This window comes from Ascaphus truei, unplaced genomic scaffold (assembly GCF_040206685.1).
Source record: "Ascaphus truei isolate aAscTru1 unplaced genomic scaffold, aAscTru1.hap1 HAP1_SCAFFOLD_152, whole genome shotgun sequence".
Classification (NCBI taxonomy): Eukaryota; Metazoa; Chordata; class Amphibia; order Anura; family Ascaphidae; genus Ascaphus; species Ascaphus truei.
In genome coordinates, this window is record NW_027454407.1 from 284,485 (window position 1) to 428,663 (window position 144,179).

Below are 144,179 nucleotides of genomic sequence, written 5' to 3' on the forward strand. Positions count from 1 at the left end.
CACACACCCACTGATACACACACCCACTGATACACACACCCACTGATACACACACCCACTGATACACACACCCACTGATACACACACACGCACTGATACACACACACACACACACACACACACACTGATACACACACACACTGATACACACACACACACACACACACACACACACACACACACACTGATACACACACACACCCACACCCACTGATACACACACACACACACACACACACACACACACACACACACACACACACACACACACACACACACACACAGATACACACACACACAGATACAAACACACCCACCCACTGATACACACACACACACCCACTGATACACACACACACACACACACTGATACACACACACACACACTGATACACACCCACTGATACACACACACACACACACCCCCACTGATACACACACACACACACCCCCACTGATACACACACACACACACACCCACACCCACTGACACACACACACACACACTGATAGATACAAACACACACACACACTGATACACACACACACACACAAACACCCATTGATACACACACACACACACACACACACACACACACACACACACTGATACACACACACACACTGATAGATACAAACACACACACACACTGATACACACACACACACACACACACACACACACACACACACACACACTGATACACACACACACACACACTGATACACACACACACACACACACACACACACACAGATACACACACACACACACACACACACCCCGCCAGCCCCTGCACCGCCCGCACAACGCGCAGCCACCACTGCCCGCCCCCGAGCCTATCTCCCATACCAAGTGGACGGGGGGGAAGTGAGCGCCGGGGGGCAAAGGCAGGCGCGCGCGCCGGGGGGCAAGGGCAGGCGCACCACCGCTACCACCTCCTATTGCGCACCCCCCCTGGCTGGGACCCGGGACAGAAGGGGGACACTCACCGCACACAGGGAAGCCGGGAGCGGGAAGGCAGTCACGTGTGCACTTCACAAAGCGGAAGCCCCGCCCCCGGCTTCCTCTGACATGCCTGCGACCAATCCCCTGCGGGCCGGCCGGCATTCTAAGTCCCGCCCCCGGCATTCTCCATCACTCAGTCCCCCCGGCAGCATTCACATATAGAAAATACTTACCGGCCGCCGCCGCACCGCCGCAATACCGGGACCAGGGACAAAAACCGGGACAAAAACCGGTACAGACTTAAACCGGGACAGGCCACAAAAAAACGGGACTGTACCGGTAAAACCGGTACGAATGGTCACCCTACCCGTAAGAGATGTCTTCCTCTTTATTGGACTGGAAGGGCCACTCTTCAGTGGGGTAGGGTTCATTACAGGAACGCTGCATCTTGTCCTCCATTTTTAGGCTATCAGGTGTCATTTTCTTCCTGACCTCAGGAGGCGCTATTGCAGCTGTTGCCACTGTATTTGCTAGAACCCCCAATTGTGATAGTCCTACAGATGGGTATATTTTGCTTGTAGAGGTCATGGCTCTCACAGGCATCTCTGTAGATTTTTCTTTCTTGGGTAATTTTTTTTTTTCTCAATATCAGCAGTACTGTGCATGCATTTTCTCTTATCAGGTATACAAGATTGTGCAGTTGCTAGGTAAAAAAAAGTCTATTTGCTATACACCATTTATTTGCTAGGTGAAATCCCTCCGCTTCAGCAACAGAATTTGGTTTTCTGCCTGAGTTCAGTAATTTTCAGTCTCATCTTTGGGTATTATGGCATTCACACTTCACACTTTGGGTGTCTGTTTTGCTCCCAAGATAATAGGCATACTTTTTTACTTGCAGAAAAAAAACATTCTTTGCAGTGGACTCAACACTCAGCAATTGGCTTTGAAAAAACTTTTTCTTTATAGGGCAATTTTACACTCAGCATTTGTTTGCTAAAAATACCCTTGCTTCAGCACAGTCTTTGTATCAATTTTCACACTTTTCTGCATATACTCCATTCACAGCTGGTAGCCCTATGCGGTGTGGCAACCTTTATTTGCAAAATCAGTACCACTCGTGGGTCACCATCTGTTTTCACTGCTTCAGCGAAACTTTTGAAAACAAGATAAACCTATCCCTTTTTAAGGGCTGACTCACTTCTTGAACCCTGACTATGGCTAGAAGGCAAAATCCCTATTTCAATGACCGTATTACACTTTGTGATAGGTAATTAAAGGTTTACCTGCTTCAGCAGTCTCTTGGGATTGGGGAAAAGAGTCCATCTGTGGTTTTGTAAGTTTCAGTGCAGTGTAAGTTTCAGTGGTGTGTGTCCCTTTAAATCTGATCTCTGCTGCATGAGGGTTTTTTTTTTCTCCAAGTTGTTTAGACTGTTTGTAGGCAAAAAAACATAACAAAAAATTTCACATAAAAACTCCGGTCCTTTTTAACTACAAAGACACCTCTTATCCCACTTCTGACACCATATGTGGACGGACGTTCACAGAGGTACGCAATTAGGAGGCTTTATAACGTGAAATTATAATAGGCTTTATTGTGCCTGTTCCTTTTCATCAGGAAAATTATCCAAACACAGGGGGGGGGGGGGGGAACAAAGCTTCCTTTCACTTGGGAGTAATTCTAGTGAAAACACTATGCAACCAATTCACATCTCCCTAGTCAAGCATTTCTCCCCAGCCCCAAACATAGCATGAAAATAAGCAGATACAGTATAAGCAGTCTCTTAATAATGAAAGTCTTATCTGTTTATCAGCTGTAGAGTAAGCTTCTCTGCTCTCCTGGAACCGCACTGAGCGTGCACAGAAAATCAGCATCCAGGTTTAGAAGTCTTATTTGGGCCTTGTGTCTTGAAAGCAGCTCTGCTAACTTTGGCAGAGCTCAAAACAAGTGTGTCTCCAAGTTCATCTCAGGTGTCAGCTAAAGAGTTCTCACTTGCTGTTTGAACAGACAGGCTTTTGTAAGCCATCTCAATCAGGCAGGTGGTGTTTAGTAATTAACTACCAGAAGTTAACCACCACACTGCTAGATTAAAGGCACATTACTGAACAGGGATAAGTCCCCTGTTACAGGGCCCCAGAACAGAGCCTTGCGGGACACCACAGGTGATATTCAGGGGGTTGAGTTAGAGCCTGAGATGGACACATGTTGGGATCTTCCTGATAGGTAGGACTGAAACCAGTTTAAAGCATGCTTCCCTATTCCAGAGCTCTGGAGTTTGTTAAGCAGGATAGCATGATCAACAGTGTCAAAAGCCTTTGCAAAATCTAGGAATACTGCACCAGTGAGTTGTCCCCGTTCCATTCCTCACTGGATTTCATTGCAAACTTTTAGCAGGGTAGTTACGGTGGAGTGTTTGGGACGAAACCCAGATTGGAATTGGCTAGGGAAATTTGTCTTGGTATAGAAATCGCTTAATTGGGAGTGGACACATTTTTCCATGACTTTGGATAGAATTGGGAGAAGTGAGATTGGCCTGTAGTTTGAGACAGTGTTTTTCTCCCCACCTTTGAAGATTGGGACACCTCTGGCAGTTTTCCAGGTCTTAGGGATATGGCCTGCAGACAGGATAGAGTTGACTATGGACGCAATTGGTTTGGCAATGGCTGGGGCACCAAGTCGTAGGAACCTAGATTGTAGTAAGTCAGGTCCACATTGGCTGCTTAGTTTTAGTTTGAGGAGCGCTTGTATAATCTCCTCTTCAGATACTGGGCCAAATTGAAAATTGTGGGCAGTGTTGGGAGGGGGTGGGACTATAGGGGTACTCCCAGGATGAGATTCAGGTTTGTGGTTTGGGCTGCGTTTTGCTAATAAGTTAGTGGCGCACCCCACAAAGTAATCATTGAATGCATTTGCAATGTCAGTGGGGTTTGTCAGAATAATATCCCCCTTAGTGATATTACTTGGTTGTTGATGGTTAGGAGGCTGGAATATATTGTTGATAACCTTCCAGAAGTTAGCTGGGTTTGATGTATTTTGGTGGAGATTGTCAGAGTAATATTGTGCTTTTGCATGTCGTGTTTGCCTTGTGCACATGTTCCGCATGCATCTGTAGTGATTGAGATCCTTGGTAGTGCCATTTACTTTGTAGCTTTTCCACAAGGTATCCCTGAGCTGGTAGAGTGCAATAAGGTCAGTTGTAACCCATGGAAGGTGGGCCCCCTGTACCCTTATTTTGTGTAGTGGAGCATGGGTATCGCAGAGTTTTAAGAACTCGGATTGGAAATAGTTGAATGCAGAATCAGGGTCAGGAATTAAATCGATTCTGCCATGGGCAGTTGGTAAGGTCATCCAGAAACTGTTGTGGGTTAAAGTTTTTAAATGTTCTAGTGAGGAGAACTTTAGGGCTTGAATGGGGCGTTTTAATTTTCCTTACACAGTACACTATTGCATGGTCACTGAAAATGTCAGGAAGTATGCCAGAGGATTGGATTCTGCTGGGGTTTGAGGAGAGAATCCAGTCTAGCAAGGAATGGTTATGCGATTTCAGGTTTGTCCGTGTGGGTTGGGAAATTAGTTGCGCTATGTTAAGTGACTTGAGTTGTATCTGGATTTTGTGGTTTTTAGGGTCAAGCCAATTGAAGTTGAAATCTCCAAGAACTAGCAGCTCACTCTTCTCATTCAGAGAGGAAATGGAGCCAAGAAATTGGGTGATATCAGTCAGGGATTGTAGAGGGGCGTTATATGCTTCACCTGTATATTTTGGGGTTTCTGGGGGTATTTATATGTGTTCTTAGTTCACTCTGTTAATCATCACCTTGACAAAGGTCCCGTTTGCGGACCGAAACGTTGGAATGATGTCTTGTTGAACAAATACATTATTTTTTGATAACCATCTGGAGTGCTGCCTCTGATATTCGTCCACGAGCGGTATGGTTTTGCCTATCTTTCTGTACAGGATTTGCACCCACTTTATTAGTCATTCAGACGGAGTGCCTAGGGTTCTTTATTATCCTATATATATATATTGTGGCAGGACGGCCTCGCGGTGGGGTCAGTAAGACGCTTGACACGATGGGAAACTTTAAACACTAGTGGTTTATTAGCCACAACCAAAATAAGTACGGGTGCACTGTCCCTTTAAGAAACTACTTTCTTGCAAATTAAAGCCTGTTCCCTTTAGGGAAACTAACTCACTTCTTGAGCCCTTACTAACAGGACAGCCAGCTAATCTGGTCATGCCCAAAACATGCTACACAAACGATAACCAATAAGCATAATAAGAATAAAGTCTTATCTGTTTCAATTCCAAACAGCAAACAGGAACACGGTTCCGGGGAGCAGGCTGTGTCCAGCCTCGCAGCAATGTTTATCTTTATCCTGGGTTGGGGTCCCAGCAGCAAAGCTCCTCGCAGGACTGGGGACCAGGGCAGCAGCAGCTGCTACGGCTTCCAAGCCGGGAGAGTTCTCTCCACCTTCCTGTGGAAAAACAAGCTCACCTTGTGTGAGCAACTTCCTGCTTTTTAAAGCACTTGTTTCACTGATAGTTCAGCCCCTGTTTAATTAGGCTGCAGGTGTGCTTCTTTCTGTCTGAGGAGATTAACACTCTGTGAACTGGCTGCAGCATCTCTCCATTCACTGTCACAGCCTACTGAGTCAGTGACTCTGTCACATATCCCTCTCCCCAGTGAAACATTGTCCTGTGGAGCGGCCCGTGCACCATTCCCGTGCACCAGCATTTTTGGCGAAAATGTCTGCCGTCGGCCCTTCCCTCCCCCTTTTTTTTTTCTTGCCTTCCAATTTAGGCATTTTCTTTTTTGGGTAATTACCAGGCCATCTGGGCCTGAACACTCATCCTTCTCTACCTCTTTCTCTTGTGCCATCCTGAGTCTAGGGTTGAAGCTCCGCCTTTGTTGTGTCCCCTTTTGCAAATGTCCAAGCCTCCTGCTGTCTATCAGCTATCTCTGCCTTCTTCCTCTTGGGCTCACAGTCTCCCTTACCCTGTAGAAGAGCCAAGACCTCAGTTACAGTAGCTCATAGTATTCACTAACCAGTGCTTGTCCTGCTTCTCCCTCTGTTTTTTGACCTTCCTCAAAGGATTTTTGTACTTCTTCGTCTGAATCAGAAGTCTTCCTGTCCCTTTTCTTAGAAGAACCCACACAGATTAAAGCTTCCCATGATACAGAGCTGTCAACCTTTTTCTTATCTTCCGGGCTCTTTTCCAGCTTTTGTTCCTCACCATTTTCTTTAGCTTCCTCTTGATTTTCAACAGAACCAGCACTACCAGTAGAGGACATGGTAGCACTCTTTGCTTTTTCAACCTCATCTTCTTTGTCACTTTCAGAAGGCAGCTTTGCACGCTTTTTAGGGGTGACCATTTTTTTAAAAGAGGCCCATGGTGTAATGCCTTCCTTCTTTCTTTCTCCATCAGAAGTGGCCCCTTCACCTTCTGTTTCAACAGTCTGTGCTGTGTCTCCCATTACATTTTCTGTAGGAGAGGTCTCTATAGACTCATCAGGAGAAGAGGGCGAACTGTCTCCTCCATCTACCTCTGCAGGATCACGAGACTCCAATGAGACAGGTACTTGTTCTGTCACATACTCTGCCTTTGTCTCTTCTTCCTTCTTTCCTTTATGCTTCTTGCCTGAAAGCTTCTTTAAACCAGATCCAGTGAAAAGCTTCCTTAGAGGGCTACCTTGAAGCTTAGCCTTCTCTTGTGAAGACAGTAACTCCGCTTCAGTGGTGATGGCTTCTGGACCTTTCTCCATCAGCGTATTTTTAGTGTTGTTTTTCACCTCATTTATCTTTATAACTTCAATTTGGGTGGGGGTCTTATCAACCCTAAGTGCACCCCATGATGCCGCTCTATTACCGTCGGCAGACTCGTAGGCTTGGGCCTTTCTTTCTTGTCCCTTTAATTTACTCCGTTGGGAGTGTTGCTGGATAACCTGTGATGTCTTTCTCATCTTATTTTCCAACTGAGCGGTGTCCAACATAGCCACATGCTCAGTCTTTAGGGCCTTGAGTATCTCGTCCAGGTCACGCTTTTGTTTCTCCGCCAACTTGCGGCCAGCACGCTCAGACTCCAGGTCCTTCCTCAGGTCATGAAGCTGTCCTTCTGCATATCTTTTTTCACTCAGTGCCGCTGCCAGTTCATCCTCTTTGGCGTTAAGTCGCGACTCCACATCTCTTAGCAGGTTCAGCGCAAGGCTTAAATCTGTTTCTTTTCCTCTATTTCTGACCTGCAATTGCCTGTGCTCCTCCCAGACCTTGTCCAGCTCCAGCTGCAGTCGGTCCCTCTCATTAGCCGTGTCGTCCAGCAGCCTGTGGGTATCAGCCATCTTGATTTCATAGCGCAATGTCAGGCAAGCCACCTGACGGACGGTCACCTCCTCCCTCTCGGCGAGTTGTATTTTGCGCTCAGCAATTTGCATCTGCAGCTCTTCAATTTGATCCTGCAAATCCCCTCTCAGGGCCTTCACCTCTTCCCGGTGCTTGCTCTGGGCTTGCGTCAGCGCCGCCTTCATCTTTTGGAGCTCTGTAGTTTTTGTCGCCAGTATCGCCGCTGCTTCTGTTTTCCAGGCTTCTTTCTCCTTGGCATACTGCACCGACACACTTTATTCGAGCAAATACCCAGTATGTACCTGGCAGATACCTGGAATGCGCCGCTCCTCACCTCTGACAAGCCCCGTTGCGTTTGCCTTCCCAGCCTGGGTTCATGCCTGGCTGACGGGCGGCTGATCTGTTAAATGATAATGATTAGGATTTAATAGGCTGCAATGCTTCGCGTGTCTACCAGATGGCATAAATTCATGAATTGTAATGCAGTATATATATATATATATATATATATATATATACTGTGCAGTATTGCAGCCAGCGGGAATAAAATGCTTCAATCCCTGCCTGGAAAATAACCCAATGCACTCGGGCAGAAAACAGTCACAAACCTCAATACACCCGGGTATACCCGAATTCGTGGGACTAGCCGAGCTCGAATAAAGTGTGTCGCCAGTGTACTGACTCATGGAGATGGAGTTGCCTCTCTGCTTCTCCAGCTCTTGCTCCAGTCTCTGGACCTTTTCGCGCTCCCTCTCACACAGAATCACCTGGCTTTCAAGCTCCGCCCCCAGCGATGCTCTTGTGGCATACAGCGTGGCCCTCAGCTCCTCATGCTGTTCTGTGGGGACATACTGGGTACTCAGCCGTTCCTGTAGCACTTGCTGCTTCTCCTTGGCCGCTTGCAGACTTGCATGTATCTCTTGCAGCTGGCTCTGCCATAGGTGCGCTGCTTGTGTGTGCTGCTCCAGGGAGACACGTTGCATCCTCTCTGCATTCTGCAGTGCTTCCTGCACCTCTAATTTTTCTTGCGCCAATTGCGCCTTCACTTTCTGTGCTTGGTGAAGCTTCTCAGTCCCATCACTGACCTGACCGGTCAGGTTTAAAACCTCTTCTTTCAGGTTTATATTGTCCATTTTCACAGTCTCTATATCCCTTAGGACCGTCTCATTGGCTTTCTTCAAAGTACCCAGCTCTGTTTTGAGCACGCTAGCTTCTTGGTGAGAAACTTCTAAGTCTTTGATGAAGTTTTGCACATCTCTCTGGGACATCTGATAGCACAGTCTCCAGTCAGGACTTGTTCTCTCTGATTCCATGTTAGCAATTGCGGTGTTGGCTTTATTCAAGCTTGTCGTCAGCTCCTCCAACTCACTCCGCAAGAGCTGCTCTGTTTTCTTTAAAGCCGCATACTCTTGTATAGCTGGGAGTATACATCTCTGTACCTCTGCATTAGCTTCTCGCTCCCTATTCAATTGTTTCTGCAAGACATCATAATCACGCTGGGCAGTTTGGAGTGCAGAAATTAAGGCCTCTTTTCCCTGGATCAAGGATTCAGCTTCCCTTTGCTCCTCCTTTTCCTTTGCCACCGTTCCTGTGACAATTCTGCCCATCACTCCGGTCTGCAGCACATCTCGGTGGCTTGCTGGCGCCTGTTGTCCTAATATCGCAGGCTCAAGTGGTTCAGTCACTTCCTCTGTGACTTGACAAATATTTTTATTTTTCTTCTTTCTCTTTGTTTTATTAGTTCCAGAGACATCAGTGGTACTGGGCACACACACACTGGACACTTTTGCAGCTTTCATCTGCGGGTACGTCTCTCTTCTCGGGGCCACATATGCGTCGTCATCATAATCATCATATGGCCTGAAGGGACACTGTTTTGTATGATTAAGTACATTGCAAAACTGACACTTGACAGCAGCCATTTTAAAACCCCGTTTTTTTTTTTGTTTTTTTCACACTCGACGAGGCAGACTTTGCACAACACACATAAGTTGTACTTGCTTTACAATACTTGAACCTTCTGGGTTCTTCTTAGGGCAACTTCTTTGCAAAAATCCATTTTCACTTTCTTTTTACCAGACAGGGCAAACTTTACCTCACAGCACTTGCTAGCTGCAAATTCCACGCTTCAGCAAAAAATCATTTTTTTTTTCTGCTTGAGTTCAGTGTCTCAACACATCTTCATCTACTGACCCCCAGAGGCGTAGCATCCCACTTCTGACACCACCTGTGGCAGGACGGCCTCGCGGCGGGGTCAGTAAGACGCTTGACATGATGGGAAACTTTAAACACTAGTGGTTTATTAGCCACAACCAAAATAAGTACGGGTGCACTGTCCCTTTAAGAAACTACTTTCTTGCAAATTAAAGCCTGTTCCCTTTAGGGAAACTAACTCACTTCTTGAGCCCTTACTAACAGGACAGCCAGCTAATCTGGTCATGCCCAAAACATGCTACACAAACGATAACCAATAAGCATAATAAGAATAAAGTCTTATCTGTTTCAGCTCCAAACAGCAAACAGGAACACGGTTCCGGGGAGCAGGCTGTGTCTAGCCGCGCAGCAATGTTTATCTTTATCCTGGGTTGGGGTCCCAGCGGGTCCCAGCTGGTCCCAGCAGCAAAGCTTCTCGCAGGACTGGGGACCAGGGCAGCAGCAGCTGCTACGGCTTCCAAGCCGGGAGAGTTCTCTCCACCTTCCTGTGGAAAAACAAGCTCACCTTGTGTGAGCAACTTCCTGCTTTTTAAAGCACTTGTTTCACTGATAGTTCAGCCCCTGTTTAATTAGGCTGCAGGTGTGCTTCTTTCTGTCTGAGGAGATTAACACTCTGTGAACTGGCTGCAGCATCTCTCCATTCACTGTCACAGCCTACTGAGTCAGTGACTCTGTCACAATATATATAATTAGCGTGTGTATGTATATATATATATATATATATATATATATATGCAAATATAACTGTATGCTCATCTGCATGTCTTAGGCAGGTCTGCAACCCCGCCTTTCCCCATCATCACCCAGCATACAGCACTTCCACTGCAGCAAGGGATTCTGGGAAATGACATGCAAATGAGCACACAGTGTCACTTTTTGCCTCAATAACCATTTTTAACATGGTTCCCTATAGGCTTAAGCTTGCTGCATGGTCACAGCTTTGAGCACAGCCAGGGTTAAGGTGCATACCCAGAAAACCACCCACAGACAGCTGTTTCGACCTTGATGGGTCTCATCAGTGTGGGGTTGGCTTTACTGGGAATGCAAGAGAGGCCCATCAAGGTCGAAAAAGCTGTCTGTGGGTGGTTTTCTGGGTATGCACCTTAACCCTGGCTGTGCTCAAAGCTGTGACCATGCAGCAAGCTTAAGCCTATAGGGAACCATGTTAAAAATGGTTATTGAGGCAAAAAGTGACACTGTGTGCTCATTTGCATGTCATTTCCCAGAATCCCTTGCTGCAGTGGAAGTGCTGTATGCTGGGTGATGATGGGGAAAGGCGGGGTTGCAGACCTGCCTAAGACATGCAGATGAGCATACAGTTATATTTGCTTTCCTGTGGAGGGTTTTTGTCACTTTTTTTACTCACCATAACTTAACTCAGTATTATGGTTTTATGTGTGTGTGTGTGTGTGTGTGTGTGGTGTGTGTGTGTGTGTGTGTGTGTGTGTGTGTGTGTGTGTGTGTGTGTGTGTGTGTGTGTGTGTGTGTGTGTGTGTGTGTGTGTGTGTGTGTGTGTGTGTGTGTGTGTGTGTATATATATATATATATATGTGTATGTATACTGTATATGTATATGTATATTAGTGTGTGTGTGTGTGTGTGTGTGTGTATCTATATGTATGTATGTATGTGTGTGTTATATCTACTATATATTTGTGAAAGCACTGTATGTTTGTCTGCATGGCCTGTGTCCCTAGGGAAATCTCATTGGTCCCTTGGGCCGCCTGCCCCCGCACCTCTCATTGGCCTGAGGCGGAGTGACGGGCCAAAACACACACACACACACACACACACACACACACACACACACACACACACACACACACACACACAGCGCTCATCGTGACCCCGCGCACCTCTTCCTCTCCCCAGTTCTCCCGGTTTCCCGCACTTTTTACTCCCCCCCTCTCCCCCCCGGCGCCGCTACAGTCACGGCTCTCAGCACCCATAGGCCACTCCCTCACCCGGCGCTCTCCCTCCCCCCCTCCCCCCCCCCATACACACACAGAGCACGCGGCTCTCCCCTCACCCGGCGCTCTCCCTCACCCCCCCCCCCACACAGAGCACGCGGGTCTCCCCTCACCAGGCGCTCTCCCTCACCCACCCCCCACACACAGAGCACGCGGCTCTCCCCTCACCCGGCGCTTTCCCTCACCCCCCCCCCACACACACAGAGCACGCGGCTCTCCCCTCACCCGGCGCTCTCCCTCACCCCCCCCCCACACACACACACAGAGCACGCGGCTCTCCCCTCACCCGGCGCTCTCCCTCACCCCCCCCCCCACACACACACAGAGCACGCGGCTCTCCCCTCACTCGGCGCTCCTCCCTCACTCCCCCACCCCCCACACACAGAGCACGCGGCTCTCCCCTCACCCGGCGCTCTCCCCCCCCCACACACAGAGCACGCGGCTCTCCCCTCACCCGGCGCTCTCCCTCACCCCCCCCCCCCGCACACAGAGCACGCGGCTCTCCCCTCACCCGGCGCTCTCCCCCCCCCCAACACACACAGAGCATGCGGCTCTCCCCTCACACGGCGCTCTCCCCCCCCACACACACAGAGCAAGCGGCTCTCTCCTCACCCGGCGCTCTCCCTCACCCCCCCCCCCACACACACACAGAGCACGCGGCTCTCCCCTCACCCGGCGCTCTCCCTCACCCCCCCCCCCACACACATAGCACGCGGCTCTCCCCTCACCCGGCGCTCTCCCTCACCCCCCCCCCACACACAGAGCACATGACTCTCCCCCCCCCACACACAGAGCACGCGGCTCTCCCCTCACCCGGTGCTCTCCCTCACCCCCCCCCACACAGAGCACGTGGCTCTCCCCTCACCCGGCGCTCTCCCTCACCCCTCCCCCCCACACACAGAGCACGCGGCTCTCCCCTCACCCGGCGCTCTCCCCCCCCCACACACAGAGCATGCGGCTCTCCCTCACCCGGCGCTCTCCCTCACCCCCCCACACACACAGAGCACGCGGCTCTACCCTCACCCGGCGCTCTCCCTCACCCCCCCCCCACACAGAGCACGTGGCTCTCCCTTCACCAGGCACTCTCCCCCCCCCACACACAGAGCACGCGGCTCTCCCCTCACACGGCGCTCTCCCTCACCCCCCCACACACACAGAGCACGCGGCTCTCCCCTCACCCGGCGCTCTCCCTCACCCCCCCACCCCCCACACACAGAGCACGCGGCTCTCCCCTCACCCGGCGCTCTCCCCCCCCCACACACAGAGCACGCGGCTCTCCCCTCACCCGGCGCTCTCCCTCACCCCCCCCCCCCCACACACAGAGCACGCGGCTCTCCCCTCACCCGGCGCTCTCCCCCCCCCAACACACACAGAGCATGCGGCTCTCCCTCACAAAGCGCTCTCCCCCCCCACACACACAGAGCACGCGCTCTCCCCTCACCCGGCGCTCTCCCTCACCCCCCCCCCCACACACAGAGCACATGACTCTCCCCCCCCCCACACACAGAGCACGCGGCTCTCCCCTCACCCGGTGCTCTCCCTCACCCCCCCCCCCACACAGAGCACGTGGCTCTCCCCTCACCCGGCGCTCTCCCTCACCCCCCCCCCCCACACACAGAGCATGCGGCTCTCCCCTCACCCGGCGCTCTCCCTCACCCCCCCACACACACAGAGCACGCGGCTCTACCCTCACCCGGCGCTCTCCCTCACCCCCCCCCCACACAGAGCACGTGGCTCTCCCCTCACCAGGCACTCTCCCCCCCCCCCCCCACACACACACAGACACGCGGCTCTCCCCTCACCCGGCGCTCTCCCTCACCCCCCCCCCACACACAAACACAGAGCACGCGGCTCTCCCCTCACCCGGCGCTCTCCCTCACCCCCCCCCCCCCCACACACACACACACAGAGCACGCGGCTCTCCCCTAACCCGGCGCTCTCCCTCACCCCCCCCCCCCACACACAGAGCACGCGGCTCTCCCCTTACCCGGCGCTCTCCCACTCCCCCCCACCCCCCACACACAGAGCACGCGGCTCTCCCCTCACCCAGCGCTCCTCCCCCCCCCCACACACAGAGCACGCGGCTCTCCCCTCACCCGGCGCTCTCCCTCACCCCCCCCCCACACACACAGAGCACGCGGCTCTCCCCTCACCCCCCCACCCCCCACACACAGAGCACGGCGGCTCTCCCCTCACCCGACGCTCTCCCCCCCCCACACACAGAGCACGCGGCTCTCCCCTCACCCGGCGCTCTCCCCCCCCCCCAACACACACAGAGCATGCGGCTCTCCCCTCACCCGGCGCTCTCCCCCCCCCCAACACACACAGAGCATGCGGCTCTACCCTCACCCGGCGCTCTCCCTCACCCCCCCCCCACACAGAGCACGTGGCTCTCCCTTCACCAGGCACTCTCCCCCCCCCCCACACACAGAGCACGCGGCTCTCCCCTCACACGGCGCTCTCCCTCACCCCCCCACACACACAGAGCACGCGGCTCTCCCCTCACCCGGCGCTCTCCCTCACCCCCCCACACACACAGAGCACGCGGCTCTACCCTCACCCGGCGCTCTCCCTCACCCCCCCCCCACAGAGAGCACGTGGCTCTCCCCTCACCAGGCACTCTCCCCCCCCCCCCCACACACACACAGACACGCGGCTCTCCCCTCACCCGGCGCTCTCCCTCACCCCCCCCCCCACACACAAACACAGAGCACGCGGCTCTCCCCTCACCCGGCGCTCTCCCTCACCCCCCCCCCCCCCACACACACAGAGCACGCGGCTCTCCCCTCACCCGGCGCTCTCCCTCACCCCCCCCCCCCCCACACACACACAGAGCACGCGGCTCTCCCCTCACCCGGCGCTCTCCCTCACCCCCCCCCCACACACAGAGCACGCGGCTCTCCCCTCACCCGGCGCTCTCCCTCACCCCCCCACCCCCCCACACACAGAGCACGCGGCACTCCCCTCACCCAGCGCTCTCCCCCCCCCCACACACAGAGCACATGGCTCTCCCCTCACCCGGCGCTTTCCCTCACCCCCCCCCACACACACAGAGCACGCGGCTCTCCCCTCACCCGGCGCTCTCCCTCACCCCCCCCACACACACACACACACACAGAGCACGCGGCTCTCCCCTCACCCGGCGCTCTCCCCTCACCCCCCCCCCCCACACACACACACACAGAGCACGCGGCTCTCCCCTCACCCGGCGCTCTCCCTCACCCCCCCCCCCCCCCCACACACACAGAGCACGCGGCTCTCCCCTCACCCGGCGCTCTCCCTCACCCCCCCACCCCCCACACACACAGAGCACGCGGCTCTCCCCTCACCTGACGCTCTCCCCCCCCCACACACAGAGCACGTGGCTCTCCCCTCACCCGGCGCTCTCCCTCACCCCCCCCCCCACACACAGAGCACGCGGCTCTCCCCTCACCCGGCGCTCTCCCCCCCCCCAACACACACAGAGCATGCGGCTCTCCCCTCACACGGCGCTCTCCCCCCCCCCACACACACAGAGCACGCGGCTCTCTCCTCACCCGGCGCTCTCCCTCACCCCCCCCCCCCCACACACACACAGAGCATGCGGCTCTCCCCTCACCCGGCGCTCTCCCTCACCCCCCCCCCCCCACACAGAGCACGCGGCTCTCCCCTCACCCGGCGCTCTCCCTCACCCCCCCCCCCACACACAGAGCACATGACTCTCCCCCCCCCCCACACACAGAGCACGCGGCTCTCCCCTCACCCGGTGCTCTCCCTCACCCCCCCCCCCCCACACAGAGCACGTGGCTCTCCCCTCACCCGGCGCTCTCCCTCACCCCTCCCCCCCACACACAGAGCACGCGGCTCTCCCCTCACCCGGCGCTCTCCCCCCCCCACACACAGAGCATGCGGCTCTCCCCTCACCCGGCGCTCTCCCTCACCCCCCCCACACAGAGCACGTGGCTCTCCCTTCACCAGGCACTCTCCCCCCAACCACACACAGAGCACGCGGCTCTCCCCTCACACGGCGCTCTCCCTCACCCCCCCACACACACAGAGCACGCGGCTCTCCCCCTCACCCGGCGCTCTCCCTCACCCCCCCCACACACACAGAGCACGCGGCTCTACCCTCACCCGGCGCTCTCCCTCACCCCCCCACACAGAGCACGTGGCTCTCCCCTCACCAGGCACTCTCCCCCCCCCCCCCCCACACACACACAGACACGCGGCTCTCCCCTCACCCGGCGCTCTCCCTCACCCCCCCCCCCCACACACAAACACAGAGCACGCGGCTTTCCCCTCACCCGGCGCTCTCCCTAACCCCCCCCCCACCACACACACAGAGCACGCGGCTCTCCCCTCACCCGGCGCTCTCCCTCACCCCCCCCCACACACAGAGCACGCGGCTCTCCCCCTCACCCAGTGCTCTCCCCCCCCCCCCCCCCACACACAGAGCACGCGGCTCTCCCCTCACCCGGCGATCTCCCTCACCCCCCCCCCCCCCCACACACAGAGCACGCGGCTCTCCCCTCACCCGGCGCTCTCCTCACCCCCCCCCCCACAGAGCACGCGGCTCTCCCCTCACCCGCGCTCTCCCCCCCCCCCCCCCAGACACAGAGCACGCGGCTCTCCCCTCACCCCGGCGCTCTCCCCCCCCCCCCCACACAAAGAGCACGCGGCTCTCCCCTCACACAGGCCGCTACCCGTCCCCGTGGGCGCACCTCCGGCTGTCTCCGCCTCTCCTCCGGCTCTCTCCACCTCTCCCCGCGGGAGGCGCAGCACCTCCTCACCGGAGCGTCTCAGCCTCGCCGCGGAGGAGCGGGAGGTGGAGGAGGTGAGTACACGCAGGGGAATGGGTTATTTAACGCGTCCCTGACTCACCCTGCCCTTTGCCCCCCCCTGCCCTCCCTCCCCCTTTCCCTTTGCCCCCCCCCTGCCCTCCCTCCCCCTTCCCTTTGCCCCCCCTGCCCTCCCTCCCCCTTCCCTTTGCCCCCCCTGCCCTCCCTCCCCCTTCCCTTTGCCCCCTGACCTCCCTCCCAATGACCTTTGCCCACTGCCCTCCCTCCCAATGCCCTTTGCCCCCTGCCCATGCCCTCTGCCCTCCCTCCCAATGCCCTTTGCCCCCTGCCCTCCCTCCCAATGCCCTTTGCCCCCTGCCCTCCCTCCCAATGCCCTTTGCCCCCTGTCTTCCCTCCCCCCTTCCCTTTGCCCCCTGCCCTCCATCCCCCCTGCCCCCCCCCACCCACCCCTCCCTGCCCTTTGTCCGCCCCCCCGCCCCTCCCTGCCCTTTGTCCCCCCCCGCCATTCCCTGCCCTTTGTCCCCGCCCCTCCCTGCCCTTTGTCCCCGCCCCTCCCTGCCCTTTGTCCCCCCCTGCCCCTTGCCCCCCCGCCCCTCCCTGCCCTTTGACCCCCCAGCCCCTCCCCTGCCCTTTGCCCCCCCGCCCTTTGCCCTCCCCATCCTTCCACGCCCCTCCCCCCCCTCCACGCCCCTCCCCACCCTCCGCCCTTCCACGCCCCCCCCCCGCCCCCCCGCCCTTCCACTCCATACCCCCTGCCCTTCCACGCCCGGGCAACGCTGGGTATACAAGCTAGTATATTACTGTCCCGGTAGCCTGCCTGTCCCGGAAATGTCCCGGGTTTTGGCCTTTGTCCCGGTACTTAGATGTGATGTGGAGCGGGCGGCGGTGCGCTAGTCTGCGGCGGCGGAGCTGCGCGAGGAGGGTGCGGGACTCAGCTGGTGAGTTTTTTCACTTGTAGAATAGAATGCGGGGGGGTTGGGCTTTAGACATCCTTCAACCAATCCCCTGCGTGCCGGCCGGAATTCTACAAAGCCCCGCCCCGGCATACTCCTTCATAGTAGAATGCTAAAATGCACGGGATTGGGTGAGAATGCCGAGAGCCGGGGGGCAGAGTATGAGCAGAGCACACCACACTACACTACCAGGGAGTAACGGTGCAGGAGATTGGTGGCCATTTGAGGAAGATAGGAGCAGCTCAGCAAGACGGCAGGGGATTGGACAGATGCCGGGTGGGAGGGGCCGCAGTGATCCATGGGATGGCAGTGATATCACTGACCTGTGACAGTGACTGCCACGAGGAGAACAGGAGAAGGTGTGTCAGACAGTCTGGAGCGGCTCAGAGGCAAAGCTGCCGCTGCACGTGTGACACAGTCTGTACAATAAGTACTGTAAGTGTAAGTAGCAACATATATATTTATAATAATGCACAACCATATTTCTGCTTTCCCCTGCTATTTATTTAGCACATTTTTATATTATATAAACAAGCCCCAAGGTCAGGAATGACAATGAGGAATGTCCAATTAATGTCTTCATTTTTTATTTAATTTTAATTAATGTCAATAAATTATTTATATAATTTTCTGGGTGTGTGTCTCTGTCTGGGTGTGTCTCTGTCTGGGTGTGTGTGTGTGTGTGTCTCTCTCTCTCCCCCTCCCTGTCATCCTCTCCATACCTGTCACCTCTCCCTCTCTCTCCACCTCCCTGTCACTTCTCCTCTCTCTCCCTCCCTCCCTCCCTGTCACCTCCCTCCCTGTCACCTCCCTCCCTCTCTCCCTGTCACCTCTCTCCCTTTCACCCCTCTCCCTCCCTGTCACCTCCCCCTCCCTCCCTGTCACCTCCCCCTCCCTCCCTGTCACCTCTCTCCCTGTCGCCTCCCTCTCTCTCCCTCTCTCTCTCTCTCCCTCCCTGTCACCTCTCCCTCCCTCCCTGTCACCTCCCTCCCTGTCATCTCCCTCCCTGTCACCTCTCTCCCTCCCTCCCTGTCACCTCTCGCACCCCCTCCCTCCGTAAGCTCCCTCCCTCCCCCCTCCCTGTCACCTCCCTACCTGCCTCCCCCCCTTTCACCTCCCTCCCTGTCACCTCTATCTCTCCCTCCCTCCCAGTCACCTCTCTCCCTCCCTCCCAGTCACCTCTCTCCCTCCCTCCCAGTCACCTCTCTCCCTCCCTCCCTGTCACCTCTATCTCTCCCTCCCTCCCTGTCACCTCTATCTCTCCCTCCCTCCCAGTCACTTCTATCTCTCCCTCCCTGTCGCCTCTCTCCCTCTCTCCCTCCCCCCCTGTCACCTCTCTCCCTCCCTCCCTGTCACCTCCCCCCTCCCTGTCACCTCCCTACCTGCCTCCCTCCCTTTCACCTCCCTCCCTCCCAGTCACCTCTATCTCTTCCTCCCTCCCAGTCACCTCTCTCCCTACCTCTCTCCCTCCCTCCCAGTCACCTCTCTCCCTCCCAGTCACCTCTCTCCCTCCCAGTCACCTCCCTTCCTCCCAGTCACCTCCCTCCCTCCCAGTCACCTCTCTCCCTCCCAGTCACCTCTCTCCCTCCCAGTCACCTCTATCTCTCCCTCCCTCCCAGTCACCTCTATCTCTCCCTCCCTCCCAGTCACCTCTATCTCTCCTTCCCAGTCACCTCTCTCCCTCCCTCCCAGTCACCTCTCTCCCTCCCTCCCTCCATCCAGTCACCTCTCTCCCTCCCTCCCAGTCACCTGTCCCTCCCTCCCTCTCAGTCACCTCTCCCTCCCAGTCACCTCTCCCTCCCAGTCACCTCTCTCCCTCCCTCCCTCCCAGTCAGTTTATTAAATATTTGAAAAATTGTGCTAATTATTCTGCTCCATACAAAATGTTCCTAATATTTCACTATACTGAGATAGATCCCTTAATTTCCCAGCGTTCTCGTGTGGTAAACGGGGGAAGGGAGCAGCGCTGATTGAGACGACCCTAGGGAGCGATTCATGGTATGTTTATCAATTTAAACTTTTACATCCTCATAACCTTTTATAAAACACAGAACAAATGCAAAGAAAGCTGCAGAATGGCCGGTGTGGGGATCAAACCCACGGCCGCGGCATTATTATCCCCACAACTGCGCTATCCAGCAAGCAAGCAACTGTATGTAGGGAAGGGGGAGAGAGGCACAGTGAGGGGAGGAGGGGATAGAGGCACAGTGAGGGGAGGAGGGGATAGAGGCACAGTGAGGGGAGGGGGGAGAGAGGCACAGTGAGGGGAGGGGGGAGAGAGGCACAGTGAGGGGAGGGGGGGAGAGAGGCACAGTGAGGGGAGGGTGGGAGAGAGGCACAGTGAGGGGGGGGAGAGAGGCACAGTGAGGGGAGGGGAGAGAGGCACAGTGAGGAGAAGGGAGAGAAGCACAGTGAGGGGAGGGGGGGAGAGAGGCACAGTGAGGGGAGAGAGGCACAGTGAGGGGAGAGAGGCACAGTGAGGGGAGGGGGAGAGAGGCACAGTGAGGGATGGAGGAGAGAGAGGCTCAGTGAGGGAAGGGAGGAGAGAGGCACAGTGAGGGGAGGGGGGGAGAGAGGCACATTGAGGGAAGGAGGAGAGCGAGGCACAGTGAGGGAAGGAGGAGAGGAACAGTGATGGGAGGGAGGAGAGAGGCACAGTGAGGGGACAGGGAGAGGCACAGTGAGGGGAGGGGGGTGAGAGGCACAGTGAGGGGAGGGAGGAGAGAGGCACAGTGAGGCAAGGGAGGAGAGAGGCACAGTGAGGGGGGGATAGAGGCACAGTGAGGGGGGGATAGAGGCACAGTGAGGGGGGGATAGAGGGGCACAGTGAGGGGAGGGGGAGAGCCACGGGGAAGGGAGAGGCACAGCGAGAGGGGAGCGAGGCATATTGAGGGGAGCGAGTCACAGTGAGGGGAGAGGGGAGAGAGGCACAGTGAGGGGGAGAGAGGCACAGTGAAAGGAGGGGAGAGTGAGGAAAGGGGGGGAGAGGCACAGTGAGGGGAGGGGGAGAGAGGCACAGTGAGGGGAGGGAGGAGAGAGGCACAGTGAGGGGGGGAAGCACAGTGAGGGGACAGGGAGAGGCACAGTGAGGGGACAGGGAGAGGCACAGTGAGGGGAGGGGGGGTGAGAGGCACAGTGAGGGGAGGGAGGAGAGAGGCACAGTGAGGGGAGGGAGGAGAGAGGCACAGTGAGGGAAGGGAGGAGAGAGGCACAGTGAGGGGGGGATAGAGGCACAGTGAGGGGAGGGGGGAGAGAGGCGCAGCGAGGGGAGGGGGGAGAGGCACAGTGAGGGGACTGGGGGAAGTGGGTATAGAGGCAGTGAGGGGAGGGGGAGAGAGGTGCTGTGGGAGGAGGGGGTGAGAGGCGCAGTGGGGGGAGGGGAAGTGGTGCGCAGTGAGGGGAGGAGGAAAAAGAGGCACAGTGAGGGGAGGGAGGAGAGGGGACATGGGAGAGGCACAGCGAGGGGACGGGGGAGAGGCACAGTGAGGGCAGGGGGGAGAGGCACAGTGAGGGGAGCGGTAGAGGCACAGTGATGGGGAGAGTTAGGCACAGTGATGGGGAGAGAGAGGCACAGTGATGGGGAGAGAGAGGCACAGTGAATGGGGAGAGAGAGGCACAGTGATGGGGAGAGAGAGGCACAGTGATGGGGAGAGAGAGGCACAGTGATGGGGAGAGAGGCACAGTGAGGGGGAGAGAGAGGCACAGTAAGGGAGAGAAAAAAATTAAGGCTGTGCCTATAGTGCCGTCGATGGCGACACGACGGGTGACGACGCCGTCGCCACCGGCAAAAGTTATGTTTCGCCGGGCGGCGGCAGTGCGGGATTCCGGCAATTTGATTTGTTCAAGTGACGTGACGGCCCTTGAAAAATCTAATTTTGCCGGCTACCAGTTTCTGAACCGGCGACGTCGCTTTGTCGCCGTAGCGCGCACTATAAGCGCACGCGGCGGCAATGTTTCTGTTTTCGGGCGACGTCGCCAGTACTATATGCGCGGCCTAAGAATGTAGATTAAATATTTGAAAAATTGTGCTAATTATTCTGCTCTATACAAAATGTTCCTAATATTTCACTATACTGAGATAGATCCCTTAATTTCCCAGCGTTCTCGTGTGGTAACGGGGGAAGGGAGCAGCGCTGATTGAGACGACCCTAGGGAGCGATTCATGGTATGTTTATCAATTTAAACTTTTACATCCTCATAACCTTTTATAAAACACAGAACAAATGCAAAGAAAGCTGCAGAATGGCCGGTGTGGGGATCAAACCCACGGCCGCGGCATTATTATCCCCACAACTGCGCTATCCAGCAAGCAAGCAACTGTATGTAGGGAAGGGGGAGAGAGGCACAGTGAGGGGAGGAGGGGATAGAGGCACAGTGAGGGGAGGGGGGGGAGAGAGGCACAGTGAGGGGGGGGAGAGAGGCACAGTGAGGGGGGGAGAGAGGCACAGTGAGGGGAGGGCCGGAGAGAGGCACAGTGAGGGGGGGAGAGAGGCACAGTGAGGGGAGGGCCGGAGAGAGGCACAGTGAGGGGAGAGGGGAGAGAGGCACAGTGAGGAGAAGGGAGAGAAGCACAGTGAGGGGGGAGAGGCACAGTGAGGGGAGAGAAGCACAGTGAGGGGAGGGGGGAGAGGCACAGTGAGGGGAGGGGGGAGAGGCACAGTGAGGGGAGGGGGAGAGGCACAGTGAGGGGAAGGGAGAGAGGCACAGTGAGGGGAAGGGGAGGGGGAGAGGCACAGTGAGGGGAGAGAGGCACAGTGAGGGGAGGGGGGAGAGAGGCACAGTGAGGGGGGGGGGAGAGGCACAGTGAGGGGAGAGGGGTGAGAGACACAGTGAGGGGAGGGGGAGAGAGGCACAGTGAGGGGAGGGGGAGAGAGGCACAGTGAGGGGAGGGGGGAGAAAGGCACAGTGAGGGGAGTGGGGGAGAGAGGCACAGTGAGGGGAGGGGAGAGAGGCACAGTGAGGGGAGTGGGGGAGAGAGGCACAGTGAGGGGAGAGGGGAGAGAGGCACAGTGAGGGGACAGGGAGAGGCACAGTGAGGGGAGGGGGTGAGAGGCACAGTGAGGGGAGGGAGGAGAGAGGCACAGTGAGGGGGGGATAGAGGCACAGTGAGGGGAGGGGGGAGAGAGGCGCAGCGAGGGGAGGGGGGAGAGAGGCGCAGCGAGGGGAGGGGGGAGAGGCACAGTGAGGGGACTGGGGGAAGGGGTATAGAGGCAGTGAGGGGAGGGGGAGAGAGGCGCAGTGGGAGGAGGGGGAGAGAGGCGCAGTGGGGGGAGGGGAAGAGGTGCGCAGTGAGGGGAGGGGGAAAAAGAGGCACAGTGAGGAGAGGGACATGGGAGAGGCACAGCGAGGGGACGGGGGAGAGGCACAGTGAGGGCAGGGGGGAGAGGCACAGTGAGGGCAGGGGGGAGAGGCACAGTGAGGGGAGCGGTAGAGGCACAGTGATGGGGAGAGTTAGGCACAGTGATGGGGAGAGAGAGGCACAGTGATGTGGAGAGAGAGGCACAGTGATGGGGAGAGAGAGGCACAGTGATGGGGAGAGAGGCACAGTGAGGGGGAGAGAGAGGCACAGTAAGGGAGAGAAAAAAATTAAGGCTGTGCCTATAGTGCCGTCGATGGCGACACGACGGGTGACGACGCCGTCGCCACCGGCAAAAGTTATGTTTCGCCGGGCGGCGGCAGTGCGGGATTCCGGCAATTTGATTTGTTCAAGTGACGTGACGGCCCTTGAAAAATCTAATTTTGCCGGCTACCAGTTTCCGAACCGGCGACGTCGCTTTGTCGCCGTAGCGCGCACTATAAGCGCACGCGGCGGCAATGCTTCTGTTTTCGGGCGACGTCGCCAGTACTATATGCGCGGCCTAAGAATGTAGATTAAATATTTGAAAAATTGTGCTAATGATTCTGCTCTATACAAAATGTTCCTAATATTTCACTATACTGAGATAGATCCCTTAATTTCCCAGCGTTCTCGTGTGGTAACGGGGGAAGGGAGCAGCGCTGATTGAGACGACCCTAGGGAGCGATTCATGGTATGTTTATCAATTTAAACTTTTACATCCTCATAACCTTTTATAAAACACAGAACAAATGCAAAGAAAGCTGCAGAATGGCCGGTATGGGGATCAAACCCACGGCCGCGGCATTATTATCCCCACAACTGCGCTATCCAGCAAGCAAGCAACTGTATGTAGGGAAGGGGGAGAGAGGCACAGTGAGGGGAGGAGGGGATGTAGGCACAGTGAGGGGAGGGGGGGAGAGAGACACAGTGAGGGGCGGGAGAGGCACAGTGAGGGGGGGAGAGAGGCACAGTGAGGGGAGGGCCGGAGAGAGGCACAGTGAGGGGAGAGGGGAGAGAGGCACAGTGAGGAGAAGGGAGAGAAGCACAGTGAGGGGGGAGAGGCACAGTGAGGGAGAGAAGCACAGTGAGGGGAGGGGGGAGAGGCACAGTGAGGGGAGGGGGGAGAGGCACAGTGAGGGGAGGGGGAGAGGCACAGTGAGGGGAAGGGAGAGAGGCACAGTGAGGGGAAGGGGAGGGGGAGAGGCACAGTGAGGGGAGAGAGGCACAGTGAGGGGAGGGGGGAGAGAGGCACAGTGAGGGGGGGGGAGAGAGGCACAGTGAGGGGAGTGGAGGAGAGAGGCACAGTGAGGGGAGGGGAGAGAGGCACAGTGAGGGGAGTGGGGGGAAAAAGAAAGAGGCACAGTGAGGGGAGGGGAGAGAGGCACAGTGAGGGGAGTGGGGGAGAGAGGCACAGTGAGGGGAGGGGGAGAGAGGCACAGTGAGGGGGGGGGAGAGAGGCAAAGTGAGGGGAGAGGGGCACAGTGAGGGGAGTGGGGGAGAGAGGCACAGTGAGGGGAGTGGGGGAGAGAGGCACAGTGAGGGGAGTGGGGGAGAGAGGCACAGTGAGGGGCAGGAGGGGAGAGAGGCACAGTGAGGGGAGGGGGAGAGAGGCACAGTGAGGGGAGGGGGAGAGAGGCACAGTGAGGGGAGGGGGGAGAGAGGCACAGTGAGGGGAGTGGGGGAGAGAGGCACAGTGAGGGGAGTGGGGGAGAGAGGCACAGTGAGGGGAGGGGGGAGCGAGGCACAGTGAGGGGAGGGGGGGGGAGAGAGGCACAGTGAGGGGAGGAGGGGAGAGAGGCACAGTGAGGGGAGGGGGTGAGAGAGGCACAGTGAGGGGGGGGGAGAGAGGCACAGTGAGGGGAGGGGCGGAGAGAGGCACAGTGAGGGAGGTGGGAGAGGCACAGTGAGGAGAAGGGAGAGAAGCACAGTGAGGGGAGGGGGGAGAGGCACAGTGAGGGGAATGGGAGAGAGGCACAGTGAGGGTAGGGGAGGGGAGAGAGGCACAGTGAGGGGAGGGAGAGAGGCACAGTGAGGGGAGGGGGAGAGTGAGGAAAGGGGGGAGAGGCACAGTGAGGGAATGGGGAGAGAGAGGCACAGTGAGGGGAGGGTGGAGGAATGCACAATGAGGAGGGGGAGAGAGGCACAGTGAGGGGAGGGAAGGGGAAAGAGGCACAGTGAGGGGAGGGGGAGGGGGAGAGGCACGGGGAGGGGAGAGGCACAGGGAGAGGGGAGCGAGGCATATTGAGGGGAGCGAGGCACAGTGAGGGGGAGAGAGACACAGTGAAAGGAGGGAAGAGTGAGGAAAGGGGGGAGAGGCACAGTGAGGGGAGGGCGGAGAGGCACAGTGAGGGATGGAGGAGAGAGAGGCTCAGTGAGGGAAGGGAGGACAGAGGCTGTGCCTATAGTGCCGTCGATGGCGACACGATGGGTGACGACGCCGTCGCCACCGGCAAAAGTTATGTTTCGCCGGGCGGCGGCAGTGCGGGATTCCGGCAATTTCATTTGTTCAAGTGACGTGACGACCCTTGAAAAATCTAATTTTGCCGGCTACCAGTTTCCGCAACGGCGACGTCGCTTTGTCGCCGTAGCGCGCAATATAAGCGCACGCGGCGGCAATGCTTCTGTTTTCGGCCGACGTCGCCAGTACTATATGCGCGGCCTAAGAATGTAGATTAAATATTTGAAAAATTGTGCTAATTATTCTGCTCCATACAAAATGTTCCTAATATTTCACTATACTGAGATAGATCCCTTAATTTCCCAGCGTTCTCGTGTGGTAACGGGGGAAGGGAGCAGCGCTGATTGAGACGACCCTAGGGAGCGATTCATGGTATGTTTATCAATTTAAACTTTTACATCCTCATAACCTTTTATAAAACACAGAACAAATGCAAAGAAAGCTGCAGAATGGCCGGTGTGGGGATCAAACCCACGGCCGCGGCATTATTATCCCCACAACTGCGCTATCCAGCAAGCAAGCAACTGTATGTAGGGAAGGGGGAGAGAGGCACAGTGAGGGGAGGAGGGGATAGAGGCACAGTGAGGGGAGGAGGGGATAGAGGCACAGTGAGGGAAGGGGGGAGAGAGGCACAGTGAGGGGGGGGAGAGGCACAGTGAGGGGGGGGGAGAGAGGCACAGTGAGGGGGGGGGAGAGAGGCACAGTGAGGGGAGGGGGAGAGAGGCACAGTGAGGGGAGGGCCGCAGAGAGGCACAGTGAGGGGAGGGGAGAGAGGCACAGTGAGGAGAAGGGAGAGAAACACAGTGAGGGGAGGGGGGGAGAGGCACAGTGAGGGGAGAGAGGCACAGTGAGGGGAGGGGGGAGAGGCACAATGAGGGGAGGGGGGAGAGGCACAATGAGGGGAGGGGGGAGAGGCACAGTGAGGGGAAGGGAGAGAGGCACAGTGAGGGGAAGGGGAGAGAGGCACAGTGAGGTGAGGGGAGGGGGAGAGGCACAGTGAGGGGAGAGGGGCACAGTGAGGGGAGGGGGGAGAGAGGCACAGTGAGGGGGGGGAGAGGCACAGTGAGGGGAGAGGGGAGAGAGACACAGTGAGGGGAGGGGGAGAGAGGCACAGTGAGGGGAGGGGGGGAGAGAGGCACAGTGAGGGGAGGGGGGGAGAGAGGCACAGTGAGGGGAGGGGGGAGAGAGGCACAGTGGGGGAGAGAGGCACAGTGAGGGGAGGGGAGAGAGGCACAGTGAGGGGAGTGGGGGAGAGAGGCACAGTGAGGGGAGAGAGGCACAGTGAGGGGAAGGGGGAGGAGGCACAGTGAGGGGGGGGGAGAGAGGCACAGTGAGGGGAGGGGGGAGAGAGGCAAAGTGAGGGGAGAGGGGCACAGTGAGGGGAGGGGAGAGAGGCACAGTGAGGGGAGTGGGGGAGAGAGGCACAGTGAGGGGAAGGAGGGGAGAGAGGCACAGTGAGGGGAAGGAGGGGAGAGAGGCACAGTGAGGGGAAGGAGGGGAGAGAGGCACAGTGAGTGGAGGGGGGAGAGAGGCACAGTGAGGGGAGGGGGGAGAGAGGCACAGTGAGGGGAGGGGGGAGAGAGGCACAGTGAGGGGAGTGGGGGAGAGAGGCACAGTGAGGGGAGGGGGGAGCGAGGCACAGTGAGGGGAGGGGGGTACAGAGGCACAGTGAGGGGAGGAGGGGAGAGAGGTACAGTGAGGGGAGGGGGGGGAGAGAGGCACAGTGAGGGGAGGGGGAGAGGCACAGTGAGGGGAGAGAGGCACAGTGAGGGGGGGGAGAGGCACAGTGAGGGGAGAGAGACACAGTGAGGGGAGGGGGAGAGAGGCACAGTGAGGGGAGGGGGGGAGAGAGGCACAGTGAGGGGAGGGGGGGAGAGAGGCACAGCGAGGGGAGGGGGGAGAGAGGCACAGTGAGGGGAGTGGGGGAGAGAGGCACAGTGAGGGGAGAGGGGAGAGAGGCACAGTGAGGGGAGGAGGGAGGAGGCACAGTGAGGGGGGGGGGAGAGAGGCACAGTGAGGGGAGGGGGGAGAGAGGCAAAGTGAGGGGAGGGGGGAGAGAGGCAAAGTGAGGGGAGAGGGGCACAGTGAGGGGAGGGGAGAGAGGCACAGTGAGGGGAGGGGAGAGAGGCACAGTGAGGGGGAGTGGGGGAGAGAGGCACAGTGAGGGGAGTGGGGGAGAGAGGCACAGTGAGGGGAAGGAGGGGAGAGAGGCACAGTGAGGGGAGGGGGGAGAGAGGCACAGTGAGGGGAGGGGGGAGAGAGGCACAGTGAGGGGAGGGGGGAGAGAGGCACAGTGAGAGGAGGGGGGAGAGAGGCACAGTGAGGGGAGTGGGGGAGAGGCACAGTGAGGGGAGGGGGGAGTTAGGCACAGTGAAGGGAGGGGGGTACAGAGGCACAGTGAGGGGAGGAGGGGAGAGAGGCACAGTGACGGGAGGGGGGAGCGAGGCACAGTGAGGGGAGGGGGGTACAGAGGCACCGTGAGGGGGGGAGAGGCACAGTGAGGGAGGGGGGAGAGGCACAGTGAGGAGAAGGGAGAGAAGCACAGTGAGGGGAGGGGGGAGAGGCACAGTGAGGGGAGAGAGGCACAGTGAGGGGAGGGGGGAGAGGCACAGTGAGGGGAGGAGGGAGAGGCACAGTGAGGGGAAGGGGAGAGAGGCACAGTGAGGGGAGGGGAGAGAGGCACAGTGAGGGGAGGGGAGAGAGGCAAAGTGAGGGGAGGGGGGAGAGGCACAGTGAGGGGAGGGGGAGAGTGAGGAAAGGGGGGAGAGGCACAGTGAGGGAATGGGGAGAGAGAGGCACAGTGAGGGGAGGGGGGAGGAATGCACAATGAGGAGGGGGAGAGAGGCACAGTGAGGGGAGGGGAGGGGAAAGAGGCACAGTGAGGGGAGGGGGAGAGGCACGGGGAGGGGAGTGGGAGAGGCACGGGGAGGGGAGAGGCACAGGGAGAGGGAAGCGAGGCATATTGAGGGGAGCGAGGCACAGTGAGGGTAGAGGGGAGAGAGGCACAGTGAGGGGGAGAGAGGCACAGAGAAAGGAGGGAAGAGTGAGGAAAGGGTGGAGAGGCACAGTGAGGGGAGGGGGGAGAGAGGCACAGTGGGGGATGGAGGAGAGAGAGGCTCAGTGAGGGAAGGGAGGAGAGAGGCACATTGAGGGAAGGAGGAGAGAGAGGCACAGTGAGGGAAGGAGGAGAGGCACAGTGAGGGGAGGTAGGAGAGAGGCACAGTGAGGGGGGAGAGCACAGTGAGGGGACAGGGAGAGGCACAGTGAGGGGAGGGGGGTGAGAGGCACAGTGAGGGGAGGGAGGAGAGAGGCACAGTGAGGGAAGGGAGGAGAGAGGCACAGTGAGGGGGGGATAGAGGCACAGTGAGGGGGGGATAGAGGCACAGTGAGGGGGGATAGAGGCACAGTGAGGGAAGGGGGAGAGAGGCACATTGAGGGAAGGAGGAGAGAGAGGCACAGTGAGGGAAGGAGGAGAGGCACAGTGAGGGGAGGGAGGAGAGAGGCACAGTGAGGGGGGGGAGAAGCACAGTGAAAGGAGGGAAGAGTGAGGGAAGGGAGGAGAGAGGCACAGTGAGGGGAGGGGGGGAGAGAGGCACATTGAGGGAAGGAGGAGAGAGAGGCACAGTGAGGGAAGGAGGAGAGGCACAGTGAGGGGAGGGAGGAGAGAGGCACAGTGAGGGGGGGAGAAGCACAGTGAGGGGACAGGGAGAGGCACAGTGAGGGAACAGGGAGAGGCACAGTGAGGGGAGGGGGTGAGAGGCACAGTGAGGGGAGGGGGGAGAGAGGCACAGTGAGGGGGGGGATAGAGGCACAGTGAGGGGAGGGGGGAGAGAGGCGCAGCGAGGGGAGGGGGGAGAGGCACAGTGAGGGGACTGGGGGAAGGGGGTATAGAGGCAGTGAGGGGACTGGGGGAGGGAGGCGCAGTGGGAGGAGGGGGAGAGAGGCGCAGTGGGGGTAGGGGAAGAGGTGCGCAGTGAGGGGAGGGGAAAAAGAGGCACAGTGAGGGGAGGGGGAGAGAGGTACAGTGAGGGGAGTGGGGGAGAGAGGCACAGTGAGGGGAGGGGGGAGCGAGGCACAGTGAGGGGAGGGGGGGACAGAGGCACAGTGAGGGGAGGAGGGGAGAGAGGCACAGTGAGGGGACGGGGGGAGAGAGGCACAGTGAGGGGGGGAGAGAGGCACAGTGAGGGGAGGGGCGGAGAGAGGCACAGTGAGGGAGGTTGGAGAGGCACAGTGAGGAGAAGGGAGAGAAGCACAGTGAGGGGAGGGGGGAGAGGCACTGTGAGGGGAGAGAGGCACAGTGAGGGGAGGGGGGAGAGGCACAGTGAGGGGAGGAGGGAGATGCACAGTGAGGGGAAGGGGAGAGAGGCACAGTGAGGGGAGGGGGGAGGAGGCACAGTGAGGGGGGAGTGAGGCACAGTGAGGGGAGGGGTGAGAGAGGCACAGTGAGGGGGGGAGAGGCAAAGTGAGGGGAGCGGGGCACAGTGAGGGGAGGGGAGAGAGGCACAGTGAGGGGAGAGGGGAGAGGCACAGTGAGGGGAGGGGGGAGGAGGCACAGTGAGTGGGGGAGAGGCACAGTGAGGGGAGGGGGGAGAGAGGCACAGTGAGGGGGGGGAGAGAGGCAGAGTGAGGGGGGGGAGAGAGGCAAAGTGAGGGGAGCGGGGCACAGTGAGGGGAGGGGAGAGAGGCACAGTGAGGGGAGTGGGGGAGAGGCACAGTGTGGGGAAGGAGGGGAGAGAGGCACAGTGAGGGGAGGTGGGAGAGGCACAGTGAGGGAAGGGGGGAGAGAGGCACAGTGAGGGGAGGGGGGAGAGAGGCACAGTGAGGGGAGTGGGGGAGAGAGGCACAGTGAGGGGAGGGGGGAGCGAGGCACAGTGAGGGGACGGGGGGACAGAGGCACAGTGAGGGGATGGGGACAGAGGCACAGTGAGGGGAGGAGGGGAGAGAGGCACAGTGAAGGGAGGGGGGGAGAGAGGCACAGTGAGAGGAGGGGCGGAGAGAGGCACAGTGAGGAGAAGGGAGAGAAGCACAGTGAGGGGAGGGGGGAGAGAGGCACAGTGAGGGGAGGGCCGGAGAGAGGCACAGTGAGGAGAAGGGAGAGAAGCACAGTGAGGGGAGGGGGAGAGGCACAGTGAGGGGAGGGGAGAGAGACACAGTGAGGGGAGGGGGGAGAGGCACAGTGAGGGAATGGGGAGAGAGAGGCACAGTGAGGGGAGGGTGGAGGAATGCACAATGAGGAGGGGGAGAGAGGCACGGGGAGGGGAGGGGAAAGAGGCACAGTGAGGGGAGGGGGAGAGGCACGGGGAGGGGAGAGGCACAGGGAGAGGGGAGCGAGGCATATTGAAGGGAGCGAGGCACAGTGAGGGGAGAGAGGCACAGTGAGGGGGAGAGAGACACAGTGAAAGGAGGGAAGAGTGAGGAAAGGGGGGAGAGGCACAGTGAGGGGAGGGCGGAGAGGCACAGTGAGGGATGGAGGAGAGAGAGGCTCAGTGAGGGAAGGGAGGAGAGAGGCACAGTGAGGGGAGGGGGGGAGAGAGGCACATTGAGGGAAGGAGGAGAGAGGCACAGTGAGGGAAGGAGGAGAGGCACAGTGAGGGGAGGGAGGAGAGAGGCACAGTGAGGGGACAGGGAGAGGCACAGTGAGGGGAGGGAGGAGAGAGGCACAGTGAGGGGAGGGAGGAGAGAGGCACAGTGAAGGGGGGGGATAGAGGCACAGTGAGGGGAGGGGGGAGAGAGGCGCAGCAAGGGGAGGGGGGAGAGGCACAGTGAGGGGAGTGGGGGAAGGGGGTATAGAGGCAGTGAGGGGAGGGGAAGAGAGGTGCAGTGGGGGGAGGGGGAAGAGGTGCGCAGTGAGGGGAGGGGGAAAAAGAGGCACAGTGAGGTGAGGGAGGAGAGGGACATGGGAGAGGCACAGCGAGGGGACGGGGGAGAGGCACAGTGAGGGGACGGGGGAGAGGCACAGTGAGGGGAGGGGGGAGAGGCACAGTGAGGGGAGCGGGAGAGGCACAGTGATGGGGAGAGAGAGGCACAGTGATGGGGAGAGAGAGGCACAGTGATGGGGAGAGAGAGGCACAGTGATGGGGAGAGAGAGGCACAGTGATGGGGAGAGAGGCACAGTGAGGGGGAGAGAGAGGCACAGTAAGGGAGAGAAAAAAATTAAGGCTGTGCCTATAGTGCCGTCGATGGCGACACGATGGGTGACGACGCCGTCGCCACCGGCAAAAGTTATGTTTCGCCGGGCGGCGGCAGTGCGGGATTCCGGCAATTTCATTTGTTCAAGTGACGTGACGACCCTTGAAAAATCTAATTTTGCCGGCTACCAGTTTCCGCAACGGCGACGTCGCTTTGTCGCCGTAGCGCGCAATATAAGCGCACGCGGCGGCAGTGCTTCTGTTTTCGGCCGACGTCGCCAGTACTATATGCGCGGCCTAAGAATGTAGATTAAATATTTGAAAAATTGTGCTAATTATTCTGCTCCATACAAAATGTTCCTAATATTTCACTATACTGAGATAGATCCCTTAATTTCCCAGCGTTCTCGTGTGGTAACGGGGGAAGGGAGCAGCGCTGATTGAGACGACCCTAGGGAGCGATTCATGGTATGTTTATCAATTTTAAACTTTTACATCCTCATAACCTTTTATAAAACACAGAACAAATGCAAAGAAAGCTGCAGAATGGCCGGTGTGGGGATCAAACCCACGGCCGCGGCATTATTATCCCCACAACTGCGCTATCCAGCAAGCAAGCAACTGTATGTAGGGAAGGGGGAGAGAGGCACAGTGAGGGGAGGAGGGGATAGAGGCACAGTGAGGGGAGGAGGGGATAGAGGCACAGTGAGGGAAGGGGGGAGAGAGGCACAGTGAGGGGGGGGAGAGAGGCACAGTGAGGGGGGGGGGAGAGAGGCACAGTGAGGGGAGGGGGAGAGAGGCACAGTGAGGGGAGGGCCGCAGAGAGGCACAGTGAGGGGAGGGGAGAGAGGCACAGTGAGGAGAAGGGAGAGAAGCACAGTGAGGGGAGGGGAGAGAGGCACAGTGAGGGGAGGGGGGAGAGGCACAATGAGGGGAGGGGGGAGAGGCACAATGAGGGGAGGGGGGAGAGGCACAGTGAGGGGAAGGGAGAGAGGCACAGTGAGGGGAAGGGGAGAGAGGCACAGTGAGGTGAGGGGAGGGAGAGAGGCACAGTGAGGGGGGGAGAGGCACAGTGAGGGGAGAGGGGAGAGAGACACAGTGAAAGGAGGGGGAGAGAGGCACAGTGAGGGGAGGGGGGAGAGAGGCACAGTGAGGGGAGGGGGGAGAGAGGCACAGTGAGGGGAGGGGGGAGAGAGGCACAGTGAGGGGAGTGGGGGAGAGAGGCACAGTGAGGGGAAGGGAGAGAGGCACAGTGAGGGGAGTGGGGGAGAGAGGCACAGTGAGGGGAGAGGGGAGAGAGGCACAGTGAGGGGAGGGGGGAGGAGGCACAGTGAGGGGGGGGAGAGAGGCACAGTGAGGGGAGGGGGGAGAGAGGCAAAGTGAGGGGAGAGGAAAGAGGCACAGTGAGGGGAGGGGGAGAGGCACGGGGAGGGGAGAGGCACAGGGAGAGGGGAGCGAGGCATATTGAAGGGAGCGAGGCACAGTGAGGGGAGAGAGGCACAGTGAGGGGGAGAGAGACACAGTGAAAGGAGGGAAGAGTGAGGAAAGGGGGGAGAGGCACAGTGAGGGGAGGGCGGAGAGGCACAGTGAGGGATGGAGGAGAGAGAGGCTCAGTGAGGGAAGGGAGGAGAGAGGCACAGTGAGGGGAGGGGGGGAGAGAGGCACATTGAGGGAAGGAGGAGAGAGGCACAGTGAGGGAAGGAGGAGAGGCACAGTGAGGGGAGGGAGGAGAGAGGCACAGTGAGGGGACAGGGAGAGGCACAGTGAGGGGAGGGGGTGAGAGGCACAGTGAGGGGAGGGAGGAGAGAGGCACAGTGAGGGGAGGGAGGAGAGAGGCACAGTGAGGGGAGGGAGGAGAGAGGCACAGTGAAGGGGGGGGATAGAGGCACAGTGAGGGGAGGGGGGAGAGAGGCGCAGCAAGGGGAGGGGGGAGAGGCACAGTGAGGGGAGTGGGGGAAGGGGGTATAGAGGCAGTGAGGGGAGGGGAAGAGAGGCGCAGTGGGGGGAGGGGGAAGAGGTGCGCAGTGAGGGGAGGGGGAAAAAGAGGCACAGTGAGGTGAGGGAGGAGAGGGACATGGGAGAGGCACAGCGAGGGGACGGGGGAGAGGCACAGTGAGGGGAGGGGGGAGAGGCACAGTGAGGGGAGGGGGGAGAGGCACAGTGAGGGGAGCGGGAGAGGCACAGTGATGGGAAGAGAGAGACACAGTGATGGGGAGAGAGAGGCACAGTGATGGGGAGAGAGAGGCACAGTGATGGGGAGAGAGAGGCACAGTGATGGGGAGAGAGAGGCACAGTGATGGGGAGAGAGGCACAGTGAGGGGGAGAGAGAGGCACAGTAAGGGAGAGAAAAAAATTAAGGCTGTGCCTATAGTGCCGTCGATGGCGACACGATGGGTGACGACGCCGTCGCCACCGGCAAAAGTTATGTTTCGCCGGGCGGCGGCAGTGCGGGATTCCGGCAATTTCATTTGTTCAAGTGACGTGACGACCCTTGAAAAATCTAATTTTGCCGGCTACCAGTTTCCGCAACGGCGACGTCGCTTTGTCGCCGTAGCGCGCAATATAAGCGCACGCGGCGGCAGTGCTTCTGTTTTCGGCCGACGTCGCCAGTACTATATGCGCGGCCTAAGAATGTAGATTAAATATTTGAAAAATTGTGCTAATTATTCTGCTCCATACAAAATGTTCCTAATATTTCACTATACTGAGATAGATCCCTTAATTTCCCAGCGTTCTCGTGTGGTAACGGGGGAAGGGAGCAGCGCTGATTGAGACGACCCTAGGGAGCGATTCATGGTATGTTTATCAATTTAAACTTTTACATCCTCATAACCTTTTATAAAACACAGAACAAATGCAAAGAAAGCTGCAGAATGGCCGGTGTGGGGATCAAACCCACGGCCGCGGCATTATTATCCCCACAACTGCGCTATCCAGCAAGCAAGCAACTGTATGTAGGGAAGGGGGAGAGAGGCACAGTGAGGGGAGGAGGGGATAGAGGCACAGTGAGGGGAGGAGGGGATAGAGGCACAGTGAGGGAAGGGGGGAGAGAGGCACAGTGAGGGGGGGGAGAGAGGCACAGTGAGGGGGGGGGGAGAGAGGCACAGTGAGGGGAGGGGGAGAGAGGCACAGTGAGGGGAGGGCCGCAGAGAGGCACAGTGAGGGGAGGGGAGAGAGGCACAGTGAGGAGAAGGGAGAGAAGCACAGTGAGGGGAGGGGAGAGAGGCACAGTGAGGGGAGGGGGGAGAGGCACAATGAGGGGAGGGGGGAGAGGCACAATGAGGGGAGGGGGGAGAGGCACAGTGAGGGGAAGGGAGAGAGGCACAGTGAGGGGAAGGGGAGAGAGGCACAGTGAGGTGAGGGGAGGGAGAGAGGCACAGTGAGGGGGGGAGAGGCACAGTGAGGGGAGAGGGGAGAGAGACACAGTGAAAGGAGGGGGAGAGGCACAGTGAGGGGAGGGGGGAGAGAGGCACAGTGAGGGGAGGGGGGAGAGAGGCACAGTGAGGGGAGGGGGGAGAGAGGCACAGTGAGGGGAGTGGGGGAGAGAGGCACAGTGAGGGGAAGGGAGAGAGGCACAGTGAGGGGAGTGGGGGAGAGAGGCACAGTGAGGGGAGAGGGGAGAGAGGCACAGTGAGGGGAGGGGGGAGGAGGCACAGTGAGGGGGGGTGAGAGAGGCACAGTGAGGGGAGGGGGGAGAGAGGCAAAGTGAGGGGAGAGGGGCACAGTGAGGGGAGGGGAGAGAGGCACAGTGAGGGGAGTGGGGGAGAGAGGCACAGTGAGGGGAAGGAGGGGAGAGAGGCACAGTGAGGGGAGGGGGGAGAGAGGCACAGTGAGGGGAGGGGGGAGAGAGGCACAGTGAGGGGAGGGGGGAGAGAGGCACAGTGAGGGGAGGGGGGAGAGGCACAGTGAGGGGAGTGGGGGAGAGGCACAGTGAGGGGAGGGGGAGCGAGGCACAGTGAGGGGAGGGGGGTACAGAGGCACAGTGAGGGGAGGAGGGGAGAGAGGTACAGTGAGGGGAGGGGGGGGAGAGAGGCACAGTGAGGGGAGGGGAGGGGGAGAGAGGCACAGTGAGGGGAGAGAGGCACAGTGAGGGGGGGGGGAGAGGCACAGTGAGGGGAGAGGGGAGAGAGACACAGTGAGGGGAGGGGGGAGAGAGGCACAGTGAGGGGAGGGGGGAGAGAGGCACAGTGAGGGGAGGGGGGAGAGAGGCACAGTGAGGGGAGGGGGGAGAGAGGCACAGTGAGGGGAGAGGGGAGAGAGGCACAGTGAGGGGAGGAGGGAGGAGGCACAGTGAGGGGGGGGGGGGAGAGAGGCAAAGTGAGGGGAGAGGGGCACAGTGAGGGGAGGGGAGAGAGGCACAGTGAGGGGAGGGGAGAGAGGCACAGTGAGGGGAGGGGAGAGAGGCACAGTGAGGGGAGGGGAGAGAGGCACAGTGAGGGGAGGGGAGAGAGGCACAGTGAGGGGAGTGGGGGAGAGAGACACAGTGAGGGGAGTGGGGGAGAGAGGCACAGTGAGGGGAAGGAGGGGAGAGAGGCACAGTGAGGGGAGGGGGGAGAGAGGCACAGTGAGGGGAGGGGGGAGAGAGGCACAGTGAGGGGAGGGGGGAGAGAGGCACAGTGAGGGGAGTGGGGGAGAGAGGCACAGTGAGGGGAGGGGGGAGCGAGGCACAGTGAGGGGAGGGGGGTACAGAGGCACAGTGAGGGGAGGAGGGGAGAGAGGCATAGTGACGGGAGGGGGGAGCGAGGCACAGTGAGGGGAGGGGGGTACATAGGCACAGTGAGGGGAGGAGGGGAGAGAGGCACAGTGAGCAGAGGGGGGAAAGAGAGGCACAGTGAGGGGGGGAGAGGCACAGTGAGGGAGGGGGGAGAGGCACAGTGAGGAGAAGGGAGAGAAGCACAGTGAGGGGAGGGGGGAGAGGCACAGTGAGGGGAGAGAGGCACAGTGAGGGGAGGGGGGAGAGGCACAGTGAGGGGAGGAGGGAGAGGCACAGTGAGGGGAAGGGGAGAGAGGCACAGTGAGGGGAGGGGAGAGAGGCACAGTGAGGGGAGGGGAGAGAGGCAAAGTGAGGGGAGGGGGGAGATGCACAGTGAGGGGAGGGAGAGAGGCACAGTGAGGGGAGGGGGAGAGTGAGGAAAGGGGGGAGAGGCACAGTGAGGGAATGGGGAGAGAGAGGCACAGTGAGGGGAGGGGGGAGGAATGCACAATGAGGAGGGGGAGAGAGGCACAGTGAGGGGAGGGGAGGGGAAAGAGGCACAGTGAGGGGAGGGGGAGAGGCACGGGGAGGGGAGGGGTAGAGGCACGGGGAGGGGAGAGGCACAGGGAGAGGGAAGCGAGGCATATTGAGGGGAGCGAGGCACAGTGAGGGGAGAGGGGAGAGAGACACAGTGAGGGGGAGAGAGGCACAGAGAAAGGAGGGAAGAGTTAGGAAAGGGTGGAGAGGCACAGTGAGGGGAGGGGGAGAGAGGCACAGTGGGGGATGGAGGAGAGAGAGGCTCAGTGAGGGAAGGGAGGAGAGAGGCACATTGAGGGAAGGAGGAGAGAGAGGCACAGTGAGGGAAGGAGGAGAGGCACAGTGAGGGGAGGTAGGAGAGAGGCACAGTGAGGGGGGAGAGCACAGTGAGGGGACAGGGAGAGGCACAGTGAGGGGAGGGGGGTGAGAGGCACAGTGAGGGGAGGGAGGAGAGAGGCACAGTGAGGGAAGGGAGGAGAGAGGCACAGTGAGGGGGGGATAGAGGCACAGTGAGGGGGGGATAGAGGCACAGTGAGGGGGGGATAGAGGCACAGTGAGGGGGGATAGAGGCACAGTGAGGGGGGATAGAGGCACAGTGAGGGGGGATAGAGGCACAGTGAGGGAAGGGGGGAGAGAGGCACATTGAGGGAAGGAGGAGAGAGAGGCACAGTGAGGGAAGGAGGAGAGGCACAGTGAGGGGAGGGAGGAGAGAGGCACAGTGAGGGGGGGGAGAAGCACAGTGAAAGGAGGGAAGAGTGAGGGAAGGGAGGAGAGAGGCACAGTGAGGGGAGGGGGGGAGAGAGGCACATTGAGGGAAGGAGGAGAGAGAGGCACAGTGAGGGAAGGAGGAGAGGCACAGTGAGGGGAAGGAGGAGAGAAGCACAGTGAGGGGACAGGGAGAGGCACAGTGAGGGGACAGGGAGAGGCACAGTGAGGGGAGGGGGTGAGAGGCACAGTGAGGTGAGGGGGGGATAGAGGCACAGTGAGGAGAGGGGGGAGAGAGGCGCAGCGAGGGGAGGGGGGAGAGGCACAGTGAGGGGACTGGGGGAAGGGGGTATAGAGGCAGTGAGGGGAGGGGGAGAGAGGCGCAGTGGGAGGAGGGGGAGAGAGGCGCAGTGGGGGGAGGGGAAGAGGTGCGCAGTGAGGGGAGGGGGAAAAAGAGGCACAGTGAGGGGAGGGGGAGAGAGGCACAGTGAGGGGAGGAGGGGAGAGAGGCATAGTGACGGGAGGGGGGAGCGAGGCACAGTGAGGGGAGGGGGGTACATAGGCACAGTGAGGGGAGGAGGGGAGAGAGGCACAGTGAGCAGAGGGGGGAAAGAGAGGCACAGTGAGGGGGGGAGAGGCACAGTGAGGGAGGGGGGAGAGGCACAGTGAGGAGAAGGGAGAGAAGCACAGTGAGGGGAGGGGGGAGAGGCACAGTGAGGGGAGAGAGGCACAGTGAGGGGAGGGGGGAGAGGCACAGTGAGGGGAGGAGGGAGAGGCACAGTGAGGGGAAGGGGAGAGAGGCACAGTGAGGGGAGGGGAGAGAGGCACAGTGAGGGGAGGGGAGAGAGGCAAAGTGAGGGGAGGGGGGAGAGGCACAGTGAGGGGAGGGAGAGAGGCACAGTGAGGGGAGGGGGAGAGTGAGGAAAGGGGGGAGAGGCACAGTGAGGGAATGGGGAGAGAGAGGCACAGTGAGGGGAGGGGGGAGGAATGCACAATGAGGAGGGGGAGAGAGGCACAGTGAGGGGAGGGGAAAGAGGCACAGTGAGGGGAGGGGGAGAGGCACGGGGAGGGGAGGGGTAGAGGCACGGGGAGGGGAGAGGCACAGGGAGAGGGGAGCGAGGCACAGTGAGGGGAGAGGGGAGAGAGACACAGTGAGGGGGAGAGAGGCACAGAGAAAGGAGGGAAGAGTTAGGAAAGGGTGGAGAGGCACAGTGAGGGGAGGGGGAGAGAGGCACAGTGGGGGATGGAGGAGAGAGAGGCTCAGTGAGGGAAGGGAGGAGAGAGGCACATTGAGGGAAGGAGGAGAGAGAGGCACAGTGAGGGAAGGAGGAGAGAGGCACAGTGAGGGGGGAGAGCACAGTGAGGGGACAGGGAGAGGCACAGTGAGGGGAGGGGGTGAGAGGCACAGTGAGGGGAGGGAGGAGAGAGGCACAGTGAGGGAAGGGAGGAGAGAGGCACAGTGAGGGGGGGATAGAGGCACAGTGAGGGGGGGATAGAGGCACAGTGAGGGGGGATAGAGGCACAGTGAGGGAAGGGGGGAGAGAGGCACATTGAGGGAAGGAGGAGAGAGAGGCACAGTGAGGGAAGGAGGAGAGGCACAGTGAGGCGAGGGAGGAGAGAGGCACAGTGAGGGGGGGGAGAAGCACAGTGAAAGGAGGGAAGATTGAGGGAAGGGAGGAGAGAGGCACAGTGAGGGGAGGGGGGGGAGAGAGGCACATTGAGGGAAGGAGGAGAGAGAGGCACAGTGAGGGAAGGAGGAGAGGCACAGTGAGGGGAGGGAGGAGAGAGGCACAGTGAGGGGGGGAGAAGCACAGTGAGGGGACAGGGAGAGGCACAGTGAGGGGACAGGGAGAGGCACAGTGAGGGGAGGGGGTGAGGCACAGTGAGGGGAGGGGGGAGAGAGGCACAGTGAGGGGGGAGATAGAGGCACAGTGAGGAGAGGGGGGAGAGAGGCGCAGCGAGGGGAGGGGGGAGAGGCACAGTGAGGGGACTGGGGGAAGGGGGTATAGAGGCAGTGAGGGGAGGGGGAGAGAGGCGCAGTGGGAGGAGGGGGAGAGAGGCGCAGTGGGGGGAGGGGAAGAGGTGCGCAGTGAGGGGAGGGGGAAAAAGAGGCACAGTGAGGGGAGGGGGAGAGAGGCACAGTGAGGGGAGTGGGGGAGAGAGGCACAGTGAGGGGAGGGGGGAGCGAGGCACAGTGAGGGGAGGGTGGGACAGAGGCACAGTGAGGGGAGGAGGGGAGAGAGGCACAGTGAGGGGACGGGGGGAGAGAGGCACAGTGAGGGGGGAGAGAGGCACAGTGAGGGGAGGGGCGGAGAGAGGCACAGTGAGGGAGGTTGGAGAGGCACAGTGAGGAGAAGGTAGAGAAGCACAGTGAGGGGAGGGGGGAGAGGCACAGTGAGGGGAGAGAGGCACAGTGAGGGGAGAGAGGCACAGTGAGGGGAGGGGAGAGAGGCACAGTGAGGGGAGGGGGGAGAGGCACAGTGAGGGGAGGAGGGAGATGCACAGTGAGGGGAAGGGGAGAGAGGCACAGTGAGGGGAGGGGGGAGGAGGCACAGTGAGGGGGAGGAGGCACAGTGAGGGGGGAGTGAGGCACAGTGAGGGGAGGGGGGAGAGAGGCACAGTGAGGGGGGGAGAGAGGCAAAGTGAGGGGAGCGGGGCACAGTGAGGGGAGGGGAGAGAGGCACAGTGAGGGGAGAGGGGAGAGAGGCACAGTGAGGGGAGGGGGGAGGAGGCACAGTGAGGGGAGGGGGGAGGAGGCACAGTGAGGGGGGGAGAGGCACAGTGAGGGGAGGGGGGAGAGAGGCACAGTGAGGGGGGGGAGAGAGGCAGAGTGAGGGGGGGAGAGAGGCAAAGTGAGGGGAGCGGGGCACAGTGAGGGGAGGGGAGAGAGGCACAGTGAGGGGAGTGGGGGAGAGGCACAGTGTGGGGAAGGAGGGGAGAGAGGCACAGTGAGGGGAGGGGGGAGAGGCACAGTGAGGGAAGGGGGAGAGAGGCACAGTGAGGGGAGGGGGGAGAGAGGCACAGTGAGGGGAGTGGGGGAGAGAGGCACAGTGAGGGGAGGGGGGAGCGAGGCACAGTGAGGGGACGGAGGGACAGAGGCACAGTGAGGGGATGGGGACAGAGGCACAGTGAGGGGAGGAGGGGAGAGAGGCACAGTGAAGGGAGGGGGGGAGAGAGGCACAGTGAGAGGAGGGGCGGAGAGAGGCACAGTGAGGAGAAGGGAGAGAAGCACAGTGAGGGGAGGGGGGAGAGAGGCACAGTGAGGGGAGGGCCGGAGAGAGGCACAGTGAGGGGAGGGGGGAGAGGCACAGTGAGGGGAAGGGGGGAGAGGCACAGTGAGGGGAAGGGGAGAGAGGCACAGTGAGGGGAAGGGGAGAGAGGCACAGTGAGGGGAAGGGGAGAGAGGCACAGTGAGGGGAAGGGGAGAGAGGCACAGTGAGGGGAAGGGGAGAGAGGCACAGTGAGGGGTAGGGGAGGGGGAGAGGCACAGTGAGGGGTGAGAGGCACAGTGAGGGGGGGGGAGAGACACAGTGAGGGGAGGGGGGAGAGAGGCACAGTGAGGGGAGTGGGGGAGAGAGGCACAGTGAAGGGAGTGGAGAGAGGCACAGTGAGGGGAGTGGGGGAGAGAGGCACAGTGAGGGGAGGGGAGAGAGGCACAGTGAGGGGAGTGGGGGAGAGAGGCACAGTGAGGGGAGAGGGGAGAGAGGCACAGTGAGGGGAGGGGGGAGGAGGCACAGTGAGGGGGGGAGAGAGGCAAAGTGAGGGGAGCGGGGCACAGTGAGGGGAGGGGAGAGAGGCACAGTGAGGGGAGTGGGGGAGAGAGGCACAGTGAGGGGAAGGAGGGGAGAGAGGCACAGTGAGGGGAGTGGGGGAGAGAGGCACAGTGAGGGGAGGGGGGAGCGAGGCACAGTGAGGGGATGGGGACAGAGGCACAGTGAGGGGAGGAGGGGAGAGAGGCACAGTGAAGGGAGGGGGGGAGAGAGGCACAGTGAGGAGAAGGGAGAGAAGCACAGTGAGGGGAGGGGGGAGAGGGGCACAGTGAGGGGAGGGCCGGAGAGAGGCACAGTGAGGGGAGAGAGGCACAGTGAGGAGAAGGGAGAGAAGCACAGTGAAGGGAGGGGGAGAGGCACAGTGAGGGGAGGGGGGAGAGGCACAGTGAGGGGAGGGGGGAGAGGCACAGTGAGGGGAGGGGGGAGAGGCACAGTGAGGGGAGGGGGGAGAGGCACAGTGAGGGGAAGGGAGAGGCACAGTGAGGGGAAGGGGAGAGAGGCACAGTGAGGGGAGGGGAGGGGGAGAGGCACAGTGAGGGGAGAGAGGCACAGTGAGGGGGGGGGAGGCACAGTGAGGGGAGGGGGAGAGGCACAGTGAGGGGAGAGAGGCACAGTGAGGGGGGGGGGAGAGACACAGTGAGGGGAGGGGGGAGAGAGGCACAGTGAGGGGAGTGGGGGAGAGAGGCACAGTGAGGGGAGTGGGGGAGAGAGGCACAGTGAGGGGAGGGGAGAGAGGCACAGTGAGGGGAGTGGGGGAGAGAGGCACAGTGAGGGGAGGGGAGAGAGGCACAGTGAGGGGAGTGGGGGAGAGAGGCACAGTGAGGGGAGTGGGGGAGAGAGGCACAGTGAGGGGAGTGGGGGAGAGAGGCACAGTGAGGGGAGAGGGGAGAGAGGCACAGTGAGGGGAGGGGGGAGGAGGCACAGTGAGGGGGGAGAGAGGCACAGTGAGGGGAGGGGGGAGAGAGGCACAGTGAGGGGGGGAGAGAGGCAAAGTGAGGGGAGCGGGGCACAGTGAGGGGAGGGGAGAGAGGCACAGTGAGGGGAGAGGGGAGAGAGGCGCAGTGAGGGGAGGGGGGAGGAGGCACAGTGAGGGGGGGAGAGAGGCACAGTGAGGGGAGGGGGGAGAGAGGCACAGTGAGGGGGGGAGAGAGGCAAAGTGAGGGGAGCGGGGCACAGTGAGGGGAGGGGAGAGAGGCACAGTGAGGGGAGTGGGGGAGAGGCACAGTGTGGGGAAGGAGGGGAGAGAGGCACAGTGAGGGGAGGTGGGAGAGGCACAGTGAGGGAAGGGGGGAGAGAGGCACAGTGAGGGGAGTGGGGTAGAGAGGCACAGTGAGGGGAGGGGGGAGCGAGGCACAGTGAGGGGACGGGGGGACAGAGGCACAGTGAGGGGAGGAGGGGAGAGGCACAGTGAGGGGAGGGGGGAGAGAGGCACAGTGAGGTGGGGAGAGAGGCACAGTGAGGGGAGGGGCGGAGAGAGGCACAGTGAGGAGAAGGGAGAGAAGCACAGTGAGTGGAGGGGGGAGAGGCACAGTGAGGGGAGTGGTACAGTGAGGGGAGGGGGGAGAGGCACAGTGAGGGGAGGGGGAGAGGCACAGTGAGGGGAAGGGGAGAGAGGCACAGTGAGGGGAGGGGGAGAGGCACAGTGAGGGGAGGGGGAGAGGCACAGTGAGGGGAGAGAGGCACAGTGAGGGGAGGGAGAGAGGCACAGTGAGGGGGAGAGAGGCACAGTGAGGGGAGGGAGAGAGGCACAGTGAGGGGAGGGGGAGAGGCACAGTGAGGGGAGGGAGAGAGGCACAGTGAGGGGAGGGAGAGAGGCACAGTGAGGGGAGGGGGAGAGTGAGGAAAGGGGGGAGAGGCACAGTGAGGGAATGGGGAGAGAGAGGCACAGTGAGGGGAGGGGGGAGGAATGCACAATGAGGAGGGGGAGAGAGGCACAGTGAGGGGAGGGGAGGGGAAAGAGGCACAGTGAGGGGAGGGAGAGAAGCACGGGGAGGGGAGAGGCACAGGGAGAGGGGAGCGAGGCACAGTGAGGGGAGAGAGGCACAGTGAGGGGGAGAGAGGCACAGTGAAAGGAGGGGAGAGTGAGGAAAGGGGGAGAGGCACAGTGAGGGATGGAGGAGAGAGAGAGGCTCAGTGAGGGAAGGGAGGAGAGAGGCTCAGTGAGGGAAGGGAGGAGAGAGGCACAGTGAGGGGAGGGGAGGAGAGAGGCACATTGAGGGAAGGAGGAGAGAGGCACAGTGAGGGAAGGAGGAAAGGCACAGTGAGGGGAGGGGGGAGAGGCACAGTGAGGGGGGGAGAGGCACAGTGAGGGGAGGGGGGTGAGAGGCACAGTGAGGGGAGGGGGTGAGGGGAGGGAGGAGAGAGGCACAGTGAGGGAAGGGAGGAGAGAGGCACAGTGAGGGGGGGATAGAGGCACAGTGAGGGGGGGATAGAGGCACAGTGAGGGGGGGATAGAGGCACAGTGAGGGGGGGATAGAGGCACAGTGAGGGGGGGATAGAGGCACAGTCAGGGGAAGGGGTGAGAGGCACAGTGAGGGGAGGGAGGAGAGAGGCACAGTGAGGGGAGGAGGAGAGAGGCGCAGCAAGGGGAGGGGGAGAGGCACAGTGAGGGGAGTGGGGGAAGGGGGTATAGAGGCAGTGAGGGGAGGGGGAGAGAGGCGCAGTGAGGGGAGGGGGAAGAGGTGCGCAGTGAGGGGAGGGGGAAAAAGAGGCACAGTGAGGGGAGGGGGAGAGGGATGGGAGAGGCACAGTGAGGGGACGGGGGGAGGCACAGTGAGGGGAGGGGGAGAGGCACAGTGAGGCGAGCGGGAGAGGCACAGTGATGGGGAGAGAGAGGCACAGTGATGGGGAGAGAGAGGCACAGTGATGGGGAGAGAGAGGCACAGTGATGGGGAGAGAGAGGCACAGTGAGGGGGAGAGAGGCACAGTAAGGGAGAGAAGAAATGATTAAGGCTGTTCCTATAGTGCCGTCGATGGCGACACGACGGGTGACGACGCCGTCGCCACCGGCAAAAGTTATGTTTCGCCGGGCGGCGGCAGTGCGGGATTCCGGCAATTTGATTTGTTCAAGTGACGTGACGGCCCTTGAAAAATCTAATTTTGCTGGCTACCAGTTTCCGCAACGGCGACGTCGCTTTGTCGCCGTAGCGGGCACTATAAGTGCACGTTGCGGCAATGCTTCTGTTTTCGGGCGACGTCGCCAGTACTATATGCGCGGCCTAAGAATGTAGATTAAATATTTGAAAAATTGTGCTTATGATGGGCTTTATTTTCCTGTTATTTTCCCTGTGCTAATTATTCTACTCCATACAAAATGTTCCTAATATTTCACTATACTGAGATAAATCCCTTAATTTCCCAGCGTTCTCGTGTGGTAACGGGGGAAGGAAGCAGCGCTGATTGAGACGACTCTAGGGAGCGATTCATGGTATGTTTATCAATTTAAACTTTTACATCCTCGTAACCTTTTATAAAACACAGAACAAATGCAAAGAAAGCTGCAGAATGGCCGGTGTGGGGATCAAACCCACGGCCGCGGCATTATTATCCCCACAACTGCGCTATCCAGCAAGCAACTGTATGTAGCAAGCGAGTCAGCGCAGGAGCTGCGGGAAAGTGTTTTACCTAGTATAGAACGGCTGGCTAACCACAGCCATATATAAGTGCCACGCGCGCACGCCGGAGCAAGCGCGCCCACTATATTACGTGCCGTAGTGTATATTTACAGACAGAAAGGAACAAATAACGTTTCCGGGCGGCAGCCCTTCCGTCTGATCGCCCCTCAGTGTTACACAAATATAACAGACAGACATTTATGTAACACTGACATTCGCCCCCACCCACTTGGCGCCAAAACGCCATTAAGCAGACCCCGTTCCAGGTGTGTGGAGGTCTCAAATTAGCCGGTAAGACCACGCGTGTCTGGTTGCCGGTGCTTCCGGGTTGTGACATCACGTGTCACGGCAAGGTCTGCCCCTCATAACGAGCGTCGTTGCCACGGGACCACAGGTGTATCATGCTTGTTACCATGGCAACAAAGGACGCTAGCGCACATTTATATATACAATGTAACAAACATTTAAAAGCCCATAATGAGAAATATAAGAACTGGAACCAAACTACTAGTGAAGAAGCTGGTTAAGGGATAAGAACTGAATAAATAATGTCGTGTGTGTGTGTGTGTGTGTGTGTGTGTGTGTGTGTGGACCCGGCGTTGCACGTGAGCTAAATTTCCAGCTATGAGGGGGGGGGGGCAGTGGAGAGGAGGGGGGGACGGACAGTGGACAGGAGGGGGGAGCGGGAGAGGCACAGTGATGGGGAGAGAGAGGCTCAGTGAGGGGGAGAGAGGCATAGTGATGGGGAGAGAGAGGCTCAGTGAGGGGGAGAGAGAGGCTCAGTAAGGGAGAGAAAAAATGATTAAGGCTGTGCCTATAGTGCCGTCGATGGCGACACGACGGGTGACGACGCCGTCGCCACCGGCGAAAGATATGTTTCGCCGGGCGGTGGCAGTGCGGGATTCCGGCAATTTGATTTGTTCAAGTGACGTGACGGCCCTTGAAAAATCTAATTTTGCCGGCTACCAGTTTCCGCAACGGCGATGTCGCTTTGTCGCCGTAGCGGGCACTATAAGTGCACGCGGCGGCAATGCTTCTGTTTTCGGGCGACGTCGCCAGTACTATATGCGTGGCCTAAGAATGTAGATTAAATATTTGAAAAATTGTGCTTATGATGGGCTTTATTTTCCTGTTATTTTCCCTGTGCTAATTATTCTGCTCCATACAAAATGTTCCTAATATTTCACTATACTGAGATAAATCCCTTAATTTCCCAGCGTTCTCGTGTGGTAACGGGGGAAGGGAGCAGCGCTGATTGAGACGACTCTAGGGAGCGATTCATGGTATGTTTATCAATTTAAACTTTTACATCCTCGTAACCTTTTATAAAACACAGAACAAATGCAAAGAAAGCTGCAGAATGGCCGGTGTGGGGATCAAACCCACGGCCGCGGCATTATTATCCCCACAACTGCGCTATCCAGCAAGCAAGCAACTGTATGTAGCAAGCGAGTCAGCGCAGGAGCTGCGGGAAAGTGTTTTACTCATCACTTAGTGCGTCCCTAGTATAGAACGGCTGGCTAACCACAGCCATATATAAGTGCCACGCGCGCACGCTGGAGCAAGCGCGCCCACTATATTACGTGCCGTAGTGTATATTTACAGACAGAAAGGAACAAATAACGTTTCCGGGCGGCAGCCCTTCCGTCTCATCGCCCCTCAGTGTTACACAAATATAACAGACAGACATTTATGTAACACTGACATTCGCCCCCACCCACTTGGCGCCAAAACGCTATTAAGCAGACCCCGTTCCAGTGAATCAAGGGAAGGTAGGTGGGAAAGGGAGAGAAACAAGGGTAAAAGGGGGGGGGGGAGAGAAGGGGGGGAAAAGAGGAGGGGGGGAGGTATGGAAGGGGGGGGGGATGAGAAGTGTGAGGGAGGGAAAGGGAGGGGGGAGGGGGGAGGGGAGGGGGAAAGGCTAAGGGAGGGACAGTGCAGAGAATAAATCAGAAATACACAATAGACGTTCTGTTCTAAAGAAGACCATAATATGTACATATCTGCATTCCACGTATAACACTCTTATATATCTCTTAAAGAAAACATCGTAGATCCCAATCCACATTAAGTCCACTGGGTTGTAATGTTTTTAATGTGTGGATCCAGTGCGCCTCCCTTTGGTGTGGGAGCTTGATTCTATCCCCTCCCCGAGGGGGGAGGACTACATGTTCTATAGCGCAACAACTGAAATTGTCCACAGAACCCAATGGACAGTTGTTAAAGTGGATTGGGACCGGATGTGTCATGTCTGAATTCTTGATGAGCCTTACGTGTTCTAGAATGCGAATTTTTAAGGCTCTACTGGTAAGCCCCACATACTGTTTTTTACATCCGCATTGTAACAAGTATATGACATAATTGGTCTGACATGACATAAAGGTTTTTATCTGATATTTCCGTGTTTCAAGTTTATCAGTGAAATGTTTAACTTTCTTCATTTTGGGACAAATCTTACAGTGCCCACATTTAAATGATCCAATCAATTTTGGAAAGAAAGACAGTTTATTCTGGTTAGTATTAGTAGTTTTCAGCAAATTGGGTGACAGAAGATTCCCTAGCGTAGCTGCTCTACGGAACACTATTTTGGGTCCCACACATGCCATTTTATTTAGTAAAGGGTCTAGTGAAAGTGTGGCCCAATGTTTGCGTATGATGGTTTTAATTGAGTTTGCTTGTTCGCTATAGTTTGTAATAAAGAATGGCGCTTCTGTGTTCTCGGCCTGTGTATCTATCTGGGTACTGTTGGCTGCTATGTTGGTGAGGGTATTCCTATCCATATTCAGTGCATGCTGATATGCCTGATCAAGGTCTGCACCATCGTATCCCCTCGACAGGAACCTCCTCCTCATCTCTTTCGCCCTGTGGATAAAGGCCTCCAATGTGGAGCAGTTACGGCGTAATCGCAGGAACTGCCCCTTTGGAATGCCCTTAACCAGAGGGCGTGCGTGACAACTGTTATAATGAAGTAATGAGTTCCTGGCATTCTCCTTTCTATAGATGTCTGATTGAATATTATACTCCATATCCACATATAAATTTAAATCTAGAAAGTAAATGTGGTTTTTATTATATGTGTGAGTAAATTTCAAGTTGAGAGTATTGTCTGCCAGGTATTCAAAGAACCTCAAAAGGTCTTCCTCCCCACCACTCCAGATCAAAATCAGGTCGTCAATGTAGCGTTTGTAAAACACCACATGACGCCTGAAGGGATTGGAATCTCCAAACACGTGGGACATCTCCCACCAACCCATGAACAAGTTGGCGTAGGAGGGGGCAAAGGATGTCCCCATAGCTGTCCCACGTGTTTGGAGATAATACTGCTGGTCAAAGAAAAAATAATTGTGCGTAAGTGAAAATCTAATACTGTCAAGAATAAAAACTATGTGTGCTGGCGAAAGAGTGGAAAAAAAAGAGACTTTGAAGCGCGCTCAACTTGCCCGCAGCACTCCCCGCGTGAGCTTGCGAAATAGCCAGGACACCCGGCGCTCCTGCTTGGGGAGCTGGTGACGTCACTGCTCTGCTCATACACACACACAAACGCACACACACATACACACACACACATACACACACACACAAGCACACACACACGCACACGCACACGCACACACACATATATATATATATATACAGTGTTCGACAATCCTATACATTTACACGCCCGGGGCGGGTGGATTTAACCCCTGGGCGAGTAAATATTGGCCCAAGCAGCACACGTGTTTATTTTTTTAAATTTCCCTGCTCGCGCTGAAATTTTCCCGCTCTAGCTGCCTGAAACAAAAAAAAAAAAAAAAACTCCCCCTACCTGACTGCTGATTGGCGCGCGCTCCCAGGCTTTGTGGGCGCGCGGCCAGGCTCTATATGAGCCGGCCCCCAACGTATGGCCATTTTTTCTGGCCGGAGATCTGTTGGAGAGTACGAGCGTAAGTACTCTCCAATCCTCCATCCCCTCTGCTCCTTCCCTGCCTCCTGCAGTTCCCCCTTTCTCCCCCCAACCCCCGATACCCGCGCGTGGCTGGATATGGTAGCGTGGGTGTTCCCCCTTCTCTCCCCAGCCCCCGCTTACCCCAGCTTCCCGCGCGGGGCAGAGGTGTCCCCCCCTTCTCCCCCCCCCCCCCCCCCCGGCCTCCCCCGATCCCTGGGTGATGGTAGTGGGTGTTCCCCGGCTTCCCGCGATACCCGCGCGGGGCTGGTGATGGTAGTGGGGATGTTCCCCGCGATACCCTTGGGGGGCGGGTGATGGTAGTGGGGGGCTTCCCCACTTACCCCGGCTTCCCGCGATACCCTTGGGGGGCGGGTGATGGTAGTGGGGGTGTTCCCCGCTTACCCCGGCTTCCCGCGCCGCTTCGCCTGATCCCCGCGCGGGGCTGGAGATGGTAGCGGGGGTTTTCCCCCCTTACCTACTTTGTCTCCGCTTCTCCACTGTCCCGTGGCTGTCCGCGCAGGGCGGGAGATGGTCGCGGGGGGGGGGGGGGGAAGCGAGCGGGTCAGTGGTGGTGCTCGGTCGTGCGGCCTTTCCTCTTCTACCCCCTGTCGTGTGTGTGTGTGTGTGTGTGTGTGTGTGTGTGTGTGTGTGTGTGTGTGTGTGTGTGTGTGTGTGTGTGTGTGTGTGTGTGTGTGTGTGTGTGTGTGTGTGTGTGTGTGTGCGCGCATGTGCATGTGCATGCATGGGAGAGTGTGTGTATGTGTGTGCATGCATGCATGGGAGAGAGTGTGTGTGTGTGTGTCACCCCAGTCAGTCACCCCGTCACGGAGGTTATTTGGACTGGGGCGCTCCCTAAATTTTGTGGCTTAAAAAGTTGTTGTAACGCCTTACTCTGTTAAAAAATGATAAAATATAAAATATGATTTTGGTGTTTGTGGTGCAAAAGGGTGTGTAGAAAAACATATACTGGCCCTTTTAGTTGATTTTGTGGTTGCTGCTTGACCTTGGAGAAGGGAATCCCGTGTCCTTCTCAGCGTGGCAGTAGTGGTGTGAAGATGGTCAGCGCGAACCTCGTGGACCTCACGGATATAGTGAATCCGGATGCAGTATTAAGACAAGAATAAAAGAATAAAACACGATATTAGTGTATCATGTCCACATTGGGGGATTGGGGGAAAAAAAAGGGGAGGGGGGGAGTGGGAAGGGGGAGTAGGGGGGTGGGGTAGGAGTGGACGGTGGTGGGATGGATGGTGGGTTCCCACTAACTAATCACAGAATACATAGAATATATGGATCCAGTGACTCACACGGGCTTGTGTGGTGTCTCTCCCTCAACGCTGACTGGTGTGGGTAAATACAGACTCATATACTGGAGTCTCAGATATACATTAAACTCACACGGCCTGATGTGAGTCCTTGCCCTCAGAGGGTAATGTCCTGTATGGATGGTGTCCTGTTGTTTCAGCAGAGTTGTCCCCCGATGGGTGTGGTGTGTGAGTGTCTCCTCTCCCCGTATCCCAAATGACCAAAAAGCAATGTGCAAACCAAAAGTCAAAATGAATTAAAAGGTCTTTAATGGGTTAACAGTGAAGACATGTGCATACACTATGCATACATGTTGTGGTGCTTAAAAGGTATAAAACAATATATGACACGATAACACAATGAACTAAACAGTATGTGATGTACTGAAGCAAACACAAAAAAGGACTCTCACACTAAACGAATATACAAAATCACTTGCCCAGCATCATCCGCTCAGAGCACTCCTGCACGATCTCCTCCTCCGTTTTTTGCTCCAACTGGCGCGTCCGGCAGCGGAACCGGAAAGGGGGATCTGAACCGGATGTCCTGCAGTGTGCTGGGTCCCTCTGTCAATGAGCTCCGGCAGGGAACTACGCGTTTCGCAATAAGCTTCGTCAGGTTCCTGCCGGATGCTCATTGTGTGCTGCATTTATAGGTGCCCCCATTAGTTTAATTGGAGAAACACCTGGATTAAGGGCATGGTTTAAATTTAGACGGTTATATCTCTTTATAGGAGCTACCTTTGGTAGCCCCTAATGTCAGGGATAGTGAGATGTGCCTGTAAATATAAATAATGGGTTAGATAAGCATATATTAAAATTAGATAAGCATATATTAAAATAAATCAATACATTATAAAAACTACATTTTAAAAAATACTTAGAGATGATCATTGTATTTGTCCTTAGAAGCATTTTAAGTTTAATAAAAAACGGTGGAAATTGGAATTTGATTGGGGTATTTGTGTGATTTGGAATCTTTTAGTTCCTCCGTGTGCAGTATTTTTAAAACCATTCTCTGTTGGTTAAAATCTTTACATATGTAATACAATAGTGCCACCATGTGGCTGGATGTGAAAATTACCTCAACACTGTCATAACCTAATGGTAAAAGTTAAGCAATCTTGGTAGTGTGGCACACATCCCTTTAAAGTAACTTAAAAATGTGCCAGAGTGTATTACAGCAAAAAATATATTTATGTGACAAAAGTTATAACGAATTACATATTTGACGGAAAAAATATAATATTATTATTATCAAGATGGTTAAAAAACCTTACTGTTTATAGCCACTACATCTGACATAAGGGTAGAACAACCTAGGCACCCAAAATCTTGGTTTCCTCATTCAGCTATCTAAAATGTACCACTCAATATCTCCGTGTTAGTTAAAAGATATTTCATTTGTAATACAATGCTGCCACCAAGTGGCCGCATATCGAAATTGCTACTTCAAAACCCTAATATTATCTCTACCACACTGTGGATAGTGCGGTATTCAGTTAAGTGTAGAGTCATTGTTTAAAATATATTGCAAAAGTATATTCCAGCGGATGACGAGAGTATATCAAATATGCATGAGCATGGGTTTACACAGACATTTGATATTAGAAAAATACTTGTATAGGTGATTTCGACGCGGAGCTCTCATGTGGTGAAAATGTTCAAAACGTATAGTCCAGATTCTTCATAACTCCTTTCTAACTTCAATTCATGTTGCAGAGGTTGTCGCGATGGTATGCATCATTTCTGGTCCTCAAGGGTTGGTTCGAGGTAGATTCATATTTGGGACGTGCGCCCTATTGGAGATTGGAGAGGAAGTGGATCAGTGTGTGTTAAAACAAAGAGGTAGATGTAAATGAAATTTAATAAAATAAAATAGTAGATGTTATAGAATAGTAGATGTTTATAAAATATTAAAAAATAAAAGTTGTTTAAAAATTGTTTAAAAATGGGGGATTTGGAGCAGATTGATGGGTGTTCAGAGAAAGGCTGCAATGTCTATCTCTACATTGAGGCCTGTGGGTACCAGGCTTTTCAATTTGTAGATCCAAAACGTTTCTTTTCTTGATAGAGATGTCAGTCTGTCGCCTCCCCTCCAATGTGGGGGGACTACTTCAATGCCCCTAAATTCAAGGCCCGACGGATCTCCTTGGTGATGTAGTGCGAAATGCTTAGAGACACTATGTGTCATTAGTTTCCGTCTGATATTCCCTAGGTGTTCCAAAATACGCACCCGCAGGGGTCGACTGGTGCGCCCTACATATTAGAGTCCACAGGGGCAGTTTAAAAGGTAGACTACGAATTCTGATTTGCAATTAATGAAGCTGCCGGTTTTGAACTGTTCTCCTGTTGTATTAGAGCTGAACTGAATTTTTTCCTTACTTCCCTGTTTGCATGCTTTGCATGTATTACATCTATGGAAACCTTTGGCTGTTTGTAGCCAGTTTGAGTCCTGGCCTGTTGTTCTATTCTCCATTCTAAAGAGGCTTGGTGCTAACTTTCTTTTGATGTTATCTGCCCTTTTATAGATGACTTTCGGTTTTTCTGGGAGGTACTCTTTCAGGGTGGGGTCTCCCTGTAGGAGATGCCAGTGTTTATTCAGGATCTGTTGTATGCTTCCTGCATCCTGACTAAACTGTGTTAAGAAAGCGATGCTGAACTCTTCTTTGGGCTTAGGTGGATTAGTTTTAAGGATTTCACTACGTTCGAGCTCCCCTACTTTTCTCTTATTGCTATATCCATCTTATCGTTATCATAGTTTTTAGCAATGAAACGCTTCTTAAGAATATTGGATTGTTCCCTATAAATATGGTCATCGCTACAGTTTCTCCTAATTCGACGAAACTGTCCTGGGGGTATGTTCTTTAACCATTTTTTGTGGTGGCAGCTAGTGTTAAGTAGGTAGTTGTTACAGTCCACTTTTTTGAAGAAAGTTTTAGTCTTTAGTTTGGTGTCTTCTATGTAAATAGTAAGGTCTAAGAAGTCTACCGTGTTATTTCCTATGCAAGTTGTAAAAGCCAAGTTCCTCTCATTAGTATTAATATAGTTTAAGAAATGGTTCAAGTTTTCACTACTACCTTTCCAGATGAAAAACACATCATCGATGTATCTTCGCCATAGCACGAGATCCGCACCAAATTCATGCTCTGACCAGATGGTATCAGTCTCCCATGAACAGATTGGCATAACTTGGTGCGAATTTCGTACTCATCGCTGTGCCACATTTTTGTAGGAAATATGTTCCATCAAATTTAAAAAGGTTATGCTTCAGAATAAAATTGATACTTTCTAAAATGAAGCGTCTTTGTTCTATTTTAACAGTTGGGTCTTTTGTTAATGTCCTATTGATGGCTTCAATTCCATCGTCGTGTTTTATGGATGTGTATAATGAAGTTACATCACAAGTGCAGATTTTGTAGTCATCTTGCCAAATTACCTGTTCTAATACATTAAGAATTTGCGTGGTATCTCTTAGATAGGACCGCATCTCCGCAACATATGGTTGTAGAAAACCATCTATATATTCCGATAGTCGCGACGTGAGTGAGCCTATCCCAGAGATGATGGGTCTCCCTGGTGGTGCTTTAATATCCTTATGTATTTTGGGTAAAAAATAAAATATCGGCATAACTGGGAATTTTATATTTAAATAGTCGTATTTTTTTCATTTAGGACTCCTGTTGTACTGCCTTTGTCTAGTAGGGTGAGGAATTCTATACAGAATTCTTTATGCGGATTCGTCTTAAGACGTGCATAGGTGATGTCGTCAGATAATATCCTCTCTGCTTCTCCCTTATAATATTCAGTGTCCATAATGACAACCCCCCCCCCTTTGTCTGCTTGTTTGAATATGATATCCTTATCTTTCTCTAAGTTTTGCAAAGCGATTTTCTCTTTTAGTGTTAAATTGTTCTTCGTTATCTTTGTCGTACCTGAGGTCAGTTTGTCAAAGTCTTCCTGGATTTTTTGGTGGAACACTTCTAGATTATGGCCTTTTGCCCAGCTAGGATAGAATTTGGACTTGTTTTTAAGATTTGAATGTTTAAAATCACTCTCTATGTTTATGTTCGTATCATTACTTACTATCTCCCTAGTTTGTGCGTCTTTGGAAAGAATTTTTTTTTTAAGCGTAAGCTGTCTGATGTATTTGTGTGCGTCTATATACAGATTAAAACTATTCGCCTTAGCAACTGGCGCGAAATTCAGCCCCTTTTTTATAAGCTTACATTCATCTATGTTGAGTTCTTTTTTACTTAGATTAAATATACAGTATTGTTTACATCGCTGCTCTTTTCCTGTGTCCTTCTTCCTCCCCGCTTTCCTCGTGTGGTCTTTTTCTGAGTTTTGTGTTTGGTGTTTCTATTTCTTTCTGTTCTTCTACCACTAGAGTGCGATTCTGGGTGGCTATTGGTGGTGGTTTTGCTACTTGGGCCTGTTCTAAAAAATGACCTGTATGTGGTCTGGGTGATCGTTGTTCTCTCACGTGACCTTGCTCCTTATCATGTCTTTCTCTGTATGTTTGCCTCTGTTCCCTGTAAGGTGATTTGCGTTCCCGTCTTGGGCTCTGGTCCCTATATTGTTTGTGGGGTGACCGGTAGTGTCTCCTTTGGCTTTCTTCTCTCTCATAGCGTCTCTCTCTGTATTCCCGATTTGACCCATAGTGTTTGTAAGGTGATCTGTGGTCCCTATCTCTGCTCCTTTCTTTCTCATACCTGTTATCACGGCGTTCAAGTGGTGATCTAGTTCTGTAGTTATATGTTGTTGGCTTAGCAGTGTGATACCTTTCGTGATACTCTTTTGCTTTAGAATAGTATTTATTGTCCTGCCAATGTTCTTCTCTGTCTCTATCATTTTTCTTTGCCTCGTCCCTTTTGTGGCTTCCTGTGTCTTCAATAGTGTGCGTTTTAGTTTCTTTATTCTCTCTAGGGGTTTCTAGGGCACCCGCCTCCTGCCTTCTTGGTGGAATTTGTCTAGCCTCTTTATTAAATGATACATTCTTATTGTTTTCATATTTGGGATAGTTCTTATGCCTCTCTGGATTCGTTGGATAGCTTAATGTGTTGGATCTTGAATTCTGGTTTTTATTACTATCTTCTCTACTCCTATATTCGAACATTTTCCTATCCCTTGGGGTGCTAGGTGGGACTAGTGAGATCCGTTGCCATTTGGGGTTTGACCCCACTACATAATCTTCCTCGTCTCGTCTGAATTTTTTGTTCTTTGACTCTATCAGGTTTTTTTCTATGGCGTCTATTTCATCCGCTAGTTTTCTGTCCCTACTTATGAAGGTGGGATTATCTATAGAGGTTTCTAATCTTTTCTGAATTAGTGTGACTTCTCGGTCAATTTCTATTAGTGTCTTTGTATGGTGTTTAATGATAAGTTTCATTAAAGTGAATGAACAGGCATCCATAGCTTCCTCCCATTGTACATTGTATTCTACATCTGCTAATTCAAAGGATGATTTTTTATCAAACCGTAAACCCCTAGGAATACGTTTGATGTCAATGTATTTTTCTAGGTAGACTTTGTCCCAGACCTTTTTGGTCTCCTTCTTAAGTAAATTCTCTAGTTTATCGAATTCATTATTTATTGTTTCTAAGTCTCCCATTTCCGCTGACTCAATTTCTCTCATTTTGTTCTCTATGTTGTTACTTCTAAAAATTCTTTTTGTGAAAACACTCCCCTTGATTTCGACCATATCTTCTATCTCTATGGTTGCTACTTCCATGTTGAGATTTCTAATGTGGGGTGCTGCCACCAGGATGGGATTAGAGAAGTCTGGAGGTTATTTGGACTGGGGCGCTCCCTAAATTTTGTGGCTTAAAAAGTTGTTGTAACGCCTTACTCTGTTAAAAAATGATAAAATATAAAATATGATTTTGGTGTTTGTGGTGCAAAAGGGTGTGTAGAAAAACATATACTGGCCCTTTTAGTTGATTTTGTGGTTGCTGCTTGACCTTGGAGAAGGGAATCCCGTGTCCTTCTCAGCGTGGCAGTAGTGGTGTGAAGATGGTCAGCGCGAACCTCGTGGACCTCACGGATATAGTGGATCCGGATGCAGTATTAAGACAAGAATAAAAGAATAAAACACGATATTAGTGTATCATGTCCACATTGGGGGATTGGGGGGAAAAAAAGGGGAGGGGGGGAGTGGGAAGGGGGAGTAGGGGGGTGGGGTAGGAGTGGACGGTGGTGGGATGGATGGTGGGTTCCCACTAACTAATCACAGAATACATAGAATATATGGATCCAGTGACTCACACGGGCTTGTGTGGTGTCTCTCCCTCAACGCTGACTGGTGTGGGTAAATACAGACTCATATACTGGAGTCTCAGATATACATTAAACTCACACGGCCTGATGTGAGTCCTTGCCCTCAGAGGGTAATGTCCTGTATGGATGGTGTCCTGTTGTTTCAGCAGAGTTGTCCCCCGATGGGTGTGGTGTGTGAGTGTCTCCTCTCCCCGTATCCCAAATGACCAAAAAGAAATGTGCAAACCAAAAGTCAAAATGAATTAAAAGGTCTTTAATGGGTTAACAGTGAAGACATGTGCATACACTATGCATACATGTTGTGGTGCTTAAAAGGTATAAAACAATATGACACGATAACACAACGAACTAAACAGTATGTGATGTACTGAAGCAAACACAAAAAAGGACTCTCACACTAAACGAATATACGGGAATATAAGGGAATATCAGACGGAAACTAATGACACATAGTGTCTCTAAGCATTTCGCACTACATCACCAAGGAGATCCGTCGGGCCTTGAATTTAGGGGCATTGAAGTAGTCCCCCCACATTGGAGGGGAGGCGACAGACTGACATCTCTATCAAGAAAAGAAACGTTTTGGATCTACAAATTGAAAAGCCTGGTACCCACAGGCCTCAATGTAGAGATAGACATTGCAGCCTTTCTCTGAACACCCATCAATCTGCTCCAAATCCCCCATTTGTAAACAATTTTTAAACAACTTTTATTTTTTAATATTTTATAAACATCTACTATTCTATAACATCTACTATTTTATTTTATTAAATTTCATTTACATCTACCTCTTTGTTTTAACACACACTGATCCACTTCCTCTCCAATCTCCAATAGGGCGCACGTCCCAAATATGAATCTACCTCGAACCAACCCTTGAGGACCAGAAATGATGCATACCATCGCGACAACCTCTGCAACATGAATTGAAGTTAGAAAGGAGTTATGAAGAATCTGGACTATACGTTTTGAACATTTTGAACTTTTTCACCACATGAGAGCTCCGCGTCGAAATCACCTATACAAGTATTTTTCTAATATCAAATGTCTGTGTAAACCCATGCTCATGCATATTTGATATACTCTCGTCATCCGCTGGAATATACTTTTGCAATATATTTTAAACAATGACTCTACACTTAACTGAATACCGCACTATCCACAGTGTGGTAGAGATAATATTAGGGTTTTGAAGTAGCAATTTCGATATGCGGCCACTTGGTGGCAGCATTTGAAATATCTTTTAACTAACACGGAGATATTGAGTGGTACATTTTAGATAGCTGAATGAGGAAACCAAGATTTTGGGTGCCTAGGTTGTTCTACCCTTATGTCAGATGTAGTGGCTATAAACAGTAAGGTTTTTTAACCATCTTGATAATAATAATATTATATTTTTTCCGTCAAATATGTAATTCGTTATAACTTTTGTCACATAAATATATTTTTTGCTGTAATACACTCTGGCACATTTTTAAGTTACTTTAAAGGGATGTGTGCCACACTACCAAGATTGCTTAACTTTTACCATTAGGTTATGACAGTGTTGAGGTAATTTTCACATCCAGCCACATGGTGGCACTATTGTATTACATATGTAAAGATTTTAACCAACAGAGAATGGTTTTAAAAATACTGCACACGGAGGAACTAAAAGATTCCAAATCACACAAATACCCCAATCAAATTCCAATTTCCACCGTTTTTTATTAAACTTAAAATGCTTCTAAGGACAAATACAATGATCATCTCTAAGTATTTTTTAAAATGTAGTTTTTATAATGTACTAGCTGAGAGACCCGGCGTTGCCCGGGATGTAATGTTCCCGTTCCTCTCTCTCCTCCCCCCTCTCTCTGTTTGTCCCCCATTCACATCAATCCAGTCCCCCCCCCTCCCTCCCTCCTTTACAGCTTCATGTAGCGTGTGTGCGTCAGTCACTGTGTGTTTGCTCGCGCGTCAGTGAGTCTGAGGCAGAAACACAAACACACACAGACTGACTGACGCACACACAGTCAGTGTGTGCCTCAGTCAGTGTGTGCGTGCGTCAGTCAGGCTTTGTGTGCGCGTCAGTCAGTGTGTGCGTGCGTGCGGCAGTCAGTCAGTGTGTGCGCGCGGGGCGTCAAAGGCAGGGGGGGGCGTCAAGGGAGGGGGGGGGCGTCAAAGGGAGGGGGGGGGGCGTCAAAGGGAGGGGGGGGGCGTCAAAGGGAGGGGGGGGGCGTCAAAGGGAGGGGGGGGGGCGTCAAAGGGAGGGGGGCGTCAAAGGGAGGGGGGGGCGTCAAAGGGAGGGGGGGGCGTCAAAGGGAGGGGGGGGGCGTCAAAGGGAGGGGGGGGGCGTCAAAGGGAGGGGGGGGCGTCAAAGGGAGGGCGCCTCAAAGGCATGGATTCCTCCCCCTGCATTTCCTGCAGTGGACAGGAGGGGGGGGGCAGTGGACAGGAGGGGGGGGCAGTGGACAGGAGGGGGGGGGCAGTGGACAGGAGGGGGGGGGCAGTGGACAGGAGGGGGGGGGCAGTGGACAGGAGGGGGGGGGCAGTGGACAGGAGGGGGGGGCAGTGGACAGGAGGGGGGGGGCAGTGGACAGGAGGGGGGGGCAGTGGACAGGAGGGGGGGGGCAGTGGACAGGAGGGGGGGGGCAGTGGACAGGAGGGGGGGGCAGTGGACAGGAGGGGGGGGGCAGTGGACAGGAGGGGGGGGGCAGTGGACAGGAGGGGGGGGGCAGTGGACAGGAGGGGGGGGGCAGTGGACAGGAGGGGGGGGGGCAGTGGACAGGAGGGGGGGGCAGTGGACAGGAGGGGGGGGGCAGTGGACAGGAGGGGGGGCAGTGGACAGGAGGGGGGGGGCAGTGGACAGGAGGGGGGGGGGCAGTGGACAGGAGGGGGGGGCAGTGGACAGGAGGGGGGGGCAGTGGACAGGAGGGGGGGGCAGTGGACAGGAGGGGGGGGCAGTGGACAGGAGGGGGGGGCAGTGGACAGGAGGGGGGGGCAGTGGACAGGAGGGGGGGGCAGTGGACAGGAGGGGGGGGCAGTGGACAGGAGGGGGGGGCAGTGGACAGGAGGGGGGGGCAGTGGACAGGAGGGAGGGGGCAGTGGACAGGAGGGAGGGGGCAGTGGACAGGAGGGAGGGGGCAGTGGACAGGAGGGGGGGGCAGTGGACAGGAGGGAGGGGGCAGTGGACAGGAGGGGGGGGCAGTGGACAGGAGGGGGGGGCAGTGGACAGGAGGGAGGGGGCAGTGGACAGGAGGGGGGGGGCAGTGGACAGGAGGGGGGGGGCAGTGGACAGGAGGGAGGGGGCAGTGGACAGGAGGGAGGGGGCAGTGGACAGGAGGGAGGGGGCAGTGGACAGGAGGGAGGGGGCAGTGGACAGGAGGGAGGGGGCAGTGGACAGGAGGGGGGGGGGCAGTGGACAGGAGGGGGGGGGGCAGTGGACAGGAGGGGGGGGGGCAGTGGACAGGAGGGGGGGGGGCAGTGGACAGGAGGGGGGGGGGCAGTGGACAGGAGGGGGGGGGCAGTGGACAGGAGGGGGGGGCAGTGGACAGGAGGGGGGGGGAAGTGGACAGGAGGGGGGGGCAGTGGACAGGAGGGGGGGCAGTGGACAGGAGGGGGGGGCAGTGGACAGGAGGGGGGGGGCAGTGGACAGGAGGGGGGGGGCAGTGGACAGGAGGGGGGGCAGTGGACAGGAGGGGGGGGGCAGTGGACAGGAGGGGGGGGGCAGTGGACAGGAGGGGGGGCAGTGGACAGGAGGGGGGGGCAGTGGACAGGAGGGGGGACAGGAGGGGGGGGGCAGTGGACAGGAGGGGGGGGGCAGTGGACGGGAGGGGGCAGTGGACAGGAGGGGGGGGGGCAGTGGACAGGAGGGGGGGGGCAGTGGACAGGAGGGGGGGGGCAGTGGACAGGAGGGGGGGGGGGCAGTGGACATGAGGGGGGGGGGCAGTGGTCAGGAGGGAGGGGGCAGTGGGCAGGAGGGGGGGGCAGTGGACAGGAGGGGGGGGGAAGTGGACGGGAGGGGGCAGTGGACAGGAGGGGGGGGGGCAGTGGACAGGAGGGGGGGGGCAGTGGACAGGAGGGGGGGGGCAGTGGACAGGAGGGGGGGGGCAGTGGACAGGAGGGGGGGGGGCAGTGGACATGAGGGGGGGGGGGGCAGTGGTCAGGAGGGAGGGGGCAGTGGGCAGGAGGGGGGGGCAGTGGACAGGAGGGGGGGGGCAGTGGACAGGAGGGGGGGGGGCAGTGGACAGGAGGGGGGGGGCAGTGGACAGGAGGGGGGGGGCAGTGGACAGGAGGGGGGGGGGCAGTGGACATGAGGGGGGGGGGCAGTGGTCAGGAGGGAGGGGGCAGTGGGCAGGAGGGGGGGGCAGTGGACAGGAGGGGGGGGGCAGTGGACAGGAGGGGGGGGGGCAGTGGACATGAGGGGGGGGGGCAGTGGTCAGGAGGGAGGGGGCAGTGGGCAGGAGGGGGGGGCAGTGGACAGGAGGGGGGGGGCAGTGGACAGGAGGGGGGGGGCAGTGGACAGGAGGGGGGGGGCAGTGGACAGGAGGGGGGGGCAGTGGACAGGAGGGGGGGGGCAGTGGACAGGAGGGGGGGGGCAGTGGACAGGAGGGAGGGGGCAGTGGACAGGAGGGAGGGGGCAGTGGACGGGAGGGGGCAGTGGACAGGAGGGGGGGGGCAGTGGACAGGAGGGGGGGGGGCAGTGGACAGGAGGGGGGGGGGCAGTGGACAGGAGGGAGGGGGCAGTGGACAGGAGGGGGGGGGGCAGTGGACAGGAGGGGGGGGGCAGTGGACAGGAGGGGGGGGGCAGTGGACAGGAGGGAGGGGGCAGTGGACAGGAGGGAGGGGGCAGTGGACAGGAGGGGGGGGCAGTGGACAGGAGGGGGGGGGGCAGTGGACAGGAGGGGGGGGGGCAGTGGACAGGAGGGGGGGGGGCAGTGGACAGGAGGGGGGGCAGTGGACAGGAGGGGGGGGCAGTGGACAGGAGGGGGGGGGCAGTGGACAGGAGGGGGGGGCAGTGGACAGGAGGGGGGGCAGTGGACAGGAGGGGGGGGCAGTGGACAGGAGGGGGGGGCAGTGGACAGGAGGGGGGACAGGAGGGGGGGGGCAGTGGACAGGAGGGGGGGGGCAGTGGACGGGAGGGGGCAGTGGACAGGAGGGGGGGGGCAGTGGACAGGAGGGGGGGGGGCAGTGGACAGGAGGGGGGGGGCAGTGGACAGGAGGGGGGGGGGCAGTGGACAGGAGGGAGGGGGCAGTGGACAGGAGGGGGGACAGGAGGGGGGGGGCAGTGGACAGGAGGGGGGGGGCAGTGGACGGGAGGGGGCAGTGGACAGGAGGGGGGGGGCAGTGGACAGGAGGGGGGGGGGCAGTGGACAGGAGGGGGGGGGCAGTGGACAGGAGGGGGGGGGGCAGTGGACAGGAGGGAGGGGGCAGTGGACAGGAGGGGGGGGGGCAGTGGACAGGAGGGGGGGGGGCAGTGGACAGGAGGGGGGGGGCAGTGGACAGGAGGGAGGGGGCAGTGGACAGGAGGGAGGGGGCAGTGGACAGGAGGGGGGGGGCAGTGGACAGGAGGGGGGGGGGCAGTGGACAGGAGGGGGGGGCAGTGGACAGGAGGGGGGGGGCAGTGGACAGGAGGGGGGGGGCAGTGGACAGGAGGGGGGGGGCAGTGGACAGGAGGGGGGGCAGTGGACAGGAGGGGGGGGCAGTGGACAGGAGGGGGGGGGCAGTGGACAGGAGGGGGGGCAGTGGACAGGAGGGGGGGGGCAGTGGACAGGAGGGGGGGGGGCAGTGGACAGGAGGGGGGGGCAGTGGACAGGAGGGGGGGGCAGTGGACAGGAGGGGGGGGCAGTGGACAGGAGGGGGGGGCAGTGGACAGGAGGGGGGGGCAGTGGACAGGAGGGGGGGGCAGTGGACAGGAGGGGGGGGCAGTGGACAGGAGGGGGGGGCAGTGGACAGGAGGGGGGGGCAGTGGACAGGAGGGGGGGGCAGTGGACAGGAGGGAGGGGGCAGTGGACAGGAGGGAGGGGGCAGTGGACAGGAGGGAGGGGGCAGTGGACAGGAGGGGGGGGCAGTGGACAGGAGGGAGGGGGCAGTGGACAGGAGGGGGGGGCAGTGGACAGGAGGGGGGGGCAGTGGACAGGAGGGAGGGGGCAGTGGACAGGAGGGGGGGGGCAGTGGACAGGAGGGGGGGGGCAGTGGACAGGAGGGAGGGGGCAGTGGACAGGAGGGAGGGGGCAGTGGACAGGAGGGAGGGGGCAGTGGACAGGAGGGAGGGGGCAGTGGACAGGAGGGAGGGGGCAGTGGACAGGAGGGGGGGGGCAGTGGACAGGAGGGGGGGGGGGCAGTGGACAGGAGGGGGGGGGGCAGTGGACAGGAGGGGGGGGGGCAGTGGACAGGAGGGGGGGGGGCAGTGGACAGGAGGGGGGGGGCAGTGGACAGGAGGGGGGGGCAGTGGACAGGAGGGGGGGGGAAGTGGACAGGAGGGGGGGGCAGTGGACAGGAGGGGGGGCAGTGGACAGGAGGGGGGGGCAGTGGACAGGAGGGGGGGGGCAGTGGACAGGAGGGGGGGGGCAGTGGACAGGAGGGGGGGCAGTGGACAGGAGGGGGGGGGCAGTGGACAGGAGGGGGGGGGCAGTGGACAGGAGGGGGGGCAGTGGACAGGAGGGGGGGGCAGTGGACAGGAGGGGGGACAGGAGGGGGGGGGCAGTGGACAGGAGGGGGGGGGCAGTGGACGGGAGGGGGCAGTGGACAGGAGGGGGGGGGGCAGTGGACAGGAGGGGGGGGGCAGTGGACAGGAGGGGGGGGGCAGTGGACAGGAGGGGGGGGGGGCAGTGGACATGAGGGGGGGGGGCAGTGGTCAGGAGGGAGGGGGCAGTGGGCAGGAGGGGGGGGCAGTGGACAGGAGGGGGGGGGAAGTGGACGGGAGGGGGCAGTGGACAGGAGGGGGGGGGGCAGTGGACAGGAGGGGGGGGGCAGTGGACAGGAGGGGGGGGGCAGTGGACAGGAGGGGGGGGGCAGTGGACAGGAGGGGGGGGGGCAGTGGACATGAGGGGGGGGGGGCAGTGGTCAGGAGGGAGGGGGCAGTGGGCAGGAGGGGGGGGCAGTGGACAGGAGGGGGGGGGGCAGTGGACAGGAGGGGGGGGGCAGTGGACAGGAGGGGGGGGGCAGTGGACAGGAGGGGGGGGGCAGTGGACAGGAGGGGGGGGGGCAGTGGACATGAGGGGGGGGGGCAGTGGTCAGGAGGGAGGGGGCAGTGGGCAGGAGGGGGGGGCAGTGGACAGGAGGGGGGGGGCAGTGGACAGGAGGGGGGGGGGCAGTGGACATGAGGGGGGGGGGCAGTGGTCAGGAGGGAGGGGGCAGTGGGCAGGAGGGGGGGGCAGTGGACAGGAGGGGGGGGGCAGTGGACAGGAGGGGGGGGGCAGTGGACAGGAGGGGGGGGGCAGTGGACAGGAGGGGGGGGGCAGTGGACAGGAGGGGGGGGGCAGTGGACAGGAGGGAGGGGGCAGTGGACAGGAGGGAGGGGGCAGTGGACGGGAGGGGGCAGTGGACAGGAGGGGGGGGGCAGTGGACAGGAGGGGGGGGGGCAGTGGACAGGAGGGGGGGGGGCAGTGGACAGGAGGGAGGGGGCAGTGGACAGGAGGGGGGGGGGCAGTGGACAGGAGGGGGGGGGCAGTGGACAGGAGGGGGGGGGCAGTGGACAGGAGGGAGGGGGCAGTGGACAGGAGGGAGGGGGCAGTGGACAGGAGGGGGGGGCAGTGGACAGGAGGGGGGGGGGCAGTGGACAGGAGGGGGGGGGGCAGTGGACAGGAGGGGGGGGGCAGTGGACAGGAGGGGGGGCAGTGGACAGGAGGGGGGGGCAGTGGACAGGAGGGGGGGGGCAGTGGACAGGAGGGGGGGGCAGTGGACAGGAGGGGGGGCAGTGGACAGGAGGGGGGGGCAGTGGACAGGAGGGGGGGGCAGTGGACAGGAGGGGGGACAGGAGGGGGGGGGCAGTGGACAGGAGGGGGGGGGCAGTGGACGGGAGGGGGCAGTGGACAGGAGGGGGGGGGGCAGTGGACAGGAGGGGGGGGGGCAGTGGACAGGAGGGGGGGGGCAGTGGACAGGAGGGGGGGGGGCAGTGGACAGGAGGGAGGGGGCAGTGGACAGGAGGGGGGGGGGCAGTGGACAGGAGGGGGGGGGGGCAGTGGACAGGAGGGGGGGGGCAGTGGACAGGAGGGAGGGGGCAGTGGACAGGAGGGAGGGGGCAGTGGACAGGAGGGGGGGGGCAGTGGACAGGAGGGGGGGGGGCAGTGGACAGGAGGGGGGGGCAGTGGACAGGAGGGGGGGGGCAGTGGACAGGAGGGGGGGGGCAGTGGACAGGAGGGGGGGGGCAGTGGACAGGAGGGGGGGCAGTGGACAGGAGGGGGGGGCAGTGGACAGGAGGGGGGGGGCAGTGGACAGGAGGGGGGGGGCAGTGGACAGGAGGGGGGACAGGAGGGGGGACGCAGTGGACAGGAGGGGGGGGCAGTGGACAGGAGGGGGGGGGCAGTGGACAGGAGGGGGGACGCAGTGGACAGGAGGGGGGGGCAGTGGACAGGAGGGGGGGGGCAGTGGACAGGAGGGGGGGGGCAGTGGACAGGAGGGGGGGACAGGAGGGGGGACGCAGTGGACAGGAGGGGGGACGCAGGGGACAGGAGGGGGGACGCAGTGGACAGGAGGGGGGACGCAGTGGACAGGAGGGGGGGGCAGTGGACAGGAGGGGGGGGCAGTGGATAGGAGGGGGGGGCAGGGGGCAGTGGACAGTGACACACACACACACACACACACACACACACACACACCTCAGTTGATGCGCCCTTTCTCAGTTCCGTTTGGCGTCGGAGGTGGGGAGCGACACCTACCTGTACTTCCGGGCGCCGCCACCGTCTGACTCGGCGCCGCGAGGGAGGAAGGGGGTCCGCCATCTTACGCGCCGCGTGGCAGCTGCGGGAAGCGAGGTGATTTGGAGCGGGGAGGGGGGAGAGGTGATGCCGCTGGGGAGGGGGAAGAGGTGATGCCGCTGGGGAGGGGGAAGAGGTGATGCCGCTGGGGAGGGGGAAGAGGTGATGCCGCTGGGGAGGGGGAAGAGGTGATGCCGCTGGGGAGGGGGAAGAGGTGATGCCGCTGGGGAGGGGGAAGAGGTGATGCCGCTGGGGAGGGGGAAGAGGTGATGCCGCTGGGGAGGGGGAAGAGGTGATGCCGCTGGGGAGGGGGAAGAGGTGATGCCGCTGGGGAGGGGGAAGAGGTGATGCCGCTGGGGAGGGGGAAGAGGTGATGCCGCTGGGGAGGGGGAAGAGGTGATGCCGCTGGGGAGGGGGAAGAGGTGATGCCGCTGGGGAGGGGGAAGAGGTGATGCCGCTGGGGAGGGGGAAAAGGTGATTTGGAGAGGGGAGAGAGGTGTGTGTGTGTGTGTGTGTGTGTGTGTGTGTGTGTGTGTTTTATTTATTTTTTTGGACCTTTGGCCCGTCACTCCGCCTCAGGCCAATGAGAGGTGTGGGGGGCGGGCCAAGGGGGTGGTGTGAGTGTGTGAGGCCAATGAGAGGTGGGCGGGCGGGCCAAGGGACCAATGAGATTGCCGCTAGGGACACCGGACATCCAGCAGGCAGGCATGCATGCAGGCAAACATACAGTGCTTTCACTAATATAGTATAAGATTGATTTATTTTAATATATGCTTATCTAATTTTAATATATGCTTATCTAACCCATTATTTATATTTACAGGCACATCTCACTATCCCTGACATTAGGGGCTTCCAAAGGTAGCTCCTATAAAGAGATATAACCGTCTAAATTTAAACCATGCCCTTAATCCAGGTGTTTCTCCAATTAAACTAATGGGGGCACCTATAAATGCAGCACACAATGAGCATCCGGCAGGAACCTGACGAAGCTTATTGCGAAACGCGTAGTTCCCTGCCGGAGCTCATTGACAGAGGGACCCAGCACACTGCAGGACATCCGGTTTAGATCCCCCTTTCCGGTTCCGCTGCCGGACGCGCCAGTTGGAGCAAAAAACGGAGGAGGAGATCGTGCAGGAGTGCTCTGAGCGGATGATGCTGGGCAAGTGATTTTGTATATTCGTTTAGTGTGAGAGTCCTTTTTTGTGTTTGCTTCAGTACATCACATACTGTTTAGTTCGTTGTGTTATCGTGTCATATTGTTTTATACCTTTTAAGCACCACAACATGTATGCATAGTGTATGCACATGTCTTCACTGTTAACCCATTAAAGACCTTTTAATTCATTTTGACTTTTGGTTTGCACATTTCTTTTTGGTCATTTGGGATACGGGGAGAGGAGACACTCACACACCACACCCATCGGGGGACAACTCTGCTGAAACAACAGGACACCATCCATACAGGACATTACCCTCTGAGGGCAAGGACTCACATCAGGCCGTGTGAGTTTAATGTATATCTGAGACTCCAGTATATGAGTCTGTATTTACCCACACCAGTCAGCGTTGAGGGAGAGACACCACACAAGCCCGTGTGAGTCACTGGATCCATATATTCTATGTATTCTGTGATTAGTTAGTGGGAACCCACCATCCATCCCACCACCGTCCACTCCTACCCCACCCCCCTACTCCCCCTTCCCACTCCCCCCCTCCCCTTTTTTTCCCCCCAATCCCCCAATGTGGACATGATACACTAATATCGTGTTTTATTCTTTTATTCTTGTCTTAATACTGCATCCGGATCCACTATATCCGTGAGGTCCACGAGGTTCGCGCTGACCATCTTCACACCACTACTGCCACGCTGAGAAGGACACGGGATTCCCTTCTCCAAGGTCAAGCAGCAACCACAAAATCAACTAAAAGGGCCAGTATATGTTTTTCTACACACCCTTTTGCACCACAAACACCAAAATCATATTTTATATTTTATCATTTTTTAACAGAGTAAGGCGTTACAACAACTTTTTAAGCCACAAAATTTAGGGAGCGCCCCAGTCCAAATAACCTCCAGACTTCTCTAATCCCATCCTGGTGGCAGCACCCCACATTAGAAATCTCAACATGGAAGTAGCAACCATAGAGATAGAAGATATGGTCGAAATCAAGGGGAGTGTTTTCACAAAAAGAATTTTTAGAAGTAACAACATAGAGAACAAAATGAGAGAAATTGAGTCAGCGGAAATGGGAGACTTAGAAACAATAAATAATGAATTCGATAAACTAGAGAATTTACTTAAGAAGGAGACCAAAAAGGTCTGGGACAAAGTCTACCTAGAAAAATACATTGACATCAAACGTATTCCTAGGGGTTTACGGTTTGATAAAAAATCATCCTTTGAATTAGCAGATGTAGAATACAATGTACAATGGGAGGAAGCTATGGATGCCTGTTCATTCACTTTAATGAAACTTATCATTAAACACCATACAAAGACACTAATAGAAATTGACCGAGAAGTCACACTAATTCAGAAAAGATTAGAAACCTCTATAGATAATCCCACCTTCATAAGTAGGGACAGAAAACTAGCGGATGAAATAGACGCCATAGAAAAAAACCTGATAGAGTCAAAGAACAAAAAATTCAGACGAGACGAGGAAGATTATGTAGTGGGGTCAAACCCCAAATGGCAACGGGTCTCACTAGTCCCACCTACTGTAGCACCCCAAGGGATAGGAAAATGTTCAAATATAGGAGTAGAGAAGATAGTAATAAAAACCAGAATTCAAGATCCAAAACATTAAGCTATCCAACGAATCCAGAGAGGCATAAGAACTATCCCAAATATGAAAACAATAAGAATGTATCATTTAATAAAGAGGCTAGACAAATTCCACCAAGAAGGCAGGAGGCGGGTGTCCTAGAAACCCCTAGAGAGAATAAAGAAACTAAAACGCACACTATTGAAGACACAGGAAGCCACAAAAGGGACGAGGCAAAGAAAAATGATAGAAACAGAGAAGAACATTGGCAGGACAATAAATACTATTCTAAAGCAAAAGAGTATCACGAAAGGTATCACACTGCTAAGCCAACAACATATAACTACAGAACTAGATCACCACTTGAACGTGATAGCAGGTATGAGAAAGAAAGGAGCAGAGATAGGGACCACAGATTACCTTACAAACACTATGGGTCAAATCGGGAATACAGAGAGAGACGCTATGAGAGAGAAGAAAGCCAAAGGAGACACTACCGGTCACCCCACAAACAATATAGGGACCAGAGCCCAAGACGGGAACGCAAATCACCTTACAGGGAACAGAGGCAAACATACAGAGAAAGACATGATAAGGAGCAAGGTCACGTGAGAGAACAACGATCACCCAGACCACATACAGGTCATTTTTTAGAACAGGCCCAAGTAGCAAAACCACCACCAATAGCCACCCAGAATCGCACTCTAGTGGTAGAAGAACAGAAAGAAATAGAAACACCAAACACAAAACTCAGAAAAAGACCACACGAGGAAAGCGGGGAGGAAGAAGGACACAGGAAAAGAGCAGCGATGTAAACAATATATTTAATCTAAGTAAAAAAGAACTCAACATAGATGAATGTAAGCTTATAAAAAAGGGGCTGAATTTCGCGCCAGTTGCTAAGGCGAATAGTTTTAATCTGTATATAGACGCACACAAATACATCAGACAGCTTACGCTTAAAAAAAAAATTCTTTCCAAAGACGCACAAACTAGGGAGATAGTAAGTAATGATACGAACATAAACATAGAGAGTGATTTTAAACATTCAAATCTTAAAAACAAGTCCAAATTCTATCCTAGCTGGGCAAAAGGCCATAATCTAGAAGTGTTCCACCAAAAAATCCAGGAAGACTTTGACAAACTGACCTCAGGTACGACAAAGATAACGAAGAACAATTTAACACTAAAAGAGAAAATCGCTTTGCAAAACTTAGAGAAAGATAAGGATATCATATTCAAACAAGCAGACAAAGGGGGGGGGGGTTGTCATTATGGACACTGAATATTATAAGGGAGAAGCAGAGAGGATATTATCTGACGACATCACCTATGCACGTCTTAAGACGAATCCGCATAAAGAATTCTGTATAGAATTCCTCACCCTACTAGACAAAGGCAGTACAACAGGAGTCCTAAATGAAAAAAATACGACTATTTAAATATAAAATTCCCAGTTATGCCGATATTTTATTTTTTACCCAAAATACATAAGGATATTAAAGCACCACCAGGGAGACCCATCATCTCTGGGATAGGCTCACTCACGTCGCGACTATCGGAATATATAGATGGTTTTCTACAACCATATGTTGCGGAGATGCGGTCCTATCTAAGAGATACCACGCAAATTCTTAATGTATTAGAACAGGTAATTTGGCAAGATGACTACAAAATCTGCACTTGTGATGTAACTTCATTATACACATCCATAAAACACGACGATGGAATTGAAGCCATCAATAGGACATTAACAAAAGACCCAACTGTTAAAATAGAACAAAGACGCTTCATTTTAGAAAGTATCAATTTTATTCTGAAGCATAACCTTTTTAAATTTGATGGAACATATTTCCTACAAAAATGTGGCATAGCGATGGGTACGAAATTCGCACCAAGTTATGCCAATCTGTTCATGGACAATTGGGAGACCGATACCATCTGGTCAGAGCATGAATTTGGTGCGGATCTCGTGCTATGGCGAAGATACATCGATGATGTGTTTTTCATCTGGAAAGGTAGTAGTGAAAACTTGAACCATTTCTTAAACTATATTAATACTAATGAGAGGAACTTGGCTTTTACAACTTGCATAGGAAATAACACGGTAGACTTCTTAGACCTTACTATTTACATAGAAGACACCAAACTAAAGACTAAAACTTTCTTCAAAAAAGTGGACTGTAACAACTACCTACTTAACACTAGCTGCCACCACAAAAAATGGTTAAAGAACATACCCCCAGGACAGTTTCGTCGAATTAGGAGAAACTGTAGCGATGACCATATTTATAGGGAACAATCCAATATTCTTAAGAAGCGTTTCATTGCTAAAAACTATGATAACGATAAGATGGATATAGCAATAAGAGAAGTAGGGGAGCTCGAACGTATTGAAATCCTTAAAACTAATCCACCTAAACCCAAAGAAGAGTTCAGCATCGCTTTCTTAACACAGTTTAGTCAGGATGCAGGAAGCATACAACAGATCCTGAATAAACACTGGCATCTCCTACAGGGAGACCCCACCCTGAAAGAGTACCTCCCAGAAAAACCGAAAGTCATCTATAAAAGGGCAGATAACATCAAAAGAAAGTTAGCACCAAGCCTCTTTAGAATGGAGAATAGAACAACAGGCCAGGACTCAAACTGGCTACAAACAGCCAAAGGTTTCCATAGATGTAATACATGCAAAGCATGCAAACAGGGAAGTAAGGAAAAAATTCAGTTCAGCTCTAATACAACAGGAGAACAGTTCAAAACCGGCAGCTTCATTAATTGCAAATCAGAATTCGTAGTCTACCTTTTAAACTGCCCCTGTGGACTCCAATATGTAGGGCGCACCAGTCGACCCCTGCGGGTGCGTATTTTGGAACACCTAGGGAATATCAGACGGAAACTAATGACACATAGTGTCTCTAAGCATTTCGCACTACATCACCAAGGAGATCCGTCGGGCCTTGAATTTAGGGGCATTGAAGTAGTCCCCCCACATTGGAGGGAGGCGACAGACTGACATCTCTATCAAGAAAAGAAACGTTTTGGATCTACAAATTGAAAAGCCTGGTACCCACAGGCCTCAATGTAGAGATAGACATTGCAGCCTTTCTCTGAACACCCATCAATCTGCTCCAAATCCCCCATTTGTAAACAATTTTTAAACAACTTTTATTTTTTAATATTTTATAAACATCTACTATTCTATAACATCTACTATTTTATTTTATTAAATTTCATTTACATCTACCTCTTTGTTTTAACACACACTGATCCACTTCCTCTCCAATCTCCAATAGGGCGCACGTCCCAAATATGAATCTACCTCGAACCAACCCTTGAGGACCAGAAATGATGCATACCATCGCGACAACCTCTGCAACATGAATTGAAGTTAGAAAGGAGTTATGACGAATCTGGACTATACGTTTTGAACATTTTGAACTTTTTCACCACATGAGAGCTCCGCGTCGAAATCACCTATACAAGTATTTTTCTAATATCAAATGTCTGTGTAAACCCATGCTCATGCATATTTGATATACTCTCGTCATCCGCTGGAATATACTTTTGCAATATATTTTAAACAATGACTCTACACTTAACTGAATACCGCACTATCCACAGTGTGGTAGAGATAATATTAGGGTTTTGAAGTAGCAATTTCGATATGCGGCCACTTGGTGGCAGCATTGTATTACAAATGAAATATCTTTTAACTAACACGGAGATATTGAGTGGTACATTTTAGATAGCTGAATGAGGAAACCAAGATTTTGGGTGTCTAGGTTGTTCTACCCTTATGTCAGATGTAGTGGCTATAAACAGTTAAGGTTTTTTAACCATCTTGATAATAATAATATTATATTTTTTCCGTCAAATATGTAATTCGTTATAACTTTTGTCACATAAATATATTTTTTGCTGTAATACACTCTTGCACATTTTTAAGTTACTTTAAAGGGATGTGTGCCACACTACCAAGATTGCTTAACTTTTACCATTAGGTTATGACAGTGTTGAGGTAATTTTCACATCCAGCCACATGGTGGCACTATTGTTTTACATATGTAAAGATTTTAACCAACAGAGAATGGTTTTAAAAATACTGCACACGGAGGAACTAAAAGATTCCAAATCACACAAATACCCCAATCAAATTCCAATTTCCACCGTTTTTTATTAAACTTAAAATGCTTCTAAGGACAAATACAATGATCATCTCTAAGTATTTTTTAAAATGTAGTTTTTATAATGTATTGATTTATTTTAATATATGCTTATCTAATTTTAATATATGCTTATCTAACCCATTATTTATATTTACAGGCACATCTCACTATCCCTGACATTAGGGGCTTCCAAAGGTAGCTCCTATAAAGAGATATAACCGTCTAAATTTAAACCATGCCCTTAATCCAGGTGTTTCTCCAATTAAACTAATGGGGGCACCTATAAATGCAGCACACAATGAGCATCCGGCAGGAACCTGACAAAGCTTATTGCGAAACGCGTAGTTCCCTGCCGGAGCTCATTGACAGAGGGACCCAGCACACTGCAGGACATCCGGTTCAGATCCCCCTTTCCGGTTCCGCTGCCGGACGCGCCAGTTGGAGCAAAAAACGGAGGAGGAGATCGTGCAGGAGTGCTCTGAGCGGATGATGCTGGGCAAGTGATTTTGTATATTCGTTTAGTGTGAGAGTCCTTTTTTGTGTTTGCTTCAGTACATCACATACTGTTTAGTTCATTGTGTTATCGTGTCATATATTGTTTTATACCTTTTAAGCACCACAACATGTATGCATAGTGTATGCACATGTCTTCACTGTTAACCCATTAAAGACCTTTTAATTCATTTTGACTTTTGGTTTGCACATTGCTTTTTGGTCATTTGGGATACGGGGAGAGGAGACACTCACACACCACACAAATCGGGGGACAACTCTGCTGAAACAACAGGACACCATCCATACAGGACATTACCCTCTGAGGGCAAGGACTCACATCAGGCCGTGTGAGTTTAATGTATATCTGAGACTCCAGTATATGAGTCTGTATTTACCCACACCAGTCAGCGTTGAGGGAGAGTCACCACACAAGCCCGTGTGAGTCACTGGATCCATATATTCTATGTATTCTGTGATTAGTTAGTGGGAACCCACCATCCATCCCACCACCGTCCACTCCTACCCCACCCCCCTACTCCCCCTTCCCACTCCCCCCCCTCCCCTTTTTTTCCCCCCAATCCCCCAATGTGGACATGATACACTAATATCGTGTTTTATTCTTTTATTCTAGTCACCCCGTCACCCCAGTCAGTCACCCCGTCACCCCCCCCCCAGTCAGTCACCCCCCCCCCCAGTCAGCCACCCCCCCCCAGTCAGTCACCCCCCCCCCAGTCCGTCATGCCTCCCCCCCCCAGTCAGTCATGCCTCCCCCCCCCCCCAGTCAGGCCACCCCCCCAGTCAGTCACCCCCGCCCCAGTCAGTCACCCACCCTCTCTCTCTCTCTGTGTATCACCCACCGTTTCTCCCCTCTGTGTCTCCCCCCTCTGTCTCTCCACTCTCTCTCCCCCCCACACTCTCTCTCACCCCCACACTCTCTCTCACCCCCACACTCTCTCTCTCACCCCCACACTCTCTCTCCCCCCCCACACTCTCTCTCCCCCCCACACACTCCCCCCCACACTCTCTCTCCCCCCCACACTCTCTCTCCCCCCCCACACCTCTCTCCCCCCCACACTCTCTCTCCCCCCCACACTCTCTCTCCCCCCCACACTCTCTCTCTCTCCCCCCACACTCTCTCTCTCTCCCCCCACACTCTCTCACTCTCTCCCCCCACACACTCTCTCTCTCCCCCCCACACTCTCTCCCCCCCACTCTCTCTCTCTCCCCCCCACTCTCTCTCTCTCCCCCCCACACTCTCTCTCACCCCCCCACACTCTCTCTCTCCCCCCCACACTCTCTCTCTCCCCCCACACTCGTCTCCCCCCCACACTCTCTCTCCCCCCCACACTCTCTCTCCCCCCACACTCTCTCTCTCCCCCCCACACTCTCTCTCTCTCCCCCACACTCTCTCTCTCTCTCCCCCCCACTCTCTCCCCCCCACACTCTCTCCCCCTCACACACTCTCCCTCTCCCCCCACACTCCTCCCTCTCCCCCCCACATTCCCTCCCTCTCCCCCCACACTCCCTCCCTCTCCCCCCCACATTCCCTCCCTCTCCCCCCACACTCTCTCTCTCCCCCCCACACTCTCTCTCTCCCCCCCCACACTCTCTCCCTCTCCCCCCCACACTCTCTCTCTCCCCCCCACACTCTCTCTCTCTCTCCCCCACACTCTCTCTCTCTCTCCCCCCCACTCTCTCCCCCCCACACTCTCTCCCCCTCACACTCTCTCCCCCTCACACTCTCTCCCTCTCCCCCCACACTCCCTCCTCTCTCCCCCCCACATTCCCCTCCCTCTCCCCCCACACTCTCTCTCTCCCCCCCACACTCTCTCTCTCCCCCCCACACTCTCTCTCTCCCCTCACACTCTCTCCCTCTCCCCCCCACACTCTCTCCCCCCCACACTCTCTCCCCCCCACACTCTCTCCCCCCCACACTGTCTCCCCCCCACACTCTCTCCCCCCCACACTCTCCCCCCACACTCTCTCCCCCCCACACTCTCTCCCCCCCCACACTCTCTCTCCCACACTCTCTCTCTCCCCCACACTCTCTCTCTCCCCCACACACTCTCTCTCCCCCACACTCTCTCTCTCTCCCCCACACACTCTCTCTCTCCCCCACACACTCTCTCTCTCTCCCCCACACACTCTCTCTCTCGCTCTCTCGCTCTCTCTCTCCCACGCGCGCTCTCTCTCCCACGCGCTCTCTCTCTCTCCCCCACACACTCTCTCTCTCCCCACACTCTCTCTCTCCCCCGCACACTCTCTCCCCCCCACACTTTCTCTCTCCCCCCCACACTTTCTCTCTCCCCCACACTCTCTCCCCCACACTCGCTCTCTCTCCCCCACACTCGCTCTCTCTCCCCCACACTCTCTCTCGCTCTCTCTCTCCCACGCGCGCTCTCTCTCCCACGCGCGCTCTCTCTCCCACGCGCGCTCTCTCTCCCACGCGCTCTCTCTCTCCCACGCTCTCTCCCCCACGCTCTCTCTCTCTCCCCCACACACTCTCTCTCTCTCCCCCACACTCTCTCTCTCTCTCCCCCACACTCTCTCTCTCTCTCCCCCACACACTCTCTCTCCCCCCCCACACTTTCTCTCTCCCCCCCACACTTTCTCTCTCCCCCCCACACTTTCTCTCTCCCCCCCCACACTTTCTCTCTCCCCCACACTCTCTCTCACCCCCACACTCTCTCTCCCCCACACTCTCTCTCTCCCCCACACTCTCCCCCCACACTCTCTCTCTCCCCCACACTCTCTCTCTCTCCCCCACACTCTCTCTCTCCCCCCACACTCTCTCTCTCTCCCCCCACACTCTCTCTCTCTCCCCCCACACTCTCTCTCTCTCTCCCCCCACACTCTCTCTCTCTCTCCCCCACACTCTCTCTCTCTCCCCACACTCTCTCTCTCTCCCCCACACTCTCTCTCTCTCCCCCACACTCTCTCTCTCTCCCCCACACTCTCTCTCTCTCCCCCACACTCTCTCTTTCCCCCACACTCTCTCTCTCCCCCACACTCTCTCTCTCCCCCACACTCTCTCTCTCCCCCACTCTCTCTCTCCCACACTCTCTCTCTCTCGCCCCCACACTCTCTCTCGCCCCCACGCTCTCTCTCTCACCCCACACTCTCTCTCTCTCTCACCCACACTCTCTCTCTCACCCACACTCTCTCTCTCACCCACACTCTCTCTCTCTCCCCCACACTCTCTCCCCCCCACACTCTCTCCCCCCCACACTCTCTCCCCACCCACACTCTCTCTCTCTCACCCACACTCTCTCCCCACCCACACTCTCTCTCACCCACACTCTCTCTCTTTCCCCCACACTCTCTCCCCCTCACACTCTCTCCCCCTCACACTCTCTCCCTCTCCCCCCACACTCCCTCCCTCTCCCCCCCACATTCCCTCCCTCTCCCCCCACACTCTCTCTCTCCCCCCCACACTCTCTCTCTCCCCCCCCCCACACTCTCTCTCTCCCCCTCACACTCTCTCCCTCTCCCCCCACACTCTCTCCCCCCCACACTCTCTCCCCCCCCACACTCTCTCCCCCCCACACTCTCTCCCCCCCACACTCTCTCCCCCCCACACTGTCTCCCCCCCCACACTCTCTCCCCCCCACACTCTCTCCCCCCCACACTCTCTCCCCCCCCACACTCTCTCCCCCCCCACACTCTCTCCCCCCCCACACTCTCTCCCCCCCCACACTCTCTCTCCCACACTCTCTCTCTCCCCCACACACTCTCTCTCCCCCACACTCTCTCTCTCTCCCCCACACACTCTCTCTCTCACTCTCTCTCTCCCACGCGCGCTCTCTCTCCCACGCGCTCTCTCCCCCACACACTCTCTCTCTCCCCCACACACTCTCTCTCTCTCCCCCACACACTCTCTCTCTCTCCCCCACACACTCTCTCTCTCTCCCCCACACTCTCTCTCTCCCCCACACTCTCTCTCTCCCCCCCCACACTTTCTCTCTCCCCCCACACTCTCTCCCCCACACTCGCTCTCTCTCCCCCACACTCGCTCTCTCTCCCCCACACTCTCTCTCGCTCTCTCTCTCCCACGCGCGCTCTCTCTCCCACGCGCGCTCTCTCTCCACGCGCGCTCTCTCTCCCACGCGCGCTCTCTCCACGCGCTCTCTCTCTCCCACGCTCTCTCCCCCACACTCTCTCTCTCTCCCCCACACACTCTCTCTCTCCCCCACACACTCTCTCTCTCTCCCCCACACTTTCTCTCTCTCTCCCCCACACTCTCTCTCTCTCTCCCCCACACACTCTCTCTCCCCCCCCACACTTTCTCTCTCCCCCCCACACTTTCTCTCTCCCCCCCACACTTTCTCTCTCCCCCACACTCTCTCTCCCCCACACTCTCTCTCTCCCCCACACTCTCTCCCCCCACACTCTCTCTCTCCCCCACACTCTCTCTCTCTCCCCCACACACTCTCTCTCTCCCCCCACACTCTCTCTCTCTCCCCCCACACTCTCTCTCTCTCCCCCCACACTCTCTCTCTCTCTCCCCCACACTCTCTCTCTCCCCCACACTCTCTCTCTCTCCCCCACACTCTCTCTCTCCCCCACACTCTCTCTCTCTCCCCCACACTCTCTCTCTCTCCCCACACTCTCTCTCTCTCCCCACACTCTCTCTTTCCCCCACGCTCTCTCTCTCCCCCACACTCTCTCTCTCCCCCACACTCTCTCTCTCCCCCACACTCTCTCTCTCCCCCACTCTCTCTCTCTCTCCCACACTCTCTCTCTCTCGCCCCCACACTCTCTCTCGCCCCCACGCTCTCTCTCTCACCCACACTCTCTCTCTCTCTCACCCACACTCTCTCTCTCTCACCCACACTCTCTCTCTCACCCACACTCTCTCTCTCTCCCCCACACTCTCTCCCCCCCACACTCTCTTCCCCCCACACTCTCTCCCCCCCACACTCTCCCCCCCCACACTCTCTCCCCCCCACACTCTCTCCCCACCCACACTCTCTCTCTCACCCACACTCTCTCCCCACCCACACTCTCTCACCCACACTCTCTCTCTTCCCCCACACTCTCTCTCTCCCCCACACTCTCTCTCTCCCCCCACACTCTCTCTCTCCCCCACACTCTCTCCCCCCCACACTCTCTTCCCCCCACACTCTCTCCCCCCCACACTCTCTCCCCCCACACTCTCTCCCCACCCACACTCTCTCTCTCTCACCCACACTCTCTCCCCACCCACACTCTCTCTCACCCACACTCTCTCTCTTTCCCCCACACTCTCTCTCTCCCCCACACTCTCTCTCTCCCCCACACTCTCTCTCTCCCCCACACTCTCTCTCTCTCCCCCACACTCTCTCTCCCCCACACTCTCTCTCTCCCCCACACACTCTCTCCCCCACACACTCTCTCTCGCTCTCTCTCCCACGCGCGCTCTCTCTCCCACGCGCTCTCTCCCCCACACCTCTCTCTCCCCCACACACTCTCTCTCTCTCCCCCACACACACTCTCTCTCTCTCCCCCACACACACTCTCTCTCTCTCCCCCACACACTCTCTCTCTCTCCCCCACACACTCTCTCTCTCCCGCCTCTCTCCCGCACACTCTCTCTCTCCCCCCCACACTTTCTCTCTCCCCCCCACACTTTCTCTCTCCCCCACACTCTCTCCCCCACACTCGCTCTCTCTCCCCCACACTCTCTCTCGCTCTCTCGCTCTCTCTCCCACGCGCGCTCTCTCTCCCACGCGCGCTCTCTCTCCCACGCGCGCTCTCTCTCCCACGCGCTCTCTCTCTACCACGCTCTCTCCCCCACGCTCTCTCTCTCTCCCCCACACACTCTCTCTCTCTCCCCCACACTCTCTCTCTCTCCCGCACACTCTCTCTCCCCCCCCCACACTTTCTCTCTCCCCCCACACTTTCTCTCTCCCCCCCACACTTTCTCTCTCCCCACACTCTCTCTCTCCCCCACACTCTCTCCCTCCCCCACACTCTCTCTCTCTCTCCCCCACACCTCTCTCTCTCTCCCCCACACTCTCTCTCTCCCCCACACTCTCTCTCTCTCCCCCCACACTCTCTCTCTCTCCCCCCACACTCTCTCTCTCTCTCCCCCACTCTCTCTCTCTCTCTCCCCACACTCTCTCTCCCCCACACTCTCTCTCTCTCCCCCACTCTCTCTCTCTCCCCCACACTCTCTCTTTCCCCCACACTCTCTCTCTTTCCCCCATACTCTCTCTCTCCCCCACACTCTCTCTCTCCCCACACTCTCTCTTTCCCCCATACTCTCTCTCTCCCCCACACTCTCTCTCTCCCCCACACTCTCTCTCTCCCCCACACTCTCTCTCTCCCCCACACTCTCTCTCTCTCGCCCCCACACTCTCTCTCTCTCGCCCCCACACTCTCTCTCGCCCCCACGCTCTCTCTCTCTCTCACCCACACTCTCTCTCTCACCCACACACTCTCTCTCTCACCTACACTCTCTCTCTCTCACCCACACTCTCTCTCTCACCCACACTCTCTCTCACCTACACTCTCTCTCTCACCCACACTCTCTCTCTCACCCACACTCTCTCTCTCTCCCACACTCTCTCTCTCTCTCCCACACTCTCTCTCTCTCTTCCCCACACTCTCTCTTCCCCACACTCTCTCTCTCCCCCACTCTCTCTCTCCCCCTCTCTCTCTCTCGCCCCCACACTCTCTCTCTCCCCCACACTCTCTCTCTCCCCCACACTCTCTCTCTCCCCCACACTCTCTTTCTCCCCTACACTCTCTTTCTCCCCACACTCTCTCTCCCCCACACTCTCTCTCTCCCACACTCTCTCTCTCTCCCACACTCTCTCTCTCCCCCACACTCTCTCTCTCCCCCACACTCTCTCTCTCCCCCACACTCTCTCTCTCCCCCACACTCTCTCTCTCCCCCACACTCTCTCTCTCCCCCACACTCTCTCTCTCCCCCACACTCTCTCTCTCCCCCACACTCTCTCTCTCCCCCACACTCTCTCTCCCCCACACTCTCTCTCTCCCACACTTTCTCTCTCCCCCACACTTTCTCTCTTTATCCCCCACACTCTCTCTCTCTCTCTGTCCCCCACACTGCAGCAAAGGTTATTCCCACCTTTCTCCTAGGGCAGGGATATCCAAACAATGTAATTCCAGCGCACAGCAAAAAGAGAGTCGGGTTAATAAAAAATAAAATAATTTATTTAAACCGCATTAAAAAATAGAGGGTGCAACCTTTCAAGGATGAGGTGTGTATGTATATATATGTGTGTGTGTATGTATATACAGTATATGTGTGTGGACTGGGGCGGGACTAGGTGGCGAGTAGATTTTTTGGTTGGGCGAGTAGATTTTTGGGTGATTTGTCGAACACTGTATATATATATATATATATATATATAGCTTATTGCTGCAGCAAAGGTTATTCCACCTTTCTCCTAGGGCAGGGATATCCAAACAATGTAATTCCAGCGCACAGCAAAAAGAGAGTCGGGTTAATAAAAAATAAAATAATTTATTTAAACCGCATTAAAAAAATAGAGGGTGCAACCTTTCAAGGATGAGTTGTGTATGTATATATATGTGTGTGTGTATGTATATACAGTATATGTGTGTGTGTATATATATACTTTTATTTTTAATTATTTTATTTTTTATTAACCCGACTCTCTTTTTGCTGTGCGCTGGAATTACATTGTTTGGATATCCCTGCCCTAGGAGAAAGGTGGGAATAACCTTTGCTGCAGCAATAAGCTTGAGAAGTATATTATTTATATTTTTTCTTACATTTTCTTTTGAAGATTTTTTGCACCATAATGTATGGCACTTTTTGTTAAACTGTTTTAATTGCTGTGTAGCACAAATCAGGAAAAATGATGTAAATACGGCAGAAACGTCGGTTCCTATTTTAATCAACCAAGTTAAGTCTACTGTAAGCTGTATATTTACCCATTTTTGGACATTAGTGGTGTCAAGTGTGGGGGTTTTGGCCCAGGATTACAGGGGTTAAACCCCATTAGGCCACCCTCTACTCTCACCTGAGAAGCAAGGGGTTAACTGGGCTGGAGTCCAGTAATGTGGTTTTGCCTTGCTTCAGCCATCCAACTGTTTATTCCCCTGTAAAAATTTATTGTTTCTGTTCCAGTGACTGCACCACACAAACACTGGAATCCATCCGGGAGGGCAAGGGTTAATAGTTGAATAGTGATTCTAGCCCTTTGTTTAAGTTACCCTCAAGATGCCTGCCTACTAAGGAATGCGACCAAATGTTTAGGAAGCTGGAGTGGTTGGTGAGTGTTAAAACTCACACTTACAAACCATAGTATCCTGCCAGACACTCAATTTGGTAGACTGGCCAAACGCCCCTGATTTAGGAGTGGGGCTACAGAATGAGTGACCTTATTAAATATAAGAATATTATGAGATGTCCTCGGCTGAACATGCTATAAGTTACATATGTGTAAGCGGGGGGCCGAGCCGCAAATAATGATTACAGACACCTGCTGTTTAGCAGGTCCTATGAGACAGATATTAATATCTCTCTTAATTTTAGTATTACACTGTAATATTTAGTCTTATTGGGAGCGTCATGCGTGTCGGAATGTATTAATATGGCTCGCGTGCCAGTAAGTTTCACTGAACTGAAGTTATGACGTTATTTAGATAGGAAAAGCAGTTTTAAACGTCCTTGGGTGGAGGAGTTTTACTCTGAGGAAAACTGTCAACCTCACCACTGATTTATGAGAGGGGCTGGGTTTAGGTTGTGTTCAATGGGAAATAATTGTATAAGAACCAGGCTCAGCCTATGGCTATTGTCTTTCGTGTCTTGATGATTATGAAGATTGCTGTATGAACTGCCAGTCCAGATGTGACTGTTTTCATCATTCCATCTTAAGTGAGTGTCCATATTTTGTCTGTCATTTGTATATCTCGTGTGTTCACCTTTTTCAAGGAATAAATTATATTTTATCATATCTAAGTCTCGTCCAGTTCAACCCAGTTATATTTTGGTGTGTATTATTAATAGCCTGTCTCAAAGCTACCGTCACAAGTGGTCAGATACTCGTGGGATGCCAATGGCTAGCTGGCCCCTTGAGCCACTAAAGGGTTAATATATCACAAAGTACAACAAAAGTTATTTGATAAGAACAATATATGAAGAACATTGATACAGGGAGTAATGCGATTTCTATTACTGGCGTGAGGAGAAAATATTTATTTCCATTTATGAGACATAATTGTAACATGATTAATTGGGGTGTTTTTTTTGCCTTCCTCTGGGTGAATGTAACGATAACAATGTAGCTTTAATTATGTTCAGTATGTTGCACGAGTAGAATTTTATAAAGGTTCAACTCAATGAACATATATCTCTCATCCAAATCTTCTCTGATGCATTGCAATGTTACATTAATACATTTTCTCACCATAGATGTAACTTCAGCACATGACTCGTCTGTGAGCAAGAAGCAACGTAAGAAATGTCCCAAACATCAAATTACATGAGGGGTTAATGGAAATATGTTTTAAGGACTTCAACATTGCATAAGTCTGTATGAGAATTGGAACAAGATTACCAGAAACTCGGCAGAGCATTCCTATACATCAACAGCCTTTTACTAAACTTACAGACACCGCAAGACAAGGAGAGGGTTTAAAGAACAGAGACATGAACCCCTACTGTGGGACATACGGTAATGTTATACCGCAGATAATCCATACAGGGAAGAAATCCTATAACTGCTCTGAATGTGGGAAAAGCTTCAATAAGAAATATCATCTTGTTACACACCAAATAATCCACACAGGGGTGAAGCCTTATAACTGCTCTGAATGTGGGAAAAGCTTCAGTCAGAAATCAAATCTTGTTACACACCAAATAATCCACACAGGGGTGAAGCCTTATAACTGCTCTGAATGTGGGAAAAGCTTCAGTCATTAATCAGGTCTTGTTACACACCAAAGAATCCACACAGGGGTGAAGCCTTATAACTGCTCTGAATGTGGGACTAGTTTCCATGATCAATCAAGTTTTTGTAGACACCAAAGAATCCACACAGGGGAGAGACCCTATAACTGCTCTGAATGTGGGAAAAGCTTCATTAAGAAATCGCATCTTGTTACACACCAAAGAATCCACACAGGCGTGAGACTTTCTAACTGCTCTGAATGTGGGAAAAGCTTCAGTAACAAATGGCTCTTGTTACACACCAAAGAATCCACACAGATGTGAGACCTTTTAACTGCTCTGAATGTGGAAAAGCTTCAAGCAGAAATCAATTCTTGTTACACACCAAAGAATCCACACAGGGGTGAGACCTTATAAATGCTCTGAATGTGGGAAAAGCTTCTGTCAAAAATCAAGTCTTGTTACACACCAAAGAATCCACACAGGGGAGAAGCCTTATGATTGCTCTGAATGTGGGAAAAGCTTCAGTCGGAAATCGCATCTTGTTACACACCAAAGAATCCACACAAGGGAGAGGCCCTATAACTGCTCTGAATGTGGGAAAAGCTTCAGTCGGAAATCGCATCTTGTTAGACACCAAACAATCCACACAGGGATGACACCCTATAAACTGCCCTGAATGTGGAAAAAGCTTCAGTAAGAAATCACATCTTATCTCGGGAGATCTCAGACTTCTCTGCTGTCGATGCCGGCTCCATTCTTGATCAAAATCTCACTCCTACTCTGTACTCTGAACAGTCACGACTTTGGACTCCTTCCCCCCCTCGTACATAGATACACATTCTCTACTGTTTAAAATGCATTCAATTTGTATTAATTATGGGGTATATTTTAGTGCAATTCACTAAGGCTTCTTCAGGAGTTAATGTGGGTATATCTGTCCCTACCTTCTTTATAGGCACTTCCCTGTTTCTATTGGTTCCCATAAGCGCAATCCAATTGATTGAGAAACATCTTGATGTAATATTTCTCTTCTACATTGAGTTTGTATACTATGTAACATACTTTGTGTATCTGCACTATTCTATATAGATTATAAAATATAACTTGTGTGATTATAGATAACCAGATCTGTGTCTTTAACATTCAGAGATTGGTTATATCTCTATTTAACACTTCTCTTTGCATTAAGTTTATGCTATGGATTCTGTGTTATATTGTACTATTTGGGGTTTCAGTATATTCCCACTGCTATATGTATTACTCTGTGTATTAGATTTTAAGTAAAGAATTGTGCAAATTAAGATAACCCCGATCTGTGTCTTTAATTATTAGACACATTAGACAGTGAATCTCTTTCCCCTCTATATACACTATTTGAGGGACTATATGTGTCTGATTATTTAAGATGTCTTTTTTCAACAAATGTAGTTCATCAATATTTGTTGATTTAAATTCTTTCCTTTACATTCAAATTATGAGTGATATGTGTGATTTAAGATATTCCTATCTAGGTCTTTATTTATTAGACATAAATGGACTATATATCTTTCTTTATTAAATTCAGTGTGATTTAAGATATTCCTATGTCTTTATTTATCAGACATAGATGGACTATATATCTTTCTGAGGTTCGTTACTGTATTAAATTCAGTGTGTGATTTAAGATAATCATTCTTTGTCTCTAATTAGATATGTCTTTCTATACATATACTGTATAAGTGATACTTATTCCTAATGGGGATAGTAACATTCTCTATTGAATATATTCATCCTTTCTTTAAGGGTGTAATTTCCAATAAGCTGCCACTCTTACAGTAGTTTGTGAATTAAACCAACTTTATTCTAAGTAGTGATACCATGTTAAATATGCATCAAATTGTCTGCCCTTTATTAACATGGCTGCAAAGTAACAGTATATACCCAGCGGAGTTTGTATTGATTTATATGTATGGGACAAGGAATCAGATGGTGGTTATGTTATGATATAACAGTAAATCCTTCTCCTGAATGTATACTGATTATTGTTAGGAGTACCAATTACATTTCAGTGCACAGTATTACAACTGTCACACACACGATGCACAGCTATCTCTCACTCCCTGACACACACACGATGCACAGCTATCTCTCACTGTCACACACACACGATGCACAGCTATTTCTCACTATCACACACACACGATGCAAAGCTATCTCTCCATGTCACACACACACGATGCACAACTATCTCTCACTGTCACACACACACACGATGAACAGTAATCTCTCACTATCACACACACGATGCACAGCTATCTCTCCATGTCACACACACACGATGCACAACTATCTCTCTCTGTCACACACACACAATGCACAGCTATCTCTCACTCCCTGACACACACACACGATGCACAGCTATCTCTCACTGTCACACACACATGATGCACAGCTATCTCTCACTGTCACACACACACACGATGCACAGCTATCTCTCACTGTCACATGCACACGATGCACAGCTATCTCTCCCTGTCACACACACACGATGCACAGCTATCACTCAATGTCACACACACGATGCACAGCTATCTCTCCCTGTCACACACACACGATACACAGCTATCTCTCCCTGTCATACACACATGATGCACAGCTATCTCTCCCTGTCACACACACACACGATGCACAGCTATCTCTCACTGTCACACACACACACACGATGCACAGCTATCTTTCACTGTCACACACACGATGCACAGCTATCTCTCACTGTCACACACACACATGATGCACAGCTATCTCTCCCTGTCACACATACACACGATGCACAGCTATCTTTCACTGTCACACACACACGATGCACAGCTATTTCTCACTGTCACACACACACATGATGCACAGCTATCTCTCCCTGTCACACACACACGATGCACAGCTATCTCTCACTGTCACACACACACACACGATGCACAGCTATCTCTCACTGTCACACACACACACACACACACGATGCACAGCTATCTCTCACTGTCAACACATACGATGCACAGCTATCTCTCACTGTCACACACGATGCACAGATATCTCTCCCTGTCTCACACATACAATGCACAGCTATCTCTCACTGTCTCACACACACACACACACACACACGATGCACAGCTCTCTCTCACTGTCACACACACAAACGATGCACATCTATCTCACACTGTCACACACACACGATGCACAGCTATCTCACACTGTCACACACACACGATGCACAGCTCTCACTCCGCCACACACGATGCACAGCAATCTCTCCCTGTCACACACACGATGCACAGCTATCTCTCCCTGTCATACACACACGATGCACAGCTATCTCTCCCTGTCACACACACACGCTGCACAGCTATCTCTCACTGTCATACACACACGATGCACAGCTATCTCTCACTGTCACACACACGATGCACAATTATCTCTCACTCCGTCACACATGAGGCACAGCTATCTCTCACTCCCTGTCACACACAAGGCACAGCTATCTCTCACTCCCTGTCACACATGAGGCACAGTTATCTCTCCCTCTCTGTAACACACGAGGCACAGTGATCTGTGCTGATTATTGAGTGACAGCTGCTCCGCCTGCAACAAAACTCGCTAATTAAAGAGAAGCATCTGGCTCAGCGGAGAGATCCTCGGCCCCTCACTCATTGCCCCGGGGGGCGGCCCGGGGTACGTCAGGCACTGCCACCTGCCAATATGTAACACCAGCATCTAATATAGAGCAGGGCCGAGTATCATTCCTGCAGGAATTCCTCTCCTGGAGACTTAACCCCTTTTGTGATATACTGTAGAGGCCATAGTCCCATTGCGTACGTTAATGCGGGGTATGCCTGTAGTTACTCAGGCCTGTTAGCTTAGTCCCATTGCGTACGTTAATGCGGGGTATGCCTGTAGTTACTCAAGCCTGTTAGCTTAGTCCCATTGCGTACGTTAATGCGGGGTATGCCTTTAGTTACTCAGGCCTGTTAGCTTAGTCCCATTGCGTACGTTAATGCGGGGAATGCCTTTAGTTACTCAGGCCTATTAGATTGTCACATTGCGTACGTTAATGCGGGGTATGCCTGTAGTTACTCAAGCCTGTTAGCTTAGTCCCATTGCGTACGTTAATGCGGGGTATGCCTGTGTTACTCAGGCCTGTTAGCTTTGTCCCATTGCGTACGTTAATGCGGGGTATGCCTGTGTTACTCAGGCCTGTTAGCTTTGTCCCATTGCGTACATTAATGCGGGGTATAACTTTAGTTACTCAGGCCTGTTAGCTTAGTCCCATTGTGTACGTTAATGCGGGGTATGCCTGTAGTTACTCAGGCCTGTTAGCTTAGTCCCATTGCGTACGTTAATGCGGGGTATGCCTGTAGTTACTCAGGCCTGTTAGCTTAGTCCCATTGCGTACGTTAATGCGGGGTATGCCTGTGTTACTCAGGCCTGTTAGCCTAGTCCCATTGCGTACGTTACTGCGGGGTATGCCTGTGTTACTCAGGCCTGTTAGCTTAGTCCCATTGCGTACGTTATTGCGGGTGTGCCTGTAGTTACTCAGGCCTGAGAGAGAAAGAAGTAACCCCTGCCTCACCCCATAGTAACCCCTGCCTCACCCCATAGTAACCCCTGCCTCACCCCATAGTAACCCCTGCTTCACCCCATAGTAACCCCTGCCTCACCCCATAGTAACCCCTGCTGCACCCCATAGTAACCCCTGCCTCACCCCATAGTAACCCCTGCCTCACCCCATATTAACGCCTGCCGCACCCCATATTAACCCCTGCTTCACCCCATAGTAACCCCTGCTTCACCCCATAGTAACCCCTGCTTCACCCCATAGTAACCCCTGCCTCACCCCATAGTAACCCCTGCCTCACTGGCCTCTACAGTATATCACAAAAGGGGTTAAGTCTCCAGGAGAGGAATCCCTGCAGGAATGATACTTGGCCCTGCTCTATATTAGATGCTGGTGTTACATATTGGCAGGTGGCAGTGCCTGATGTACCCCGGCTCGCCCCCCGGGGCAATGAGTGAGGGGCCGAGGATCTCTCTGCTGAGCCAGATGCTTCTGTTTAATTAGCGAGTTTTGTTGCAGGCGGAGCAGCTGTCACTCAATAATCAGCACAGATCACTGCCTCGTGTGACAGGGAGGGAGAGATAACTGTGCCTCATGTGTGACAGGGAGTGAGAGATAGCTGTGCATCGTGTGTGTGTGACAGGGAGAGATAGCTGTGCATTGTGTGTGTTTCAGGGAGTGAGAGATAGCTGTGCATCGTGTGTGTGACAGGGAGAAATAGCTGTTCATCGTGTGTGTGTGACAGTGAGACATAGCTGTGCATCGTGTGTGTTTCAAGGAGTGAGAGATAGCTGTGCATTGTGTGCGTGTGTCGGAGTGAGAGATAGCTGTGCATCGTGTGTGTGTGACAGGGAGTGAGATAGCTGTGCCTCGTGTGTGTGTGTGTGTGACAGTGAGAGTTAGCTGTGCATCGTGTGTGTGACAGTGAGAGATAGCTGTGCATCGTGTGTATGTGACAGGGAGAGATAGCTGTGCCTTGTGTGTGTGTGTGTGTGTGACAGTGTGAGATAGCTGTGCATCGTGTGTGTGTGACAGGGAGAGATAGCTGTGCATCGTATGTGTGACAGTGAGAGATGCACACACGATGCACAACTATCTCTCCCTGTCACACACACACACATGATGCACAGCTATCTCTCACTGTCACACACACGATGCACAGCTATCTCTCACTCCCTGAAACACACACACGATGCACAGCTATCTCTCACTCCCTGACACACACACGATGCACAACTATCTTTCACTCCTTGACACACACACACACACACGATGAACAGCTATCTCTCCCTGTCACACACACACGATGCACAGCTATCTCTCACTCCCTGACACACACACGATGCACAGCTATCTCTCCCTGTCTCACACACACGATGCACAGCTATCTCTCCCTGTCACACACACACGATGCACAGCTATCTCTCCCTGTCACACACACACGATGCACATCTATCTCTCCCTGTCACACACACACGATGCACAGCTAACTCTCACTGTCACACACACACGATGCACAGCTATCTATCACTCCCTGAAACACTCACACGATGCACAACTATCTCTCACTCCCTGACACACACACACACACGATGAACAGCTATCTCTCCCTGTCACACACACACGATGCACAGCTATCTCTCACTGTCACACACACAATGCACAGCTATCTCTCCCTGTCACACACACATGATGCACAGCTATCTCTCCCTGTCACACACACATGATGCACAGCTATCTCTCACTCCCTGACACAAACACGATGCACAGCTATCTCTCCCTGTCACACACACACAATGCACAGCTATCTCTCCCTGTCACACACACACGATGCACAGCTATCTATCACTGTCACACACACACACACGATGCACAGCTATCTCTCACTGTCACACACACATGATGCACAGCTATCTCTCCCTGTCACACACACACACGATGCACAGCTATCTCTCACTGTCACATACACTCGATGCACAGCTATCTCTCCCTGTCACACACACACGATGCACAGCTATCACTCAATGTCACACACACACGATGCACAGCTATCTTTCCCTGTCACACACACACGATACACAGCTATCTCTCCCTGTCATACACACATGATGCGCAGCTATCTCTCCCTGTCACACACACACGATGCACAGCTATCTCTCACTGTCACACACACACACACACACACACACGATGCACAGCTATCTCACTGTCACACACACACGATGCACAGCTATCTTTCACTGTCACACACACACACACACGATGCACAGCTTTCTCTCACTGTCTCACACACACATGATGCACAGCTATCTCTCCCTGTCACACACACACACATGATGCACAGCTATCTTTCAGTGTCACACACACACGATGCACAGCTATTTCTCACTGTCACACACACATGATGCACAGCTATCTCTCCCTGTCACACACACGATGCACAGCTATCTCTCACTGTCACAAACACACACACGATGCACAGCTATCTCTCACTGTCACACACACACACACACACACACACGATGCACAGCTATCTCTCACTGTCAACACATACGATGCACAGCTATCTCTCACTGTCACACACGATGCACAGATATCTCTCCCTGTCTCACACATACAATGCACAGCTATCTCTCACTGTCTCACACACACACACGATGCACAGCTCTCTCTCACTGTCACACACACAAACGATGCACAGCTATCTCACACTGTCACACACACACGATGCACAGCTATCTCACACTGTCACATACACACACAATGCACAGCTCTCACTCCGCCACACACGATGCACAGCTATCTCTCCCTGTCACATACACACGATGCACAGCTATCTCTCCCTGTCATACACACACGATGCACAGCTATCTCTCCCTGTCACACACACACGCTGCACAGCTATCTCTCACTGTCACACACACGATGCACAATTATCTCCCACTCCCTCACACATGAGGCACAGCTATCTCACTCCCTGTCACACACAAGGCACAGCTATCTCTCACTCCCTGTCACACATGAGGCACAGTTATCTCTCCCTCCCTGTCACACACGAGGCACAGTGATCTGTGCTGATTATTGAGTGACAGCTGCTCCGCCTGCAACAAAACTCGCTAATTAATGAGAAGCATCTGGCTCAGCGGAGAGATCCTCGGCCCCTCACTCATTGCCCCGGGGGGCGGCCCGGGGTACGTCAGGCACTGCCACCTGCCAATATGTAACACCAGCATCTAATATAGAGCAGGGCCGAGTATCATTCCTGCAGGAATTCCTCTCCTGGAGACTTAACCCCTTTTCTGATATACTGTAGAGGCCATAGTCCCATTGTGAACGTTAATGCGGGGTATGCCTGTGTTACTCAAGCCTGTTAGCTTAGTCCCATTGCGTACGTTAATGCGGGGTATGCCTGTGTTACTCAGGCCTGTTAGCTTTGTCCCATTGCGTACGTTAATGCGGGGTATGCCTTTAGTTACTCAGGCCTGTTAGCTTAGTCCCATTGTGTACGTTAATGCGGGGTATGCCTGTAGTTACTCAGGCCTGTTAGCTTAGTCCCATTGCGTACGTTAATGCGGGGTATGCCTGTAGTTACTCAGGCCTGTTAGCTTAGTCCCATTGCGTACGTTAATGCGGGGTATGCCTGTGTTACTCAGGCCTGTTAGCCTAGTCCCATTGCGTACGTTACTGCGGGGTATGCCTGTGTTACTCAGGCCTGTTAGCTTAGTCCCATTGCGTACGTTAATGCGGGTGTGCCTGTAGTTACTCAGGCCTGAGAGAGAAAGAAGTAACCCCTGCCTCACCCCATAGTAACCCCTGCCTCACCCCATAGTAACCCCTGCCTCACCCCATAGTAACCCCAGCCTCACCCCATAGTAACCCCTGCCGCACCCCATAGTAACCCCTGCCTCACCCCATAGTAACCCCTGCCTCACCCCATAGTAACCCCTGCCTCACCCCATAGTAACCCCTGCCTCACACCATAGTAACCCCTGCCGCACCGCATAGTAACCCCTGCCTCACCCCATAGTAACCCCTGCCTCACCCCATAGTTGCCCCTGCTTTACTCCATATTAACCCCTGCCGCACACCATATTCACCCCTGCCTCACCCCATAGTAACCCCTTCCTCACCCCATATTAACCCCTGCCTCACCCCATATTAACTCCTGCTTCACCCCATAGTAACCCCTGCCTCACCCCATAGTAAACCCTGCCTCACCCCATATTAACTCCTGCTTCACCCCATAGTAATCCCTGCCTCATCCCATAGTAACCCCTGCCTCACCCCATAGTAACCCCTGCCTCACCCCACAGTAACCCCTGCCTCACCCCATATTAACCCCTGCCTCACCCCATAGTAACCCCTGCCTCACCCCATAGTAACCCCTGCCTCACCCCATAGTTACTCCAGCCTCACACCATAGTAACCCCTGCCGCACCCCATAGTAACCCCTGCCTCACCCCATAGTAACCCTTGCCTCACCCCATAGTAACCCCTTCCTCACCCCATAGTAACCCTTGCCTCACCCCATATTAACCCCTGCCTCAACCCATAGTAACCCCTGCCTCACCCCATAGTAACCCCTGCCTCACCCAATATTAACCCCGCCTCACCCCATACTAAACCCTGCCTCACCCCATATTAACCCCTGCCTCACCCCATAGTATCCCCTGCCTCACCCCATAGTATCCCCTGCCTCACCCCATAGTAACCCCTGCCTCACCCCATAGTAACCCCTGCCTCACCCCATATTAATCCCTGCCTCACCCCATAGTAAACCCTGCCTCACCCCATAGTAAACCCTGCCTCCCCCCATAGTAACCCCTGCTTCACCCCATATTAACCCCTGTTTCACCCCATATTAACCCCTGCCTCACCACATATTAACCCCTGCCTCACCCCATAGTAAACCCTGCCTCACCCCATAGTAAACCCTGCCTCACCCCATAGTAAACCATGCCTCACCCTATGTCAACCCCTGCCTCACCCCATAGTAACCCCTGCCTCACCCCATATTAACCCCTGTTTCACCCCATATTAACCCCTGCCTCACCACATATTAACCCCTGCCTCACCCCATAGTAAACCCTGCCTCACCCCATAGTAAACCCTGCCTCACCCCATAGTAAACCATGCCTCACCCTATATCAACCCCTGCCTCACCCCATAGTAACCCCTGCCTCACCCCATAGTAACCCCTGCCTCACCCCATACTAAACCCTGCCTCACCCCATATTAACCCCTGCCTCACCCCATAGTAACCCCTGCCTCACCCCATAGTAAACCCTGCCTCACCCCATAGTAATCCCTGCCTCACCCCATAGTAACCCCTGCCGCACCCCATAGTAACCCCTGCCTCAACCCATAGTAACCCTTGCCTCACCCCATAGTAACCCCTGCCGCACCCCCTAGTAACCGCTGCCTCACCCCATAGTAACCCTTGCCTCACCCCATAGTAACCCTTGCCTCACCCCATAGTAACCCCTGCCGCACCCCATAGTAACCCCTGCCTCACCCCATAGTAACCCCTGCCTCACCCCATAGTAACCCCTGCCTCACCCTCATAGCACTGACAGTGACGCGGCGCATTGTGTGCGTGTGTCAGGGAGTGAGAGATAGCTGTGCATCGTGTGTGTGACAGTGAGAGATAGCTGTCCATTGTGTGTGTGTGTCAGGGTGTGAGAGATAGCTGTGCCTCGTGTGTTTGTGACAGTGAGAGTTAGCTGTGCATCGTGTGTGTGTGACAGTGAGAGATAGCTGTGCATCGTGTGTATGTGACAGGGAGAGATAGCTGTGCCTAGTTTGTGTGTGACAGTGTGAGATAGCTGTGCATCGTGTGTGTGTGACAGGGAGAGATAGCTGTGCATCGTATGTGTGACAGTGAGAGATGCACACACGATGCACAACTATCTCTCCCTGTCACACACACACACATGATGCACAACTATCTCTCACTCCCTGAAACACACACACGATGCACAGCTATCTCTCACTCCCTGACACACACACGATGCACAACTATCTCTCACTCCTTGACACACACACGATGAACAGCTATCTCTCCCTGTCACACACACACGATGCACAGATATCTCTCACTGTCAACACATACGATGCACAGCTATCTCTCACTGTCACACACGATGCACAGATATCTCTCCCTGTCTCACACATACAATGCACAGCTATCTCTCACTGTCTCACACACACACACGATGCACAGCTCTCTCTCACTGTCACACACACAAACGATGCACAGCTATCTCACACTGTCACACACACACGATGCACAGCTATCTCACACTGTCACATACACACACGATGCACAGCTCTCACTCCGCCACACACGATGCACAGCTATCTCTCCCTGTCACATACACACGATGCACAGCTATCTCTCCCTGTCATACACACACGATGCACAGCTATCTCTCCCTGTCACACACACACGCTGCACAGCTATCTCTCACTGTCACACACACGATGCACAATTATCTCTCACTCCCTCACACATGAGGCACAGCTATCTCACTCCCTGTCACACACAAGGCACAGCTATCTCTCACTCCCTGTCACACATGAGGCACAGTTATCTCTCCCTCCCTGTCACACACGAGGCACAGTGATCTGTGCTGATTATTGAGTGACAGCTGCTCCGCCTGCAACAAAACTCGCTAATTAATGAGAAGCATCTGGCTCAGCGGAGAGATCCTCGGCCCCTCACTCATTGCCCCGGGGGGCGGCCCGGGGTACGTCAGGCACTGCCACCTGCCAATATGTAACACCAGCATCTAATATAGAGCAGGGCCGAGTATCATTCCTGCAGGAATTCCTCTCCTGGAGACTTAACCCCTTTTCTGATATACTGTAGAGGCCATAGTCCCATTGTGAACGTTAATGCGGGGTATGCCTGTGTTACTCAAGCCTGTTAGCTTAGTCCCATTGCGTACGTTAATGCGGGGTATGCCTGTGTTACTCAGGCCTGTTAGCTTTGTCCCATTGCGTACGTTAATGCGGGGTATGCCTTTAGTTACTCAGGCCTGTTAGCTTAGTCCCATTGTGTACGTTAATGCGGGGTATGCCTGTAGTTACTCAGGCCTGTTAGCTTAGTCCCATTGTGTACGTTAATGCGGGGTATGCCTGTAGTTACTCAGGCCTGTTAGCTTAGTCCCATTGCGTACGTTAATGCGGGGTATGCCTGTAGTTACTCAGGCCTGTTAGCTTAGTCCCATTGCGTACGTTAATGCGGGGTATGCCTGTGTTACTCAGGCCTGTTAGCCTAGTCCCATTGCGTACGTTACTGCGGGGTATGCCTGTGTTACTCAGGCCTGTTAGCTTAGTCCCATTGCGTACGTTAATGCGGGTGTGCCTGTAGTTACTCAGGCCTGAGAGAGAAAGAAGTAACCCCTGCCTCACCCCATAGTAACCCCTGCCTCACCCCATAGTAACCCCTGCCTCACCCCATAGTAACCCCAGCCTCACCCCATAGTAACCCCTGCCGCACCCCATAGTAACCCCTGCCTCACCCCATAGTAACCCCTGCCTCACCCCATAGTAACCCCTGCCTCACCCCATAGTAACCCCTGCCTCACACCATAGTAACCCCTGCCGCACCGCATAGTAACCCCTGCCTCACCCCATAGTAACCCCTGCCTCACCCCATAGTTGCCCCTGCTTTACTCCATATTAACCCCTGCCGCACACCATATTCACCCCTGCCTCACCCCATAGTAACCCCTTCCTCACCCCATATTAACCCCTGCCTCACCCCATATTAACTCCTGCTTCACCCCATAGTAACCCCTGCCTCACCCCATAGTAAACCCTGCCTCACCCCATATTAACTCCTGCTTCACCCCATAGTAATCCCTGCCTCATCCCATAGTAACCCCTGCCTCACCCCATAGTAACCCCTGCCTCACCCCACAGTAACCCCTGCCTCACCCCATATTAACCCCTGCCTCACCCCATAGTAACCCCTGCCTCACCCCATAGTAACCCCTGCCTCACCCCATAGTTACTCCAGCCTCACACCATAGTAACCCCTGCCGCACCCCATAGTAACCCCTGCCTCACCCCATAGTAACCCTTGCCTCACCCCATAGTAACCCCTGCCTCACCCCATAGTAACCCCTGCCTCACCCAATATTAACCCCGCCTCACCCCATACTAAACCCTGCCTCACCCCATATTAACCCCTGCCTCACCCCATAGTATCCCCTGCCTCACCCCATAGTATCCCCTGCCTCACCCCATAGTATCCCCTGCCTCACCCCATAGTAACCCCTGCCTCACCCCATAGTAACCCCTGCCTCACCCCATATTAATCCCTGCCTCACCCCATAGTAAACCCTGCCTCACCCCATAGTAAACCCTGTTTCACCCCATATTAACCCCTGCCTCACCACATATTAACCCCTGCCTCACCCCATAGTAAACCCTGCCTCACCCCATAGTAAACCCTGCCTCACCCCATAGTAAACCATGCCTCACCCTATGTCAACCCCTGCCTCACCCCATAGTAACCCCTGCCTCACCCCATATTAACCCCTGTTTCACCCCATATTAACCCCTGCCTCACCACATATTAACCCCTGCCTCACCCCATAGTAAACCCTGCCTCACCCCATAGTAAACCCTGCCTCACCCCATAGTAAACCATGCCTCACCCTATATCAACCCCTGCCTCACCCCATAGTAACCCCTGCCTCACCCCATAGTAACCCCTGCCTCACCCCATACTAAACCCTGCCTCACCCCATATTAACCCCTGCCTCACCCCATAGTAACCCCTGCCTCACCCCATAGTAAACCCTGCCTCACCCCATAGTAATCCCTGCCTCACCCCATAGTAATCCCTGCCTCACCCCATAGTAACCCCTGCCGCACCCCATAGTAACCCCTGCCTCAACCCATAGTAACCCTTGCCTCACCCCATAGTAACCCCTGCCGCACCCCCTAGTAACCCCTGCCTCACCCCATAGTAACCCTTGCCTCACCCCATCGTAACCCTTGCCTCACCCCATAGTAACCCCTGCCGCACCCCATAGTAACCCCTGCCTCACCCCATAGTAACCCCTGCCTCACCCCATAGTAACCCCTGCCTCACCCTCATAGCACTGACAGTGACGCGGCGCATTGTGTGCGTGTGTCAGGGAGTGAGAGATAGCTGTGCATCGTGTGTGTGACAGTGAGAGATAGCTGTCCATTGTGTGTGTGTGTCAGGGTGTGAGAGATAGCTGTGCCTCGTGTGTTTGTGACAGTGAGAGTTAGCTGTGCATCGTGTGTGTGTGACAGTGAGAGATAGCTGTGCATCGTGTGTATGTGACAGGGAGAGATAGCTGTGCCTAGTTTGTGTGTGACAGTGTGAGATAGCTGTGCATCGTGTGTGTGTGACAGGGAGAGATAGCTGTGCATCGTATGTGTGACAGTGAGAGATGCACACACGATGCACAACTATCTCTCCCTGTCACACACACACACATGATGCACAACTATCTCTCACTCCCTGAAACACACACGATGCACAGCTATCTCTCACTCCCTGACACACACACGATGCACAACTATCTCTCACTCCTTGACACACACACGATGAACAGCTATCTCTCCCTGTCACACACACACGATGCACAGATATCTCTCACTGTCACACACACACAATGCACAGCTATCTCTCCCTGTCACACACACATGATGCACAGCTATCTCTCACTCCCTGACACACACACGATGCACAGCTATCTCTCCCTGTCACACACACACGACGCACAGCTATCTCTCACTGTCACACACACACAATGCACAGCTATCTCTCACTGTCTCACACACACGATGCACAACTATCTCTCACTCCCTGACACACACACGATGCACAGCTATCTCTCCCTTTCACACACACAATGCACAGCTATCGCTCACTGTCACACACACGATGCACAGCTATCTCTCACTCCCTGACACACACACACACGATGCACAGCTATCTCTCTCTGTCACACACACACACGATGCACAGCTATCTCTCCCTGTCTCACACACACGATGCACAGCTATCTCTCCCTGTCACACACACACGATGCACAGCTATCTCTCGATGTCACACACACACAATGCACAGCTATCTATCACTCCCTGAAACACTCACACGATGCACAGCTATCTCTCACTCCCTGACACACACAAGATTCACAACTATCTCTCACTCCCTGACACACACACGATGCACAGCTATCTCTCCCTTTCACACACACACAATGCACAGCTATCTCTCCCTGTCACACACACATGATGCACAGCTATCTCTCACTCCCTGACACACACACGATGCACAGCTATCTCTCCCTGTCACACACACACAATGCACAGCTATCTCTCCCTGTCACACACACACGATGCACAGCTATCTATCACTGTCACACACACACACGATGCACAGCTATCTCTCACTGTCACATACACACGATGCACAGCTATCTCCCTGTCACACACACACGATGCACAGCTATCACTCAATGTCACACACACACGATGCACAGCTATCTCTCCCTGTCACACACAAGGTACACAGCTATCTCTCCCTGTCATACACACATAATGCACAGCTATCTCTCCCTGTCACACACACACGATGCACAGCTATCTCTCACTGTCACACACACACACACACACACGATACACAGTTATCTCTCACTGTCACACACACACATGATGCACAGCTATCTTTCACTGTCACACACACACGATGCACAGCTGTCTCTCACTGTCACACACACACATGATGCACAGCTATCTCTCCCTGTCACACACACACGATGCACAGCTATCTTTCACTGTCACACACACACGATGCACAGCTATTTCTCACTGTCACACACACACGATGCACAGCTATCTCTCACTGTCACACACACACAATGCACAGCTATCTTTCACTGTCACACACACACGATGCACAGCTATTTCTCACTGTCACACACACATGATGCACAGCTATCTCTCCCTGTCACACACACACGATGCACAGCTATCTCTCACTGTCACACACACACACGATGCACAGCTATCTCTCACTGTCACACACACACACACACACGATGCACAGCTATCTCTCACTGTGAACACATACGATGCACAGCTATCTCTCACTGTCACACACGATGCACAGATATCTCTCACTGTCACACACACACACACACGATGCACAGCTATCTCTCACTGTCACACACACACACACACACACACACACACACGATGCACAGCTATCTCTCACTGTGAACACACACACACATACAATGCACAGCTATCTCTCACTGTCTCACACACAAACGATGCACAGCACTCTCTCACTGTCACACACACAAACGATGCACAGCTATCTCACTGTCACACACACACAATGCACAGCTATCTCACACTGTCACACACACACGATGCACAGCTCTCACTCCGCCACACACGATGCACAGCTATCTTTCCCTGTCACACACACACGATGCACAGCTATCTCTCCCTGTCATACACACACGATGCACAGCTATCTCTCCCTGTCATACACACAAGATGCACAGCTATCTTTCACTGTCACACACACACGATGCACAGCTATCTCCCACTGTCACACACACACATGATGCACAGCTATCTCTCCCTGTCACACACACACGATGCACAGCTATCTTTCACTGTCACACACACACGATGCACAGCTATTTCTCACTCACACACACACATGATGCACAGCTATCTCTCCCTGTCACACACACACACGATGCACAGCTATCTCTCACTGTCACACACACACACGATGCACAGCTATCTTTCACTGTCACACACACACGATGCACAGCTATCTCTCTCTGTCACACACACACATGATGCACAGCTATCTCTCTCTGTCACACACACACGATGCACAGCTATCTCTCACTGTCACACACACACACACGATGCACAGCTATCTCTCACTGTCACACACACACACACACGATGCACAGCTATCTCACTGTCAACACATACGATGCACAGCTATCTCTCACTGTCACACACGATGCACAGATATCTCTCCCTGTCTCACACATACAATGCACAGCTATCTCTCACTGTCTCACACACACACACGATGCACAGCTATCTTTCACTGTCACACACACACGCTGCACAGCTATTTCTCACTGTCACACACACACATGTTGCACAGCTATCTCTCCCTGTCCCACACACACGATGCACAGCTATCTCACTGTCACACACACACACACACGATGCACAGCTATCTCTCACTGTCACACACACACACACACACGATGCACAGCTATCTCTCACTGTCAACACATACGATGCACAGCTATCTCTCACTGTCACACACGATGCACAGATATCTCTCCCTGTCTCACACATACAATGCACAGCTATCTCTCACTGTCACACACACAAACGATGCACAGCTCTCTCTCACTGTCACACACACAAACGATGCACAGCTATCTCACTGTCACACACACACGATGCACGGCTATCTCACACTGTCACACACACACGATGCACAGCTCTCACTCCGCCACACACGATGCACAGCTATCTCTCCCTGTCACACACACACGATGCACAGCTATCTCTCCCTGTCATACACACACGATGCACAGCTATCTCTTCCTGTAAAAAACACACACGATGCACAGCTATCTTTCACTGTCACACACACACACAGCTATCTCTCACTGTCACACACACACATGATGCACAGCTATCTCTCCCTGTCACACACACGATGCACAGCTATCTTTCACTGTCACACACACACGATGCACAGCTATTTCTCACTGTCACACACACACATGATGCACAGCTATCTCTCCCTGTCACACACACACGATGCATAGCTATCTCTCACTGTCACACACACACACACGATGCACAGCTATCTCTCACTGTCACACACACACACACACGATGCACAGCTATCTCTCACTGTCAACACATACGATGCACAGCTATCTCTCACTGTCACACACGATGCACAGATATCTCTCCCTGTCTCACACATACAATGCACAGCTATCTCTCACTGTCTCACACACACACACGATGCACAGCTCTCTCTCACTGTCACACACACAAACGATGCACAGCACTCTCTCACTGTCACACACACAAACGATGCACAGCTATCTCACTGTCACACACACACGATGCACAGCTATCTCACACTGTCACACACACACGATGCACAGCTCTCACTCCGCCACACACGATGCACAGCTATCTCTCCCTGTCACACACACACGATGCACAGCTATCTCTCCCTGTCATACACACACGATGCACAGCTATCTCTCCCTGTCATACACATACGATGCACAGCTATCTTTCACTGTCACACACACACGATACACAGCTATCTCTCACTGTCACACACACACATGATGCACAGCTATCTCTCCCTGTCACACACACACGATGCACAGCTATCTTTCACTGTCACACACACACGATGCACAGCTATTTCTCACTGTCACACACACACATGATGCACAGCTATCTCTCCCTGTCACACACACACGATGCACAGCTATCTCTCACTGTCACACACACACATGATGCACAGCTATCTTTCACTGTCACACACACACACACACGATGCACAGCTATCTCTCACTGTCAACACATACGATGCACAGCTATCTCTCACTGTCACACACGATGCACAGATATCTCTCCCTGTCTCACACATACAATGCACAGCTATCTCTCACTGTCTCACACACACACATGATGCACAGCTATCTTTCACTGTCACACACACACGCTGCACAGCTATCTCACTGTCACACACACACACACGATGCACAGCTATCTCTCACTGTCACACACACACACACACGATGCACAGCTCTCTCTCACTGTCACACACACACACGATGCACAGCTCTCTCTCACTGTCACACACACAAACGATGCACAGCTCTCTCTCACTGTCACACACACACGATGCACAGCTATCTCACACTGTCACACACACACGATGCACAGCTCTCACTCCGCCACACACGATGCACAGCTATCTCTCCCTGTCACACACACACGATGCACAGCTATCTCTCCCTGTCATACACACACGATGCACAGCTATCTCTTCCTGTAAAAAACACACACGATGCACAGCTATCTTTCACTGTCACACACACACACGATGCACAGCTATCTCTCACTGTCACACACACACATGATGCACAGCTATCTCTCCCTGTCACACACACACGATGCACAGCTATCTTTCACTGTCACACACACACGATGCACAGCTATTTCTCACTGTCACACACACACATGATGCACAGCTATCTCTCCCTGTCACACACACACGATGCACAGCTATCTCTCACTGTCACACACACACACACACGATACACAGCTATCTCTCCCTGTCACACACACACGATGCACAGCTATCACTCACTGTCACACACACACACGATGCAAAGCTATCTCTCACTGTCAACACATACGATGCACAGCTATCTCTCACTGTCACACACGATGCACAGCTATCTCTCACTGTCTCACACACACACACACACGATGCACAGCTATCTTTCACTGTCACACACACTCGATGCACAGCTATTTCTCACTGTCACACACACACATGATGCACAGCTATCTCTCCCTGTCACACACACACGATGCACAGCTATCTCTCACTGTCACACACACACGATGCACAGCTTTCTCTCACTGTCACACACACACACACACACGATGCACAGCTATCTCTCACTGTCAACACATACGATTCACAGCTATCTCTCACTGTCACACACGATGCACAGATATCTCTCCCTGTCTCACACATACAATGCACAGCTATCTCTCACTGTCTCACACACACACACACACACGATGCACAGCTCTCTCTCACTGTCACACACAAACGATGCACAGCTCTCTCTCACTGTCACACACACAAACGATGCACAGCTATCTCACTGTCACACACACACGATGCACAGCTATCTCACACTGTCACACACACACGATGCACAGCTCTCACTCCGCCACACACGATGCACAGCTATCTCTCCCTGTCATACACACACGATGCACAGCTATCTTTCACTGTCACACACACACGATGCACAGCTATCTCTCCCTGTCACACACACACATGATGCACAGCTATCTCTCCCTGTCACACACACACGATGCACAGCTATCTTTCACTGTCACACACACACGATGCACAGCTATCTTTCACTGTCACACACACACGATGCACAGCTATTTCTCACTGTCACACACACACATGATGCACAGCTATCTCTCCCTGTCACACACACACACGATGCACAGCTATCTCTCACTGTCACACACACACACACACGATGCACAGCTATCTCTCACTGTCAACACATACGATGCACAGCTATCTCTCACTGTCACACACACGATGCACAGCTATCTCTCACTCCCTGTCACACACAAGGCACAGCTATCTCTCACTCCCTGTCACACATGAGGCACAGTTATCTCTCCCTCCCTGTCACACACGAGGCACAGTGATCTGTGCTGATTATTGAGTGACAGCTGCTCAGCCTGCAACAAAACTCGCTAATTAAAGAGAAGCATCTGGCTCAGCGGAGAGATCCTCGGCCCCTCACTCATTGCCCCGGGGGGCGGCCTGGGGTACGTCAGGCACTGCAATCTGCCAATATTGTATTGTATGTCTTTATTTATATAGCGCCATTAGTGTACATAGCGCTTCACAGCAGTAATACATGTGGTAATCCAATAAATAACAGATAATATAAATAACAGATCATGGGAATAAGTGCTTTAGACATTAAGGAAGAGGAGTCCCTGCTCCGAGGAGCTTACAGTCTAATTGGTAGGTAAGGAGAACGTACAGAGACAGTAGGAGGGAGTTCTGGTAAGTGCATCTGCAGGGGGCCAAGCTTTATGTGCCATGTGTTCAGAATAGCCACAGTCCTATTCATATGCTTCTTTAAGCAAGTGTGTCTTAAGGTGGGTCTTAAAGGTGGATAGAGAGGGTGCTAGTCGGGTACTGAGGGGAAGGGCATTCCAGAGGTGAGGGGCAGTCAATGAAAAAGGTTTAAGGCGGGAGAGGGCTTTAGATACAAAGGGGGTAGAAAGAAGACATCCTTGAGAAGAACGCAAGAGTCTGGATGGTGCATAGCGAGAAATTAGGGCTGAGATGTAAGGAGGGGCAGAAGAGTGTAAAGCTTTAAAAGTGAGGAGAAGAATGGAGTGTGAGATGCGGGATTTGATCGGAAGCCAGGAGAGGGATTTCATGAGGGGAGATGCTGAGACAGATCTAGGAAAGAGTAGAGTGATTCTGGCAGCAGCGTTAAGGATAGATTGTAGGGGAGACAGGTGAGAGGCAGGAAGGCCGGACAGCAGGAGGTTACAGTAATCAAGACGGGAGAGAATGAGGGCCTGAGTCAGAGTTTTAGCAGTCGAGCAACAAAGGAAAGGGCGTATCTTTGTTATATTGCGGAGGAAAAAGCGACAGGTTTTAGAAATGTTTTGAATGTGAGGGGCAAATGTGAGAGAGGAGTCGAGTGTGACCCCAAGGCAGCGTGCTTGGGCTACTGGGTGAATGATCGTAGTTCCAACAGTAATGTGGAAGGAGGTAGTAGGGCCAGGTTTGGGAGGAAGTATGAGGAGCTCTGTTTTAGCCATGTTGAGTTTAAGGCGGCGGAGGGCCATCCAGGATGATATAGCAGAGAGACATTCAGAAACTTTGGTTTGTACAGTAGGTGTAAGGTCGGGTGTTGAGAAATATATTTGTGTGTCGTCAGCATAGAGGTGATAATTAAACCCAAAAGATGTTATTAGGTCACCTAGAGAGAGTGTATACAGAGAAAAGAGAAGAGGTCCCAGGACAGAGCCCTGGGGTGCCCCCACAGAGAGATCAATAGAGGAGGAGGAGGTATTAGCAGAAGAGACACTGAAAGTACGATGGGAGAGGTAGGATGAGATCCAGGATAGAGCTTTTTGTCCGAATACCAAGAGTATGGAGAATGTGAAGGAGAAGAGGGTGGTCCACAGTGTCAAATGCTGCAGAGAGGTCGAGTAATATGAGCAGAGTGTAATGACCTCTGTCTTTGGCAGCATGGAGGTCGTCAGTTATTTTAGTGAGGGCTGTTTCCGTGGAGTGAGCAGTACGGAAGCCAGATTGTAGAGGGTCTAGGAGAGAATAGGTGTTGAGAAAATGGAGCAAGCGAGCGAATACAAGACGTTCAAGGAGTTTAGAGGCAAAAGGCAGGAGGGAGACAGGCCGATAGTTAGAAAGACAGGTAGGGTCAAGCTTGCTGTTTTTGAGTAATGGTATGACTGTTGCATGTTTGAAGGAGGATGGAAAGGTTCCAGAGCAGAGGGAGGAGTTAAAAATGTGCGTGAGCGTAGGGATTATAGTAGGAGCAAGAGGTTTTAGGAGATGGGAGGGAATGGGGTCAAGAGGGCAAGTGGTAGAGGGAGAAGAGGCGATCAACAGCGACACATCCTCCTCTGAGACAGTGGAAAAAGAGTCAAGGAAGGCAGGAGGAGAGTTAGGAAGAGGTGTAGGATGGGAGGAAGAAACAGAGGGGATGTTCTGACATATGGATTCCACCTTTTCCTTAAAATAGTCAGCAAAGTCCTGAGCGGAGATGGAGGAAGGAGAGGCAGCGGAGGGTGGTTTGAGTAGAGTATCAAAGACAGAGAACAGTCGGCGTGGGTTAGACTTGTGCATGTTGATTAGTGAAGAAAAGTAGGCTTGTTTAGCTTGCGAGAGGGCAGAGTTGAAACAGGATAGCATAAATTTGTAGTGAAGGAAGTCTGCGAGAGTATGAGATTTCCTCCAGAGGCGTTCAGAGGAACGAGTGGAGGAACGCAGCATGCGCGTGTGGGAATTTAACCAGGGTCTAGGGTTAAAAGGGCGAGTGCGGCAGAGAGAAAGCGGGGCATGTAGATCAAGAGAGGAGGACAAGGCAGAGTTGTAGTTCCTGACCAGTTTGTCAGGGTCTGTAGCAGATCTGAGAGAGGAGAGGGAGGAGTGTAACGTGGACTCAAAGTCAGGTAAGTGAATAGAGCGCAGGTTTCTGCAGAACCGGGGTGTAGATGGAGGTGGAGAAGTTGAGAAGCGAGATAGAGAGAATGAGATGAGGTGATGGTCAGAGAGAGGAAAAGGGGAAATGGAGAAATCAGAGAGAGAGAAGTTTTTAGTGAAAACCAGGTCTAAGTAGTGGCCATCCTTGTGGGTGCTGGCTGCAGTCCACTGTTGAAGGCCAAAAGAAGAGGTTAGAGAAAGAAAGCGGGAAGCCCAAGGGAGAGAGGGGTCATCAATGTGGCAATTGAAGTCCCCAAGGAGAAGAACAGGGGAGTCTGAGGAGAGGAAGAAAGAGAGCCAGGATTCAAAGTGAGAGAGAAAGGCAGAAGGGGGATGAGTAGAGGTAGGTGGGCGATACATGACCGCCACATGAACAGGGAGAGGAGAGAAGATCTGGACAGTGTGAACCTCAAAGGAGGGAAAGGCAAGAGAGGGGGGAATAGGAATAGTTCGGTAACGGCAGAGAGAGGAGAGCAGGAGCCCCACACCTCCACCCCTGCCATCAAGGCGCGGAGTGTGGGAGAAGGAAAGGCCACCATAAGAGAGGGCAGCTTCCAGAGCAGAGTCAGACTGAGTGAGCCAGGTCTCAGTTATAGCAAAGAGAAGCAGGGATTGAGAGAGAAAGAAGTCATGCACAGAGAGGAACTTGTTAGAGAGGGAGCGAGCATTCCAAAGGGCACAGGAGAAAGGGAGAGAGGAGGGAGAGTGGCAGGGGATGGGTATGAGGTTGGAGGGGTTAACACCAGAAGGAGTTGAAGTTGTATGTGGGAGGCGAGGACGAGAGCAAGTAGAAATAAGGCAGGGACCAGGATTGGGAGAGATATCCCCAGAAGCAAGGAGGAGAAGCATGGATAGAAAGAGGATGTGTGAGGATGATTTGTAGGGGTGTGTTTTAGTGCAGGAGGTATAGCTGTGTGGTGACAGAGGACGCAGGTAAGAAAGGAGTTCATGTGAACTGAGAAGTGGGGAAGAAAGGAGAGATGGAGATATATGAATAGAGTTAGAGACATAAGGAGACTGGTGGAAGGAAGTGCATAATTTGAAAATAAGTGCGGTTGCAGCAAATATAAAAAATAAAGGCGGCATCACAGCAATAGTTAAGTGTTGAGATGTGCAGTCTTAGATAGATGATATCCTCTTTTCCAACGTAGATCAAAAGCAGGAATCAGAAGCAGTAGGTGATGTCCACTTTTCCACTTCTTTTTAAACTTCATAAATACTTGAAACATATATACTTAAAAGCATATCTGCTTAGAAGCATGGCTGCTAGCAGCAATGGCTGTTAGGAGTTTACTTATATACTTTTAGAAAGTCACCTGGTTGGCACAACAAACTTAATTAACACATGTGAGGGTAGTTAAAGCAAATGGTTTTTCTAAGGTGGGTGTTGCCTTGCCTTGCCTTGCACAAGTGTGAAAGCTGAATTAAATTAAGACAGTAGGGGGATGATTTACAGACAGACAATTGGAATATGTTTTTACCTAAATAGAACTAAATACACAGCATGGGAGGATATCAGGATAGACAGACAATTGGAATATGTTTTTACCTAAATAGAAATAAATACACAGCATGGGAGGATATCAGGATAGACAGACAATTGGAATATGTTTTTACCTAAATAGAACTAAATACACAGCATGGGAGGATATCAGGATAGACAGACAATTGGAATATGTTTTTACCTAAATAGAACTAAATACACAGCATGGGAGGATATCAGGATAGACAGACAATTGGAATATGTTTTTACCTAAATAGAACTAAATACACAGCATGGGAGGATATCAGAATAGACAGACAATTGGAATATGTTTTTACCTGAGGAAAGAGAAGAGATGAGTGAGTGATTCAATAGTCTTCCTTCCTTTTTAAACTTCATAAATACTTGAAACATATATACTTAAAAGCATATCTGCTTAGAAGCATGGCTGCTAGCAGCAATGGCTGTTAGGAGTTTACAATATGTAACACCAGCATCTCATATAGAGCAGGGCCGAGTATCATTCCTGCAGGAATTCCTCTCCTGGAGACTTAACCCCTTTTGTGATATACTGTAGAGGCCATAGTCCCATTGTGAACGTTAATGCGGGGTATGCCTGTGTAACTCAGGCCTGTTAGCTTAGTCCCATTGCGTACGTTAATGCAGGGTATGCCTGTAGTTACTCAGGCCTGTTAGCTTAGTCCCATTGCGTACGTTAATGCGGGGAATGCCTTTAGTTACTCAGGCCTATTAGATTGTCCCATTGCGTACGTTAATGCGGGGTATGCCTGTGTTACTCAAGCCTGTTAGCTTAGTCCCATTGCGTACGTTACTGCGGGGTATGCCTGTGTTACTCAGGCCTGTTAGCTTAGTCCCATTGAGTACGTTAATGCGGGTGTGCCTGTAGTTACTCAGGCCTGAGAGAGAAAGAAGTAACCCCTGCCTCACCACATAGTAACCCCTGCCTCACCCCATAGTAACCCCTGCCTCACCCCATAGTAACCCCAGCCTCACCCCATAGTAACCCCTGCCGCACCCCATAGTAACCCCTGCCTCACCCCATAGTAACCCCTGCCTCACCCCATAGTAACCCCTGCCTCACCCCATAGTAACCCCAACCTCACCCCATAGTAACCCCTGCAGCACCCCATAGTAACCCTTGCCTCACCCCATAGTAACCCCTGCCGCACCCCCTAGTAACCCCTGCCTCACCCCATAGTAACCCTTCCCTCACCCCATATTAACCCCTGCCGCACCCCATAGTAACCCCTGCCTCACCCCATAGTAACCCCTGCCTCACCCCATATTAACTCCTACTTCACCCCATAGTAACCCCTGCCTCACCCCATAGTAACCCCTGCCTCACCCCATAGTAAACCCTGCCTCACCCCATATAACCCCTGCCTCATCCCATAGTAACCCCTGCCTCACACCATATTAACCCCTGCCTCACCCCATAGTAAACCCTGCCTCAACCCATAGTAACCCCTGCCTCACCCAATATTAACCCCGCCTCACCCCATACTAAACCCTGCCTCACCCCATATTAACCCCTGCCTCACCCCATAGTAACCCCTGCCTCACCCCATAGTAACCCCTGCCTCACCCCATATTAACCCCTGCCTCACCCCATATTAACCCCTGCCTCACCCCATAGTAAACCCTGCCTCACCCCATAGTAAACCCTGTCTCACCCTATAGTAACCCCTGCCTCACCCCATATGAACCCCTGTTTCACCCCATATTAACCCCTGCCTCACCACATATTAACCCCTGCCTCACCCCATAGTAAACCCTGCCTCACCCCATAGTAAACCATGCCTCACCCCATAGTAACCCCTGCCTCACCCCATAGTAACCCCTGCCTCACCCCATAGTAACCCCTGCCTCACCCCCATAGTAAACCCTGCCTCACCCCATAGTAAACCCTGCCTCACCCCATAGTAACCCCTGCCTCACCCCATAGTAAACCCTGCCTCACCCCATAGTAACCCCTGCATCACCCCATAGTAACTCCAGCCTCACACCATAGTAACCCCTGCCGCACCCCATAGTAACCCCTGCCTCACCCCATAGTAACCCTTGCCTCACCCCATAGTAACCCGTGACGCACCCCCTAGTAACCCCTGCCTCACCCCATAGTAACCCTTGCCTCACCCCATATTAACCCCTGCCGCACCCCATAGTAACCCCTGCCTCACCCCATAGTAACCCCTGCCTCACCCTCATAGCACTGACAGTGACGCGGCGCATTGTGTGCGTGTGTCAGGGAGTGAGAGATAGCTGTGCATCGTGTGTGTGACTGAGAGATAGCTGTCCATTGTGTGTGTGTGTCAGGGAGTGAGAGATAGCTGTGCCTCGTGTGTTTGTGACAGTGAGAGTTAGCTGTGCATCGTGTGTGTGACAGTGAGAGATAGCTGTGCATCGTGTGTATGTGACAGGGAGAGATAGCTGTGCCTAGTGTGTGTGTAACAGTGTGAGATAGCTGTGCATCGTGTGTGTGTGACAGGGAGAGATAGCTGTGCATCGTATGTGTGACAGTGAGAGATGCACACACGATGCACAACTATCTCTCCCTGTCACACACACACACACACATGATGCACAGCTATCTCTCACTGTCACACACACACGATGCAAAGCTATCTCTCACTCCCTGAAACACACACACGATGCACAGCTATCTCTCACTCCCTGACACACACACGATGCACAACTATCTCTCACTCCTTGACACACACACACACACACACGATGAACAGCTATCTCTCCCTGTCACACACACACGATGCACAGATATCTCTCACTGTCACACACACACAATGCACAGCTATCTCTCCCTGTCACACACACATGATGCACAGCTATCTCTCACTCCCTGACACACACACGATGCACAGCTATCTCTCCCTGTCACACACACACGATGCACAGCTGTCTCTCACTGTCACACACACACAATGCACAGCTATCTCTCACTGTCTCACACACACGATGCACAACTATCTCTCACTCCCTGACACACACACGATGCACAGCTATCTCTCCCTTTCACACACACAATGCACAGCTATCTCTCCCTGTCACACACACGATGCACAGCTATCTCTCACCCCCTGACACACACACACGATGCACAGCTATCTCTCTCTGTCACACACACACGATGCACAGCTATCTCTCCCTGTATCACACACACGATGCACAGCTATCTCTCCCTGTCACACACACACGATGCACAGCTATCTCTCCCTGTCACACACACGATGCACATCTGTCTCTCCCTGTCACACACACACGATGCACAGCTAACTCTCACTGTCACACTCACACGATGCACAGCTATCTCTCACTGTCACACACACACATGATGCACAGCTATCTCTCCCTGTCACACACACACGATGCACAGCTATCTTTCACTGTCACACACACACGATGCACAGCTATTTCTCACTGTCACACACACACATGATGCACAGCTATCTCTCCCTGTCACACACACACGATGCACAGCTATCTCTCACTGTCACACACACACACACGATGCACAGCTATCTCTCACTGTCACACACACACACACAGACACACACACACACACACACACACACACACACACACACACACACACACACACACACATACACACACACACGATGCACAGCTATCTCTCACTGTCAACACATACGATGCACAGCTATCTCTCACTGTCACACACGATGCACAGATATCTCTCCCTGTCTCACACATACAATGCACAGCTATCTCTCACTGTCTCACACACACACACGATGCACAGCTCTCTCTCACTGTCACACACACAAACGATGCACAGCTCTCTCTCACTGTCACACACACAAACGATGCACAGCTATCTCACACTGTCACACACACACGATGCACAGCTCTCACTCCGCCACACACGATGCACAGCTATCTCTCCCTGTCACACACACACGATGCACAGCTATCTCTCCCTGTCATACACACACGATGCACAGCTATCTCTTCCTGTAAAAAACACACACGATGCACAGCTATCTTTCACTGTGACACACACACACGATGCACAGCTATCTCTCACTGTCACACACACACATGATGCACAGCTATCTCTCCCTGTCACACACACACGATGCACAGCTATCTTTCACTGTCACACACACACGATGCACAGCTATTTCTCACTGTCACACACACACATGATGCACAGCTATCTCTCCCTGTCACACACACACGATGCACAGCTATCTCTCACTGTCACACACACACACGATGCACAGCTATCTTTCACTGTCACACACACACGATGCACAGCTATTTCTCACTGTCACACACACACATGATGCACAGCTATCTCTCCCTGTCACACACACACACACACACGATGCACAGCTATCTCTCACTGTCACACACACACACACACACACACACACACGATGCACAGCTATCTCTCACTGTCACACACACACACACACGATGCACAGCTTTCTCTCACTGTCAACACATACAATGCACAGCTATCTCTCACTGTCTCACACACACACGATGCACAGCTATCTTTCACTGTCACACACACTCGATGCACAGCTATTTCTCACTGTCACACACACACATGATGCACAGCTATCTCTCCCTGTCACACACACACGATGCACAGCTATCTCTCACTGTCACACTCACACACACACACACACACACACACACACACACACACACACACACACACACACACACACACACACGATGCACAGCTTTCTCTCACTGTCACACACACACACACACGATGCACAGCTATCTCTCACTGTCAACACATACGATGCACAGCTATCTCTCACTGTCACACACGATGCACAGATATCTCTCCCTGTCTCACACATACAATGCACAGCTATCTCTCACTGTCTCACACACACACACGATGCACAGCTCTCTCTCACTGTCACACACACAAACGATGCACAGCTCTCTCTCACTGTCACACACACAAACGATGCACAGCTATCTCACTGTCACACACACACGATGCACAGCTATCTCACACTGTCACACACACACGATGCACAGCTCTCACTCCGCCACACACGATGCACAGCTATCTCTCCCTGTCACACACACACGATGTACTTAAATGACTTGCCTAGGCGCCACAGTTCCCTAGTAAATACACAGTGTTGTGATCAAATTCAAACAATAAATATAATAAAAAATGAATAATGTTACCCAACAGGATACTTCTCAAACCTTCCAGGGAAATATGCTTTGATTTCCCACAGGTACAGTCGTAGTTGTTTGTGGAAAGTGAGCGACCCCGTCAGGAATACAACATGTAAATAAAAAACATATAAAGCAATAATTGTGCAGTATTGTGATTATTTTTTGGCTTATTCAAGAATCTTGGCTCTTGGGGAAAACCTACTTACAGCAACATAGAAGAAAATTCGCATTTGTCTGACTCTGTCAGGTAGTGGAGAAATGATGAGGTTTCTTTAAGGTGTACTTATATCCCCACTTGGTCTTGACACATATGGATAAGCTCAGGGTTGGTAAGATTCAAATCCCCATAAGGTTTATGTGAACAAAGAGCAGAGAAACAGACCGATGGTGTAGATTGTAAAACAGGATTTTATGAATAGCAAGTTAAAAGACATGTACTCACACTCTGTACATGTATATAATGCACATAAGGGTATCTTTAGCGCTGTGTGCGCCCGCTGTCGTTTCTCCCCGTCCTCCTCTATCCCCAGTCCTGCTGCCGGCAATGGCGTGTGACGTCACGTCCCTCTGAACGGCTGGTCGTGTCCAAAGGAGATAGGCTGTGGCGCGCTGGGAGAGGAATCGCGGGTGAGTTCAAAACGGCTGAAATCTTGAGTCTTCTCTTTAAAGCAGCTGCAGCTTGATGAGATGGCTCTACGCGTTTCGCTGTCGCATACAGCTTCGTCAGGAGCTCCTGACGAAGCTGTATGCGACAGCGAAACGCGTAGAGCCATCTCATCAAGCTGCAGCTGCTTTAAAGAGAAGACTCAAGATTTCAGCCGTTTTGAACTCACCCGCGATTCCTCTCCCAGCGCGCCACAGCCTATCTCCTTTGGACACGACCAGCCGTTCAGAGGGACGTGACGTCACACGCCATTGCCGGCAGCAGGACTGGGGATAGAGGAGGACGGGGAGAAACGACAGCGGGCGCACACAGCGCTAAAGATACCCTTATGTGCATTATATACATGTACAGAGTGTGAGTACATGTCTTTTAACTTGCTATTCATAAAATCCTGTTTTACAATCTACACCATCGGTCTGTTTCTCTGCTCTTTGTTCACATAAACCTTATGGGGATTTGAATCTTACCAACCCTGAGCTTATCCATATGTGTCAAGACCAAGTGGGGATATAAGTACACCTTAAAGAAACCTCATCATTTCTCCACTACCTGACAGAGTCAGACAAATGCGAATTTTCTTCTATGTTGCTGTAAGTAGGTTTTCCCCAAGAGCCAAGATTCTTGAATAAGCCAAAAAATAATCACAATACTGCACAATTATTGCTTTATATGTTTTTTATTTACATGTTGTATTCCTGACGGGGTCGCTCACTTTCCACAAACAACTACGACACACACACGATGCACAGCTATCTCTCCCTGTCATACACACACGATGCACAGCTATCTTTCACTGTCACACACACACACGATGCACAGCTATCTCTCCCTGTCACACACACACATGATGCACAGCTATCTCTCCCTGTCACACACACACGATGCACAGCTATCTCTCACTGTCACACACACGATGCACAGCTATCTCTCACTGTCACACACACGATGCACAGCTATTTCTCACTGTCACACACACACATGATGCACAGCTATCTCTCCCTGTCACACACACACGATGCACAGCTATCTCTCACTGACACACACAGACACACACACACGATGCACAGCTATCTCTCACTGTCACACACACACACACACACACACACACACACACACACACACACACACACACACACGATGCACAGCTATATCTCACTATCAACACATACGATGCACAGCTATCTCTCACTGTCACACACACGATGCACAGCTATCTCTCACTCCCTGTCACACACGAGGCACAGTGATCTGTGCTGATTATTGAGTGACAGCTGCTCAGCCTGCAACAAAACTCGCTAATTAAAGAGAAGCATCTTGCTCAGCGGAGAGATCCTCGGCCCCTCACTCATTGCCCCGGGGGGCGGCCTGGGGTACGTCAGGCACTGCAACCTGCCAATATGTAACACCAGCATCTAATATAGAGCAGGGCCGAGTATCATTCCTGCAGGAATTCCTCTCCTGGAGACTTAACCCCTTTTGTGATATACTGTAGAGGCCATAGTCCCATTGTGAACGTTAATGCGGGGTATGCCTGTGTAACTCAGGCCTGTTAGCTTAGTCCCATTGCGTACGTTAATGCAGGGTATGCCTGTAGTTACTCAGGCCTGTTAGCTTAGTCCCATTGCGTACGTTAATGCGGGGAATGCCTTTAGTTACTCAGGCCTATTAGATTGTCCCATTGCGTACGTTAATGCGGGGTATGCCTGTGTTACTCAAGCCTGTTAGCTTAGTCCCATTGCATACGTTACTGCGGGGTATGCCTGTGTTACTCAGGCCTGTTAGCTTAGTCCCATTGCGTACGTTAATGCGGGTGTGCCTGTAGTTACTCAGGCCTGAGAGAGAAAGAAGAAACCCCTGCCTCACCACATAGTAACCCCTGCCTCACCCCATAGTAACCCCTGCCTCACCACATAGTAACCCCTGCCTCACTCCATAGTAACCCCTGCCGCACCCCATAGTAACCCCTGCCTCACCCCATAGTAACCCCTGTCTCACCCCATAGTAACCCCTGCCGCACCCCATAGTAACCCCTGCCGCACCCCATAGTAACCCCTGCCTCACCCCATAGTAACCCCTGCCTCACTCCATATTAACCCCTGCCGCACACCATATTCACCCCTGCCTCACCCCATAGTAACCCCTGCCTCACCCCATATTAACCCCTGCCTCACCCCATATTAACTCCTGCTTCACCCCATAGTAACCCCTGCCTCACCCCATAGTAAACCCTGCCTCACCCCATATTAACTCCTGCTTCACCCCATAGTAACCCCTGCCTCACCCCATAGTAAACCCTGCCTCACCCCATAGTAACCCCTGCCTCACCCCACAGTAACCCCTTCCTCACCCCATATTAACCCCTGCCTCACTCCATAGTAACCCCTGCCTCACCCCAAAGTAACCCCTGCCTCACCCCATAGTAACTCCAGCCTCACACCATAGTACCCCTGCCGCACCCCATAGTAACCCCTGCCTCACCCCATAGTAACCCTTGCCTCACCCCATAGTAACCCCTGCCGCACCCCCTAGTAACCCCTGCCTCACCCCATAGTAACCCCTGCCTCACCCCATATTAACTCCTACTTCATCCCATAGTAACCCCTGCCTCACCCCATAGTAAACCCTGCCTCACCCCATAGTAAACCCTGCCTCACCCCATATAACCCCTGCCTCATCCCATAGTAACCCCTGCCTCACACCATATTAACCCCTGCCTCACCCCATAGTAAACCCTGCCTCAACCCATAGTAAACCCCTGCCTCACCCAATATTAACCCCGCCTCACCCCATACTAAACCCTGCCTCACCCCATATTAACCCCTGCCTCACCCCATAGTAACCCCTGCCTCACCCCATAGTAAACCCTGCCTCACCCCATAGTAAACCCTGCCTCACCCCATATAACCCCTGCCTCATCCCATAGTAACCCCTGCCTCACACCATATTAACCCCTGCCTAACCCCATAGTAAACCCTGCCTCAACCAATATTAACCCTGCCTCACCCCATACTAAACCCTGCCTCACCCCATATTAACCCCTGCCTCACCCCATAGTAACCCCTGCCTCACCCCATAGTAACCCCTGCCTCATCCCATATTAACCCCTGCCTCACCCCATAGTAAACCCTGCCTCACCCCATAGTAAACCCTGCCTCACCCCATAGTAAACCCTGCCTCACCCCATAGTAACCCCTGCCTCACCCCATATGAACCCCTGTTTCACCCCATATTAACCCCTGCCTCACCACATATTAACCCCTGCCTCACCCCATAGTAAACCCTGCCTCACCCCATAGTAAACCCTGCCTCACCCCATAGTAAACCCTGCCTCACCCCATAGTAACCCCTGCCTCACCCCATAGTAACCCCTGCCTCACCCCATAGTAACCCCTGCCTCACCCCATAGTAACCCCTGCCTCACCCCATAGTAACCCCTGCCTCACCCCATAGTAAACCCTGCCTCACCCCATAGTAACCCCTGCATCACCCCATAGTAACTCCAGCCTCACACCATAGTAACCCCTGCCGCACCCCATAGTAACCCCTGCCTCACCCCATAGTAACCCTTGCCTCACCCCATATTAACCCCTGCCGCACCCCATAGTAACCCCTGCCTCACCCCATAGTAACCCCTGCCTCACCCTCATAGCACTGACAGTGACGCGGCGCATTGTGTGCGTGTGTCAGGGAGTGAAAGATAGCTGTGCATCGTGTGTGTGACAGTGAGAGATAGCTGTCCATTGTGTGTTTGTGTCAGGGAGTGAGAGATAGCTGTGCCTCGTGTGTTTGTGACAGTGAGAGTTAGCTGTGCATCGTGTGTGTGTGACAGTGAGAGATAGCTGTGCATCGTGTGTATGTGACAGGGAGAGATAGCTGTGCCTAGTTTGTGTGTGACAGTGTGAGATAGCTGTGCATCGTGTGTGTGTGACAGGGAGAGATAGCTGTGCATCGTATGTGTGACAGTGAGAGATGCACACACGATGCACAACTATCTCTCCCTGTCACACCCACACACATGATGCACAGCTATCTCTCCCTGTCACACACACACGATGCACAGATATCTCTCACTGTCACACACACACAATGCACAGCTATCTCTCCCTGTCACACACACATGATGCACAGCTATCTCTCAGTCCCTGACACACACACGATGCACAGCTATCTCTCCCTGTCACACACACACGATGTACAGCTGTCTCTCACTGTCACACACACACAATGCACAGCTATCTCTCACTGTCTCACACACACGATGCACAACTATCTCTCACTCCCTGACACACACACGATGCACAGCTATCTCTCCCTTTCACACACACAATGCACAGCTCTCTCTCCCTGTCACACACACGATGCACAGCTATCTCTCACTCCCTGACACACACACACGATGCACAGCTATCTCTCTCTGTCACACACACACGATGCACAGCTATCTCTCCCTGTCTCACACACACGATGCACAGCTATCTCTCCCTGTCACACACACACGATGCACAGCTATCTCTCCCTGTCACACACACGATGCACATCTATCTCTCCCTGTCACACACACACGATGCACAGCTAACTCTCACTGTCACACTCACACGATGCACAGCTATCTATCACTCCCTGAAACACTCACACGATGCACAGCTATCTATCACTCCCTGACACACACAGGATTCACAACTATCTCTCACTCCTTGACACACACACACACACGATGAACAGCTATCTCTCCCTGTCACACACACACGATGCACAGCTATCTCTCACTGTCACACACACAATGCACAGCTATCTCTCCCTGTCACACACACATGATGCACAGCTATCTCTCACTCCCTGACACACACACGATGCACAGCTATCTCTCCCTGTCACACACACACAATGCACAGCTATCTCTCCCTGTCACACACACACGATGCACAGCTATCTCTCACTGTCACACACACATGATGCACAGCTATCTCTCCCTGTCACACACACACACGATGCACAGCTATCTCCCTGTCACACACACACGATGCACAGCTATCACTCAATGTCACACACACACGATGCACAGCTATCTCTCCCTGTCACACACACACGATACCCAGCTATCTCTCCCTGTCATACACACATGATGCACAGCTATCTCTCCCTGTCTCACACACACGATGCACAGCTATCTCTCACTGTCAAACACACACACACGATACACAGCTATCTCTCACTGTCACACACACACACACACACGATGCACAGCTATCTTTCACTGTCACACACACACACGATGCACAGCTATCTCTCACTGTCACACACACACATGATGCACAGCTATCTCTCCCTGTCACACACACACGATGCACAGCTATCTTTCACTGTCACACACACACGATGCACAGCTATTTTTCACTGTCACACACACACATGATGCACAGCTATCTCTCACTGTCACACACACACGATGCACAGCTATCTCTCACTGTCACACACACACACACGATGCACAGCTATCTCTCACTGTCACACACACACACACGATGCACAGCTCTCTCCCTTTCACACACACGATGCACATCTATCTCTCCCTGTCACACACACACGATGCACAGCTAACTCTCACTGTCACACTCACACGATGCACAGCTATCTCTCCCTGTAACACACACACGATGCACAGCTATCTCACTGTCACACACACAATGCACAGCTATCTCTCCCTGTCACACACACATGATGCACAGCTATCTCTCACTCCCTGACACACACACGATGCACAGCTATCTCTCCCTGTCACACACAATGCACAGCTATCTCTCCCTGTCACACACACACGATGCACAGCTATCTATCACTGTCACACACACACACACGATGCACAGCTATCTCTCCCTGTCACACACACACGATGCACAGCTATCTCTCCCTGTCATACACACACGATGCACAGCTATCTCTTCCTGTAAAAAACACACACGATGCACAGCTATCTTTCACTGTCACACACACACACGATGCACAGCTATCTCTCACTGTCACACACACACATGATGCACAGCTATCTCTCCCTGTCACACACACACGATGCACAGCTATCTTTCACTGTCACACACACACACGATGCACAGCTATTTCTCACTGTCACACACACACATGATGCACAGCTATCTCTCCCTGTCACACACACACGATGCACAGCTATCTCTCACTGTCACACACACACACGATGCACAGCTATCTTTCACTGTCACACACACACGATGCACAGCTATTTCTCACTGTCACACACACACATGATGCACAGCTATCTCTCCCTGTCACACACACACACGATGCACAGCTATCTCTCACTGTCACACACACACACACGATGCACAGCTATCTCTCACTGTCACACACACACACACACGATGCCCAGCTATCTCCCACTGTCAACACATACGATGCACAGCTATCTCTCACTGTCACACACGATGCACAGATATCTCTCCCTGTCTCACACATACAATGCACAGCTATCTCTCACTGTCTCACACACACACACACGATGCACAGCTATCTTTCACTGTCACACACACTCGATGCACAGCTATTTCTCACTGTCACACACACACATGATGCACAGCTATCTCTTCCTGTCACACACACACGATGCACAGCTATCTCTCACTGTCACACACACACACACGATGCACAGCTATCTCTCACTGTCACACACACACACACACACACACACACGATGCACAGCTATCTCTCACTGTCAACACATACGATGCACAGCTATCTCTCACTGTCACACACGATGCACAGATATCTCTCCCTGTCTCACACATACAATGCACAGCTATCTCTCACTGTCTCACACACACACACGATGCACAGCTCTCTCTCACTGTCACACACACAAACGATGCACAGCTCTCTCTCACTGTCACACACACAAACGATGCACAGCTATCTCACTGTCACACACACACGATACACAGCTATCTCACACTGTCACACACACACGATGCACTGCTCTCACTCCACCACACACGATGCACAGCTATCTCTCCCTGTCACACACACACGATGCACAGCTATCTCTCCCTGTCATACACACACGATGCACAGCTATCTTTCACTGTCACACACAAACACGATGCACAGCTATCTCTCCCTGTCACACACACACATGATGCACAGCTATCTCTCCCTGTAACACACACACGATGCACAGCTATCTTTCACTGTCACACACACACGATGCACAGCTATTTCTCACTGTCACACACACACATGATGCACAGCTATCTCTCCCTGTCACACACACACACGATGCACAGCTATCTCTCACTGTCACACACACGATGCACAGCTATCTTTCACTGTCACACACACACGATGCACAGCTATTTCTCACTGTCACACACACACATGATGCACAGCTATCTCTCCCTGTCACACACACACGATGCACAGCTATCTCTCACTGTCACACACACGATGCACAGCTATCTCTCACTCCCTGTCACACACAAGGCACAGCTATCTCTCACTCCCTGTCACACATGAGGCACAGTTATCTCTCCCTCCCTGTCACACACGAGGCACAGTGACCTGTGCTGATTATTGAGTGACAGCTGCTCCGCCTGCAACAAAACTCGCTAATTAAAGAGAAGCATCTGGCTCAGCGGAGAGATCCTCGGCACCTCACTCATTGCCCCGGGGGGCGGCCTGGGGTACGTCAGGCACTGCAACCTGCCAATATGTAACACCAGCATCTAATATAGAGCAGGGCCGAGTATCATTCCTGCAGGAATTCCTCTCCTGGAGACTTAACCCCTTTTGTGATATACTGTAGAGGCCATAGTCCCATTGTGAACGTTAATGCGGGGTATGCCTGTGTAACTCAGGCCTGTTAGCTTAGTCCCATTGCGTACGTTAATGCAGGGTATGCCTGTAGTTACTCAGGCCTGTTAGCTTAGTCCCATTGCATACGTTAATGCGGGGAATGCCTTTAGTTACTCAGGCCTATTAGATTGTCCCATTGCGTACGTTAATGCGGGGTATGCCTGTAGTTACTCAGGCCTGTTAGATTAGTCCCATTGCGTACGTTACTGCGGGGTATGCCTGTGTTACTCAGGCCTGTTAGCTTAGTCCCATTGCGTACGTTAATGCGGGTGTGCCTGTAGTTACTCAGGCCTGAGAGAGAAAGAAGTAACCCCTGCCTCACCACATAATAACCCCTGCCTCACCCCATAGTAACCCCTGCCTCACCCCATAGTAACCCCAGCCTCACCCCATAGTAACCCCTGCCGCACCCCATAGTAACCCTTGCCTCACCCCATAGTAACCCCTGCCTCACCCCATAGTAACCCCTGCCTCACCCCATAGTAACCACTGCCTCACCCCATAGTAACCCCTGCCTCACCCCATAGTAACCCCTGCCTCACCCCATAGTAACCCCTGCCTCACCCCATAGTAACCCCTTCCGCACCCCATAGTAACCCCTGCCTCACCCCATAGTAACCCCTGCCGCACCCCATAGTAACCCCTGCCGCACCCCATAGTAACCCCTGCCTCACCCCATAGTAACCCCTACCTCACTCCATATTAACCCCTGCCGCACACCATAGTAACCCCTGCCTCACCCCATAGTAACCCCTGCCTCACCCCATATTAACCCCTGCCTCACCCCATATTAACTCCTGCTTCACCCCATAGTAACCCCTGCCTCACCCCATAGTAAACCCTGCCTCACCCCATAGTAAACCCTGCCTCACCCCATATTAACTCCTGCTTCACCCCATAGTAACCCCTGCCTCACCCCATAGTAAACCCTGCCTCACCCCATAGTAACCCCTGCCTCACCCCACAGTAACCCCTGCCTCACCCCATATTAACCCCTGCCTCACTCCATAGTAACCCCTGCCTCACCCCAAAGTAACCCCTGCCTCACCCCATAGTAACTCCAGCCTCACACCATAGTAACCCCTGCCGCACCCCATAGTAACCCCTGCCTCACCCCATAGTAACCCTTGCCTCACCCCATAGTAACCCCTGCCGCACCCCCTAGTAACCCCTGCCTCACCCCATAGTAACCCTTGCCTCACCCCATATTAACCCCTGCCGCACCCCATAGTAACCCCTGCCTCACCCCATAGTAACCCCTGCCTCACCCCATATTAACTCCTACTTCACCCCATAGTAACCCCTGCCTCACCCCATAGTAAACCCTGCCTCACCCCATAGTAAACTCTGCCTCACCCCATATAACCCCTGCCTCATCCCATAGTAACCCCTGTCTCACACCATATTAACCCCTGCCTCAACCCATAGTAACCCCTGCTTCACCCAATATTAACCCGCCTCACCCCATTGTAAACCCTGCCTCACCCCATAGTAACCCCTGCCTCACCCCATAGTAACCCCTGCCTCACCCAATAGTAAACCCTGCCTCACCCAATAGTAAACCCTGCCTCACCCCATAGTAACCCCTGCCTCACCCCATATAACCCCTGCCTCACCCCATAGTAAACCCTGCCTCAACCCATAGTAACCCCTGCCTCACCCAATATTAACCCCACCTCACCCCATACTAAACCCTGCCTCACCCCATATTAACCCCTGCCTCACCCCATAGTAACCCCTGCCTCACCCCATAGTAACCCCTGCCTCACCCCATATTAACCCCTGCCTCACCCCATAGTAAACCCTCCCTCACCCCATAGTAAACCCTGCCTCACCCCATAGTAAACCCTGCCTCACCCCATAGTAAACCCTGCCTCACCCCATAGTAACCCCTGCCTCACCCCATATGAACCCCTGTTTCACCCCATATGAACCCCTGCCTCACCACATATTAACCCCTGCCGCACCCCTTAGTAAACCCTGCCTCACCCCATAGTAACCCCTGCATCACCCCATAGTAACTCCAGCCTCACACCATAGTAACCCCTGCCGCACCCCATAGTAACCCCTGCCTCACCCCATAGTAACCCTTGCCTCACCCCATAGTAACCCCTGCCTCACCCCATAGTAACCCCTGCCTCACCCTCATAGCACTGACAGTGACGCGGCGCATTGTGTGCGTGTGTCAGGGAGTGAGATATAGCTGTGCATCGTGTGTGTGACAGTGAGAGATAGCTGTCCATTGTGTGTGTGTGCCAGGGAGTGAGAGATAGCTGTGCCTCGTGTGTTTGTGACAGAGTTAGCTGTGCATCGTGTGTGTGTGTGTGACAGTGAGAGATAGCTGTGCATCGTGTGTATGTGACAGGGAGAGATAGCTGTGCCTAGTGTGTGTGTGTGTGTGTGTGTGTGTGTGTGTGTGTGTGACAGTGTGAGATAGCTGTGCATCGTGTGTGTGTGACAGGGAGAGATAGCTGTGCATCATATGTGTGACAGTGAGAGATGCACACACGATGCACAACTATCTCTCCCTGTCACACACACACACATGATGCACAGCTATCTCTCACTGTCACACACACACGATGCACAGCTATCTCTCACTCCCTGAAACACACACACGATGCACAGCTATCTCTCACTCCCTGACACACACATGATGCACAACTATCTCTCACTCCTTGACACACACACACACACACGATGAACAGCTATCTCTCCCTGTCACACACACCATGCACAGATATCTCTCACTGTCACACACACACAATGCACAGCTATCTCTCCCTGTCACACACACATGATGCACAGCTATCTCTCACTCCCTGACACACACACGATGCACAGCTATCTCTCCCTGTCACACACACACGATGCACAGCTGTCTCTCACTGTCACACACACACAATGCACAGCTATCTCTCACTGTCTCACACACACGATGCACAACTATCTCTCACTCCCTGACACACACACGATGCACAGCTATCTCTCCCTTTCACACACACAATGCACAGCTATCTCTCCCTGTCACACACACGATGCACAGCTATCTCTCACTCCCTGACACACACACACGATGCACAGCTATCTCTCTCTGTCACACACACACACGATGCACAGCTATCTCTCCCTGTCTCACACACATGATGCACAGCTATCTCTCCCTGTCACACACACACGATGCACAGCTTTCTCTCCCTGTCACACACACGATGCACATCTATCTCTCCCTGTCACACACACACGATGCACAGCTAACTCTCACTGTCACACTCACACGATGCACAGCTATCTCTCACTGTCACACACACACGATGCACAGCTATCTATCACTCCCTGAAACACTCACACGATGCACAGCTATCTCTCACTCCCTGACACACACAAGATTCACAACTATCTCTCACTCCTTGACACACACACACACACACACACGATGAACAGCTATCTCTCCCTGTCACACACACACGGTGCACAGCTATCTCTCACTGTCACACACACAATGCACAGCTATCTCTCCCTGTCACACACACATGATGCACAGCTATCTCTCACTCCCTGACACACACACGATGCACAGCTATCTCTCCCTGTCACACACACACAATGCACAGCTATCTCTCCCTGTCACACACACACACAATGCACAGCTATCTATCACTGTCACACACACGATGCACTGCTATCTCTCACTGTCACACACACATGATGCACAGCTATCTCTCCCTGTCACACACACACACACACACGATGCACAGCTATCTCTCACTGTCACATACACACGATGCACAGCTATCTCTCACTGTCAAACACACACACACGATACACAGCTATTTCTCACTGTCACACACACACACACGATGCACAGCTATCTTTCACTGTCACACACACACACGATGCACAGCTATCTCTCACTGTCACACACACACATGATGCACAGCTATCTCTCCCTGTCACACACACACGATGCACAGCTATCTTTCACTGTCACACACACACGATGCACAGCTATTTCTCACTGTCACACACACACATGATGCACAGCTATCTCTCCCTGTCACACACACACGATGCACAGATATCTCTCACTGTCACACACACACACGATGCACAGCTATCTCTCACTGTCACACACACACTCACGATGCACAGCTCTCTCCCTTTCACACACACGATGAACAGCTATCTCTCCCTGTCACACACACACACGATGCACAGCTATCTCACTGTCACACACACAATGCACAGCTATCTCTCCCTGTCACACACACATGATGCACAGCTATCTCTCACTCCCTGACACACACACGATGCACAGCTATCTCTCCCTGTCACACACAATGCACAGCTATCTCTCCCTGTCACACACACACGATGCACAGCTATCTATCACTGTCACACACACACACACGATGCACAGCTATCTTTCACTGTCACACACACACACGATGCACAGCTATCTCTCACTGTCACACACACACAAACACGATGCACAGCTATCTTTCACTGTCACACACACACACGATGCACAGCTATCTCTCACTGTCACACACACACATGATGCACAGCTATCTCTCCCTGTCACACACACACGATGCACAGCTATCTTTCACTGTCACACACACACGATGCACAGCTATATCTCAGTGTCACACACACACACGATGCACAGCTATCTCTCACTGTCACACACACACACACACGATGCACAGCTATCTCTCACTGTCAACACATACGATGCACTGCTATCTCTCACTGTCACACACGATGCACAGATATCTCTCCCTGTCTCACACATACAATGCACAGCTCTCTCTCACTGTGACACACACAAACGATGCACAGCTCTCTCTCACTAGCTGTGCATCGTGTGTGTGTGTGTGACAGGGAGAGATAGCTGTGCATTGTGTGTGTGTGAAAGGGAGAGATAGCTGTGCATCGTGTGTGTGTCAGGGAGTGAGAGATAATTGTGCATCGTGTGTGTGAGACAGTGAGAGGAAGCAGGGCATTCTGGCAGCCAAGTGGCTTGACCTTTATTAGTGAGCCTGGTTACCCCCTCTCGGAACCACAGACTTAGAAATCGCCAGCTCATATACAGTGCATAAAATATATTTATATATATACCCTTATACACCATTTTAATAAAAAATATCACAAAATTCTTCTAAGTCCCTTGTGAAGAGTGAAAGACGCGCACGTTCATTTTCAGAGCTCCTAGACATTCCTATAAGAAGTTAGCCAAATAGTATCTTCGAAAAACACTTAGGTTAAGTTTGAGAGTTGCTTCTAATGTACCAAAGCTGGACTTAGACATAATTTCACTCTCACAACATTATGGCTGGTTGGAGACAGTCCGAACCACAAGTACCGGGTCCATGGTTCTGGGCGTATACTGGGGGGACGGGGACGACTCCCATTAACCCCTGACTATACCGGGGATACGCTTATCACAATGCCTTTCTGGTCTGTGCTGAAGCAGGGCATTCTGGTAGCCAAGTGGCTTGACCTTTATTAGTGAGCCTGGTTACCCCCTCTCGGAACCACAGACTTAGAAATCGCCAGCTCATATACAGTGCATAAAATATATTTATATATAAACCCTTATACACCATTTTAATAAAAAATATCACAAAATTCTTCTAAGTCCCTCGTGAAGAGTGAAAGACGCGCACGTAAATTTTCAGAGCTCCTAGACATTCCTACAGCAGCGGCAGCTCTTATTCGAGCAAATGCCGCTGGCTGTATGAGGCTGGGAAGCGGGTAGCCGCGGCGCGTGGCGGCGCACTGTGATGTCACAGTCACATGCGCGCCCGGCTTCCCCGACACCCCTGGAGTTCAAATCTAGGTAAGCGGGGGTGCGGGGAAGCAGAGGGGCAGAGTAGAAGCCGGGTTCGGGGTGTCTTTGGGGGGGTAATTGCGCGCGATATGGAGGGGGGGTGCGTGGGGGAAATGCGGCGGCGCGCGTTTGTGACTGGCGGCAGCTGGGGTAGATCCCGGCATGCCGCCGGCATTTACTTCAATAAAGTATGTCGCTACTGTATAAGAAGTTAGCCAAATAGTAGCTTCGAAAAACGCTTAGGTTAAGTTTGAGAGTTGCTTCTAATGTACCAAAGCTGGACTTAGACATAATTTCACTCTCACAACATTATGGCTGGTTGGACACAGTCCGAACCACAAGTACCGGGTCCATGGTTCTGGGCGTATACTAGGGGGACGGGCGCAGAGAGAGAGAGAAAGAGCGCAGAGAGAGAAAGAAAGAGCGCAGAGAGAGAGAGAAAGAGCGCAGAGAGAGAGAGAAAGAAAGAGCGCAGAGAGAGAAAGAAAGAGAGTGCAGAGAGAGAGAGAGAGAGAGCGCGCAGAGAGAGAGGAAGAAAGAGCACAGAGAGAGAGAGAGAGAGCGCAGAGAGAGAGAGAGCGCAGAGAGAAAGAGAGCGCAGACAGAGAGAGAGTGAGAAAGAAAGTGCGCAGAGAGAAAGAGAGCGCAGAGAGAGAGAAAGAAAGAGCGCAGAGAGAGAAAGAGCGCAGAGAGAGAAAGAAAGAAAGAGCGCAGAGAGAGAAAGAAAGAAAGAGCGCAGAGAGAGAAATAAAGAAAGAGCGCAGAGAGAGAGAAAGAGCGCAGAGAGAGAGAAAGAGCGCAGAGAGAGAGAAAGAGCGCAGAGAGAGAGAAAGAGCGCAGAGAGAGAGAAAGAGCGCAGAGAGAGAGAGAGCGCAGAGAGAGAGAAAGAAAGAGCGCTTAGAGAGAGAGAAAGAAAGAGCGCAGAGAGAGAGAGAGCGCAGAGAGAAAGAAAGAGCGCAGAGAGGAAGAGTGCAGAGAGAGAGAAAGAAAGTGCGCAGAGAGAAAGAAAGAGCGCAAAGAAAGAAAGAGCGCAGAGAGAAAGAAAGAGCGCAGAGAGAGAGAAAGAAAGAGCGCAGAGAGAGAGAAAGAAAGAGCGCAGAGAGAGAGAGAGCGCAGAGAGAAAGAAAGAGCGCAGAGAGGAAGAGTGCAGAGAGAGAGAAAGAAAGTGCGCAGAGAGAAAGAAAGAGCGCAAAGAAAGAAAGAGCGCAGAGAGAAACAAAGAGCGCAGAGAGAGAGAAAGAAAGAGCGCAGAGAGAGAAAAAGAAAGAGCGCAGAGTGAGAAAGAATGAGCGCAGAGAGAGAAAGAAAGAGCGCAGAGAGAGAGAGAGCGCAGAGAAAGAAAGAGCGCAGAGAGAGAAAGAAAGAAAGAGCGCAGAGAGAGAGAGAAAGAAAGAGCGCAGAGAGAGAGAGAGAGCGCAGAGAGAGAGGAAGAAAGAGCGCAGAGAGAGAGAGAAAGAGAGCGCAGACAGACAGAGAGAGAGCGCAGAGAGAGAGAAAGAAAGTGCGCAGAGAGAGAAAGAAAGATAGAGCGCAGAGAGAGAGAAAGAGAAAGAAAGAGCGCAGAGAGAGTGAAATAGCGCAGAGAGAGAGAAAGTGCGCAGAGAGAGAGAAAGTGCGCAGAGAGAGAGAAAGTGCGCAGAGAGAGAGAAAGTGCGCAGAGAGAGAGAAAGAGCGCAGAGAGATAGAAAGAAAGAGCGCAGAGAGAGAGAAAGAAAGAGCGCAGAGAGAGAAAGAAAGAGCGCAGAGAAAGAGCGCAGAGAGAGAAATAAAGAGCGCAGAGAGAGAAATAAAGAGCGCAGAGAGAAATAAAGAGCGCAGAGAGAGAAATAAAGAGCGCAGAGAGAGAAATAAAGAGCGCAGAGAGAGAAATAAAGAGCGCCGAGAGAGAAATAAAGAGCGCAGAGAAAGAAAGAGCGCAGAGAGAGAAAGAAAGAGCACAGAGAGAGAAAGAAAGAGCGCAGAGAGAGAAAGAAAGAGCGCAGAGAGAGAAAGAAAGAACGCAAAGAGAGAAAAAAGAGCGCAAAGAGAGAAAAAAAGAGCACAGAGAGAAAGAAAGAAAGAAAGAGCGCAGAGAGAAAGAGAGCGCAGAGAGAAAGAAAGAAAGAGCGCAGAGAGAAAGAGAGCGCAGAGAGAGAGAGCGCAGAGAGAGAAAGAGCGCAGAGAGAGAGAGCGCAGAGAAAGAGAAAGAAAGTGCGCAGAGAGAGAAAGTGCGCAGAGAGAGAAAGAGCGCAGAGAGAGAGAAAGAGCGCAAAGAGAGAAAGAGAAAGAAAGAGCGCAGAGAGAGAGAGAGAAAGAGCGCAGAGAGAGAGAAAGAGCGCAGAGAGAGAAAGAGCGCAGAGAGAGAAAGAGCGCAGAGAGAGAAAGAGCGCAGAGAGAGAAAGAGCGCAGAGAGAGAAAGAGCGCAGAGAGAGAGAGCGCAGAGAGAGAAAGAGCGCAGAGAGAGAAAGAGCGCAGAGAGAGAGAGCGCAGAGAGAAAGAAAGAGCGCAGAGAGAGAGAGAGCGCAGAGAGAAAAAAAGAGTGCAGAGAGAGAGAAAGAAAAAGCGCAGAGAGAGACAAAGAGCGCATAGAGAGAGAAAGAAAGAGCGCAGAGAGAGAAAGAAAGAGCGCAGAGAGTGAGAGAGAAATAGTGCAGAGAGATAGAGGAAGAAAGAGCGCAGAGAGAGAGAGAGAAAGAGCGCAGAGAGAGAGAGAGAAAGAGCGCAGAGAGAGAAAGAGCGCAGAGAGAGAAAGAGCGCAGAGAGAAAGAGAGAGCGCAGACAGAGAGAGAGCGCAGACAGAGAGAGAGCGCAGACAGAGAGAGAGCGCAGAGAGAGAGAAAGAGCGTAGAGAAAAAAAGAGCGTAGAGAAAAAAAAGAGCGCAGAGAGAGAGGAAGAAAGAGCGCAGACAATGAAAGAGAGCGCAGAGAGAGAAAGAAAGAGCGCAGAGAGAGAAAGAAAGAGCGCAGAGAGAGAAAGAGCGCAGAGAGAGAAAGAGCGCAGAGAGAGAAAGAGCGCAGAGAGAGAAAGAGCGCAGAGAGAGAGATCACAGAGAGAGAGAAAGAGCACAGAGAGAGAGAAAGAGCACAGAGAGAGAGAAAGAGCACAGAGAGAGAGAGAGAGCGCAGAGAGAGAGAGAGAGCGCAGAGAGAGAGAGAAAGAGCGCAGAGAGAGAGAGAAAGAGCGCAGAGAGAGAGATCACAGAGAGAGAGAAAGAGCACAGAGAGAGCGAAAGAGCACAGAGAGAGAGAAAGAGCACAGAGAGAGAGAGAGAGCGCAGAGAGAGAGAGAGAGCGCAGAGAGAGAGAGAGAGCGCAGAGAGAGAGAGAAAGAGCGCAGAGAGAGAGAGAAAGAGCGCAGAGAGAGAGAGAAAGAGCGCAGAGAGAGAAAGAAAGAGCGCAGAGAGAGAGAGCGCAGAGAGAGAAAGAAAGAGCGCAGAGAAAGAAAGAGCGCAGAGAGAGAGAAAGAAAGAGCGCAGAGAGAGAAAGAAAGAGCACAAAGAGAGAAAAAAAGAGCGCAAAGAGAGAAAGAAAGAGCGCAGAGAGAAAGAAAGAGCACAGAGAGAGAAAGAGAAAGAAAGAGCGCAGAGAGAGAAATAGAAAGAAAGAGCGCAGAGAGAGAGAGAGAGAGCGCAGAGAGAGAGAGAGAAAGAGCGCAGAGAGAGAGAAAGAAAGAGCGCAGAGAGAGAAAGAAAGAGCGCAGAGAGAGAGAGAAAGAAAGAGCGCAGAGAGAGAGAAAGAAAGAGCGCAGAGAGAGAGAGCGCAGAGAGAGAAAGAAAGAGCGCAGAGAAAGAAAGAGCGCAGAGAGAGAGAAAGAAAGAGCGCAGAGAGAGAAAGAAAGAGCGCAAAGAGAGAAAGAAAGAGCGCAGAGAGAAAGAAAGAGCACAGAGAGAGAGAGCGCAGAGAGAGAAAGAGAAAGAAAGAGCGCAGAGAGAGAAAGAGAAAGAAAGAGCGCAGAGAGAGATAGAGAGAGCGCAGAGAGAGAGAGAGAGAAAGAGCGCAGAGAGAGAGAAAGAAAGAGCGCAGAGAGAGAAAGAAAGAGCGCAGAGAGAGAGAGAAAGAAAGAGCACAGAGAGAGAAAGAAAGAGAGCGCAGAGAGAGAGAGCACGCAGAGAGAGAGAGAGAGCACGCAGAGAGAGAGAGAGAGCGCGCAGAGAGAGAGGAAGAAAGAGTGCAGAGAGAGAGAGAGAAAGAGCGCAGAGAGAGAGAGAGAAAGAGCGCAGAGAGAAAGAGAGCGCAGACAGAGAGAGAGAAAGAAAGTGCGCAGAGAGAAAGAAAGAGCGCAGAGAGAAAGAAAGAGCGCAGAGAGAGAGAGAGAAAGAGCGCAGAGAGAGAGAGAAAGAGCGCAGAGAGAAAGAGAGCGCAGACAGAGAGAGAGAGAGAAAGAAAGTGCGCAGAGAGAAAGAAAGAGCGCAGAGAGAAAGAAAGAGCGCAGAGAGAGAGAAAGAAAGAGCGCAGAGAGAGAAAGAAAGAGCGCAGAGAGAGAAAGAAAGAAAGAGCGCAGAGAGAGAAAGAAAGAAAGAGCACAGAGAGAGAGAAAGAGCGCAGAGAGAGAGAAAGAGCGCAGAGAGAGAAAGAAAGAGCGCAGAGAGTGAGAGAGAAAGAGTGCAGAGAGATAGAGGAAGAAAGAGCGCAGAGAGAGCGAGAGAAAGAGCGCAGAGAGAGAGAGAGAAAGAGTGCAGAGAGAGAAAGAGCGCAGAGAGAAAGAGAGAGCGCAGAGAGAGAGCGCAGAGAGAGAGAGCGCAGAAGAAAGAGAGAGAGCGCAGAGAGAGAGAGAGCGCAGAGAGAGAGAAAGAGCGCAGAGAGAGAAAGAGCGCAGAGAGAGAGAAAGAGCGCAGAGAGAGAGAAAGAGCGCAGAGAGAGAGAAAGAGCGCAGAGAGAGAGAAAGAGCGCAGAGAGAGAGAAAGAGCGCAGAGAGAGAGAAAGAGCGCAGAGAGAGAGAAAGAGCGCAGAGAGAGAAAGAAAGAGCGCAGAGAGAGAGAAAGAAAGAGCGCAGAGAGAGAGAAAGAAAGAGCGCAGAGAGAGAGAGTGCAGAGAGAGAAATAAAGAGCGCAGAGAGAGAAAGAAAGAGCGCAGAGAGAGAAAGAAAGAGCGCAGAGAAAGAAAGAGCGCAGAGAGAGAGAAAGAAAGAAAGAGCGCAGAGAGAGAAAGAAAGAGCGCAAAGAGAGAAAAAAAGAGCGCAAAGAGAGAAAAAAAGAGCGCAAAGAGAGAAAGAAAGAGCGCAGAGAGAAAGAAAGAGCACAGAGAGAGAGAGCGCAGAGAGAGAAAGAGAAAGAAAGAGCGCAGAGAGAGAAAGAAAGAGCGCAGAGAGAGAGAGAAAGAAAGAGCGCAGAGAGAGAGAAAGAAAGAGCGCAGAGAGAGAGAGCGCAGAGAGAGAAAGAAAGAGCGCAGAGAAAGAAAGAGCGCAGAGAGAGAGAAAGAAAGAGCGCAGAGAGAGAAAGAAAGAGCGCAAAGAGAGAAAGAAAGAGCGCAGAGAGAAAGAAAGAGCACAGAGAGAGAGAGCGCAGAGAGAGAAAGAGAAAGAAAGAGCGCAGAGAGAGAAAGAGAAAGAAAGAGCGCAGAGAGAGATAGAGAGAGCGCAGAGAGAGAGAGAGAGAAAGAGCGCAGAGAGAGAGAAAGAAAGAGCGCAGAGAGAGAAAGAAAGAGCGCAGAGAGAGAGAGAAAGAAAGAGCACAGAGAGAGAAAGAAAGAGAGCGCAGAGAGAGAGAGCACGCAGAGAGAGAGAGAGAGCACGCAGAGAGAGAGAGAGAGCGCGCAGAGAGAGAGGAAGAAAGAGTGCAGAGAGAGAGAGAGAAAGAGCGCAGAGAGAGAGAGAGAAAGAGCGCAGAGAGAAAGAGAGCGCAGACAGAGAGAGAGAAAGAAAGTGCGCAGAGAGAAAGAAAGAGCGCAGAGAGAAAGAAAGAGCGCAGAGAGAGAGAGAGAAAGAGCGCAGAGAGAGAGAGAAAGAGCGCAGAGAGAAAGAGAGCGCAGACAGAGAGAGAGAGAGAAAGAAAGTGCGCAGAGAGAAAGAAAGAGCGCAGAGAGAAAGAAAGAGCGCAGAGAGAGAGAAAGAAAGAGCGCAGAGAGAGAAAGAAAGAGCGCAGAGAGAGAAAGAAAGAAAGAGCGCAGAGAGAGAAAGAAAGAAAGAGCACAGAGAGAGAGAAAGAGCGCAGAGAGAGAGAAAGAGCGCAGAGAGAGAAAGAAAGAGCGCAGAGAGTGAGAGAGAAAGAGTGCAGAGAGATAGAGGAAGAAAGAGCGCAGAGAGAGCGAGAGAAAGAGCGCAGAGAGAGAGAGAGAAAGAGTGCAGAGAGAGAAAGAGCGCAGAGAGAAAGAGAGAGCGCAGAGAGAGAGCGCAGAGAGAGAGAGCGCAGAAGAAAGAGAGAGAGCGCAGAGAGAGAGAGAGCGCAGAGAGAGAGAAAGAGCGCAGAGAGAGAAAGAGCGCAGAGAGAGAGAAAGAGCGCAGAGAGAGAGAAAGAGCGCAGAGAGAGAGAAAGAGCGCAGAGAGAGAGAAAGAGCGCAGAGAGAGAGAAAGAGCGCAGAGAGAGAGAAAGAGCGCAGAGAGAGAAAGAAAGAGCGCAGAGAGAGAGAAAGAAAGAGCGCAGAGAGAGAGAGTGCAGAGAGAGAAATAAAGAGCGCAGAGAGAGAAAGAAAGAGCGCAGAGAGAGAAAGAAAGAGCGCAGAGAAAGAAAGAGCGCAGAGAGAGAGAAAGAAAGAAAGAGCGCAGAGAGAGAAAGAAAGAGCGCAAAGAGAGAAAAAAAGAGCGCAAAGAGAGAAAAAAAGAGCGCAAAGAGAGAAAGAAAGAGCGCAGAGAGAAAGAAAGAGCACAGAGAGAGAGAGCGCAGAGAGAGAAAGAGAAAGAAAGAGCGCAGAGAGAGAGAGAGAGAGCGCAGAGAGAGAGAGAGAGAGCGCAGAGAGAGAGAGAGAAAGAGCGCAGAGAGAGAGAAAGAAAGAGCGCAGAGAGAGAAAGAAAGAGTGCAGAGAGAGAGAAAGAAAAAGCGCAGAGAGAGAGAGAAAGAAAGAGCGCAGAGAGAGAGAGAAAGAGAGCACAGAGAGAGAGAGAAAGAGCGCAGAGATTGAAAGAGCGCAGACAGAGAGAGAGAGAGAAAGAAAGTGCGCAGAGAGAAAGAAAGTGCGCAGAGAGAAAGAAAGTGCGCAGAGAGAAAGAAAGAGCGCAGAGAGAAAGAAAGAGCGCAGAGAGAGAGAAAGAAAGAGCGCAGAGAGAGAAAGAAAGAGCGCAGAGAGAGAAAGAAAGAAAGAAAGAGCGCAGAGAGAGAGAGAAAGAAAGAGCACAGAGAGAGAGAAATAGCGCAGAGAGAGAGAAAGAGCGCAGAGAGAGAGAAAGAGCGCAGAGAGAGAGAAAGAGCGCAGAGAGAGAAAGAAAGAGCGCAGAGAGTAAGAGAGAAAGAGTGCAGAGAGATAGAGGAAGAAAGAGCGCAGAGAGAGAGAGAGAGAGCGCAGAGAGAGAGAGAGAAAGAGCGCAGAGAGAGAAAGAGCGCAGAGAGAAAGAGAGAGCGCAGAGAGAGAGAGCGCAGAAGAGAGAGAGCGCAGAGAGAGAGAAAGAGCGTAGAGAAAAAAAGAGCGCAGAGAGAGGAAGAAAGAGCGCAGACAATGAAAGAGAGCGCAGAGAGAGAGAGAGCGCAGAGAGAGAGAGAGCGCAGAGAGAGAGAGAGCGCAGAGAGAGAGAGCGCAGAGAGAGAGAGAAAGAGCGCAGAGAGAGAGAAAGAAAGAGCGCAGAGAGAGAAAGAAAGAGCGCAGAGAGAGAGAGAAAGAAAGAGCGCAGAGAGAGAGAGAAAGAAAGAGCGCAGAGAGAGAGAGCGCAGACAGAGAAATAAAGAGCGCAGAGAGAGAAAGAAAGAGCGCAGAGAAAGAAAGAGCGCAGAGAAAGAAAGAGCGCAGAGAGACAGAAAGAAAGAGCGCAGAGAGAAATAAAGAGCGCAGAGAGAGAAATAAAGAGCGCAGAGAGAGAAATAAAGAGCGCAGAGAAAGAAAGAGCGCAGAGAGAGAAAGAAAGAGCGCAGAGAGAGAAAGAAAGAGCGCAAAGAGACAAAAAAGAGCGCAAAGAGAGAAAAAAAGAGCGCAGAGAGAAAGAAAGAAAGAAAGAGCGCAGAGAGAAAGAGAGCGCAGAGAGAAAGAAAGAAAGAGCGCAGAGAGAAAGAGAGCGCAGAGAGAAAGAGAGCGCAGAGAGAGAGCGCAGAGAGAGAAAGAGAAAGAGAAAGAAAGAGCGCAGAGAGAGAGAGAGAGAGAGAAAGAGCGCCGAGAGAGAAAGAGCGCAGAGAGAAAGAAAGTGCGCAGAGAGAGAAAGTGCGCAGAGAGAGAAAGTGCGCAGAGAGAGAAATAGCGCAGAGAGAAAGAAAGAGCGCAGAGAGAGAGAGAGCGCAAAGAGAGAAAGAGAAAGAAAGAGCGCAGAGAGAGAGAGCGCAGAGAGAGAGAGAAAGAGCGCAGAGAGAGAGAAAGAGCGCAGAGAGAGAAAGAGAAAGAAAGAGCGCAGAGAGAGAAAGAGCGCAGAGAGAGAAAGAGCGCAGAGAGAGAAAGAGCGCAGAGAGAGAGAGAGAAAGAGCGCAGAGAGAGAGAGAGAAAGAGCGCAGAGAGAGAGAAAGAGCGCAGAGAGAAAGAGAGAGCGCAGAGAGAGAGAGAGCGCAGACAGAGAGAGAGCGCAGAGAGAGAGAGCGCAGAAGAAAGAGAGAGAGCGCAGAGAGAGAAAGAGCGCAGAGAGAGAGAAAGAGCGTAGAGAAAAAAAGAGCGCAGAGAGAGAGGAAGAAAGAGAGCAGACAATGAAAGAGAGCGCAGAGAGAGAAAGAAAGAGCGCAGAGAGAGAAAGAGCGCAGAGAGAGAGAAAGAAAGAGCGCAGAGAGAGAGAGAGAGAGCGCAGAGAGAGAAATAAAGAGCGCAGAGAGAGAAAGAAAGAGCGCAGAGAAAGAAAGAGCGAAAGAGCGCAGAGAGAGAGAAAGAGCGCAGAGAGAGAAAGAAAGAGCGCAGAGAGAGAGAAAGAAAGAGCGCAGAGAGAGAGAGCGCAGAGAGAGAGAGCGCAGAGAGAGAAATAAAGAGCGCAGAGAGAGAAAGAAAGAGCGCAGAGAAAGAAAGAGCGCAGAGAGAGAGAAAGAAAGAGCGCAGAGAGAGAAAGAAAGAGCGCAAAGAGAGAAAAAAAGAGCGCAGAGAGAGAAAGAAAGAGCGCAAAGAGAGAAAGAAAGAGCGCAAAGAGAGAAAAAAAGAGCGCAAAGAGAGAAAAAAAGAGCGCAGAGAGAAAGAAAGAGCGCAGAGAGAAAGAAAGAGCACAGAGAGAGAGAGAGCGCAGAGAGAGAAAGAGAAAGAAAGAGCGCAGAGAGAGAAAGAGATAGAAAGAGCGCAGAGAGAGAAAGAGAAAGAAAGAGCGCAGAGAGAGAGAGAGAGCGCAGAGAGAGAGAGAGAAAGAGCGCAGAGAGAGAGAGAAAGAAAGAGCGCAGAGAGAGAAAGAAAGAGCGCAGAGAGAGAGAGCGCAGAGAGAAAGAAAGAGCGCAGAGAGAGAGAAAGAACGCAGAGAGAGAAAGAAAGTGCGCAGAGAGAGAAAGAGCGCAGAGAGAAAGAGCGCAGAGAGAGAAAGAGAAAGAAAGAGCGCAGAGAGAGAGAGAGAAAGAGCGCAGAGAAAGAGAAAGAAAGAGCGCAGAGAGAGAGAGAGAGCGCAGAGAGAGAGCGCAGAGAGAGAAAGAGAAAGAAAGAGCGCAGAGAGAGAGCGCAGAGAGAGAGAGAGAAAGAGCGCAGAGAGAGAGAGAGAGAGAAAGAGCGCAGAGAGAGAAAGAAAGAGCGCAGAGAGAGAAAGAAAGAGCGCAGAGAGAGAAAGAAAGAGCGCAGAGAGAGAGCACAGAGAGAAAGAAAGAGCGCAGAGAGAGAGAAAGAAAGTGCGCAGAGAGAAAGAGCGCAGAGAGAGAGAAAGAAAGTGCGCAGAGAGAAAGAAAGAGCGCAGAGAGAAAGAGCGCAGAGAGAGAAAGAGAAAGAAAGAGCGCATAGAGAGAAAGAGAAATAAAGAGCACAGAGAGAGAAAGAGCGCAGAGAGAGAGAAAGAAAGAGCACAGAGAGAGAAAGAAAGAGCGCAGAGAGAGAGAGTGCAGAGAGAAAGAAAGAGCGCAGAGAGAGAGAAAGAGCGCAGAGAGAGAGAAAGAAAGTGCGCAGAGAGAAATAAAGAGCGCAGAGAGAGAGCGCAGAGATTGAAAGAGAAAGAAAGAGCGCAGAGAGAGAGAGAGAAAGAGCGCAGAGAGAAATAAAGAGCGCAGAGAGAGAAATAAAGAGCGCAGAGAGAGAAATAAAGAGCGCAGAGATAGAAATAAAGAGCGCAGAGAAAGAAAGAGCGCAGAGAGAGAAAGAAAGAGCGCAGAGAGAGAAAGAAAGAGCGCAAAGAGACAAAAAAGAGCGCAAAGAGAGAAAAAAAGAGCGCAGAGAGAAAGAAAGAAAGAAAGAAAGAGCGCAGAGAGAAAGAGAGCGCAGAGAGAAAGAAAGAAAGAGCGCAGAGAGAAAGAGAACGCAGAGAGAAAGAGAGCGCAGAGAGAGAGCGCAGAGAGAGAAAGAGAAAGAGAAAGAAAGAGCGCAGAGAGAGAGAGAGAGAAAGAGCGCCAAGAGAGAAAGAGCGCAGAGAGAAAGAAAGTGAGCAGAGAGAGAAAGTGCGCAGAGAGAGAAAGTGCGCAGAGAGAGAAATAGCGCAGAGAGAAAGAAAGAGCGCAGAGAGAGAGAGAGCGCAAAGAGAGAAAGAGAAAGAAAGAGCGCAGAGAGAGAGAGAGAGAGCTCAGAGAGAGAGAGAGAGCGCAGAGAGAGAGAAAGAGCGCAGAGAGAGAAAGAGAAAGAAAGAGCGCAGAGAGAGAAAGAGCGCAGAGAGAGAAAGAGCGCAGAGAGAGAAAGAGCGCAGAGAGAGAGAGAGAAAAAGCGCAGAGAGAGAGAAAGAGCGCAGAGAGAAAGAGAGAGCGCTGACAGAGAGAGAGCGCAGAGAGAGAGAGCGCAGAAGAAAGAGAGAGAGCGCAGAGAGAGAAAGAGCGCAGAGAGAGAGAAAGAGCGTAGAGAAAAAAAGAGCGCAGAGAGAGAGGAAGAAAGAGAGCAGACAATGAAAGAGAGCGCAGAGAGAGAAAGAAAGAGCGCAGAGAGAGAAAGAGCGCAGAGAGAGAAAGAGCGCAGAGAGAGAAAGAGCGCAGAGAGAGAGAAAGAAAGAGCGCAGAGAGAGAGAGAGAGCGCAGAGAGAGAGAGAGCGCAGAGAGAGAAATAAAGAGCGCAGAGAGAGAAAGAAAGAGCGCAGAGAAAGAAAGAGCGCAGAGAGAGAGAGAGAGAAAGAGCGCAGAGAGAGAGAAAGAGCGCAGAGAGAGAAAGAAAGAGCGCAGAGAGAGAGAAAGAAAGAGCGCAGAGAGAGAGAGCGCAGAGAGAGAAATAAAGAGCGCAGAGAGAGAAAGAAAGAGCGCAGAGAGAGAAAGAAAGAGCGCAGAGAAAGAAAGAGCGCAGAGAGAGAAAGAAAGAGCGCAGAGAGAGAAAGAAAGAGCGCAAAGAGAGAAAAAAAGAGCGCAGAGAGAGAAAGAAAGAGCGCAAAGAGAGAAAGAAAGAGCGCAAAGAGAGAAAAAAAGAGCGCAAAGAGAGAAAAAAAGAGCGCAGAGAGAAAGAAAGAGCGCAGAGAGAAAGAAAGAGCACAGAGAGAGAGAGAGCACAGAGAGAGAAAGAGAAAGAAAGAGCACAGAGAGAGAAAGAGAAAGAAAGAGCGCAGAGAGAGAAAGAGAAAGAAAGAGCGCAGAGAGAGAGAGAGAGCGCAGAGAGAGAGAGAGAAAGAGCGCAGAGAGAGAGAGAAAGAAAGAGCGCAGAGAGAGAAAGAAAGAGCGCAGAGAGAGAGAGCGCAGAGAGAAAGAAAGAGCGCAGAGAGAGAGAAAGAACGCAGAGAGAGAAAGAAAGTGCGCAGAGAGAGAAAGAGCGCAGAGAGAAAGAGCGCAGAGAGAGAAAGAGAAAGAAAGAGCGCAGAGAGAGAGAGAGAAAGAGCGCAGAGAAAGAGAAAGAAAGAGCGCAGAGAGAGAGAGAGAGCGCAGAGAGAGAGCGCAGAGAGAGAAAGAGAAAGAAAGAGCGCAGAGAGAGAGAGAGCGCAGAGAGAGAGAGAGAAAGAGCGCAGAGAGAGAGAGAGAGAGAAAGAGCGCAGAGAGAGAAAGAAAGAGCGCAGAGAGAGAAAGAAAGAGCGCAGAGAGAGAGCACAGAGAGAAAGAAAGAGCGCAGAGAGAGAGAAAGAAAGTGCGCAGAGAGAAAGAGCGCAGAGAGAGAGAAAGAAAGTGCGCAGAGAGAAAGAAAGAGCGCAGAGAGAAAGAGCGCAGAGAGAGAAAGAGAAAGAAAGAGCGCATAGAGAGAAAGAGAAAGAAAGAGCACAGAGAGAGAGAGAAAGAGCGCAGAGAGAGAGAAAGAAAGAGCACAGAGAGAGAAAGAAAGAGCGCAGAGAGAGAGAGTGCAGAGAGAAAGAAAGAGCGCAGAGAGAGAGAAAGAGCGCAGAGAGAGAGAAAGAAAGTGCGCAGAGAGAAATAAAGAGCGCAGAGAGAGAGCGCAGAGAGAGAAAGAGAAAGAAAGAGCGCAGAGAGAGAGAGAGAAAGAGCGCAGAGAGAGAGAGAGAGAGAAAGAGCGCAGAGAGAGAGCGCAGAGAGAGAGAGAGAAATAAAGAGCGCAGAGAGAGAAATAAAGAGCGCAGAGAGAGAAATAAAGAGCGCAGAGAGAGAAATAAAGAGCGCAGAGAGAGAAATAAAGAGCGCAGAGAGAGAAATAAAGAGCGCAGAGAGAGAAATAAAGAGCGCAGAGAGAGAAAGAAAGAGCGCAGAGAAAGAAAGAGCGCAGAGAAAGAAAGAGCGCAGAGAGAGAGAGAGAGAAAGAGCGCAGAGAGAGAGAAAGAGCGCAGAGAGAGAGAAAGAGCGCAGAGAGAGAAAGAAAGAGCGCAGAGAGAGAGAAAGAAAGAGCGCAGAGAGAGAGAGCGCAGAGAGAGAAATAAAGAGCGCAGAGAGAGAAAGAAAGAGCGCAGAGAAAGAAAGAGCACAGAGAGAGAGAAATAAAGAGCGCAGAGAGAGAAAGAAAGAGCGCAAAGAGAGAAAAAAAGAGCGCAGAGAGAGAAAGAAAGAGCGCAAAGAGAGAAAGAAAGAGCGCAAAGAGAGAAAGAAAGAGCGCAAAGAGAGAAAAAGAGCACAGAGAGAGAGAGAGCGCAGAGAGAGAAAGAGAAAGAAAGAGCGCAGAGAGAGAAAGAGAAAGAAAGAGCGCAGAGAGAGAAAGAGAAAGAAAGAGCGCAGAGAGAGAGAGAGAGCGCAGAGAGAGAGAGAGAGAAAGAGTGCAGAGAGATAGAGAAAGAAAGAGCGCAGAGAGAGAAAGAAAGAGCGCAGAGAGAGAGAGAGCGCAGAGAGAAAGAAAGAGCGCAGAGAGAGAGAAAGAACGCAGAGAGAGAAAGAAAGTGCGCAGAGAGAGAAAGAGCGCAGAGAGAAAGAGCGCAGAGAGAGAAAGAGAAAGAAAGAGCGCAGAGAGAGAGAGAGAAAGAGCGCAGAGAAAGAGAAAGAAAGAGCGCAGAGAGAGAGAGAGCGCAGAGAGAGAGAGAAAGAGCGCAGAGAGAGAGAGAGAGAAAGAGCGCAGAGAGAGAAAGAAAGAGCGCAGAGAGAGAAAGAAAGAGCGCAGAGAGAGAAAGAAAGAGCGCAGAGAGAGAGCACAGAGAGAAAGAAAGAGCGCAGAGAGAGAGAAAGAAAGTGCGCAGAGAGAAAGAGCGCAGAGAGAGAGAAAGAAAGTGCGCAGAGAAAGAAAGAGCGCAGAGAGAAAGAGCGCAGAGAGAGAAAGAGAAAGAAAGAGTGCATAGAGAGAAAGAGAAAGAAAGAGCACAGAGAGAGAGAGAGAGAGAAAGAGCGCAGAGAGAGAGAAAGAAAGAGCACAGAGAGAGAAAGAAAGAGCGCAGAGAGAGAGAGTGCAGAGAGAAAGAAAGAGCGCAGAGAGAGAGAAAGAGCGCAGAGAGAGAGAAAGAAAGTGCGCAGAGAGAAATAAAGAGCGCAGAGAGAGAGCGCAGAGATTGAAAGAGAAAGAAAGAGCGCAGAGAGAGAGAGAGAAAGAGCGCAGAGAGAGAAATAAAGAGCGCAGAGAGAGAAATAAAGAGCGCAGAGAGAGAAATAAAGAGCGCAGAGATAGAAATAAAGAGCGCAGAGAAAGAAAGAGCGCAGAGAGAGAAAGAAAGAGCGCAGAGAGAGAAAGAAAGAGCGCAAAGAGACAAAAAAGAGCGCAAAGAGAGAAAAAAAGAGCGCAGAGAGAAAGAAAGAAAGAAAGAGCGCAGAGAGAAAGAGAGCGCAGAGAGAAAGAAAGAAAGAGCGCAGAGAGAAAGAGAGCGCAGAGAGAAAGAGAGCGCAGAGAGAGAGCGCAGAGAGAGAAAGAGAAAGAGAAAGAAAGAGCGCAGAGAGAGAGAGAGAGAAAGAGCGCCAAGAGAGAAAGAGCGCAGAGAGAAAGAAAGTGCGCAGAGAGAGAAAGTGCGCAGAGAGAGAAATAGCGCAGAGAGAAAGAAAGAGCGCAGAGAGAGAGAGAGCGCAAAGAGAGAAAGAGAAAGAAAGAGCGCAGAGAGAGAGAGAGAGAGCTCAGAGAGAGAGAGAAAGAGCGCAGAGAGAGAGAAAGAGCGCAGAGAGAGAAAGAGAAAGAAAGAGCGCAGAGAGAGAAAGAGCGCAGAGAGAGAAAGAGCGCAGAGAGAGAAAGAGCGCAGAGAGAGAGAGAGAAAGAGCGCAGAGAGAGAGAAAGAGCGCAGAGAGAAAGAGAGAGCGCAGACAGAGAGAGAGCGCAGAGAGAGAGAGCGCAGAAGAAAGAGAGAGAGCGCAGAGAGAGAAAGAGCGCAGAGAGAGAGAAAGAGCGTAGAGAAAAAAAGAGCGCAGAGAGAGAGGAAGAAAGAGAGCAGACAATGAAAGAGAGCGCAGAGAGAGAAAGAAAGAGCGCAGAGAGAGAAAGAGCGCAGAGAGAGAAAGAGCGCAGAGAGAGAAAGAGCGCAGAGAGAGAGAAAGAAAGAGCGCAGAGAGAGAGAGAGAGCGCAGAGAGAGAAAGAGCGCAGAGAGAGAGAATGAAAGAGCGCAGAGAGAGAGAGAGAGCGCAGAGAGAGAAATAAAGAGCGCAGAGAGAGAAAGAAAGAGCGCAGAGAAAGAAAGAGCGCAGAGAGAGAGAGAGAAAGAGCGCAGAGAGAGAGAAAGAGCGCAGAGAGAGAAAGAAAGAGCGCAGAGAGAGAGAAAGAAAGAGCGCAGAGAGAGAGAGCGCAGAGAGAGAAATAAAGAGCGCAGAGAGAGAAAGAAAGAGCGCAGAGAGAGAAAGAAAGAGCGCAGAGAAAGAAAGAGCGCAGAGAGAGAGAAAGAAAGAGCGCAGAGAGAGAAAGAAAGAGCGCAAAGAGAGAAAAAAAGAGCGCAGAGAGAGAAAGAAAGAGCGCAAAGAGAGAAAGAAAGAGCGCAAAGAGAGAAAAAAAGAGCGCAAAGAGAGAAAGAAAGAGCGCAGAGAGAGAAAGAGAAAGAAAGAGCGCAGAGAGAGAAAGAGAAAGAAAGAGCGCAGAGAGAGAGAGAGAGCGCAGAGAGAGAGAGAAAGAGCGCAGAGAGAGAGAGAGAAAGAGCGCAGAGAGAGAGAGAAAGAAAGAGCGCAGAGAGAGAAAGAAAGAGCGCAGAGAGAGAGAGCGCAGAGAGAAAGAAAGAGCGCAGAGAGAGAGAAAGAACGCAGAGAGAGAAAGAAAGTGCGCAGAGAGAGAAAGAGCGCAGAGAGAAAGAGCGCAGAGAGAGAAAGAGAAAGAAAGAGCGCAGAGAGAGAGAGAGAAAGAGCGCAGAGAAAGAGAAAGAAAGAGCGCAGAGAGAGAGAGAGAGCGCAGAGAGAGAGCGCAGAGAGAGAGAGAGAAAGAGCGCAGAGAGAGAGAGAGAGAAAGAGCGCAGAGAGAGAAAGAAAGAGCGCAGAGAGAGAAAGAAAGAGCGCAGAGAGAGAGCACAGAGAGAAAGAAAGAGCGCAGAGAGAGAGAAAGAAAGTGCGCAGAGAGAAAGAGCGCAGAGAGAGAGAAAGAAAGTGTGCAGAGAGAAAGAAAGAGCGCAGAGAGAAAGAGCGCAGAGAGAGAAAGAGAAAGAAAGAGCGCATAGAGAGAAAGAGAAAGAAAGAGCACAGAGAGAGAGAGAGAGAGAAAGAGCGCAGAGAGAGAGAGAGAAAGAGCACAGAGAGAGAAAGAAAGAGCGCAGAGAGAGAGAGTGCAGAGAGAAAGAAAGAGCGCAGAGAGAGAGAAAGAGCGCAGAGAGAGAAAGAAAGTGCGCAGAGAGAAATAAAGAGCGCAGAGAGAGAGCGCAGAGAGAGAAAGAGAAAGAAAGAGCGCAGAGAGAGAGAGAGAAAGAGCGCAGAGAGAGAGAGAGAGAAAGAGCGCAGAGAGAGAGCGCAGAGAGAGAGAGAGAAATAAAGAGCGCAGAGAGAGAAATAAAGAGCGCAGAGAGAGAAATAAAGAGCGCAGAGAGAGAAATAAAGAGCGCAGAGAGAGAAATAAAGAGCGCAGAGAGAGAAATAAAGAGCGCAGAGAGAGAAATAAAGAGCGCAGAGAGAGAAATAAAGAGCGCAGAGAGAGAAATAAAGAGCGCAGAGAGAGAAAGAAAGAGCGCAGAGAAAGAAAGAGCGCAGAGAGAGAGAGAGAGAAAGAGCGCAGAGAGAGAGAAAGAAAGAGCGCAGAGAGAGAGAGCGCAGAGAGAGAAATAAAGAGCGCAGAGAGAGAAAGAAAGAGCGCAGAGAAAGAAAGAGCGCAGAGAGAGAGAAAGAAAGAGCGCAGAGAGAGAAAGAAAGAGCGCAAAGAGAGAAAAAAAGAGCGCAGAGAGAGAAAGAAAGAGCGCAAAGAGAGAAAGAAAGAGCGCAAAGAGAGAAAGAAAGAGCGTAAAGAGAGAAAAAAAGAGCGCAAAGAGAGAAAAAAAGAGCGCAGAGAGAAAGAAAGAGCGCAGAGAGAAAGAAAGAGAAAGAAAGAGCGCAGAGAGAGAAAGAGAAAGAAAGAGCGCAGAGAGAGAAAGAAAGAGCGCAGAGAGAGAAAGAAAGAGCGCAGAGAGAGAGAAAGAAAGAGCGCAGAGAGAGCGCAGAGAGAGAAATAAAGAGCGCAGAGAGAGAAAGAAAGAGCGCAGAGAAAGAAAGAGCGCAGAGAGAGAGAAAGAAAGAGCGCAGAGAGAGAAAGAAAGAGCGCAAAGAGAGAAAAAAAGAGCGCAGAGAGAGAAAGAAAAAGCGCAGAGAGAGAAAGAAAGAGCGCAAAGAGAGAAAGAAAGAGCGCAAAGAGAGAAAGAAAGAGCGCAAAGAGAGAAAAAAAGAGCGCAAAGAGAGAAAAAAAGAGCGCAGAGAGAAAGAAAGAGCGCAGAGAGAAAGAAAGAGAAAGAAAGAGCGCAGAGAGAGAAAGAGAAAGAAAGAGCGCAGAGAGAGAAAGAGAAAGAAAGAGCGCAGAGAGAGAGAGCGCAGAGAGAGAGAGAGAAAGAGCGCAGAGAGAGAGAGAAAGAAAAGCGCAGAGAGAGAAAGAAAGAGCGCAGAGAGAAAGAAAGAGCGCAGAGAGAGAGAAAGAACGCAGAGAGAGAAAGAAAGTGCGCAGAGAAAGAGCGCAGAGAGAGAAAGAGAAAGAAAGAGCGCAGAGAGAGAGAGAGAAAGAGCGCAGAGAAAGAGAAAGAAAGAGCGCAGAGAGAGAGAGAGCGCAGAGAGAGAGAGAGCGCAGAGAGAGAAAGAGAAAGAAAGAGCGCAGAGAGAGAAAGAGCGCAGAGAGAGAGAGAGAGAGAAAGAGCGCAGAGAGAGAAAGAAAGAGCGCAGAGAGAGAAAGAAAGAGCGCAGAGAGAGAAAGAAAGAGCGCAGAGAGAGAGCACAGAGAGAAAGAAAGAGCGCAGAGAGAGAGAAAGAAAGTGCGCAGAGAGAAAGAGCGCAGAGAGAGAGAAAGAAAGTGCGCAGAGAGAAAGAAAGAGCACAGAGAGAAAGAGCGCAGAGAGAGAAAGAGAAAGAAAGAGCGCATAGAGAGAAAGAGAAAGAAAGAGCACAGAGAGAGAGAGAGAGAGAAAGAGCGCAGAGAGAGAGAAAGAAAGAGCACAGAGAGAGAAAGAAAGAGCGCAGAGAGAGAGAGTGCAGAGAGAAAGAAAGAGCGCAGAGAGAGAGAAAGAGCGCAGAGAGAGAGAAAGAAAGTGCGCAGAGAGAAATAAAGAGCGCAGAGAGAGAGCGCAGAGAGAGAAAGAGAAAGAAAGAGCGCAGAGAGAGAGAGAGAAAGAGCGCAGAGAGAGAGAGAGAGAAAGAGCGCAGAGAGAGAGAGAAAGAGAAAGAAAGAGCGCAGAGAGAGAGAAAGAGCGCAGAGAGAGAGAAAGAAAGAGCGCAGA

General features: G+C 53.2%; 1 protein-coding gene and 2 long non-coding RNA genes across 5 annotated transcripts; all 3 read left to right on the forward strand.

The window, feature by feature from the left end:
- The first annotated feature begins 16,989 nt into the window (after positions 1 to 16,989).
- Positions 16,990 to 23,211, forward strand: LOC142476230 (uncharacterized). 2 transcript variants are annotated; one of them, XR_012791458.1, is made up of 3 exons: positions 16,990 to 17,186; positions 21,301 to 21,366; positions 23,165 to 23,211. It is a non-coding gene; the product is annotated as an uncharacterized LOC142476230 (long non-coding RNA). The 2 variants fall into 2 exon arrangements; XR_012791459.1 differs by lacking the exon at positions 16,990 to 17,186 and adding an exon at positions 17,493 to 17,642.
- A 10,598-nt stretch (positions 23,212 to 33,809) lies between these two features.
- LOC142476232 (uncharacterized) lies at positions 33,810 to 57,850 on the forward strand. The gene is made up of 4 exons (XR_012791460.1): positions 33,810 to 33,921; positions 44,192 to 44,257; positions 45,662 to 45,727; positions 56,793 to 57,850. It is a non-coding gene; the product is annotated as an uncharacterized LOC142476232 (long non-coding RNA).
- Positions 57,851 to 67,675: 9,825 nt separating this feature from the next.
- On the forward strand, positions 67,676 to 82,267 carry LOC142476231 (uncharacterized). Of its 2 annotated transcripts, none has more exons than XM_075581715.1 (2): positions 67,676 to 72,289; positions 81,680 to 82,267. In XM_075581715.1, the coding sequence occupies exon 1, from the start codon at positions 69,084 to 69,086 to the stop codon at positions 70,638 to 70,640; it is 1,557 nt and encodes a 518-aa protein (XP_075437830.1). In that variant the 5' UTR covers positions 67,676 to 69,083; the 3' UTR covers positions 70,641 to 72,289; positions 81,680 to 82,267. The 2 variants fall into 2 exon arrangements, with proteins under 2 accessions (XP_075437830.1, XP_075437831.1); XM_075581716.1 differs by lacking the exon at positions 81,680 to 82,267 and having other exon boundaries at positions 67,676 to 71,109; positions 71,951 to 72,482.
- The last annotated feature ends 61,912 nt before the right edge of the window (positions 82,268 to 144,179 follow it).

What these genes read in the sequence shown, in the direction of transcription:
- LOC142476231 (XM_075581715.1), top strand. Translation starts at nt 69,084, where the DNA reads ATGCCGATATTTTATTTTTTACCCAAAATACATAAGGATATTAAAGCA.